Genomic DNA, 121,896 nt, shown 5'->3' on the forward strand with positions numbered 1-121,896 from the left:
GAAAATCAGGGAGGTAGAGACAAATAATTTTAATGATATCATAAAGGATTTTATTTATGCTTGTGTGCGAAAATAATATCGATCTTCGTTTACAGTAAAATTGAGAATGGAAATGGGGAATGTGTCAAAGAGACAACGACCCGACCATAGAGCAGACAACAGCCAAAGGCCACCAATGGGTCTTCAATGCAGCGAGAAACTCCCACAACCGGAGGCGTCCTTCAGCTGGCCCCTAAACAAATATGTATACTAGTTCAGTGATAATGGACGTCATACTAAACTCCAAATTATACACAGGAAACTAAAATTAAAAATGATACAAGACTAACAAAGGCCAGAGGCTCCTGACTTGGGACAGGCGCAAAATTGCGGCGGGGTTAAACATGTTTTTTGAGATCTCAACCATCCCCCTATACCTCTAGCCAATGTAGTAAAAACAAACGCACAACAGTACGCACAGTAAAACTCAGTATAAGAGAAGTCCGAGTCCGATGTCAGAATAGGAAACAAAAGAAAATAAACAAAATGACAATAATACATAAATAACAACAGACTACTAGCAGTTACTGACATGCCAGCTCCAGACCTCAATTAAACTGATTGAAAGATTATGTCTTCATCATATGAATATCGGGCACAATCCCTCCTGTTAGGGGTTTAGTATTATACCGTCATTAAATATATGAGAAGAACATAACCCGTGTCATGCCAACAACTGGTTTTAGAATAAATGTGTTTAATTCCGATGCAAAGACCCTTTAAGTGAATCAATATTAAAGCCAAAATATGCAATCTTTAATGACCTGACAACAGTATCGTAACTATACCCCTTCTTAATAAGTCTGTTTAAAGGTTTTGTTAACTTTTGAGGTGAATACTGACATTTTTGTGCTTTGTAAAGAATATTACCATAAAAGATTGGATGTGAAATACCCGACCGTATAAGATGTCTGCATGTTGAGTTATATTTACGAATGATGTCCTTGTACCGATGATAAAATTTAGTAAATGTTTTGACTAGTTTATGATATCGAAAACCCTGGTGTAATAATTTTTCAGTAATACATAAATTTCTCTCGCTTATTTCTAATACGTTGTTACATACACGAGCGAATCGTACAAGTTGAGATATATACACACCATAAGATGGTGACAAGGGAACGTCACCATCTAAAAATGGATAATTAACGATAGGAAATGAAAAATCATCTCTTTTATCATAAATTTTTGTATTAAGCTTCCCGTTAATGATAAAGATATCAAGATCGAGGAAAGGACAGTGGTCATTGTTAGTATTAGCTTTATTTAAAGTAAGTTCAACAGGATAAATTTCTTTAGTATACATACTGAAGTCGTCATTATTGAGAGCCAATATATCATCCAAATATCTAAAAGTATTGTTACATTTTTGTATCAGATGTTGTTTCGATGGGTCTTTGCTGATTTTAGTCATAAATTGTAACTCATAACAATACAAAAACAGGTCCGCAATCAGTGGTGCACAGTTAGTCCCCATTGGAATTCCGATAACTTGACGAAATACGGAATCTCCAAAGCGAACAAAAATGTTATCAAGTAAAAATTCAAGGGCAGATATAGTATCAAAGCATGTCCAATTGACATAGTTCTTTTGTTTGTTGCTACTAAAAAATGACCTAAAAGAGTTTGAACATACGTATTCGCATTCCGACTTTTTAAATGCCCATTTAATTAGGTGTGTGAATTTTTCTTAATAAGAATATGAGGCAAAGTGGTATATAGGGTAGAAAAATCAAAACTTTGAACAGATTCAAAATCACCAATATATGCATGTTATTTATCAAGTACTTCCAATGAGTTTTTGACACTCCAAAAGTAATTAATTCCACTATTTTCAAAGGCCTTATTTGAACAATTTATTATCAGGTTTTTGATTGTACCAAGTGTACTAGTAAGTAGAATAGACAATTTAGTAGTTGAACAATGACTTGAAGACGAAATAAATCTATATTTGTAAGGTGATTTGTGTAGCTTCGGAAGCCAGTACATAGTTGGGACTTTCATTGTATTTGGTTCTTCGTTTACAGTACATTCCATCTTCTCTTAATGTTGCGGATGCCCCCTCTCGATCAGTCTCTTTAGTTGATTCGAAACTTAGCGTAGAAAGCTGGTCCAGAATAGAAAGTACTTACGGACCATATACTGTTAATCTAATGTCACTTGATCCAAATGCTATGACGACGACGTCAGGTAAAAAACTCAAACATTTTACTCTAGCACCTTCTCCGTTTAAGTTTCATGTTTATTAATCTTTACATAAGTTACAATGGAACTCATAAATAAACATTATATCCCTCAATCTCCCTTTTGAAATTGTAAAGTATAAATACAAATATGAACAGATGTAAGACACCAAGGGGGTAATAAGTCGAAAAAAGACAGACAATCAATTGCAAAAAAAAAAGAAAAGAGTAACAATCATACAGCATTCCATAAAACATTCAACGGAAACCTAAAGATTAGGCAACACAAACATGACAAATACGTTTAAAAGTCATATTCGAAAGGCAGATTAGTAGATTTTCGTCTACATGTTGTACACCAAGATTTATCAATTCAATAAACCATTGGCAGTGGTAAATATCTAACCTAAATACAAAACCGAATGTTTGAAATGTATTAAATAAGAGACAAATAATAAACAAGAAACATACCGCTAGAAATATCAAACAAACTTTATAGCTAATCAACGGGAACTCCTTGCAAAACGCTGAGTAGAATTTTTAACGTTGTAGTTCGCTAGGTACAAAAACATTATCACAGATACCAGGCTAGGATTATAGTTATGTACGCCAGACGTGCGTTTCGTCTACAAAAGATTCACACTGACGCTTGAATCGAAAAAGATAAAAAGCCAAATAATACAAGTTCAAGTTCAATAAGTAGAAGAGCATTAAGGGCATACGATACAGTAGAGATCCCTCGTTGATTTTTTCTTGAAATTTTGGTAGAAGGTCAATTTCGATGTGTACTTTTGAAATATGCAAAGAAAAATATACCTTCATGACTTACTTTTTGAGGTAATTTGGTTCGAAATTTGCATATTTGAAGGACAAACCCTGAAATTTCATAAATAAGGACTTTTAAGGAAAGTACCAATATTTTTGAACGAACAGTCATAATTTAACCGGGGTTTTTTGTAATATGTTCCCTTGATCCATGGCATCAGCATGCTGTAACAAGTTAACGGTTGAAAAAGATAATTATATCCTAAATTCTTTTAATACAAGTGCAATAAAGAAGTTGAAAATATTTTTGCGTCTACACAGAAGTGCAGAAAAAATTCTATCTATTTTTTTTCTTAAAATTTTGGCGGAGCGTTCTTGAAACAGAACTTGATCGATTGCAAAAGAAAAAACTGGGGGTCCATGTGCTTGTTTTTTCAATAAAACAATAAACCTTAATTTTTATTGGCAAACGGGACGTTTTCCAATAAGGCGCCAAACTACGTTGGGATAAGTTTTATTCGCAACAACGTCGTGAAATCTTTCCTGCCGTTCACTATACTACGTTGTCAATTTCAGTCGTAGAGCCAAGGTGTTTTTTTTAAACCAATGATATTAATCATGAAAATTAATAAAGCTGGCTCCTCGTAAAATAGCATCATATTTGCCAAACCTTTATGAATTGTTTCGAAAATCGGATAGAAAAAGTATTCTAGTAATATAAAAGAGGGACGAAAGATACCAGAGGGACATTCAAACTCATAGATCGAAAACAAACTGACAACGCCATGGCCAAAATAAAAAGACAAACAGACAAATAATAGTACAGATGACACAACATAGAAAATTAAGTCTAAGCACCCATACCCTACCAAAAACTGGGGGTGATCTCAGGTGCTCCGGAAGGGTAAGCAGATCCTGCTCCACATGTGGCACCCGTCGTGTTGCTTATGTTATTACAAATATAAAGTAAGGAGGTGATATTAACCATGAAAATTAATAAAGCTGGCTCCTCGTAAAATAGCATCATATTTGCCAAACCTTTATGAATTGTTTCGAAACTCGGATAGAAAAAGTATTCTAGTAAATTACTTTTAGAAAAGAAATGTTCGGAAACAAAACAGATATATATATATAATAAAAATATTAATTTGCATCTCTGCCCGACATTAGTCGTACAATTCATGTAGACAACACAGCTTGAACATAGTTTTAATTATTCAAAAGGCCCCGACATGACAAAATGTGCAACAATTATAAAGTAATGGGGGTGATATAAAAATAAGGAAATTTGGTATGATTGCAAACTATCAACCATAGTTCAAATGACGAAGATAAACGCTATTAAAGGTCATCCTACGGCCTTCAACACAAAAAAAAAGAAAAAGAAAAAGCCACACCGTATAGTCAGCTTTAAAAAGCCCCGACATGAAAATGTGAAATAATTCAAACTAGAAAACTAACGACTTACTCTATAGGCATTACATGAACACAAAATCATACCCACATTAAATCGGGTCAGCTTAGTCAATTACAGTGTAGTATAACATTTCATACAGCAGTCGACATTAGAGCATGAAATTTAATGATTCTGTATCAATAGATAAATTACCTAAGCTTATCTTCAGGGTATTTTCTTTTATTACGGTACATATAATCATTGAATTACTTGTCTGTATTATACCTTCAATCTAGGAGTGAGTGCAACCACATTGTTTGTCCGGTCCAACAAATATTTTGTTTCTTATCTGAGAAACTACTTTACAAAAAGACTTCGTATTTGGTCAGTAACTTAACATCAACGAGTTGCAACTCTGGTCTGTCAAATACCTAATTCCTGTGTGCCGATTTTTCTCTCTCAATATGTACAAAGAGGATATGCTTAGCACATCAACGGGTGCGTTTTTGTTTTTGGTCTATAATACGGTGCTTATATCTGAGTCATTTTAACTGACAATTCTTCTTCATACACTTATATATTCCACGGGTTAAATTCCAAAAATGCCGTTAAACTCTTTAATGTACCTTTTCAAAGTCAGGAACAGTAAGATGCGCTGTCATTATTTATTACGTTTTTTGTTATTTTGTTGATAGTCTCTGCTAAATTTATCCGTACAATTCTCATTACGACTTAGAGTTAGCCAAATGGTGAAGTTACTATATAAATTACTTATGTTTTTTTTTTTTGTGTAGTTGGATTTCTCTCTCATCGACGTCTTATGTTTTTCATATATCTAATTCATTTCCTATATGAAATAACAGACATAGAAAATTAAGAATGTGGATTTGATTTTTTTTCCATTCGAAGTTAATATTGTTGACTTCCTTATTAATGAATAAATATAACAATTCTCGTGATTTGGCAGATTTTCATTGCAGGTACTTTTTTCAAATTCGCGCAATCGGGATTATGACGTCAGTGGATTTCCGCAAATGTGACTACATCTAAAGCGACGTCGCAAAATGTAATCGTTCTTATTAGAAACATCGCGAAATTACAACGTTCTGATTAACAACGTCGCAAAAACCACACGAAAAGTTTTGAAAACGTTATTATCTGTCCCTGCTACTGTATCGTATGCCCTTAAGGGCAAAACATTCCGAAAAGTTTTGCCGATAAGGTAATATATTTATGGGTTAGAAAATGTTTAGTATTTTGAACAGATCAAACAGGTTTTGTAAATAGTAGTTAATTTATAAATATGACACAATAAATGATAATTCATGACAGCGGTGCTGACTACTGATATGACAACAACAGTCGTATAAGTAACAATAAGAGCGTCTGACATATCATCGATCTACATAATGTTGAATGATCATGGCAACTGCAATGTTTCTGACACACTGAAGCAGCACTAACCACTTTCAAAGTCTTTAGTTTAAACAGTCGAATACCGATAGTTGTTGTCTTATTGGCAACCATACGACATCGCCTTTTTTTATTGATCCTCAAAAGGAATCAAGGACTGAAGAAAATGTATACCTTTTCAAAGACAAGAACACCTATGTACTGCAAAAACATGAATTGAACATAATAAAAAAATAATATTTTATATTTGAAATAAGATGACAATTTTCGGTCATTTCTCAGGCATTCATTTAGAAGTTAAGTTTTAAAAGCACAATTTTTTCAATTTAAAATCAAACTGACTAAGAAAAATCCAATTGCACGTGGTCACTATCTGTTGATATCTATATTCATGTTTATATCGGGTTATATGACCGTCGGACGTCTACGGGGGTCATATCGATGGTTAATTAGATGGCGTCTAGACAAAAATACACAAGAAATGTTGATACATATTATCGAGTCCATGCATTGTTAATTGTTTATTTTACACTTTCTGTAATTTGGATATACGTTTTAGTATTTCATAAATCAAATATGAGAATTTCAGTCAAATCGGTGAACATGAATTTGACAGCTGACCCTTCTTTAAGTGATTTTATATGTACGATTGTCCTATTATACTTACATTATGATATGTTTAATAGAATAAAGCATGCAATTATTACAAATGTGAGAGACAATTGGAAAAAATGAATCTGCATTGAAAGATTAAACTATTTCTGAAACATTGTTAAGAAATAACGCAATTAAACATTTTGATAACAGCATTCTTTATGTAAAATATTCCAAATTATCCTTCCGCACTTTTGCTGGAGTGCTGTATCGTTTCCTAACAAAATATTTGACGAATATTCTATCTGTGTGACATGTATCTTTTCCTGGTAGCTGATTGATTGACTTACTTAAAGGATATCATTGTACTGAAATAAGGATAATATTATCAGAAAACTAAACACAATTATATTGTAGATAATTTATTGAGTATAGTTTTTGCAGTTGTATGTATGAAGACCAACTAACTTTGTTCTCTACTAAATCATGCGAAAAACTGGTTAAATTTCAAATGAGGAACAACAACAAAAATTAGAGACAAAGACAATATAGAGGATGTATATCCAGTGGATGTGTGTCATTAACCATTTTTTTTTAAACAGACATAATTAGTTATCAAAGGTACCAGGATTATAATTTAATACGCCAGAAGCGCGTTTCATCTATATAAGACTCATCAGTGACGCTAAGATCAAAATATGTATAAAGCCAAACAAGTACAAAGTTGAAGAGCATTGAGGACCATAAGGGTACTTACGCTCTTCGTGAAAAGCAAGCATTACGGTATGAGTGGCCATCTGCACCGCAAACTATTTGATGGACTTGTTGGTAATGAAGCTGAAATATTTATTTAACTCATAAAGCTTATATTATGGTCTGTCAATAAGAGTAATATACACATTTCATCTTACAGTAGTTTAAATAACATTCAATATGCGTAAGAAAAATGTTTGTCTTCAGTGATATGATTAGTCCTAGTATTCTTTCAACGATTACCATCGCCGATTTTGCTTATTTTTCAGTTCTGGGCTTCCTTGGTTTTGACCTCATTTAAATTTTATTTATTTGCCTTACAAACGTTAAGTCTTATAGTGATTAAACATGTGTAGAGGGACCTGTATAACAATAGATATATGAAGAATAACCTTACTTAATTGGATTTTAAAAGTAATCTATACACGTTTTAAAAACAGGTCACTTAATATTACAAGCGTGATTAAAAAAGACCGTGGTTTAAACAAATAATTAGTTTAGTATTTCGACAATAGTCTATTTTCCAAATCCCATAATTGACCCTGTAATTAGAAATTCATTTTAAGTTGTCTCTCTTGGGAGGGACATAAAGGAGTAAGTTCGGTAAGGGCCATATTTGGCCCCGATTATAAAGTTTAATGTTACAATCTAAAAAATGTTTTAAGTTGACTTAAAGACATTTGAGAAAGTTAAATAGAACTAGAACAGTTCCTACAAAATAATTTACAATGAAAACTTTATACAAAACTGTATTAGTAAAAATTTATGTAAAATCGTTTCTTGCACAATTATGTATTGGAAACAAATATGTAACCTTAAAGATCTCGTTAAATGAATACATATGAAAACGTTTAACAAAATTCATTGAATGTAAAATGATATTGACCATAACCATATGGATTTACTTTAAATTTAAATATTTTTTAAGGGATGTTGCAAAACTTATCTTTTTCTTCAAATTTAGAAGGCCAAACATTTCTTATGTTAATTGAAAACATGAAAATAAAATATATGTAGAATTACAATTAAAGCAATGAATTATACGTTTTAAATTTAAAAGTTTCAGTTATAAAACACGTAATGGAGACGTCCAGATTTGCGACATAATTTATCCTTAACTTAAGTATCCGACCTATCTCACATATTTATTGTATTAGTAAAGTAAGGTTGCTATTTAATAAGATTTATTTTCTGTAAAATGTAATCATATTTAACTGCCCATTTACTAATGCATTATACGTCCAATGTTTACGTGAATGTAACGGTTAAGTATGTGACATTGTGTGTCCAGTCGTCTTCATTAATCATACTTAAATTCCGGTTGTAACCGTTTTAGTCGAAAATGTATGAAATATTTTCCACTGAATGTTATGCAAACAACAATCAATCAATTATTTATTGAAAGAGGAGGTGCATTATGCATTTTCTTGTCAACATACCATCTTCCTCATCATATTGAGTTTATATATCTCAATAATCCGTGACATGCTTGTAAACTTTATTAATAGTGATTTCCTACTTACACAGAACTCTCCCAACAACCCTTTGAGGAATAAAAACTAAAATTGAAACAACACAAATTTGACATTCATCATTCATCATTACACATTAGTTGATCAACACTATGTGCCTGTACCTCAACTCACAATATATATGTTTAAACGTTCATATTAAATTAAGACGCCTAAATAGTCATCTGTCCTGAAAAGTTCTGATTGTGTGCAATTTCTTGTCTTGACATTCTTACCCAATTCTTGATTGGCGTTGCGGATAATGAATGACCTGTCAACGCGCCATGGCTCGATAAGTTTACGTTACTTATCTACATCCGGGTTATTCTCTTTGTTGGTATATTTCAAATCAATATACGAGTCAACAGCTTTTGTTTCTTATTTGTAATACGTTTTTTAAATGTTTGTTTTAACCTAGCTAAAATATATATCCATTTAACTTTGTTAATGCAAAACAACAATATTCCCAGTTGAATTTTATGATCTAGACACTGAAATTGTATTTGCTCCTCCCCCTCACTCTTAAATATTTGAAGAATTTAATCTCCACCCTTCTGCAATTATTGATTTGATAAAAACAATCATTCACCAAACAAAATCAGATGGGTCTGACATATATAATAAAATACTCCTAACACTTAAGATACCTATTGTTGAAACCGGTGTTTGTGGCCGTTCTGAACAAACTGAGTGGTGTGATTTATTTGCCGTACAATTTGAAATTTATTCCTTAGTTAATAGTTTTATCAATTGCATCGATAATGCAAGTGTATTTATTGAGTACAAAACCATAACGCAATCTTTGGAAAAGACATAATTTTAACTTTCTTACCTGCTAAAGTTTAAAACGTTTTGTTTTATATATGCAAAGCTATGATACACAATAGGTTTAGAACTTCCTGTATTGATTGTTTGATTTATAAAGCTGATCTAAACGTAAATCATTTATTTATATGCAGATCTCTAACCACAAATAGTCTACATGTGTTTATTATATATAAAAAAAAACTAGTAAGAATAATTGATCATAGAATAGATCAATAGTCGCAAAATTAACAATACCAAAGCAATAAGTGAGCTTATGTCATTGCTGTTTGTTTTTGTTTCTGTGTTTTTGTTTTTGTTTTTTTTTTTATATTTGTGTTTTCTTTATAAGACGATTTTTTAGACTTGGTATGTTTGTTTCTATTATTATTACCTCAATATAGTGTTCAGTCAAATACTAGGCATGCTAGAATGAATGGTAGCAAGTCATTTCGTACCTTGACCATTTCGTACCTCTGCCATTTCGTACCCAAAATTACCATTCCGTACCGAACATTTACACATTTCGTACCACGATAAAAACCATTTCGTACCCTATTGGCCAAATGCATCTACCATTTCGTACCCCATGGACAAAATACATGTTTACTATTTTGTATCATCTATTTGTTAAAGTTCACATTTTTTTAAGATATAAAACATTTTGAGATGATTTAAATTACTTGTAAATATAACATAAATAACATCATCCAGCCATAGAAATTTTATAAAGACCGATGATTGGTTTGATGAATTGGTTTGGAAACTTTAATAGTTTTAATTACACATTGTTTGTTTTCAGGATTTATTCTTAATTTATTTTTCAACTCTCAAAATAAGAGGTTAATTAATCAACAAAGAAATGATTATCTGCAACTGTTTTTATAGTTATTAACAGTTGGGTTTTTTTTGTCAGGAAATGCAGTGAAAAGGGACACAAGCTGAAATGTTTGCAAATGAATTTGCACCTTATGTGACCAATCAAAGAACTTGCTATGGCTTTTTCAGTTTGAGAAATTACAATATGAATAAGAAGATGTTGTATTAGTGCCAATGAGACAACTCTCCATCCAAGTCACATTGTATGAAAAGTTAACAATTATAGGTCAAAGTACGGCCTTCAACACGGAGCATTGGCTCACACAGAACAGCAAGCTATAAAGGGCCCCAAAATGACTTGTGTAAAACAATTCAAACAGGTAAAACAACGGTCTAATCTAAATCACAAGTTCAATATTTTGTATCCTTATATCTAACCAAGGAATAATATACTTAAAAGGAATGGAAACGCGGCTCGAGATCAATCGGGACTCCTGCGGAGCGGTAATTCATGTCTGTTTCGGTCGGAAGTATGATAACTAATACAAAGAATCATAACGAGGTTCATTTCCCGTTATATTTATCGGTCATCTAAATTCACAGAGTCATCTTCCCGGAGAAGATATAAAGGAGGATAAAAAAACCAAGACAAGTAGAAACTACTCTCCCTTGTAAAAGGAAATCCCTTAGGTGTAATTTTAATGCCTTTTCTACCTATGTTTGCAAAAAACAGTCGTATTAAACAACAACTCGTTCGTCAAACTTGCGATAGTTTCATCCGGATTACAAAATAAAAAATACAGGCTCGACAACCATGATACAATTCCTTGATCTAACCTTCTAAATGTCAAAAACGTTTGGTAGATATCTTTTTTTTTAGTGTGTATTACTTATTTTCTAAAAGTATTATTTTTAAAAAAAATCCATGCATATGATATATACATTTAGGGTCAATTACACCTTACCATTATCAGTTGAATATATCTCAATATTGAGGCACACGTCGCAATTTGAAATGGCATGTGTATTCAATAAACGTGTCTTTAGTTACAATTTTATACCAAGGTAACAAGATCAATGTTGTCGCCAGAAATGTTAACTGTCACTAAAGCGCTAGCTTATATTTGAAATACATATATATATATCACTGGGTCGATACCTCTGCTGGTGGACTATCAGTCCTTGAGGGTATCAGCAGCTAAGTAGTCAGCACTTCGGTACTGACATGATTTATAACAAACTTTTCTAAAATTGCCCGTTTATAAATTTTGAAATTATAAAGAAACTAAGGTTTCGACTCCCTCAGGCAAAGTTGACCTTAGATGGATTTGGCTATTTGTTTTAGGTTTTTTTGTCATATAGCTCCTCAACTGTTCCGGTACTTATACATCCCTCGGATTTCAAATGTTTGGCTTTGAGCGTTCCAGATGAAGGTAAATCCAGAAAAGCGCTACGGACGCATGAAATTATTAAACGTGTTGTTTTCAATTTTTTAAATACTTAAAGTTTTTCATATTTCAAACAATTTCGTTTATTGACTTTATTCCTATATAATATCTCATAGGTGCTTTAATTTTGAATTTTAGACATTTCTCGTGACCTCTACCGCCTTACAGAAAAAGGTCAATGAGACTGTTTTAACCAAGAAATGAAACACATATAAATCGTACGAAATGATATACATACAAATCTTTCATGAGGTACGAAATGGTATACATGCAAATCTTCCATGAGGTACGAGATGGTATACATACATACAAATTATCCATGAGGTACGAAATGGTAAACATACATACAAATCTTTCATGAGGTACGAAATAGTATACATACATACAAATCTTCCATGAGGTACGAAATGGTAAACATATAAATCTTCCATTAGGTACGAAATGGCGCACATCAATGAGACTGTTTTTACCAAGAAATCAAAAACATTTAAATCTCCCATGAGGTACGAAATAGTATACATACATAAAAATCTTCCATGAGGTATGAAATGGCCTACATATAAACTTTCATGAGGTACGGTTAGGGTACGAAATGACTATAATTCGAATAAATTATATGTTGGCATTATATCAATCATCATATTTTAAGATCTAAGTTTCACGTTTTTAAGAAATGAAAATGGTAATGATGAAAGTGACTTTGTTCCGACAATTGGAACATATCCGTCGTCATCTGTGAAACAGATATTCCATAACGGTCAACCAACTCGTGATGACGTTCATACAATTTTGAAGGGATGATTTCAAATTTACAATTTGGATCTCTTGGCTCAATAGCTACATTGTAAGCAGCAACCCTCTATCAAGGAAATGCAAGCTCTGGATTGTCGTATCAACTGGGAGATATATATGCAGGCACTACTTGAATGTTGCCACATAGAAATGGAAAATTCCCAAATAGGAAATCAACATTCTTTCTCAGTTTAATTTTTTTTACGTTAATCATTAAAATATAAAAGTAAGATACGGATCTCAATTCGAACATCACACGTTTCATGTTAACCACAATTAGGTACACGTAACAATGTAAAATCAAATAATTACGTAAACGTTCATGAACATCAAAAATAATAATTCCAACAAAGTATCACCACAATCGTGTGCCTTAAGGGTTACCGTCTTTTATTTTGTATAATAAAAACATAATTTGTTTTTGATTTTGAGAATGTATCATTGAGTTCTTATCAGGACCGAGTAGCTTGGCGCATATATTTACATTACTGTCTCATATCCCTAGGCACTTAACTTGACAGGCTATAAGTGTTCTGTAGGTTATTCATTTGGATTAGAAGTACTCTCCTGTGTATGTTTTTTACACCGTGATTTTACTGTGGTGATTGGAACCTAAACGTTTCAAAAATTTGGAAAGTTTAACAATTAAATTTTGATACTATGATACAATTTCACCATTAAAAACTGCTCTATGGAACTTTTTCAAAAAAAGGTTATGGAAACTTTTAAATATTTAAGTATCATTATTTTGAGGAAACTCCTACAATGCTTTGACTACAGACTGTTTTTGACAGATTAAAAGACGTGTTTCTCAGTCTTTAGTTTTCTATAATTTGTTTAGTGTGCTGTTGTTTATCGTTTGTTCGTTTTCGTTATTTGCCATGGCATTGTCAGTTAGTTTTCGACTTATAAGTTTTGAGTTTGATTATCCCTTTGGTATCTTTGTCCTGTCGTTTTGAATCTGCAACTTGGACGTGGTGTACGAGAACCGTTTCCTCTGTATTGCATAGCAACTCTTTAAAATAAAATAAAATGTATTTCAAAACTGCAATATCTAAAGGTTATGACAAAATACCTTACAAATTAGATCGGAGCACAAGCTTTCATTGTTTAAAAGTGCATCGTCAAAATATATAACTAAAAGGAGCAGCAAATAGTTTAATTATATATAGAAGTTCAAATATACAAACGTGTTCGAATACCATATAAGGACATGATTTCAACCCTAGGGAATAGATTAAAGACTTTATACGAATTGCAGTTTTTTAAACCAAAATATAGATAAATATCAAAACTCAATTAAAGAAGCTGCATTGATTAATAAATTTTAACTGATCGACAAGGGCTGATATATGTAATGGTGGAAAGTTCTATTGACGAGAATTGTGATAAGGTTCTCGTATGAATAAGACGCAACAGCGGTCAACTGCAGTTCAAATTCAGAAAAAAATACTAATCACTAAACTTTTGGATGTTATGTTTTAAATTATTAGGTTCAAGCAATTTATCTACTGCAACATATCATGTAAAATGTGTTTTTGTGGTATTTAATCAATCCATAGGAGAATTATCAACTTAAATCAAAGTCACATAAAGTTCAAAGTGAGTCAAGTGGTAATTAATCAATCAGTAAAATGAGTATCAAAAATCTCATAAAATTTTTAAAAAAAACACGTTATAAATTGCATGTGTCCGAAGCGCTTTTCTGGATTAACCTTCATCAGGAACGCTCAAAGCTGAATATCTGAAAGCCAAGGATGTATAAGAATTTGAAGAGCTATATGACAAAAAACCCCTAAAAAAAGCCAAATCAATCTAAGGTCAACTTTGCCTGAGGGAATTGAAACCTTATTTTCTTTATAATATATAGTATCTGTCATACCACTAATCAGTGGTAAGTAACATATGTTTCCTAAGAGAAGATAAGACTAAAAAGGAAATTATATTTTTTCAATAAAGATAAAAGTGATATGAAAGTGGCCAATCTGAATTAATCGTCAACTAGCATACTTTCCTACTTGTAGTAAGAATATATATGATTGATGTGTACAGATAATGTTTTCATGAATAAAATTGATCAGACACGTACCTCCATGTTGAATAACTTAAACAATGTCAAATGATTCACTGCATGATCAAAACGTGATATTTAAAAAAAGATAGATAACTCACGAACAATAGTTTTTAAGCAAAACTGTAAAACTAACTTATAATCGAATCTGTACTTATCATGAGCAACATGACGGTTGCTGCTAGTGGAGCAGGACCTGCTGACCCTATCCGAGCATCTTAAATCCACTCCAGTTTTAAGTCGGGTTCGTGTTGCTCCGTTATTAGTTAATTATGTCTTCTCAACGTCTTTCGTTGTTTTTTCCCATCGCGTTGTGAGTTTTTCTTCGACTAATGAGTTTTGAATGTCCCCTTTGTATCTTCCGTTTGTTTTTTTTTGTGTCTAATAAAAAATACATGTCTTCTATATTAACAGTTGACGACTGGTGCCACATTTGGAGCAGGATCTACTCTTCCGGAGCACCTGAGATCACCTCCAGTTTTTGGTGGGTTTCATGTTACTCAGTCTGTAGTTTATTCCTTTTTCTAAAACAGTTGATCTGAAGATACCAAGACCTTGTTCATAAATATTCCGTATCAACTTCACAAATAATACACGATGGTCTTGAAGTATAGATTCTAGGTACTGACGTTGCTTATCATCTTAATTACGTGTCATAGTGTTCTTTTATTTGTCTTTGTAAATTATTACTTTGACTGTTTAGTCTATTTTTTGGTAATATCCATTTGACGTGGCTCAATACTTATACATTCCGTGATTGTGTTATTGTGATATTGTACATTTTGATTATGTGCTTTGTCTATATGCCTTTTTTTTTCTTTGTTGACATATTTGTTTGTTTTTATAGTGATTAAGATTATAACACAATGTTGACTTCTATATCCCCATTTTGGACATTTTTACCCATTATGTCTGTTTGTTTTGTTAACACATTGCTGTCAATATAATGGAATTTCATGCGACTATCATACAAGTTAGAGGTTTAGCTAGCTATAAAACCAGGTTTAATCCACCATTTCCTACATAAGAAAATGCCTGTACCAAGTCAGCAATATGACAGTTGGTTGGTGTGTTTGAGCTTTGAATTTGCCATTTGATTAGGGACTTTCCGTTTTGAATTTTCCTCGGAGCTCGGTATTTTTGTTATTTTACTTTTAATTATGTTTTGTTTTGTGTACTGTTGTTTGTCTGTCTGTCCTTTCCTACTTGTTGTAAACATATATATAATTTTTGTGTACAGATACTGTTTTCATGAATAAAATTCGTCAGGTACCTCCATGTTGAATAACTTAAACAATGTCAAATGATTCAGTGCATGATCAGTTCGTGCTATGTTCTATTCATAACTATTCTATAGGATGCATTTTGTTTCGATATACCCGACATCGCCATTTAATTAACATATTCTCCTTAATCGCTTATAATGTGAAGCATGTATACATTTCCTTAGAAAGATGTGGTTTGAACGACAATGAGACAATTATCCGCCAGAGACCAAAGGACGAGGCTGTGTAGTTATTTTGGCGAGTTATACTTTATGTTATTTTTCGGATAAATCCCATATAAAAATAATAAGGAGATGAGGTATGATTGCAAATGAGACAACTATTCACCAAAGTTCAAATAAAGTGGATGTTAGCAATTATAGGCAACCGTGCGGCCTTCACCAATGAGAAAAACCCATACCGTATAGTCGGCTAACAGCTTTTTTTCAAATGCAATAATTGTGTTTTATAAACTGTTGTTTGTCCTTTTTGCCATGGCGTTGTCAGTTTGTCTTCGACACATGGGATTGAATACCCTTTGGTATCTGCCGCCACTCTTTTACCTTCACTTAATACATAAAATTACATTAAACAATCAGACAAAGTCGACAAATAAAAGAATAAACGGATAAGTTAAAAAAAAATGATAGATAACCCACGAACAATAGTTCTAAAGCAAAACTGTAAAACTAACTTATAATCGAATCTGTACTTATCATGAGCAACATGACGGTTGCTGCTAGTGGAGCAGGACCTGCTGACCCTATCCGAGCACCTTAAATCCACCCCAGTTTTAAGTCGGGTTCGTGTTGCTCCGTTATTAGTTTATTATGTCTTCTCGACGTCTTTCGTTGTTTTTTCCCATCGCGTTGTGAGTTTTTCTTCGACTAATGAGTTTTGAATGTCCCCTTTGTATGTTCCGTTTTTTTTTTTTTTTTTTTTTGTTTTTTTTTGTGTCTAATAAAAAATACATGTATTCTATATTAATAGTTGACGACTGATGCCACATGTGGAGCAGGATCTACTCTTCCGGAGCACCTGAGATCACCTCCAGTTTTTGGGGGTTTCATGTTGCTCAGTCTGTAGTTTATTCCTTTTTCTAAAACAGTTGATCTGAAGATACCAAGACCTTGTTCATAAATATTCCGTATCAACTTCACAAATAATATACACGATGGTCTTGAAGTATAGATTCCAGGTACTGAGGTTGTTTATCATCTTAATTACGTGTTATAGTGTTCTTTTATTTGTCTTTGTAAATTATTACTTTGACTGTTTAGTCTATTTTTTGGTAATATCCATTTGACGTGGCTCAATATTTATACATCCCGTCATTGTGTTATTGTGATATTGTTCATTTTGGTGATCTTGTCTTTCGATTTTTATTATGTGCTTTGTTTATATGCCTTTTTGTTTTTCTTTGTTGACATATTTGTTTGTTTTTATAGTGATTAAGATTATAACACAATGTTGACTTCTATACCCCTATTTTTGACAATTTTACCTATTATGTCTGTTTGTTTTCTTAACACATTGTTGTCAATATGATGGAATTTCATGCGACTATCATACAAGTTAGAGGTTAAGCTAGCTATAAAACCAGGTTTAATCCACCATTTTCTATATAAAGAAAATGCCTGTACCAAGTCAGCAATATGACAGTTTTTTTATGTGTTTGAGCTTTGAATTTGCCATTTGATTAGGGACTTTCCGTTTTGAATTTTCCTAGGAGTTCGGTATTTTTGTTATTTTACTTTTTATTATGTTTTGTTTTGTGTACTGTTGTTTGTCTGTCTGTCTTTTTCTTTTTTATCCATGGCGTTGTAATTTTTTTTCGACTTAGAATTTTCCTCTCTTTGACAAGGTTTTGAAACTGCAACTAATAATGTATCACAGAAAAAGATAGTTATAACGGGTGTATTTTAAGTTGGGTGTTAGTTTATCTTGTATATCACATCAGTGTTGATGTTTTGATCGTTAGATTTTTACTAATATATGTTTGGAATTAATGTTTGATGTGTCCCTTGTTGTCCTCTCTATAATAAGCTTAAATTGACTCATGTTTACCGAAGATCTGTAACAGAATATTTAATATCTAACTTTAAAAACACACAACTATGTCAACAAAGAAAACAAAATGGCATGTAAACACTCTATAGACAAATCACATAAGCAAAAATGAAATTACAATAACACAATGGCGGGATGTATAAATACAGAGCCACGCCAAAAGGATATTACCAAAAATGGACTAAACAGTAAAGGTTAAAAATATACAAAGACAAAAAAAAGGATAATATAAACAACGTCAGTACCTAGAATCTGTACTTCGAAACCATCATGTATTATTTGTGAAGATGATACGGAATATTTATCAACAAGGTATTGGTATCTTCCGATGAACTTTTTTTTAGAAAAAGGACGATATGACATAACCCAGATTCATCAACTTTCTGCTCGAAAACTGGTAACGTTTTACAAAGTCTGAGTAGCAGCTGTAAGCTCTTGAATAACAAATGAGTTGGAAAATGTATATCCCATATGCAGGTGAATTTGGTATATTGATGCTAAGGTGGGGGGAATTTATAATTTAAAATTATTATCATAGGTTCTGGTACTGAGATGAATGTACAATTCGAGGTATAGGTCTAAAAATGAGGCGAAGGAAGCCGAGTCTGTTGTTTCTTTTATTCTAGTTCCGGAGGATATATTAATGGAACCATCTCAGTTTGGATTGGATTGTTAATAGAAAGAACATCATCAATGTATCTGTAGAAGATATTAAAGGGATATTCAAACTCATAATTCGAAAATAAACTGACAATGAAGACCGTACTGTGACCTATAATGGTTTACTTTTATAAATTTTGACTTGGATAGAGAGTTGTCTCATTGGCACTCATACCACATCTTCTTATATCTAATGACATAGCAAAAAAATTAAAAGCGATCAAAAGGCAAACAGTATATAAAAACAACATAGAAAACTAAAGACTGAGCAGCAAGAACCCCTTCATAAACTGTAAAAGATAGCCAGAGCTATGGAAGGTTAGGCATATCCTGCTTCACATGAGATAGGAATTGTTTGCGTAATGAAGAAGAAAAACATGTATTTTGTACATTTGATAATTGGTTTTAAATTTACATCTGAGCAGTGTTTCTAAATATAACAGAATATCCTTTTACGTATGTACACATACTTCCACGGAAAGAATGATGGCTACATAGTTCTTTAACCAACCTGAAAATATAAACTCCATTGTATATATGAATGATAAATGTATGATAACAGAAAACAAATATTTCATACAAATAATATTATGTTGATCGTGAAAGTATTGAGTGACAGTTCATTCAGATTGTTCATAAAAGAATATACTCGACAATATCGGCAAAACAAAAAAATGGTCAAGATATTGCCATTTATCTCTATTGAACATTGCATGTGTATGGAATTGACAATTTTAGCATAGCCTAAAGTGGAAACGTTATTGCCACTAATGTACATTGTATATTATTGAGAATTTCGGCAATGTCTAGTGTATTTACGATATTGTCATTTTTTTTTCTGGTTAACACTGTATGGAATTGAGAATATAGGCAAGGTCTGGTATGGTAAATATGCTGCCATTTATTCCTAGTTTACATTGTATATAATTGATTCTTTGGGCAAAGCCTAGTGTGGTTACGATATCCATTTTTTTCTTAAATGTTATTTTCCGTCGTGGATTACATTACAATGTGCAACGAAGTTAGACTTTTCATTGTTTTTCTCTTTCTTTCGATTCAGATTTACAGTCTCTTACAGTTTTTCAAAGTCTGTCATTAAATCGTCAGTAATATAAGTATCACATTGTGAGAACATAAGTTACCTGATGTTTATTTTTTATTGTTTTTTTATATGAATTTTATCATTTAAGGTCGTGATGCATACATTAGCAATCCGAGAGACACAACTGAGTAACTATCACGAAGTTTCATGTTTCGATCTGGTTTCAAGATTATAGGAATTTCAAGGAAATAAAGTTGAAAATTGAAACGGGGAATGTTTCAAAGAGAAAACAACCCAACCTAAGAGCATAAAACAACCCAAGGCCACCGATGGGTCTTCAACACAGTGAGAAAATCCCGCACCCGGAGGCGGGCTTCAGCTGGCCTCTAAACAAAAATATGTACTAGTTCAGAGAAAATTGGCGACGGGGTTAAACATGTTTTGTGAGATCTCAACCCTCCCCTATACTTCTAGCCAATGTAAAAATGTAAAATAAACAAACACACAGCAATACGAATAGTAAAACTCAGTTTAAAAGAAGTCCGAGTCGAATGTTAGAATAGGTACCAGAAGAAACTAAGCAAAAGTACAATGATTACATAAAGTAACAAAGGACTACTAGTAGTTACTGACATGCCAGCTCCAGACTTCAATGAAACTGATTGAAAGATTATCTCTTAATCATATGAAAATAAAGCACAATCCCTCCCGTTACGGATTTAGTATCATACCATCATAAAATATACGAGAACAACATAACCCTAATCATGCCAACAACTGGTTTAAGAATGTGTTTATTTCCGTTGCAAAGACCCTATGAGGGAATCAATAATAATTCCAAAAAAATGCCATCTTTACTGAGCTCACAACAGTATCGTAACTATATCCCTTCTGAATAAGTCTGTTGAAAGGTTTGGTTAGCTTTTGAAAGGATTGACGACATTTTTGTGCTTTGTTTAGAATAGCATTGATGTTGTAGATTATCCTTCACATATTTGGAAATATAGGTCCTAGTACTGTATGTAAAGGAGGTGTGGGTAACAACTGAATGGTATATGTTGTACAAAACAAGAATACAGACCTATATTTATATATATAATTCGATCCAAGTCGTTAGGGATAGTTTAAAAATACATATTTAAGATTTGTACACCTGAAGTCATTTGTGTTTTTACATCACGGAAATTTGTTTTCTGTAAATGGGTAGGTACCTTTATATTTTTTATCGGAACAATAATACATAAAAAAAGATACTCTAAAGGTCCGATCTCACACCGTAAGTATACTTCGGCGTTTTTCAAAAATGTCCACTTTCTCTGTCCGGTGCTTAAATGGTGATAAAATCATATATATATATATATATATATATATATATATATAAACAAGTCTTAATAGGAAAACAACGTTCAAACCTATGATTGCGTTGGATAAAAACCGCAATTTTTATACGTGTGCATGCAAAACAAATTTCTTGGTAAAGGGGTCTAAATACAGCACAAACAACATTTTCCAAGAGACCAAATGAGTGAAAATGTATATTTTAAACAAAACGCATTTGACTAGCAGGTCATACAACTGATGTTCTTAAACCCTGCTGACTACCATTGGCGATTGCCAAATAAACGGATCACAAGATGTAACAAAATAGATCTTGTTATTAATTTATTACCAAACAGAAAACAATAAACTTGCGTAAAAGATGGTATACCGCAAACATGAGGTGCAACAATTCGTACACCATATCCGGATTTCGACAATAAATGTCTCTTCAGTGATGTAAGGAATCGAAAAGGTATTTGGAAAGCAATATAATTTACCTCAATTTAGGATAGACTCTTGAATTTTGAAAGAGTCAAAATAGGATGAACGGATCATATAAACCCGAAGGCAAATATAATACAAGCCGAAACGAAAAAATATCAACAAGTCTAAATTGAAAACAACGTTCAAACCTATGATTGCGTTGGATAAAAAGAACAATTTTTATACGTGTGCATGCAAATATTTTTGTCTCAGTCCATAAATTGTACTTGTTAAAGACGACAACACGTTTTGTCTGCTTTGTGGTAAGGACTCTCTTAAAATATCAGACCAAACTTTTTAAGTGGCGTCCATAAAAAATGTCCACTTCGCAACGACAATAAACAATTAGCAAATTATAATCATTGTTTTATCTAAATTGTAGTCTTTCCTTTTACTTGCTTCTAAACAACTTCACTTAGAAAATGGCGGTCATCTATGGATGCTGATTATATAGTTCGTCTGAATTGAATGAATTGGCAAGTCCTATTGATAGAGTAACTAATTACTTATCCACTTTGAAACGTCTTTTTTTTAAGAAATGTTGACCACAAATCATAAAAAACGTTTAGTTTATGAGATAAAGTGCATATCTAAATAATTTTATCATAAAAAACATTTATCTGAGAAACCGCGTGTTACAACAAATATAAATAAGTAGATGTGGTATGAGTGTCAATGAGACAATTCTACATCCAAGTCACAATGTATAAAAAGTTAACAATTATAGGTCAAAGTACGGTCTTCATTGTCAGTTTATTTTCGAATTATGAGTTTGAATATCCTTTTAATATCTTTTACAGATATATTGATGATGTTCTTTCTATTAAACACGAAGCTTTGGCTCACACCGAACAGCAAGCTATAAAGGACCCCAAAATGACTAGTGTAAATCAATTCAAACAGAAAAAAAATAGTCTATATAAAACACGAGAAACGAGAAACACTTATGAACCACACCAACAAACGACAACCACGGAACAACATGCTCCTATCGTAGGACAGGTGCATACAAATACAGCGGGTTTAAACGTTTTAACAGGCGCCAACCTTCACCCTAACCTGAGATAGTAGTGTAACATTACAACATAAAAGACTATAAAATATCAATTGAAATGGCTTAACGCGATCAAAAAGACAAATAATCAAAAACAACATACACTGAACGAATAATTGTGATCTATGCCAAAATATAAATACAATATTAATAAAAAAAAAATGTAACAAGAGTGTCAAAAAGACAACTCTAACCTGGTACAAATTGGCGTTAATTAAAATAACGTACACAGATAACTTTAAATATAATAATTTTGTTGTTAGGAGTACGGAACGCATTACAAATTGTGTCAACAGGTCAAATGAACATGAAAGTACGATTTGAGAGTAGTCGCAGTTACTGAAAGCTAGTTAAAAGCCAAAAACAATTAATAATAAAAAAAAAAACCATGCATCAGAGACTAAAATCAATTAGAACACATCCCAGGAATCTAGTATTTTAACGTCATGAACAGTCAAAGAAGACATGATTTGTGCAATGTCAAAATAAAAGTATCGACAGGTAGTAGGATAGTTTGGACCTAACATTATATCAAATAGGCATCATGCTTTATAAAGATAAAGCAATCTCTAAATAGAAAATAAACGTGGATGTGTATTTATATATCCCAAAAAACATTCGAAAAGAATACAAATTTATCAATGTTTTATTTTGTTGATGACAAAATCGATGTAAGTGCCAATGTAAACAATATTCAAAGATCTTATTACACTATTAATAAGATAACCTTTACAAATAAGTTTGTTGAAAGGTTAAATGAGTTTACATGGATCACTTGTTTATTTCCTCGCTTTAAGTACAATATTACCGTAAAATTTAGGATGTGAAATACCGTTTTTATAAGTTAAGATACAGCCAAATTTACTTATCAAATATTTGTATCTATGAAAGAATTTAGTAAATGTTTTAAGAAATTTATGGCAACGAAATCTGACTTATTAATTTACCAGTGATGCATTGATTATGTTCGTTTAAATCTATGACATCACTACACACACGGGCATAACGAACGAGTTGGGATATATAAACACCGTATGATGGAGCCAAACAAACATCGCCGTCTAAAAAAGGAAAATTAACAATAGGGAATGAAAAATCGTCTCTTTTGTCGCAAATTTTAGTATGGAGTTTCCTTTTAGAAATTGAAATGTCTAAATCTAGAAAAGGACAACTACTGCTGTTAATGTTAGATATATTTAAAGTAAGTTCCTTTGGGTAAATTTCGGTACTATATTTAGAGATTTTTTAATGAAAATATATCATCAAGATAACGGTAGGTATTGTTGAATGTGTCAACCAAATGTAACAATGACGTGTCTTTACTGAGTTTGGCCATAAACTGTAATGCATAGCAGTTCAGGAATAAATCTGCTTTTATAGGGGCGCAATTAGTGCCAATAGGAATACCTACTACCTGTCGATACACTTTATCGCCGAAACATACATATATGTTGTCCAGGAGAAAATCTAAAGCTTCAATCATATTTTGACATTTCAAGTGTATCTAGCATACTTTCCTTTTTCGTTACATAAAAGGCTTTAAACCAGTTACAGCAAATAAATTTGCAATGAAATTTTTCAAAAGGCCATTTAATTAAATATGAAAACTTTTTCTTGATTGTTTGGAAGTGTAGTGTAGAGATTAGAAAAATCATAACTGTCAACAGAATTAAAAGGACCATTAAAAGCACGTATTTTATCTAAAACCTTAATAGAATTTTTTACACTCCAAAAATAATTAATACCATTATTTTCATGAACTTTTTTACAAAAGTTAATAACAAGTTATTTCGTGGTAGTAAGGAAGGTAGTTAGAAGCACTGACAGATTAGTAGTAGAACACTTAATAGACGCGGAGATGAAACAAAATGTAAATGGTTGTTTGTTTAATTTAGGTAACTAGGACATAGTCGGGACTTTCAAAAGAGGGGCGAAAGATACCAGAGGGACAGTCAAACTCATAGATCGAAAACAAACTGACAACGCCATGACAAAAAATAAAAAGACAAACAGACAAATAATAGTACAGATGACACAACATAGAAAACTAAAGACTAAGCAACACGAACCCCACCAAAAACTGGGGGTGATCTCAGGTTCTCCGGAAGTGTTCGGAAAAGGCTTTAAGCTGGGTAGTGGCTGTGATATGCTTGTTTACAATTTGACTCTCTGTGGAGCGTACGGACCTGAATGTAGAAGAATTGATAATTTCGTTTTGGAGAACTTCCGTGTAGTATATGCGTTTACTTATTGGTATATGACCAAGTTTGCATAATAATTGATGTCTACCATTATTTTTTATTATAGATATCAGATCAGCAAGTGTATAATTTATACGATATTTAATACGTAGATTACGTTTTTTATGTTTACCACGAGACTTATTATTTCTTAGCCGTTTATCGACAATATTCATGACATCGATAGATATGTTCCCCATTCCCAATATTTTGTCATTTAAACCGAGAGGATAAGCTGTTTGAAGTCTTTTAATCCAAAATAGTTCGTAAACTTCACGGGATTTTTCAAATTGTTTGTTTGATTGTCCTGGTTGTTTCTGAATGGTTTCAAGTGGTTGGAATTTCATAAATTTTAGATTGTGATTATGCTTATCTAAATGTTGGTATATCAAACTTTTGAATTTTTTAGGTCTTCGAAAGCAGTAAAGGTGCTCTTGATTTCTTCTGTAATATTCTTGTCCCGTCTGTCCTACATATTGAATATCACTTAGGCTGGGTTCAAGTTACCAGATAAATAAGGTTTTGGGTTTTTCAGGTAATGTCACTGGAAAAGGAGAGCGGAAAAGCTCCCCGTTCACTGTTGACCTAACAGTATTGTGAAAAGTTAATCTGGAAAAGGTCAGTCATTTTCTGGCATTGCACGGGAAAAATTTGTGGATATCCACTTGCAATTGTGTTTAACAATCTGGCTGCAGAGGCATTGTCTCCATTGACACAATTGTACACAGTGCTAAACATGTAAATATGTAAACTGCGCAACAGTCCACTACGTAATATTTAATTGCTAAGTGGACACAATCCGTTGCTAAGTGGACACAGATCGTTTCATAGTGGGCATATTCGATATGCAGGGGACATTTGTGAATATTTTAAAAAACGGCTTGTAATATTTTCTAGTAGTTAAAATTGCAAATCAAATAGATAAACCGTATAAAATCATTTATTTTGTCATATTTTTGAAGAAAAAATACCTTTAAATTCTATTTTTTAGCATGGTAGAGCCTTAAAAAATCGTTGCGAAAGGGACATCTTGATACACCATGTTCACTGTTACAGACATGTTTTCAAACACCGTTCAGTTTAAGGTTGCATATTTTGTATTTACTTTAAACTGATGTTTAAGTATTGACATGTACAACTAAATCACTAATTTCGCAACATATTTTTTTTTCATTTTCCAATTGTCAAAAATGGACATTTTTAAAAAGGCCCACTTATGTATACGTATTGCAAATATTGAGGAAGATGTGAATTATCTCATTAAATTGTTTTCTGTAAATGGGCAAGTAATTTGTTATTTGAACAATGATACATAAAAAAAAAACCATCTCTACAGTTCCGATCTCACACCGTAAGTATACATATGTATACGTATTGCAAATATTGAGGAAGGTGTGAATTATTTCATCAAATTTATATTATGTAAATTTGATTAATACTTACATAACATGGACAAGGTCCTTTACATTTTACAGCTTTGCCCCTGAAACGGTTAAAAATTATTGGATTAATTACTATAATTATTTACCATCACTGTTATGGTTTCGTGTTCTGTTAAATAGTAATCAAGGCCAATGATCTATTTTTTATTTGATCGAAAGAGGCAAGTGAAATAGACTCGACTACAGTGGATTGCAATGTCATTATTGTTGTTCAATTGCAAGCATCGTCGATTTAAACATTGTATAATGGATAAAAGTTGCAGTTTGTCATGTCTTCTGAAATTGACCACCATCAAAATTTATTCATACCAGAAAAAATCTATTTATTTCATTACAATTCAAAACATTTTGCAACTGGAAATTTATAACATGCAATTATATGCGCATGAAGGAAACCTTGAATTTTCAACATTGTAATTGAAAATTGTAACTGTTATTATTGGGGCTAAAAAGACAACACAAAGTGCTCAAAACATGTCTACTTATCATCTGTTCTTTATCCTACAAAGGGGCCTTTGTGGACGATTGTCTTGAGTATTCGAACTACTATAACACTAGCCTGTCAAAACTGAGGTTGTGATTTCGAATCCCGCACGTGACAGCGCTCGACTCCAATAATAATTGACTAGGCTAGTTAGTTTTCTACCAACGGTCGGTTGTTCTCTCTGAGCACTCCGACTTCCTCCACTTAGAAAAACTGACCGCCACGAAATAGCACAAAAGTGTTGAAAATGACGTTAAACGCCAGTTAATCAATCAATCAATTTATCTTACAAAACACATCAAATATGTATTGTTAATTGATATTTTGTTTGCCTCAGTTGCAAATATCTCATGCAAGACAAAACACATAAAACAGGAATTTACAAGATGGGTTTTACCGTAAAAATAATGACTTGTGAGATTTTCAATTCTCACTTTAATAAGAAGAGGCAGGCGCTTTGTATTGATGCCATGTATTTCCGTGAAGGGATCATTGAATTCTGTTTACACGAGGCATCATTTTTAACGCCTTCGTATTTCTAAATATCGCATAGCCAAGTGAAATACAAGCGCAATTGTTGGATAACAGAAGATCATGTGAATGTTTATCAAAATCTTAGTTAAGTCTAATGTTTGACGGATGCGCCAATTAAAATTTCTACGAATAATCTTCTTGATTGTTATCCTTCGACATTTGATTGAATTTTTATATGTTTATTCAGTTATGTAAAAGAAGAATGAAAGAAAACTGGCGTGAACTATTTTTACGTCTTAAAAAATCATTATACTGTATCTGTAAAGAAATAAATTAGTATGTCAATGGTATTCAAATTCACCAAAATTTCTTTATTTACTCAAAAAATGTTATTTCCTATGAATCAGGGTCGATTATCTCGCTTCACACACCTTTGAACGCAATGTTTAAATCATTTATAACAATGACAAGATGGGTGTCTTGCTTAAGCAACGAGTTTTATTTCGTGAGATAGTTTTCTATAATGTAAAGTTGCTAGTTGTATCTTTTATGTACACAGCTGGTAACGACATTTGACAATTGCATGTTTATTTTTCATGTCTAAATCTTTTGATATAACCATTCACATTTTATTCCTCAGTAACATAAACCGAGGCTATGGTATAGGATTCAGGCTTTAATTTCTGGGTTTTTTTCACATATGACTTTCATTTTCCTATAGTTTCTTAAAATATCAAACAATTACAATTAACCATAGGTTGTTCTCGACAGGAAGTCCTTATTTTGCCCAGCACCATCTCTTGCTTGCGTTTTCTCGTTAATTGTCTTCTTCCGGTCCGATAATTTTAAATCCCGGGTTTTAAGGTCAAATCGGGATTTTTCTGTCCAGCGGCTTTAATTTTAATATACATAAGGATGCTCGAATGTAAAACACAATATTATTAATGATATCAAACGCTTTGAATTAAGCAAACATCATGCTTTCGAGCTACAGTTTGATTTCAAACGAAAGCTTTTTCAGTAAAAGAACGATATAGGCAAACAGAATAAAGTAAACTGTTTCTCTTAATAACATGAAACATACAGATATGCAACTTTTTCCAACGTAGAAAATAAAAAAATACAAATCTGTCAATATTGCAATCTTTGAAAAGGGGTTTGTTAGATGTCACAAAATAGAATGATTTTCAAACTAATGGGTTAATTTGTAGAAGTTTCCCCCACGTAATACTGTTTAACATGTAAAACTATCTTCTATACTGAAAATTAAAGAATGTCTTATATGTTGTTGTTTTGGTCAATGTATAACAACCTTTGACGTACAGACAATTTCATTTTTTATTTACGTCACCATTTAGTTGTAATGAAACTGTTTTCTGGTTTTTATCGTTACAAATGTTTTAAATCTCTTTTCCATATTTTGTTATTCAATTATAATTCTTCCATCATTTTCTCTGTAATTTTGCTTACATATGCATTGAAAATGGGTTCAACAATGAATTTTTTTTTAACAATTGAAATTTTCGAAATGCAAATCCCACAAAGTTATGTTTTTGTTTTCGCCCAAATTCTAATGAACTGCAAATCTATAGAATATTGGCGCATTTGGCATAACATTGATTGTCCCCTGCAACACCTAGAGGTCCACGTTGTGATGAAAATTTTCGTCTTTTCACATGTCTGTCAATCCTTTTGTACTTTACAATTTTTGAACACTAGATTGCTTTAAAATTCTATACTGCAGCCAACAATGTTGAAATGTATGACGTAAATACTACATGGAAGGTTTTAAAGTGGCATTAGCTATAAACTCGTGTTCAACGATTCAATTCAAAATTTCATATCTGATTTATAACACACTAAAACGTCTATCTAAATTACACAAGTTTCTAAAAAAAACATTTACAAAGCATGGACTCATTATTATGTATCAGCATTTCGTGTGTATTTTAAAATAGACGCCATCTAATTAACCATCGACATCATCTTTGAAGAAATCATTAGGTCATATGATCTGATCTAAACATACATATAAATACACAGGGAAGCACCTGTTTTTGTGTGTTAGAAAATATTTATGATTACTTCCACAATAGATAAAGAACGTATTGATAAACAAATAACAGACGTACAAGTCGCATGTAATTGTTCAAAAATCATGACATTATACTACCGAGATCATGACTGTATCTAATAACCCCTTCATAAACACGGATTTTTCTTATGAGTCCTTACGGATCACACACATTCACTGATCCTTACGATTTGGTTACTTTTACGACCAATCTAAGAGATGTTAGAGGTTATTTACTGTTTATTACGGATTATTACGAGTTATTACGATATATTTTTGGCAAAAATCAACGATTTGTTACGGATTGTCACGGATAACTACGTACAACTTACGGGCATTTTACGAGCTTTTTACGGCTTTTTATGAGTATAATAAGGAATACTACAATTCATCGAAGCTTTTACGTGTTAGTTTAGACCTGTTAAGTGTTGTTACGAATACTTTTGAGTTAGTAACGATTATTTAGGAATAATTACGATTTTGCAGCTTTTATACTTTTCCAAAAGCGTAAACAATACGTAAGACTACTCAAATTATACGTATCTGTTCGTAATTTACTCGTAACTACACGTGAAGTGTTCGTTATAACTCGTAACAATCCGTAAAGCCATCGTAACACGACCCGAAAAAAAACTAATAAAAAACATGTAAGCACTCGTTATAGCTCGTGAAAAAATCCGTAAACAAATTGCAAATTATCAGTAACAAATCGTAACAAAATTTGTTACGAGTCATTTATGGTTTATAAAGAGAAGTTAACGGATAGATACATGTTTTTGTAACCGGTTTACGAGCGGTTTACGATACTTACGGATTGAAACTAGTTATTTTTGCGGAAAATTCATTTCGTGGACGATCGTAAGAAGATTTTGTACATGTCAAAAAGCTTGACTCTGTTTCAGGAATCCTTTAAGGTGTCTGCGAATTGTTGGGAGTTGTGACGAGTTATTTACAGATACCAGCGAGTTATTAATGAATGACTGCGATTGACTACCAGTTGGCGATTCTTTAGGGCTCGTAAGAAAAATCCGTGTATGTGAAGGGTGCATATGACATGGGTTTTATAAAAGCCCCGTCATATACACGGATTAACGTATCGCACAAATTCAAAAATCCTTACGATTTGACCACTTTTACGACCGATTTTACAGTTGTTACGTGTTATTATGAATAGTTACGAGCTAGTTACGAGTATTTTAGAGTCCTTTCGATTTCGCAGCTTTTATACCTTTTCCCAAATCGTAAACAATATGTTATAATACGTATACGTATCTTTTCGTTATGTACTCGTAACTACACGCATAGTCCTCGTAACAATCCGTAAAGCCATCGTAACACAACCATAATGAAATATTAAGCAAGACGTAAGCACTCAATTGACCGTAACAGAAAGTTGAAAAAAAATTACGTCATTTACGGATTCTTGTGAGCAGTTTGTGGATAATTACGTGTTGTTGCGGGTGGCTTCTGATCGGTTTACGATAATTACGGATTGTTTCGAGTTTTTTACGGAAAATTCAATCCATGGACAATCGTAAGAAGACTTTTGACATGTTGAAAAAATGCCTCTCCCTTTTTACAGATCATTTGTCTGCGAGTTTTTTGCTAGCTGTGACGAGTTTTTTCCGTTTCTTTCGATTGAGTACAAGTTTGTAATCAGTAAGGACTCAAAAGAAAAATCCATGTTTGTGAAAATGCATATTAAGATCAAAACTTCGTACTATGCAATAAGAAATTCTGATTAAGATGATCATCAATAAAAGTTGAACACAGATTTAAAGATGTATACTTTCTTAAAAATCTTATTGTTCTTGATTTTTTTGTTTCTGGTTCTAAGGTCGAAATATGGATTTTTTTTACACTTTTCTACATACAGATGGAAAAAAATCACATTTTCATTCAGTAGTTATGAATATGCAAAAGCTTTGTTGTACAATTCGAACAATAGATATGAAAAGAAAAAATGGAATGATGGTCGATAAGATATTGTTGTAGTGTTTGACAATTGAGTAAAACACATGTATATAGTGACAGGTATGACAAACTATTAAACATGATTAACAGTGGCTAACAGAATCCAAGCCAGTTTAATGCAGAACAATATATTAGAATACATACCATTAAAATTAGGTATCAAGTCATGTCATATTATCAACTATATTTATATGCTAAATAACTAAGGCTCGTTGTTATAATTTACGACAGCCAATTTAGTGTACGCATTATTATGCGAAAGCTTTAACAAATGTAAGTCTTTGGGTAGACCGGCGACACGTTTTATCACTGATGTCTACTGTTTTTTAGTGCTGATCATCAGAAAGAAATTGGAACCTGCAGCTCTGCATTTCAATGCACCGGATAACTACGTATTAAGTAATTATTGTATCGGCACGTTAGAAAAAAATTTTTGGCAAATACATTCTCCAATAGATTGAAAAAAGTGTTGATAAAAAAAGTACAGACATAGAAGCCCCATGCGATTGATCCAAAATCATGACATTATCTTACTACGTACATGATTATGAACTATGACATTGTCGATTAAGAAGATAAAATTCGCGAAAGATGATCGGAATCAATACAAAGATGCATAAAACGCAGTAAAATATGTTTGTTTTCTTAAGCTTTGCAGGAGATTTGATTTATTGATCTTTTTAGGTTAACGGTTCTTAGGCTGAAAGCTGAAAGACTGAAAAAAAAAGTTGCTAAAAGTAAAAAGAAAATTATACAATCCTGTTGTCGGGATCTCTTTATATCTAAAAAAGCAAAGACTTAATATAATCTTATTCAAAATACAAATTTGAATAGTCAAGTGCATTCAATACTAATAAACATTTAGCGTTACTCTCACAACTGAATGTTTAGCCAGCATCTAGGACTGTTATGTATATAGCTTGACAGGTACACAAATTACAAAGACATTTACAATCGTACCTTATAGTCACCCAACTTTAAAACTTATGCAATGTCCTTTAGTAATATTGAGTTTGCAAAAGCTTCTTCGTAGATTTTGAAGAATATATATGGCAGGCAAAAATGGAATGTAGGTGATCATATATTGTTTGAATTGAATCATATTGAGCAAAACACAAAGACGTACAAAGATGACAAATGATTTAACATTTAAGAGAAAACAGTGACTTACAGAAACATACAGAACCATACAGCCCAATTAACTACAGAAAAAATTATTGGAATAAATACTATGAAGATAAGCTATTCAGTCATGCCATATATTTGACTAGTAGATTAGTTACATTTATATGCTAAATTGATGTTGTTTTACCACAGCTAACTTAGTGTTCGCATTTTTATACTAAAATCTTTGACAAATACCAATCTACAAGGGGAACCGGAGACACATTTTATAACAGACCATAGACATCTACTGTATGGTTTTTTTTTTAACTTGATTTAAATTTATCGGATCATTTCGTTAGTTATGACGATAGAGGCGGGTTATAAAACATTTTGCGAATACATTCCTCAATATATTTTGACAGTTTTTGATAAACAAATTACAGTTGTCCAAGCCGTATGCATATGATCTGAAATTGATTGTGAACTTTGACAGCTCAGTATGATGTTTAAGTTGTAATAATATGCCATTGATAAAGTTTTGTTCAAGAAGTTCGGCAAGCCAAAATAGAAGTAATTACCAAATTTTAAAGATTTACTTTCTTTTCACTTTTCTTGATATCCTCTCATCCAATACACTTCCTAATACAGTACAAAGGAATAAAATCCCTCATGAAAATACTTATATAGTCAAATAGTAATTGCATTTAAAATTAACGTGCAGTTATTGTCTATATAAGTTGTCATCGTCTCAACAAACAGGACTGTATATTTTGACAGTCACATAGAATGACAGAGATATTTATCACTGCACTGTGCGCAAACCCCTATGAAAAAAAAATTTCAACTTCCTATATGTATATTAAGTAAGCACGATCATCTTTTAACCGTTTGACTAGTATATATCAAAAGGGAAAACGGAAAGCATAATGTGAATTATTCTAAATTTAGAAAAATCAAACGAAACGACGGGAAAAATTTGAATATTTGAACATGTTTACGAGAAGGTACAATAAATAATTTTAGATAATCAAATTACGGACATAACATATAATCCTAATTTGCACATATCCTGTATTACCGAATTGTACAGGTTTACTGTTGTCTACACTTTTTTTATATGCAGATTACCTGAAAGTCTAAAATAATACAAAAATCCTATCACCAAATACATGTACCTATTTAAGGTAACAGGTACGTAAATGACTTGTGTAGCGATTTTTAAAAGAAATTGTATACACTGAGAACTTTTATTAATACTGTAACTATAAAAAATCGAAAAAATCAAGTGGGTAACCGATCCACTTTCGGAGTTACAGCCATTTGAAAATGTGGGGAAACTACTATCAAGCACATAGACATAACATGACGTCAAATGTACCATAAAATTTGAAATCTAATGGTTTATTTATTGTGCCGTAAAAACCAATCCTACGGTTTTTCTATAAAAATTAAATGTTGTTAGGAAGAAAATTTCCTTTCTATTGGTGTATAATTTTCATGGGGTTACCGAACTCCCTTTTTATATATCAACCGTCGTAAAAGTGTTGCTGACGTAAAACAAAAAAGTTGAAATTGCACAATATCGCCAAATGGACTTCGCGGCGTCAAGGTTCCATTAGCAAAAATCATTGTCTACCAATTTAAATATGGCACAAGAAAAAATCAGTAGTAATCAATGACCGCTTCATAAAGGTGTCTGTTTGATTAAAACTTTTTCTTCTAAATTAATGTGCTAAAGACCAAATGAATCCAAAAAAAGGGATTATATGTAAATACCGATTATTACTTTCTATGGATTATTTGAAATACTTTGCATTTTTGCAGTGTGAGATGTATGTCAATGAACAACAGTTCAACGACAAAATGATTAGAGGACATCTTAAAAATGGAAGGGTGTTTATACAACATTTCAAGGTCTAAATCGTTGGCGCCTGTAAAAACGTTTAAGCCCGCTGCATTGTTTTGCACTTGTCCTAAGTCAGGAGCCTATTGTTCAGTGGTTGTCGTTTATTGGTGTGGTTCATAGGTGTTTCTCGTTTCTCGTTTTTTATATAGATTAGACCGTTGGTTTTCCTGTTTTACACTAGCCCTTTATAGCTTGCCGTTCGGTGTGAGCCAAGGCTCCGTGTTGAAGGCCGTACTTTGACTTATAATTGTTAACTTTTTATACATTGTGACTTGGATGGAGAGTTGTCTCATTGCCACTCATACCTCATCTTCTTATTTTTATAGAGTTTGTGAAAATTATGAATAAACTTCTATTGTTTGCCAATTTCTCTTTTTCGTTCTTTGAAATTCTTTATTGAAATCGGGGGGACTTTAATGTCAGCAAGGAAATAAACTGTCTGATATGGACCCATTCCTGCATCTAGATAGGCCAAAAATTTTGTTTGCATAAATATCAGATTGTTGATTTTCAAAAATAGTATTTTTCGACATTAAAATTTTGTTACGTTCTTCCCGTCCATAATACGAAAAGCATGCTCCTGTACTTGTGGCACTGCTTGGATAATTGTAAATAAAGTAAACATTTACGAAAAAGTATTGTGAGAAAATACCTTATAGCGGGTTATTTTCTAGCGGGTGTAAAATTGGCGATTTAGGGGCAACAAAATATACGACTCATAGCGAAAGGACAAAATAAATCTCCGTCTCAAACAGTCGAATATAAGAGAACATAAATACTTACCGTACATTTACCGAAAAACTCATTACTATATGTTTTGCCATTAAATCCGCAAGCAGCACTGTATATTTTTGGTTAAAGACACAAATTACAGGGCCATTTACCAGTGAATCTTAATTTTTACACCATTTGAATAAATAAAATTTCCTATAGTAATATTGAACATTCAATATCTTCGTTGTACTATTTAAACAATAATTATGAAAGGCAAATATGCAATGAAAGTCTACTTAGCATTGTGCGAATCGGGTAAATTTAAGCAAAGGCAGAAAAAGGTTAACAACGAATCTTATATGCCAATTTCTTTTGGAGAAAAAAAATCAATATTTCTTAAGATAAAAGATAGGCACTTTGCTTACACTATTTTGTTTTCAATAGAGTTGCTGATAGTTAAAGATATTCAAACATCATAATCATAATAAAGAATTTTTCTTCCTGTGAAAGTACATAATTAATCTTGCAAGTCAGATATTAAATTACATTAATACTTACTTGCATTTAGCTTTGCACTCATTTTCATATGTTTTGCCATTATAACAGCAAACAGGACTGTAATTGTTTGGACAGTCACATATATCATCAGGACAGGGACATCTACTTTTGCATTTAACCTTTACTCCACTGAAATAAATTAAAATTTTCAATTTTCTTTAGTTACATTGAGAAAAACTGCAAGGGATTCGTTGAACAATAATTATGAAAAACCAATAAGGATGAAAGTCGATTAAGCATTGTGTTGATTGAACAAAGTTAAACAAAACAAACCACAAAGGTAAAAGGTAAAAGCTGAAAAATAGTGATGTGTTATTCAACATGATCAAAAGAAAACAATTGCAAAGGTATACACATTGCCATTGTACCGCAAAAGACAGATAATGTAACAATATGAAAATCGATTTTTTTCAGTCATGCCATTTAATCCATTATCAAGTATGTAATTATGTTGTTAAACAGTTCATATCTAGAAATCCTTTTTATACACACATTAACTACTGGTTATTTACGACAGATAACTTATTGTTCGCATTTTTTGCTACTAATCTTATCCTTCAGAAGAGAACGACGACACTTTTTATATCACATTCTACTAATTGTATGCCTATTTATAGACAAAACTAGAAACTGTAGAATTCTATTTTCATACATCGGAACTGAGCGTAAGTTATAACGACATTTACGAAAATGTGTTGTGAGAAAATATTTGCGTAAAAAAGTATAACAAAAATACCGCACTCAAAGGCAAATTCAAAAAGGGAAGTCCATAAAAACTGACAACATTGAACGCTATCAATCAGCGAAACAAGTGAAAAACAACTGCAATATTCCTGACGTGCTACATGTATTTTCCGAATACATCCAGTGTACAATTAAGAAATTTTGTAAAACCAAATTACGGACGTATCAGTAGTATACAATCTATACTACTATATGACGTTATTTTACCCAGATCTTGATTGTTAGCTATAATATTTTTGTTTATTATAACGAGGAACGTTGTTATACTATGCCATTACTCAATATCCATTGAAAAAAACCGGAATGATCCATGACCCGAAAAAATATAACAACGAGGTATACAAGTAAACTTCTTTTGGAGAGATCTTATTAGTATCAATCGAAATAATTGTATCTCAGACTGCTGTTGCTTTTTTTTTTTTTTTTTTTTTTTTTTGGTTTAAATCATTTTAATATTCCAAAAACTCTATTTCTGTCTCATAGCGAAAGGACAAAAATAAATCTCCGTCTCAAACAGTCGAATATAAGAGAACCTAAATACTTACCGCACATTTACCGAAAAACTCATTACTATATGTTTTGCCATTAAATCCGCAAGCAGCCTTGTAAATTTGTGGTTAAAGACACAAATTACAGGGCCACATACCAGTGAATCTTACTTTTACACCATTTAAATAAATGTAATTTCCTATAGTAATATTGAACATTCAATATCTTCGTTATACTATTTAAACAATAATTATGAAAAGCAAATATGCAATGAAAGTCTACTTAGCATTGTGTGAATCGGGTAAATTTAGGCAAAAACTGGAAAAGGTTAACAACGAATTCTTTATGTCAATTTCTTTTGAAAAAAAATCAGTGTTTCTTAGGATTTAAGACTGGCAATTTGCCTACACTATTCTTTTAAGTAAAGTTGCCGGTAGATAGAAATATTCAAACATCATAATACCTCGAGATCTTGCTAAATGTGAAAGCAAATAATTAATCTTTCAGAGTTAGTCAAATATCAAAGTACATTAATACTTACGCGCATTTAGCTTCGCACTCATTGTGATATGTTTTGCCATTATAACAGCAAACAGGACTGTATATTTTTGAACAGGTACACACATCACCACAGGGACAGCTTTTATTGCATTCAACGTTTGCTCCACTACAAAAAATAGAATTTCCAATTTCCTTTAGTCATATTGAGCATACCTGCAATAGCCTCGTTGAACAATAATTATAAAAAAAAAACATGATCAGAAGAGAACAATTCCAAAGAGATGCACATAGCCATTGTACCGCAAAAGACAGATACTGTAACAATATGAAAATCGACTTTTTCAGTCATGCCATATACTAAGTAATCCAATATCAGGTATGTAATTATGTTGTTAAACAGTTCATATCTATAAACCCTTCTTATACACACATTATTTACTGGTTATTTACGATCCTTTAGACGAGAACGGCGACACTTATTATCTTGATTTCTACTGATTTTATGCTTATTTAAAGACAGAACTAGAAATAAAATAAACTCATCATAGATACCAGGACTAAATTTTGTATATACGCCAGAAGCGCGTTTCGAAACTGTTGAATTTTATTTTCATACATTTAGGAAATAGTGTTGTGAGAAAATATTTGCGTAAAAAAAGTATAACAAAAATACCGCATTCAAAACAAAATTCAAAGAGGGATGTCCATAAAAACTGATAGCTTCGAACGATATACCAATCAACAGAAAAAGTAAAAAAAAACTGCCATATTCCTGACATGGTACAAGTATGGTCCGAATACATCCTGTGTACAATTGACACATTTTGTAAATCCAAATTACGGACGTATCAGTCGCATACAATATATAATACTATATGACGTTATTATACCCAGATCTTGATTGTGAGCTATGACATTATTTCTTCATTATAATGAGGAAAGTTGTTATACTGAGCCATTACTCAATATCTACTGAAAAAGACCGGCATGACCCATGATCCGAAAATAAATATAGCAACGAGGTATATAAGTTTATTTCTTGCGGAAAAGATTTTATTAGTTTTAATCGAAATCATTGTCTTCAGCCTGAAATTTTTTTACACCTTATTTTAGATAAATTTGCTGGGGTTTTTCTTGGGGTGTTTAAATCATTAAAACATCCGAATACTTCGATTTCTGTCTCATAGCGAAAGAACGAAATACATCTCACCCTCAAACAAACAAATATAAGAGAACCTAAATACTTACCGCGAATTTTGCGAAAAACTCATTACTATATATTTTGTTATTTAATCTGCAATGTACATTGATGGTCAAAGACACAGATCACAGGGCCACTTACCAGTAAATCTTACTTTTACACCATTTAAATAAATACAATTTCCTATAGTAATATTGGACATTCAATATCTTAATTGTAATATTTAAACAATAAGTATGAAAAGGAAATCTGCAATGAAAGTCAACTTAGCATTATGTGATTGGATGAATTTAAGCAAAGACTGAAAAAAGTTAACAACGAATTATTTATGTCAATTTCTTTTGGACAAAATAAAACAGTGTTTTGTGGGATAAAAGACTGTCACTTTGCTTACACTATTCTTTTCAGTAAAGTTGCCGATAGTTAAAAATATTCAAACATCATAACATATCGAGATCTTTTTAACTGTGAAAGCTCAAAAACGACCTTTCAGTCATGCCATATGATCCATTATCAAGTATGTAATTTTTTTATTAAACAGTCCATATCTAGAAATCCTTTTTATGCACACATTAACTCCTGGATATTTACGACAATTGATTTATTGCATGAATTTTTGCTACTAATCTCATACTTCAGACGAGAACGGCGACACACTTTTTATCTTGAATTCTAGAAACCGTTGAATTTTAGTTTTATTCAACAGATCAGAACGTAAGTTATTACAATATTTATGAAATATTTGTGTTAGAAAATATTTGCGAATACATACTAACTGTGAAAGCAAAAAATTAATCTCCCCTTCGGAGCTAGTCAAATATTAAAGTACATTAATACTTACGCGCATTTAGCTTTGCACTTATTGAGATATGTTTTGCCATCATCTCCGCAAACAGGGGATGAATATGCTTGACAGGAACATGTAGTATCAGCTGTAAATCATTATACATTTTATCAGCTCAGTTTGCATATGACATGACAAATTTGACTACTGAATATTTAAATCATAGCAATACCAAAACTGATGCAAATAGACGACTGTAGTCAGGGATCAAAGACAACTTATTTGCTTTTTTACCACATTTTCCGTACCAGAACAAAACCTACAGAAAGTCTACTCCAAAATGAGGCTAACTATTTGTCGCAAAATTAGAAAAACAAAAGATGAAAATTAGTTTTTTTCTTTTCCTCATACATGCATTCAAATCGTTTTAATTTTTGCTGTTCTCATTTGGGATACAAAGGAATTATTCATAACAGCCATTTTTTCTTTTGATTCTAGAGAGTTTTTTCCTTGTTTCAGTGTCCATGGTAGTGGTTTTCTCTTCAGGTGAGCTCGACACTCAAAGTCTTGGAAACCAAAACACATGATGTCTGTGACCATCAAGACCCAATGAGCTTCAACAATGCAGCTCAAACTATTAGTATGTACGGTCAACTTGTGGGAGCTGTAACTTAGTTTTTATACAGTTCAAATATTTTCGAACCCAAAAATAATATCAAGATGTATAATTTATGTAATACTAACATACTAGAACTTCCCAATAGACAGATGGTTAGGCAAGAGACTTAAAATCCATCAGCAGCGGCACAATGAAAAAGGTACTATACCTTTTAATTACTGTTAATAGACCTGTGGCGCTGCTGTTTGACTTTCTATTTCCGAGGATACAATCTGCCCAGTGCCCACTACTTCAGTATCGACATGATTTAAATGTTACATTTTGACTAAGTATCTTATCTATTAATTATGAAATTAATCTTACACTGGCCATCAAAAATACTGAACCCCCGGTCGCTCTCATTGCCATTTTATTAGACGAAATTATTGCTCAAAAGCAGTATTTTCTGCTTATAATATAAGCCAATATTCCTGGTATTTAACAAAAATAACAAATGGCTTTTACTGTTGCAATGAATTTGCTTCTATTTGCTGTATGCGATTATCAGATGTCCATGATGCCATCGAGCTCGATAGATTATATAATTCAAATAACTGATATTAAGAACTTCTTTAATTTAATCATATGCACCGAAGTTCCAAAATAAAAAAAAAAATTCAGTTGGTTTGGTATCAAATATAAAAACAATAAGAACTTTAAACAGCATTAAAGTATTTAAAAACAAAACAAGAAAGTTTAAATTCATCTTAAATGTAGATTCTTACGCGGGTTCATCTGAGAGGATTCAAAAACATGGCACATAAATATAAACAGCAAAACCAACATTCGTATCATTGTTTTCTCAAACACAACTGCAGGAAAGATCTGAAAAATAGAAAATCGCTAACATTGCTGCGTTTACCCGACTTAAAACTAGAAAAGTGTTATTCGGTTTGAAGGTTTATGATAAAAATTTGTTCAATATGGTTATTGTTTATGAAAAATTGTATATCTATGAAATTAGTTCTCAATTCTTAATGATAAAGAAGTGAATAAACATGTTCTATTAAGATAAAATAGAAATGTGTCACTTTGAAATCATAAAAATATTGTAAAATAGTCTTCGAAATCGATTTTGTTTAAAATAAACGTATTGTCAAGGATGTCATTTGCGGGGTAATTTTATAAGGATAAAATATAATTATTATACCGTTTGTTTTGTTTTTTTTTCTAATTTCTTTATTTATATTTTTCTCGATTTTTATCCGAATATCAGATGATTTTATCGGTTGCCGAGTGGTCTAAGTAGTCGAATTACTGTATCACTAGCCTGTCAACACTGAGGTTGTGAGTTCGAATCCCTCATGTGGCAGGTGTGCTCGACTCCAATCTTAATTGTGTAGGATTGTCAGTATTCATTCCGAAGTTCCGTGATTCTCTTCCGGGCACACCGGCTTCCTCCACCAATTAAAACTGACCGCAACAAAATAGCACAACAGTGCCAAAAGTTGCATTAAACACCAATCAATCAATGATTTTATCAAGTGTTACTTCTATATTACGAGTCATATCTTACCGTTGATTTTAACCGTTGTTTTATCCAAAAATGTCTGTTTTCTATATTAAAAATATTATAAATGATTTCAACACTACTGCTTCTTATTTAAGTACAAAACGAACAATGCAGCATTAAACATTATCCGGTAACATATGCTGTGAAGTAATAAAGTTTCGTAATTTGACGATCTTAACCATTATTTGTAATCCTGAAATACCAGCAAAATGGAAGCCAAGTCTTAAGTCCTTTTGTCATAAACAACCGTTTGAATAAATTTAAATGAATAATAATTTTCAAAACAAAGCGAAAAGCTTAGGTAAACAAATTCTTAAAATGTTGATGCAATGAAGTGAATGTAATCCCAATAAAAAAAATTACATAATATTAATTATGGAACAGTAGAAATGCACATGTAATCATATTCAGATTAACATTCCATTGACTTGATGTATTTCATCTTCATAACCCAAGTCAGTATTTTTGGTCTTCAATCTGAATCGAATAACTACGGGAGTCTATTTGGGACACAGTATTTTTTGTTGTCGACTTTAATCGTAGAATTGTCACCTTTAATCTCAGAATGTTATCTGAGAAATTTGATACAACGGAATTTTTTTCAACTCTAATATGTATACTTAAAGCCATTATCAAGATATTTTAGGTATATATCAGATATCTATTCAAGCATAATATGAATTTAAATTGTAAAATCTTAGATAACATCATTCTGTTTTATCGTTTGTTCATATATCTGACTACGTCAGATCAGACATCTTGTGGTAATAATGGACATCAAAGTACAAGTCTTTTAAGGTGAGTCACCTATGAGTAGCATTTAGTCAATTTGTAAAATTGATTCCATGTTGAGGCGAACCGTTTGGGTCGGAAAATCCTTTCAAAAAAATCAAGAGTAGGAAGAAAAATACAAATCATGTTAATACACAGAACCCCTATTCAATCCTTCTAATGCTGAAGAGTTCATTATTCCCTGTTGTTTATCTACTAAAAGCATTCTATTTTACTATAATTTCCATTTTAGTCTGCAAATATCTGCATCAAAAATAGATATCAAATTCTGCTGATTAGTTGAAATTAACTTTTCGGAACGCATTCAATATCTTACGAAAGCCTATTAGGGTCACACAAAAAAATATTTACTGCGTAATTACGAGATAAATATCTCGTAATTACGAGAAAACTATCGCGTAATTACAAGATAATTATCGCGTAATTACAAGATAATTATCGCGTTATTACGAGATAACTATCACGTATTTACCAGATAATTATCTCGTAAATACCTGATCATCATCGCGTAATTACGAGATAAGAAGTTTTTTATCTCGTAATTACGAGATAATTATCGCGTTATTACGAGAAAACTATCGCGTAATTACGAGATAATCATTTTTTTATCTCGTAATTACGAGATAATCATTTTTATACGCCCGTTTACGGGACGTATTATGGTATACCGTTGTCCGTCTGTCTGTCTGTCCGTCCGTCGTCAATATGTCGGACTTTAACTCAAAAACGCTTAAACTAATTTGCATAAAACTTTGGTGAATTGTTTATGTCTATCGACGTGAGCTCCCTTTCGTTTTTTATAAATTTTAGATTTTACGTTACCGAGTTATGGGGTTTTATTCATAAAAAAAGGGGAATTTTCCAGTTTTCAGACAAAAAATAAAAAATGCTTTCAGCAGTTCTTATAAAACTTTGGTGAATTGTTTATATCTATTTATGTAAGCTCCCTTTACATTTTCATAAATTTCAAATATGACATTGAGAATTAATTGAACTGTATTTGTTTATAGTCTGACAACAGATTTACTAAGTATTGCGCAACAACACAGTGTATTGCACAACAGCAAGAAATCTTTAATTGAATATAAAATCCATTCATATAACCAATTTCAAGTTCTTTGACTACATTTATTCAGAAACCTATAATATGTTAAATATTTATTTACAATCCAAATTCAGACCTGTATCAAGCTTGAATATTGTGTCCATTTTTGCCCCAACTGTTCAGGGTTGGATCTCTGTGGGCGTATCCAGCTGCGCTCAGCGAAGCAGTTTGTTTTATCTCGTAATTACGCGATAGTTTTCTCGTAATTACGCGATGATTATCTCGTAATTACGAGATAGTTTTCTCGTTATTACGCGATAATTATCTCGTAATTACGCGATAATTATCTCGTAATTACGAGATAAAAAAAACTTCTTATCTCGTAATTACGCGATAGTTTTCTCGTTATAACGCGATAATTATCTCGTTATTACGCGATAATTATCTCGTAATTACGGATAGTTTTTTCGTAATTACGAGATAAATATTTATTTTTTTTTTGTGACCCTAATAGGCTTTCGTAATATCTGCATCTAAAACATTTATGTTAAAATTTAAATTCTGCTGACTGGATGGTCAAAATTACAATTCCGCTGGTTGGTTAAAATTTACTTTTCGGAACGTATTGAATTACGTCAGCGGTCTTCGGAATAACCTCAACTGACAGAAACATCTAGAAATAAATATCTAGGCCACCGCTTTAAAAGTAAATCGAACCAACTAAAACACTAACGCATTGGTAAGAACTTTTTCTTTTAATTTTTAAATGGGTTACATATATATCTATATCTAGCTGGAATGTTGATTGAATATTGAGATTACAGAAAATTATATTGAGTTAACAAATTGTCTCCTATAGAAGCATGCGGCTTTATGTACAACCCTTTAAAAAGTTACCTGTATGTACAAGTAAAGTTATACCGATAAGGTAATATAACACAATTTATGTTTGTTTATGTTTTTTTCATCGAACTTTTATGAAGCTGCACGTGCACTGTGGGTACTATAAGAACGTACCTTGTGAACGCCCAGCTGGGAACATTTTATATAAGGAAAGTACCTAAGATGAAATTAAAGCTGCTAAAGGTAGGACAGCATTATAGTAAACGATAATGATTTCAACTCGCAACATTACTTGGAATCAATAAAACTTTTAGATATGCCAAAATCCTAAATGATTGGGTTACTTTTCTTCCTTTCAAGTTAACCTGGTTACTATTTACTATTCCTAAGTAAAGTACACTGTTAAGGTAATATATAAACCTTGACAAAGATATAAATATAAAACGTATGCCATGCTTATAAGTACCCTGCCACGTCCACTCTGTGTTTTTGTTAGATGTATTTCTATTTGTATCCATCTGATGAGTTGAGCCTTTTCCAACTGATTTTTATAGTTTGTTCTTATGTTGTACTGTAACACCACTGACCCAGGTTAAGGGGAGGGTTGGGCGCCCGCTAACATGTTTCACCCCGTCACATTCTGTATGTGCCTGTCCCAGGGTCAGGAGCCTGTAATTCAGTGGTTGTTGTTTGTTTCTGTGTATCATATTTGTTTGTCGTTCATTATTTTGTGCATAAATTAGGACGGTAGTTTTTTCGTTTGAATTGTTTTACATTTGTCATTTCGGGGCCTTTTATAGCTGACTATCGGTATGAATTTGCTCATTGTTGAAGGCTGTACGGTGATCATAGTTGTTAATTTCTGTATCATTTGGTCTCTTTGTGGAGAGTTGTCTCATTGGCAATCATACCACATCTTCTTATCTTTATATGAGTTACATGTATGTTTATATTTATTAACACTGAAATTCTATACAATTTTGTTATGTAAAGCGAAATTGAGTAAGGATCTATCGCGCCATAAAAAATCCATTAATGAGACATGTCAATGATCTTCTTAGACAATTAAGAATATAACTTTTTGTTTTCGGTAGTTTTCGTGAGCATTATTTACAATTGATTGTATTGTATTTGGGCTTCGTCGACCTTCCTGACAGTGAGTAATTCATTCTCTAATTTTTCTGACAAACATAATTTCTGAATTATCTGTATTTGCACTATCTTTGTATTTAATGTGTAACCGTGCACATATCTTTTGCATGTCATGGTTTTTGTTCAAGTTTATACAAGATAAATGGTTTATGATGAGGATATTGTGTATGTACACCTAAAGATGATGGACGATGTTCTAGAATAATACAGAATCTGACATCGTTAAATAATCATGTGACATTATAATTTTAAACTCAGAAAAATTTTAAACTCAGAAACATGTCCATCCCCAAAAAATATCCATATGTCAGACGTCAATGAACACCAAAAGGTGTCCTTTTTATGAAGCCAAAAAGTGGCGAATCTCCCAAAAGTTCCATATAAAGCCAAAACATTTCCCTTTAATGAACGCTCAATCGTGTCCATTGTTATTAAATGGTGATTTGTAAATTAATCACACATAGTTTAAATATAAATCAAGTCGATATTATTACAGGATCCTTCCTTTTGTTTTGTTGTAAAAATGGAAAAGTTAATCTTTAAAACCACAGAAACCACTCCTGCAAGAAGCCGTCTGTGCAATACCCTGATACATTATCAAAATATTTATGCATCACTGCAGTACTAAACATGTATAAGTAAAACATAATTGACTTTGTAAACATTGAATTTAACTGTACAAAACTAACTTATGTTTGCTATAGATATGCATGAAATATTTGCCACTGGACATTAAGCAATCAACAGTCAAGAATTAAATGTATGTGTTACAAATTAAAATTGCTATTATGCTAAATATAAACAACCGACTTTGAACAAACTATAAATGACCACTTAATCAATAGTTGAAGCACTGAGATAACTTCCACTAGTCTAGTGAAAAAAGTATGAAATACTTTCATGTAAAGTTATAACAATAATAATCATATTGATAAAGAATTAATAAAAGCTCGTAATTTTTTATTGTGATATTCTTTTTCTTATTTGGTGTCTATTTATTTGAGAGAAGAATTAAGTCGGTGATTTTACCTTTCACTGTGCATAGTGTACTACATCTTGGACTACACGGATTACTACACCTCCCATCTAGATGTCCTTGGATAGTGGCTTTAATCTTTTTTAGAAATGACGTCTTCAGTCGTGTCCCCCTCCAATCATTGAATGCCGTAAACGTTATTGCATTAATACTGAGGACATATTAGAGCTAAAAGTTTTATAAAGTGGACAAGTGTTCTGTGAAAAATAATTGTAGGACAAGTTTTGGAGAATAAAAACTCGCTCATGTTTTGGCGAAGTAAATAATTGGACCATTCGGGGCTGTGCAATGAACACGTCTGAGAGTGTTAAAATTGCATTTATACTGAGGACATATTAGAGCTAAAAGTTTTTATAAAGTGGAGAAGTTTTCGATGAATAACAATTGTAGGACACGTTTTTGGAGAGTAACATTTGGAAACATTTTGGAGAAGTAAATAATTGGACCATTTTGGTATGTGAAATGGACACATCTGAGAGTGTTTAATATATAAGGAAACCAATTATCACAAAATTTGTGTCATTATTTTTGTTACAGGTTATCCACTGATCTGATGGCAACGAGTGGTCAATGAAAAAAATCATTCAGTCAGCATATCCATTTATTTGTCCATACATTGTCACATGACCTCGCAGTTGGTGACATTTGCCAAATTTATAAGACTAAAGGTTGATGTATTCCTTGTTGATTAGGATTGTCAGTCTTCCAAGTCGTTCTCTCCGGCCACTCCTGCTTCCTTCGCCTATAAAAAGTGACCACTACAAAATAGCTGATAGTGCAGCAGCTACTGTACTGAGAGTGGCCTTAAAACACAAATCAATCAATCAATAATTACATGAAGGTTTGATTAACGGGAACAACATATTGGAAGTCAATGATATGTGGTATGCACTATAAAGTAGTTCAAGGAGCATTTGCATATCTCATTCTATGGCTATTTATGGGGTTGCCCCCAAACATCCAAGAATCATTGTCTATTGGCTTTAAACTTTTCATAAGTTCATATGTTAAATCTGCTTAGTTCAGTTTAAGGGGAACCAGTAATGGTAAGTCAATGATATTTGGTGTGTTGTTGTACATGTATCAGCATTACAACATCTCATCCATGGAGATTAGTTGGTCAAACCCTTAGTCATGGTCTATTGACATTAAATCTTTGCCTTATTGACTTCTTACAGCTTTAAAATATAAGTTCAAACATCAGAAAATGACAATAAGACAACCATCAACATCATCTTACATGTGCATGCATATTAATATTTTGGCGAAAGAAGTTCATTCTCTCAATCTATGTTGTCATATTCTTTTCATATTCATATCAATAAATGCCACATGGATATATACAACAATAAGACGACAACCTAACACCAAAGATAATTGAAAGACGTCTAGATGTCAATATACAGTCTCAAACAAAAGACAAAATAAAAAAGTACAGCCAATTGTTAAAAAGTATCATTACATATATTTACAAGATTTCAAATATCATATCTTTCACAATTTTTTTAGTATAAGGTTCAACCTACCATTTTATAAAACTGTGATTTCATTGCGGCTAGTCTGTAAAAAGGACGTCAATTAGAGAAGCTAATACTATGGGGACATTGATTTGAGAACAACGAAAAAGACGTCTACATGTATAAGAGGGGTATATAATTGGTCGTAGATTTGGAATCTTATGTTATTATTACGTCAAATTTGGACGTTGACTGGAGGAATGGAGGTCGGTAAAAGACCGGACCTCAATCTGAGTCTTACATATGTATATATATATATTGATTCAGTTGTGACGTAAATAGACACTGATAAGTCTGAAAACATTTTATAGTTTTGAATGTTTGTTCACCTGTTGACTATATGATAAGTTGGAAGCGTGTTCGTATTTCAAAAATAAGAGGCACTCAGCCTATATTAATTTGTGCATGAAGTGACAACTACTTGCTATGTACAAAATGTTTTTACCATAACTTTGTATAAGTTTTCACCAGGGTACGTACATATAATTTAATAATAATAATATAAAAAATGTCTTTTTCAGGATTTCTGATCCATGTAGTTTGGCAGGTTTGTTAGATCATAGATGTGGTTATGAAGGGCAGATGATCATGAAGGGCCTGTACTTCAAAGTATATCACTGGATTGAGCTCTTTGTCTAAGTGTATTGTTAAAGTGCTTTGCTTTGAGCTCAGTGTATTGTTATGCAAATGCTTCTTTGTAAAATAAAGATTTGACAGACAACTTACATATGTACATGAACTAGTACTTTAAGTAGTTAAAGGGGCATTAGTTACAAGATATAGATAAATTAAAATAAAATTTTTTTTTGTGTGTGTTCAATCATTAACGAAAGTGAAATAGTGAAATAATAATTCGCTTTTAGCAGCCAGTTTAGTTCAATTTTGTCAAAATAAGCTAAGAAACATCGTTGATGAATGATTCACTTGAAAATGAATAATTCGATCTTATTGAATCCGTATTCATGTGACCTTCAATTTAACCCATTAGCAAGAGATTGGTTAATCATGTATAAGTCGTGTTCTGCCACTAAAAGGAAAAGAATGTCAACATTTAAAATGAAACAAAGGTGAACCATTTTGTTGACTGATTTGATCCACAAAAAAGTCATTCTTATACATGTAAAAACGATGATTAACTTATTTTTTTAACCAACAATATGATATCAAACATACCTAGAAAAGTCCAATTGCACGAGGTCGCTATCTATTTATATGTATGTTTATGTTTATATCGGGTTATGTGACCGTCAGCAGTCTTTGGAGGTAATCTCGATGGTTAATTAGATTGCGTCTAGACTAAAATTCACACGAAATGCTGATATATATTATCGAGTCCATGCATTGTTAATCGTTTATTTCAGATTGATTGTAATTTTGATATACGTTTTAGTATGTTATAAATCAAATATGAGAAGTTAAGTCAAATCGGTGAACATGAATTAGACAGCTAATGCCCCTTTAGGGGGAGATTGAATCATTTTATTTACATTTGAGCCAAAAAAAAGCACAAATTTACAACAAACAATGCTACTCGTGCTACTACCAATATGATGCAAGGTGGTTTTGTAACACTTTTTTCCCAACATCTGTACTGCCTACTGATGAGTCCTGAGTGTAAAAGGTCATTCACTTATACATTATGTTTATTTATGTCAAAGAAAAGAACACAATTTACAAGGCCTAATCGATTTCTTAAATTGTCTTTCATTGTTCAACATTTATCACTCATTCGTTAATTTCTTAATTTGTGTAAACGTTAATTACAGCACTGTTCACTTTTATACCACAACAAAACTGCATCTTATATATTATATTATATTATAATTACTGTACTGGTATCAATTATATTTTTATCCATATAACAAAAATCTTTAAACAAGAACAATTTTCCAATACCTTTTCATTTCAAATACTAAAACATCATAGTTGATTAGTTCAAGTATTTCAAAGTATTTCTATGGTATTTCTTCAAGTCTATACTATTTGTCATAATTTATTTCTAGAAATTAAGAATTATAAACAAATTCATTGGATTTACCAATTTATTATGACCCACACAACATAGTAAATAAGTTTTTGACCTGTCATTTTGTTTGTCCATCAGTCATGTTCTTTTCATTGTCTCAACGCCTCAGAAACCATACAGCATAATTTCAGGAAACTTTGTAGATAATTAGAACATATTATGTTGATGTTCATATCCATAAGAAATATATCAGTTGACTTTTGTAGGAGTTATGAGTCTTTGAAGCATTCTCACAAAGGTTCTTTAATTGGTATCATTTTCATACTGGTCAATTTTGTTGTTTTTTTTTCTACTTCCACTTAGGCCTTGGAGAAGAACATTTAAAAAAAAGAACTAAAATAAACAAACAGATTGAATTTAAACAAGTTTCCGTTAATTTTCTTCTCATAATCCTCGTGTTTTGATATCTCCTTTTTTATTTGCGTTTATTTAACAATACGGAAAGTCAGAATTAAGCAGTATCTATATTTAGGGTTTTATATTTAGCATCAGGTCAAAGTGGGAAATCCGCTGTTTTGTTAAAGTGCGAGAGTGGTTCCGAAATAAAACTATTTCCGTCAGACAAGTACTGAAGTAGTGTTATTCCTAATACGTTACCTTAAGGATGTACACCTCTGACGAGCCAAAAATTTCTAGAATTAAACTTTTTTTCTTAACCTGATTTTTGGGTTTATATGACTGAAAAAAATTAGTTGGTGAAGAAAAAATAATATGGTGGTGCACTTCTTTTTTTGCTACGGCCCTTTGAAAGTACCCAATTTTGATGATTTTCCCATTTTTCATCAATTTTTACCTATTTTTGAGCTATTATCGTGAAAAAAATCACAGTTCCACACTTAAACTTTTTTTCATACTTTCAATAAAGATGAAGTGGACCAATCTGAATAAACTGAACTTAAAAAAATATAGGTAGGTGTTAAATTAGAGATTTCCAATAAAATGACATACGTACGTAACTCGACGTACCGACCTAATGGGACTGGTTATCGCTAATCATTGAATTTGATTAAATACGTCGCTCAAGTTTAAACCAAGTATTCCAAGACTTTTATAATCACACACTGAAATTTTCGTCCATATAAAATAATTTTATCATGACGAAAAAAGATAGAAGTCTTGCATTTTTATTTATCACGTGGTTCCTCAGATTCTCGCCTTTATTTTTACTGACATAAGATCACGTATAAAAATACGTATCCAATACCTATCATATGATCGATTTGAGTTATCTTTCATGGTTTTTGATAAGGACAATTATTTTTCAATATACTTTGCAGACGAACGCCCCATTATGCCTTTTTTACGTTATCCGATGTCTTTCTATCTTTCTTTATTTTTTTCTTTAACCATTTTTTTATTATATTTGTTGCGGGGAAAACATTTAGCAGGATATTTTTCTGACAATTTCAGAAATATCGAAACCAGTGTTTGTCAGAATTTGTCTCTTTCTAAAAGTTGAAAATTGAGATAAAACCATCGCTTCCATTTAATTTCTAAACAAAAGTATTTTCAATTATTTATATAATATATTGATAAAAAATTCTCTATATAGATTGTATTTAAGAAGGTGTGCTCGATTAAGGATTGTTATGTGTTGTTTTGTTTAACGAGAATGCTATCGGAGACATTTCCAGGCATTTTTTTTAATATCCCTTGAAGTAAATTAACTTATAGTATTTTATCCATTTTATTGATAAACAATAAATGGGGGGGGGGGGTCATCGAATTCGTTTTACTGCATAAATCATTAACTGAAATGTGTTAGGTAAGAAACATAGAACAACATAAGATAATAAGATTTCGTTGCCAGATGCGGATCCAGGATTTTGAAAAAGGGGGGGATCTAGGCAACGTTAGAAGTAGAACATGCCCCCCCTCCCCCTAAATCCTCCTTTTGGATGGGCTAAGCAGTCAAAACAGCTCTCTTTCGACGTTTAATCCTAATGCAGTGTAGAATATGACGATTTTGCGCAACGCTAAAATATCAGTATTTTTAGGATGCAGGGCCATGTATAAATGTGTTCGTTTCATATGTATTTTACATATGCATATTTAGAACGAGAAGATGAATATGAACCAGATTTTGTATTATAACGCAGGACGACATGTCGCCCTACCCGGACACATGATTCTGACTCCGGAACGACCAATCTTTGATCTTAGTTATTATATTCCATGCATTTTGACAAAAGCTAAACGTATAATGTTAAAAGACATAGTGGAACTTAAACTTTGATATCCCCAAATCTGTACAAAAGCATTTTAGAGGAGGTCATACATATACTTTTGTCAATTATTTTTGTTTTGATCAGGACCTGTTTTTAATTAAATACTGAGAATTAAACCTTTAATAAATAGTTTCATTGAAATATATTAATTAATGAGCATTCGAAATATTATTATTTCATGATAAAATTCCACAAATCTGGATTTATTTTTTATAGACAAGATCTTTGCGCTAGCGTGTGATCTATCAAGAGTATGGTCATCTACCATCAACCCCCCACCCCCTCCCCCTTTTGCGTGTTTCTATAGCGTTGCGGGATGTACCAGTATGCACTTTATACAAGATTGTATTCAACATTATAACATGCTTAAAATGGTCGTCCGTTTGGTTGTCCGGGATGTATAAATACACAGCCATGTCCAGTAGCAGTGGGAACGTCTTATCAAATCTAATGTAAATACGTACATTTATTTAGTTCTAAACGGAACTGAACCAGGGATCCATAGGGGGCCTGTTGCAAGACAAAATGTCTGCCCCTTTGTAACATGCTCTCTTTTTCCAGGTACGATTGAAATTTATGCTGTTTTCATGGTTGACCTGGTATACATATCTATGGTATTATTTTGTTTTACTTGTCCTAAATATGCATGCAGTTTTCGTCTTTTAATGTCCGGCAAAAACAATCAATTAATTAATCAATCAAACGTGATTGAAATCATGATTTTTCTTGTATTTAAAATGCTGAAAACTATTTTGTAATTTAGATTTTCAATTAACCGTCCACTCCCTACTGGCATTGACGTCTTTTAACTTAGGTGAGGCTTTGACTGCCAAGACTCAAATCATTCGCTTCACCAGAAATAAAATTCAAGTTACGCTACTGTTGATTGATTGATAGTTGGTTGCTTAACGTTCAGTGGCAAATAGTTCATGCATATTTAACGTGCGCAGAGAGCGTGGCATTCTCTCTACAAGAGACATCGAATTTAACGTCCCCACTTTGACCGGACGTGACTGCGTACTTGTACATCCCGCACAGCCAAATAAAGGCAACAGTAGTATACCGCTGTTCTCATAAATCGATAGAGATAAAAACAAATCCGGGTTACAAACTAAAACTGAGGGAAACGCATCAAATATAAGAGGAGAACAACGACACAACAAAAACACAACATTAAAATGTAACACACACAGAAACGAACTATAATATAACAATGGCTATTTTCCTGACTTGGTACAGGACATTTTTAGAAAAAAATGGTGGGTTGAACCTGGTTTTGTGGCATGCCAAACCTCCCGCTTTTAAATGACGCCCCACTTTGGCAATGGTTTAACTGTCTGTCGGAACAAGACCAATAGGTACCATATTTCTTTTCCCCGGTCACCCGTGAGGGATAACTGTCAAATCGAGCACACTACTATAAGACCAAAGAGACAGTTATGAGTATGGAAGATACATATACATGTACATGTATTAATCAAAACATTTACAACAAGAATATGTGGCCTTAAGACACAGTGCCCCTTCACATGCTCATATTTCCATGTTCAGTGTACCACTTAATCCGGGTCAAACTCTGATTTGGTATGTAATTTTAAAAGTTTCATATTTTGAAAGGAACGGAAGAACGGACGGATGCACACAAGTAAATATAATATCCCCTTGCTATCATAAGTTGGTCATAAAACTAAAATGATCATCTTACTTAACAATACTTCAATCAAATTTTCCGTGCATGTCCGTTTTTCATACATATTTGCATAACTTAAGCGCCAAACATTTCAGAAAAACAAAAAGTAAAAACATTAACTGATTCAGTAAAGTGTATTCATATTTTGTCTTGAAGAGGCGTCCTCGTAAATTCCATTTGATAAAATTCTACGGAAAGGTGACAAAGTTCTAACAAAAGATGCAACAGTGATCTGAATTTCTACCTCTGACAAAAGTATCTTGAAATAAATTATAGAACTATCATTAATATGCTAAAAAGTAGAAGAAGCAAGTCGTGAACACCTTTTACATTCCGGCGTGTTTGAATCTCATGTTTTAATTTTATAACGTATAAATCAAAAATGAGAATATCATCTCGCTTCAGATTCTTTTATTTTTATTTTTTCAAACTTAATTTTGATTTAGTAGCTTTAAGAATTCACCCTTTGAGAGATACATATATGGATCAAGTGAAATAACGAAGTAATGATCGGTGCATTTGATTACCGGTAACTGAATTAATTATTCCCTTGAAAGTTTGTTGTCAATTAAATCGTCCCAAATTTAATAAAAACATATGTAAAGAATTAAAATAGCAGATTGTGCTAATTTTTGAATAGCATCTATTCCAACAAAGTATGTGTATTCAACGAGCCAAAAATGCATGCAGTCTATGCTCCCCTCCGTCATCCTTTAATGCAATAGGCCGAGATACGGTCAGATAGGTTGGTTATGTCGAGTAATGTCATTTTATTGGAAATCTCTTATAAGAAAGTTTCATCATATTTTGATGCTTTTTGGTGTCAAATTAACCATGCTGTCAATTTTGTAAATTTGTGATTTTTCTCTGTTTTATGAAACAAAATGTATATTATTTCAACTTCTTTGTTATAAACGATTGAAAAAGTACATATCTAAGAAATTTGAAAAGAAAAAAGTGATATGGGATGTACATGTCTCTGGTAAAATCATTTCTTGTACCCCTCATCCATCTTCTCAACATTTGGGCTAAAAAGACTGACTTGATTGGTTTTAAATTTGAAAAATTGATTACTCAAAAACTACTCATTGTAAATACGCACTTTTTTCACAGAGTTAAGTTTGATTATAACATTTTTTAAATTATTGATATTTTCCACTTGTATCATATGTCTAGGAAACAATTCCAGAACAAGATTTCAACGTGACTGTAACGTCGAAAGAATACATCCTTAATATAACTTTGATACTGGTTTTCCATTAAAAAAAATGGAGAACCACAATTGACATGTTGTTCTCCATCAAAACATAATTCTAACGGTTTGTTTATATAGTTAAGCGCATGCGAAGTTTTCTTGACCTTGAGGGGCATCAGACTAAATGGTTGTTCCGGATTCCCCATGCCATTGATTTGCAACTCGAGATCATGTATGTGTGTTTGTCCGCCATTTCGGGTTTTTGTTGCTGCATTATTTCAAATCATGTACAACATTTAACTCAAAAAATGTAAACAGCGTAAATCATGGATTTGTATACAAATCCTTGCGTAAAAGGAGAAGTAGAACACCCCCTCAGCCCAAATGGAGCCTTCCATATTATTAACACTCAAGAAACTAAATGCCACTTGTTGCTCACTGTTGATCAAATGTTTTTTTTTAAAAACTCAAATTCATTTAACATGTTTATATATGTAAGTAATCATCAGATGTGTTTATTTGCTTTTATTCCTGTTTTGTTAAAAATCTGAGTAGATCAATAATGAACTCGGCCATTAATAGATTACATGTGGATAGACTATTCCATTCAAGTCAGGGTACATAAAGGCAACAGTAGTATATCGCTGTTTAATAATCATAAATCGATTAAGCGAAAACAAATCCGGGTTACAAACTAAAACCAAGGGAAACACATCAACTATAAGAGGAAAACAACGGAATAACAGAAACACTGAACTGCAACAAAAACAAACGCCAACATACATAGAAACGGATTTTTTGATAACAACTGTAATATTCCTGACTTGGTACAGGACATTTTAAGAAAAAAATGTTGGGTTGAACCTGGCTTTATGGCTAGCCAAACCTCCCGCTTATATGGCAATGTTAAAATACCGCTACAAAGACACCATTACGTGACAGGATACTTATGGAATGACTAGTCCATTCAAGTCGAATAGAAGACTTGTTATAATCAAAAGACAGTGTCCAGAGCAACATTAAGAAGAAAATAACTGCGTTTGTTTGTGTTTAACTAGTAAATGGACTTTGTTGGTCTTTTATTCTAAAATTATAAGTTTTTTCAAATATCAATATGACTTTTCCAAAATTCAGGGAATTTTGGAAAACTACCTGCATTGGGTAAAAACATGCGTCCGTTCGTCATGATCAAAACAGTATCCAGAGCATTTTTTTTTTTTTTTTTTAAAGTTAAATTTAGTTTTTCACTGATAAATAAAAATAAGCCTGTAGTTCAGTGGTTGTCCTTGTTCTATGTCCGTCATATTTGTTGTCGTAAATTGTTTTGTTATAAACTATGCCGTTAGTTTTTTCAATTGAATTGTTTCATATTTTTCATATAATTTAATCTAGAAGTGCGTTTTTGCTACATACGACTCATCAGTGGCGCATGAATAGAAACAGTAAGAAAGCCAAATCAGATACGTTGAAGAACACAAAAAACAGCGTTTAGTGTAACCCTTTAGGATTTTTTGTTAAATTGAATTGTGTCAATCATTGCCTTAAAATTTCTTTAAAGTACCCAGTATATGTGTTTAAATGCATCAACATATGTAAACGGTCAGTATCTTTGCAGGTTATCTATTTTTTTAAACTCAATAGCTTGAAAAAGGAAAAAAAATATATGTATAAAAGAAAGGCTCATCAAAGTTCATGAGCAGTGTATACCAACAGAAAAAAGAAGACATACAAATTATGACACAGAATTTAAAAAAAAAGTCATACCTGCAAAAATGCTGCAATAAATCGCACTCCCTGTGAAATGTCTTTTTATGCAAAATTCAGGTGAAAACTAAAATAATTTCAACAAAGTTGGAAGTATATTCGTTTTAAGGTTATTGATAAGTTTAAATGACCACTGCCACAAGTGTCTCTAAGGACATAGTCTTTTTATCTGTGCCAAACAAGTAAAAAATTGTAACTCGAGATACCATTTTCCCAAAGGCTTTCATACATGGTAGAATTTAAAATCTTGACCATGAACGTCTTTTAAATTTCTGCAGTTTTGGAAAACGTCTAGGACTTTAACATTTTTGATCATATGAACCCTTAAGCCAATGAAAGAGCATATTGACCTTTTTTATGCTTGTTCAAATGTATATTTTTGACACTGAGTATGTGGGATTGATAACATTCAGAAGGAATATTTTTGAAATGAGTGGGTTTGAATTTCCAAGAATGAAGCAAATGTAGAGCAAATATTACACAGTACATTGTTTATTTTTAAATATACACTGGTATCAGAGACTGGCTATTTTATAAAGTTGAAAAACTATATTCAGATTGAATCAAAAAAAAAATACACATGCAGTTGAATAATTTTTGAGAAAGAATACTAATATCAATGGAAACAGTGGAGATTGTATCCCTCCGAGCAATCAATCTCTTTGATTTTGAGTTTTTGCTGCTATCCAAAATCAAAGTTGTGGAACCTATTTTATCAGAATCATTTGGTAATCCATGATAGTGTCTCATCCATTACAGTCTTGAACATTAAAACTAAATATTAAATAAACGACATTGCTATTTTTTTAGTTTTTGTCAGACAAACATCCACACATACTATCCACACTGATCTGTGTCCGCCTTTGTTGAATAAAAATATATTTATTAAAAAAGAGGCAACAGAAGTATACCGATGTTCAAAACTCGCAATTTTTTTTCTTAAGATAGGATCTACAGAATCCGGGTGAGTAAGACCATACCATGGGTTTCAACTCTCTGAGGCAAATTTGACCTCAGATGGATTTGGTTATTATTTGAAGGTCGTTTTTTATAATAAAGCCCTTAAACTGGTTCGGTTCTCATTTATCCTTGGCTTTAAAGTATTCGGCCTTGAGCGTTCCGGATGCAGGTAAATCAACAAATGCGCTTCGGACGCATGAAAGTGTTGTTTTCATTTATTTTATCTATTCACTCATCAATTCAAATGTATCTGTGCTTACTAAAAAGAAGATTATTTAATTTGAATCTAAAGCTTAAGAATATCTCAATACTGAACAATAGTTACAACAGAAATCTGTCTCCACCTAAAATTATAAATTGTCTTTCAATAAGTATCACTTGTTTCCTACAAGGATGTCATAGCGTTAATAAAATAAACAATTTGATATAGCCAATTACTGGGAGCCTGGAGAAAATACTTGAGGAAACACAACAACTTGATTTGAGTCATACCATTTTTTACCATAAAAAGGACGTTGGATTATAAGTATACATAAACAAAACCTGTAACACTGTGAGTACACGACATTCATCTTTAAAGAATATTTTTAAAAAAGAATTAACAAAAATGCCGAACTCTAAGGTAAATTTAAAAAGGAGAAGTCCATTAAAACTGAAAAAATCAAACGTTCGACTTTATCAACCATCGAAATTATTGTATTTCTGAAACGCATACGCATAACTTCACATAACCTGACAACCTAAATAAAAAGCTAGCCTCATAAATACATACAACTAAACATAATACATATAGACCTACCTACTTGCGTACATAGTTTTATGTACAAACACACCTGCATAATATATCTACCTACCTACACTTTAGTTTTCTATGTTGTATTTTGTGTACTATTGTTTGTCTGTTGTTCTTTTTCTTTTTTAGGCATGGCGTTGTCAGTTTATTTTCGACTTGTGAGTTTAAATGTCCCTTTGGTTTCTTTCGCCTTTCTTCTAAACACATACATACATTAAGCAAATTAAGGTATTGTAATTTGTATTCCGATGTTGCAGTCATTGAGACCCAAGTATTTGTGATAATGTAATGATTTTTGTAATTCCCCTTTAGATTGAAACTTATATTCTTGTGAAAACCATTAAATTATGATAACTTTTTTTAACAAGAAAAATTAAAAAAATTTGGTTGACTGTTGTCTAAATGGCAAGCATACCATATCTCCTTAACTTCATATAACAATAATTTAGATGTGAATAAAAGGAGATGTTGAGTAGCAGTCAATTACACAAACAAACAAACAAATCATAACAAAGACATCTAAATCGACGATCTTCAACATAAGATATGTGCATGTATGACACTTGTGTTATGGTATTAAATAATCATTATTGCATTTCTTAAGAGAAAAGACAAATTATCATGTAAACAGCTGTTGTGAAATCGGATAAGTTTTACCCTTGATCAGACGTTATTGGTTCATTTGTACTAGACGTGTTACGAAATGGTATATACTCAACGATGAGGTTGACAAATTAGACTTTAAATGCGGGTATCGTATCAAAACACAAAAGTGATTTAAAGATTAAAATTACCTGTGTACCAATTGAGTTTTGTGTTTAACTGCATAGTACTGATGTCCACGTATATTTGTTCCTTATAACAGACGTCCCTTTGATCTCTTTATCATGGACATTTCATTATAAATATTCATAATGGAACAAAAAGTCCATAACAATAATTTCTTGAGGAATAAAAATAATAAATCCCATAATATTTCTTCCTTTTGGAACACTGACAGGAGGCAAGAGTATTGCAGAAAGGATGTAAATTCCAGAAGAAAAGTGAGAAGGAAAGCCGAGAAAAAGAAGTAATAGATGAGAGAAACAACCCCTACCCCGCCCCACCAATCCTTATAAATAAAATCAATATTTACTTGCTATTTTTAATTTTTTGAGTTTTCGAAATCAGCAACGGACCATTTAACTTAAAGGGGTGTTTACCCGAGGTCAGAACTTTTGGACGTGTTGCAAACAATGCAGAACCGATTTATTTTATAATATGATGAAAGTCCAGCTGGCGGTCGCGTGGACGTGCAGGCGAGTGGGAGAAGAGGGTATCCGTTTTGAGTAATAAACTCCTAACCTAGGAGCTTCTAAACTTTGTACAATGCCGCGGTATTTATATACATAGAAAATGTACAATTCCTTTGATGGATTCTTTCTGGGTATAGTTTGCCTTTTTTTTCTTGGAGTTTGAACCTTCTTGAATTTTTGGCAATTGTATATCATGCATATGACCAACATGACACCTCTATAGCCTTGCTTGCCCTTATTAGACATTGGGAATGATTTTATAATATAATGTCTACTCTGGAAAAGCTTAGTTTCCCTTATATTATTTTCATGTAAAATATTACTGGTTCGACCCAACGAAATGAGAATCTTTAGAAAAAGACATCCTATATATAGTCATGCACAGTTTCAAAACATTTCGAATTGTAGTTTTGAGGTCTGAAATTGTCTTACCCGTTTGACCAGCCGTTCAAACAGTCCAAAAAGTCTAAGGCATGTTGTTTCTTTGTTTATTTTAACTTAAACTAAGTCTTAGGAAAAAAGTTTAAACTGAAATTGTAATTCCTCTTATAAGGGTTCTATGTCAAATGTGACTCGTTTTTTGGCTGTTTGACATCCTAAATACATATTTCAGCATGTTTCTCTTTGAGGATTCTGTTCATGCTTCAAGTGCACAAATACATGCTTAGATGACAATTCTTTGTGAAATCTATACACTGAATACTTCTTAGTCGACCGTAGAAAAATTGCTATAACTACGTGGCTGGTGGCATAAAATGCGCACACCGTTTTGGGCAATTGACAGCAATTATCATGCCATTTACGGACCACACACGGAGCCTCGGGCACAGTTTTATTCCAGATTGTGGCATTGCATACATACGCATGTTTTTGTAGACAATATATAGGAATCATGTGCATTATATTTTTAAAATTCACACGCAGTAGTTTCATAGGACAACAGGATGATGCTCAACAGTTTAATTTGCTACCTTCAATTGACCAGGTATGGAATTAGATTTCCCCGAGGATTTTGTCATTTTACGTAATAAATTATACCGCATGTCTATCTATGCTTGTTACCCTCTATAAGCGTCGTAAACTTAGAGATACATGTAGAACAAGAGCAGAAAGAATATAATGTAAAAAATGAACATACGATTATCGTTCGGGATTTCGAATATAATTATGCTCGAAGAACAGTACTTAACATAAAAAAAATCAAACTGGCTTATTATGTTTTTTTTTTCAAATCTAGAAGTGCATACTTTAATTACCATCAACCCCTTCCTCCGCACACACGTTACACCTTTCCCGTCCTTTAATCATGAGACGATATCAGAAAATAATCTTTCTAAATTAATATAATTTCGAATGAACGAAAGAAGTGTGTGGGATACCTGGTTAACATCATGCAAATTGAAATTTAACTGTTTTAATCGATAATCAATGTTTTGACACGGTCCCCACATTTAAGGTCTTATTTGTCAACCTCAGCGTCGAGTATATACCTTTTCGTAACACGTCTACTAGCAGGTATTTTTTTTTTTTTTTTTTTTTTTTTTACTAATGCCCATATTACGTCGCTTATTTTTCAATTCATTTAGTTCTTTTTTGTTTAAGAAGAAACTTAATAGATTGATCAACACATATGAATATTTCCAATCTTGCCTTTGCACTTTAACAATCAAAATTTAGTATAAATCACGTATAAAAAATTAAAGATTTGACTATGCATGAGTGATAACTTGTTGTTATCAAATGTGATATGTTGAATGTGCTTTTTAAATATCGCTTTTTAAGTTGACTGCAAAGTATAAGATATTTGTTCTTGAATAAAAAGAACGTCCTTTGAAGCAGTCTATCTAGCTGAGCTAGCGGTTCCGTAGATAGTCTGTTTGAAGGCTTAATTTCTATTCCTATCTAATAAACCCTTAATTCCTTGTCGCATTCGAAATTTTCAAATTTTCATCCCGGTAATTCCCCTACAGGACCCATTTCTTGTATTTATTAATCATTTTATTTTAATTCTGAACATGTATGAAATATTTGCCCAGGTCTTCAAAAAAGCTAAAAAGATTAAGTGACCAAAATAATAACTGTGGAATTGTATAAAATTTAAACAAATATTAATACAAATTTATTTTCAATACAACAAGAATTAAAATGTATAACTGTATTCAAAGACTTATCGCTGTCAAATCTTTCATTGGGGATTATTTTTGTTTAAACATTGAAATGATATTCAATTCATAATAAACAGCTGCGCTAAGAACGCATTACACGCCCTTCTAGTGCATATAAAAAATGATGCAAGAATAAATTTCATTTAATCACATGTTCACCAATTCCAAAAATTACGTAAAGTTTCCACTGAATCAATCAACGCAAACATAAGTTATGGTATAATATGTGAAAAATGTATTAATATCTGAATTGTAAGTCCCATTACTCTGGGGGACAAACCCTAAAATTTAAAAGATTACAAGGTGGTTTCATGTCATCAATCCCAACAATAAAATTAAGATTGGTGGAAATCAATTCAGGAATAATAGAGTTAGCGCGTTTTTTGTGAAAAAAATTCATTAAATGTAAGGATCAAAGTTAATTAACTCTAGAATTACACATCAAAAATTCATTTAAATGATGTTTTCTGTTTGGTGGAAAAAAACTTTTACATGTTAAATAGTTTGGAATATAATCGATTTATTCAAAGTGAAACTTGGGTTAAACAGTAGTCCATGCACAAATGTTTATATAAGAAATTATAAAGAATACAATTCATTTTTGGTGCGTCAATGTTAATTGCAGATCTTTGATTATTGATGTTTAATCATTCACAACATTGAATTTGACCTTGAAAAAATAATGGACACCTTCTTCTTTTAAAGATATAATGTTTAGCTGTGGATGGCTTTTCCTCTTTTTTGTGTCGTTGTGTATTGATCTCATTGATATATACTTCTTTAGAGAAACATAAACGAAAATCGTAGTGTCATAAGTATGTTGGATATGCTTTATTCAATCACTTATTCTGAAAAAAAACCGTAATACTGAGAAGATTCTCAAAATGTAGACTACGGTCAAATGCCAGTTCTATTAGAGGAAAGAAGAAGGTACCTAAAGGTTACACTTGCATATACAGCTGTTTCATAAACCACGCTTCTTTTGGGGAGATATAGAATATTCATAGATATTTTGTTTTGTTTACCTACTTGTTCCCAAATATGATCTCTATGTTTCATCTCATAGAGACACAACTTGGACATTTTACCAGTACAAATACACATCGATAGCGGCCAAATTGAATTATGAGGAAGACCCAAAGTGAAGGGAGAAGTAGTACATAATTTAAGTATAAGTTTATACTCTTAAAAGATCGAGGCATTTAAATGTTGAAAATATTCCGCACAGCCCTATATTTTGACCTTTGAAAAACATAGTAGCGCATATGAACTTTCCATTCTAGGATATAATGTTTTACAAAAGTGCCACAGTTTGAGCCGTAAACGGAGCTCCTATGGGAAACTACATTGTCTGTATTTATAGAAGTGCAACCTAAATAGCTTTATTGAAACCCTAATATTAATTCCTTTATTTTAAGATGATTAGTAATTCAACTAAAAGTGAAACACAATTATTCCTTGTCCTTAACGAACAATGAAAATTGACCCTTCATCATTGAATTTGTTAGACAAAATAATGTTTTGATTTGACTTCATACAACGGACACTGTTCCGTAACGTTTTCAAACAATGATACTTATTTCATATAAAACTATTAAACTATGAACTATTATACATTTCGTTAATGGCCTTTACAATCTATTAAAATTATTCCCTATAATAGGAGCCATATTGGCGCGTTATTCAACGTACATCGATTTCTCATACAAATTGTTTTAGCTACAATTAAGTTCTGAAGTCAGTGTTGTTGAATAATATAATAATATAGGAGCTTATAATAATGATTTTTCATAATATCTTACACCAGTAATTATATGCACTATCTACAGAGTAGAAATATGATTTATGACACTACTATTCCCCATTCTCAATTGAAAAATCGACTTCACCATCTCATTCAACAGAGCTTCTTCTATAAGAATGGGAACGTAGATATATATTTCTTGGGTTATAATAATTCTTATTTTGTGAAAAACCACACTCATTCTATCATAAAATACACTGAAGATGATATTATCAAAATGCTGGACTTTTTGATCGACAATATATTTGTTGAGTTTGGAGGATTAATATTTCAACAGACAGTCGGTGTTCAAATGGGTACTAGATGTGCACCCCTACTGGTTGGTTTGTTTTTTGTACTCGTATGAAGCAGAATTCATTCAGAACCTTCTAAAAGACAAAAAGAAAAAGCACCTTGCGAAATTCTTTAACTTTACTTTCAGATATATTGATGATATCCTATCACTGAAAAACCCATATTTCAGTCAGTACTTGCATCTCATATATCCCAGTGAACTTGAAATTAAGGATACTACTATACTAGAAGGCCTGCTTCATACCTTGATCTTTTCCTCAATATTGACACAGATGGACGACCTCACACTGAAATCGTTGACAAACGCAATGATTTCGACTTCCCTATTATCAATTTCCCATTTCTCAGCAGTAACATACCCTCTACCCCGTCGTATGGTGTTTACATATCTAAATTGATACTTTATGCTCGTGCATGTTCACACTGTACTGACTTCATATACAGGAGTGTGCTCCTTACTCAAAAACTGCTCTAACAGAGTTATGAGGAGGAAAGATTAAAAATGACACTCCGTAAATTTTATGGACACCATATGGTTGATCTATACGATGTGTCTGTGTCTAAACTAACTAACGACATTTTTACCAAGTTTTAGATGGTTTCTCATCTTCGTCGTCTGGTCTGCTAAGTACCGAACTTGACCTATTCCCGAATATGACTGATTTGCCGAGAGTGAATTCGCATTGCTATACGTCGTATCTCGGTATTTATACATCCAACATTCATGTGGTAGAGATGATATTATTGTGACAAGATTTCTAAATTGACCATTTATGGCAAAAATTGTGACAGAGGCAGGATTGGAAACTTTATATAATCTTAAATGTTGGAATGATTTACTATTAACATATTGATTATAGTATTTTGCTTTTCAATTTGTTATCAAAGTAGTTTCATACAGGCTCTAGGCATTTCATGTCAGAAAACATTCATATAGGGTAAGCTGACAATAATTAAAATCTTGATTTCAAAATTCTTTTAAAATTGAAACAGAGTTGGGGTTAAAAATGTACTGTAAAAGAAAAGTTTGCGTACACTCAGAGATTTCTTTTACGCACTATGATTCTGATAAATAAGTGTTGTTGTGAGAAAAGGTGTTCTTCAAGAGTTTTCTATTTGAATAAATAACAGTGAAGGTATCACTTCGTAAATACAGCTGTTTTACAAACCACGCCTCTTATGATTGAGATATATAATATTCATAGATATTTTGTTTTGTTTACCTACTGATTCCCAGATATGATCTCTATGTTTCATCTCGTCGAAACATAACTTGGGAATGTTACCAATATAAATACACATGGATAACGGCTTACTTGAATTCTGATGAAGACCCAAAGTTTTCATAAGTGCAACCTGGAGATTACATCTCTAATTAAGTATGATTGCAGATGCAGGGTGCAATAACCTTTTGATTTAATATTAAGTACGATTTATATAAAAGCATAACAAGGAGAGAGTTTAACTCATATTGATTGTTGATTGATTGTTGATTGCTTAACGTCCAGTGGCAAATATTTCATGCATATTCAGGACGAGAACAAGTTCACAATAAATACAATAGGTAGGTTCTGTAATAGGGGCTTCTGGGATTAAGGTCGGAGAAATTTAGACTGCCACGGGAAATAAGGGTATATTGGATAGGGACAGAAATTTAGCCTTGCAACAGGTCACCTACGGACCCCTCAAAGAGTTGTTGCAAGGGTTCTTAACGTGCAAAGAGCGTGGCCTTCTCTTTACACGAGGCATCGGATTTGACGTCCCCATTCTGACCGGACGTGGCTGCAAATTTGTACATCCCGCACAGCCAAACGGACGCCCCACTTTAGCACGGGTTTTACTGCCGGTCGGAGGAAGACCAATGGTGACCATACTTCTATTCCCCAGTCACCCTTGGGGGTGTTTAACTCATAGTCTATGTCATTATATGTATATATTCTTTTATGTATCCGACTTTACTTTTCATAGAAAATTAATAAAATGATTGTTTATTCTATTAATCTAATTATTGTTTAATTTCAAAGATAGTGTTATTACATTTCACAATTGTATTTTGTGTCATGCTGTTACCCCATATATATATATATATATGTGTATACTCTTTCTGAATTTGATAAAAAGATTATAGTAGTTTTTAGTTGAAAGAATGTTTAAATAATATTAAAGGTACCAACTTTTCTGCACCACATGCGCATTTCGACAATAAATTTTTCTTCAGATCAGTGATGCTTGATTCAAATATTTGTAAATCCAAAACTTATCAACAAAATGAAGACATGATTGATTGATTGATTGTTGGTTGCTTAACGTCCAGTGGCAAATATTTCATGCATATTCAGGACGAGAACAAATTAACAATAAATACAATAGGTAGGTTCTGTAACAGGGGCGTCCGGGATAAAGGTCGGAGAAATTTAGACTGCCACGGGAAATGAGGGTATATTGGATAAGGACAGAAAATTTAGCTTTGCAACAGGTCACCTACGGACCCCTCAAAGAGTTGTTGAAAGGGTTCTTAACGTGCAAAGAGCGTGGCACTCTCTTTACACGAGGCATCGGATTTAACGTCCCCATTCTGACCGGACGTGGCTGCAAATTTGTACATCCCGCACAGCCAAAACGGACGCCCCACTTTAGCAAGGGTTTTACTGCCGGTCGGAGGAAGACCAATGGTGACCATACTTCTATTCCCCAGTCACCCTTGGGGGTAAATGAAGACATGTAAGAAGGACAAAAAAAATAGCCAAAACAGGGCACGGAATCCGAAAATTGCATGTATTCCTCAATTTAGGATAATATCCAAACACCAATTTAGAATAATTTTCAAACATCAATTTTGAATAACACAATATCCGTAGTGTCATGCCAGTATCGAAGTACTGGCTACTAGACTGGTAATACCCTCGGGATTAACAGTCAAACAGCAAAGGTATCGACCAAGAAACACTTTATTTTGTTTTAATAACATTTGTATAACATTATATGTGATGCTGTTGAGTTATAATATTGACATTTGAGTTCTTTTAGCCGTCTTGATTTTCAAGACAGAAAACATCATTTCATAATCGAGGCATACAGTACATTCCAGCTGTTTAAATTATCCATTAGGATAAGGCATTGTTAAAAATTTGAAGCTGAGTTTTCATCATCTCAACCAAGGTTTTTGCGTTTCCTTTTAATTTTTGTTTCATTTTATTTCGTTGACTTGGTTTTTTGTTTTTGTATTTATATTTAAATGTACACTGTTTTCATGTTTTAGTTGTGGTTTAAATTGTCTTATTAGTATGTTAACATTTGGTTTTTATTTTGTTTAATTGATAATTTTTCATTCTTTTGGTACAATGAATCAAAACAAAAATTTCAAAGGTATTTTTATTCTAGATTTGAAGAATATTTATCCGAGATGAGAGCAAATGACGAATCGTATTTTATACAAAAATGTTTGTATGAAAACCACCGAAAGATTGTAATATATGTGTAGAAGTATTTATTTGTATGAGTTATTGATTTCGACTGACGAACGTAATTGATCTGTGTTGTTTATGTAGGAGAGTGCAACTGTTAAATACATTGTATAATTGGTTTTGTGCATAACAAAATGGTGTTTTCAAACTATACAAAACATTGAAAAGGTTTAGGGACAAGCTAAAGCCCGCCTCCGGGTGAGAGATTTTCTGGCTGTGTTGAAGAACCATTGGTAGCCTTGTGCTGTTTTCTGCACTTTGGTTGGATTGTTGTCTCTTTGACACATTCCCCGTTTCCAATCTCAATTTTATACTCAATATTTGCCCATCAACAAAATAAAACAAGATATTAAAACGGAAAATTAAAAAAGAAGAAAACAAACAAAAACAAGTTGAATTTAGGCAATTCATTTTGATTTAAACATCTTGATGTAGATAATTTGGATAATAAATAATCAAGAACTGCAAAATTGTATTTAAAGACTTTTCGTCTTTTTTAAAGATGCAGTTGTTAGAATTCTTTTTAAAAAGTGATTTTATATTTAAGTACAAAAGTACCCATTTAATTATTGTAACAATTTGACACTTTCAATAAATGCTTACAATTTATATGAATGATTTTTAAATTAAATTGCCTAATATCTAAAATGGAGGCATGATTATTGAAAAATAAGCCAATCCTTACCTTTCTCTTGGGTGTTTGTGTTCAAAAACTATCAAAGTGATCAGCAAGACACACAATCACCTTCACTGTTTCATGTAACAAAAGAAATTAGGATAGAACACTTTTAAATGTTAAGTTTAAACTGATAGTAAACCGATAAGCTCCTAATTACACACTTTGTTGATAATACTTAATCAGTTTATATAATATTCAACCTATTGGAAATAGAGGCGACAGATACCAAAAAGAATAATCAACGTCATAAGTCGAAAACAAACTGACAATGTCATGGCAATAAACAAAAAACGACTTAAGGACAAACACCAGTATAAAAAAAAACACAACACTGATGAGTCTTGTGTAAACGAAATGTGTGTCTGGTGAACAAAATTATAAGCAATTGTGAATGCATTAAGACTATATGAGTCAGTGTATACTATTAATACCAATACTTAAGGCATTTTCATTTAAGCTAGATCGGTTTTCCCTGTAGACTTTACATTACTTTAAACAAGTGTATGCTTAATTGAATGATATCTGTTTTCATACCCTTATCGGATTGTCACACTAGGCGTTTAATATACTAGAACGTCAAAAGATTCTGAAATGATCATTTTTTTATGAATGTGTGATGGTACAGGTTTATCAAACGGGGTTGTAATGCTTACACCAGATTATTCGGTTACAATGTATTTGAAAAAAAAATCAAGACAAAAGTGTAATCGATCGTACCTTCCAAAAATTATATGATATAACTAATAATTGTCTTGTGGGAATTTTAGATAATTCAGAAGAATTTAAATTGAATTATTGAAAAAAAAGCAAGCTTTAAGATTTATTAATGATAGATCAAACTGCTTAGTTGTTCAATGCTTCTTATTTCTCAGTTTTTGTGAATAATTCATTCTATAGAATAATTTTAAGCATTTTGTAAATTTTTCAATATGTTAAATAAATACCTGTTACATATTTTTATATATATGTATTGTTAAATCATCATAAAAATCGAATGGTGTTTTTTAATCCTCGACTTCAACTTTTTACAATAGTCACTATAAGTTATATTGGATGAAAGCCATGCTAATTTTTTTATCATCATTGGTCCAGACATATTAAACATGTTACAATAAGCTCTTGAACATACGATCCGAGGCATTCATACATGTTTTACTACATAATCTATTCAGCAAGATCAAATATACGTATCCATACTTTTTTATACAGAAATAGAACTATTTAGAACGTGTTTAAATAAAATCAGACTGGGTAAAACTTTTCTTAATGTTGAGAATGTGTTGTGACAAAGTTAGACAGTGTTCAGACTTTTAAAAATGTGTTGAGACATATCAAGACAGTGTTAAGACTGTTTAGACAGACATTTTAGAAAAATCCGAATAGTTTGTGAAAAGTTAAAACATTTCAGTGAATTCAAGCAACTTTCAACCTAATTCAGATATATATTTTTTTTCATTTCAACATCTGGTGACACTATAGTGATGTTCATAGATTTCAAATTGCACTTTATTGTACAATTTGCAATTGTCAAACCCTTTATATCTTTATATATTTCTGTTTATTAAGTCACAACTTTGATCGGTTTAATCCACCATTTTCTACATAAGGAAATGCCTGTACCAAGTCAGGAATATGACAGTTGTTTTCCATTCGTTAGATGTGTTTGAGCTTTTGATTTTGCCATTTTATAAAGGACTTTCTGTTTTGAATTTCCCTTGGAGTTTGGTACTTTTGTTATCTTACTTTTAGCTAGAGTTCGGGTTGTAAAGAGCTTGAAATATTGTACATAAATACTTGTCTGTTATTGAGGCTTCTTGATAAACTGGGTGTTAAGGATACTACCGACAGCAGAAGATCTTCATTTTTTTTTTATCCTTTTCTCGATAATGGCACATATGGGTAACTTCAAACTAGCATCTACGACAAACGTGGTGTTTTCACCTTTCCAATTGTCAACTTCCCGTGTCTCAAGAGTAACATATTCTTTGCTCCGTTGTACAGCGTTTACATATCTCAGTTAATACTCATGTTGCTCATAACAAAAAATCTCACTAGTAAACAGATTTTAGTCTTAAACGGTTATTTTGATCGTTACAAGAACTAAAAAGTCTGAAAAGCGAATTGACTGTACAGTACTAATTTTACCGGACTGGATTAGTCTGAACACTGACTGAAAGACTGAACATATCTAAATAGGTAATTATTCAGTCTTTTAACAGCTGTTTAAATCAAAATGTCAGTTTCAGTTCCAAATTTGTTTACTAGTTACTGCTCCAACAGATTTATGAAGAATTACGACTGAAATCGACACCACATATTATTTTCGGTCACCATCACGTTTAGGTCAATTTTTTAATCTAACTAGCGGCATGTTTCAGTAGTCTTTCAATATCGTAAACTACCGTCGCACTATGTGTTTCAATGCCAATTCTTTTTAAGGTATAGGTATTGAATTTAGAAATGATTTTCCACAGCCTGTAGACTGAAATGATGACCTCTGATTGATCTGCAGCTGCGATGCAGATCATGTATGCAAACAAAACCTTTTACACGTGAAAGTTCTGTAATAAATGATATGTGATAAGTCCTACCTAGTGCATTCCAAAGGATATTCGTGTGGGATAGTTACATTTATTAGGGCCCCGCCGAATGGCGACGCCCTATAGTGATCAGTCTGTCCGTCTGTCTGTCCGTCTGTCCGTCCGTCTGTCCGTCTGTCCGTCCGTCTGTTCGTCTGTCCGTCCGTCCGTCCGTCCGTCTAACCGTCCGTCTGTCCGTCTATATGTCCGTCTGTCCGTCCGTCCGTCCGTCCGTCTAACCGTCCGTCCGTCCGTCTAACCGTCCGTCTGTCCGTCCGTAACAAATTGTGTCCGCTCTATATCTAGAGAACCGTTATGATTTATAAGTTTATACTTGACATGTAAATTAACCAACACCAGAGGATGTGTCATAATGTATGTACAACTTCCTAGGTCAAAGGTCAAGGTCAAAAACTTTGGTTTTAGTTGACAACCCCATGTCCTATGGTAAAGATCATGTCCGCTCTATATCTTGAGAATCGTTATGATTTCAAAGTTTATACTTGATATGTATATAAACCAACACCGGGGTGTTATTATAATTTATGAACAACTTCCTAGGTCAAAGATCAAGGTCAAAAACTTTGGTTTCAGTTGACAACCCCATGTCCAATGATAAAGATACAATTTGTTTACCACACATTATTCACAGCAGGGCCACAGAAATGGCTCCCATCTCAATATCTAGTTATCATATTATGATGTTCAAAGGAAAATCTAGAAAGTAACTTTTAACATTCAAACAAGATCATGTGACAGGAAGTTTATTGCAAACATGTTTTTTTCTATTTTTTTACGCAAAGTGGAATGACCAAAATATACACGCTACCATTTATGCTACCTTCTGCGGCATATAAAATGATAGAACAGTGATGTTGCAGCACAAAACTACAAAATTCAGTTGAAAAGGGCTTAACTCATCAAATCGATACAACGCAGAAAAAGCAAAAAAATAAAATAACAAAAATAACGAACTCCAAGTAAAATTCAAATCGGAAAGTCTCTTTTCAAATGGCAATATCAAAAGCTCAAACACATCAAACGAATGGAAAACAACTGTCATATTCCTGACTTGATACAGGCATTTCCTTGTGTAGGAAATGGGGAAATAAACCTGGTATATAGTTAGCTAAACTACTCGCTTGTATGACAGTCGCATAAAGTTACATTATATTGACAACAATGTGTAAACAAACAAACAGACATAATACGTAAAAATATCAAAAATTGGGGTACAGCAGTCAACATTGTGTTATAAGCTTAATCACTATAAAATCAAACAAATATGTCAACAAAGAAAAACATAATGGTATATAGAAAAAGCACATAAGCAAAAATGAAAGACAAGAATACACAAAATGACCACAGCACAACAACACATTGGCGGGATGCATAAGTACACAGATCGGATGTGGCAGGGTTTTTATACGCCTATAAGAACAAAAAAGACAAGAAATACAGATATGAGAGTACTCGCAGTTACTGGCAGCTAGTTTAAAGTCAATGACAACTAATAACAAATCATGTATCTAAGACTAATGACTGCTTCAGATATCCAGATGTCCATGATAGGTTGATAAGGACATATGGAATTTGAAAGAAAAAGTTAAATATATTCATCTTATGTCCTTTAACCTACATGCATGAGTGTGTCAGGGGTCTTCTTGAAGTGTTTGTCTTGATATAAAGAAAAGAAAACAAAATATAAAAATCGCACTTGTATGGATTCTGTTGTGTGTAGAACGAAATATGTATGTATTTTTCTATTTAATTTACGATCGTATACGAAGTTGAAGTTGGAGAGCATTAAAAACAGAAAAGTCCGAAACTGTTGTGCTAAATACAGCTAAGAAAAACGATGCCTGAGGGATGGAACAATCTAAATATTTTGCATAATTCACTATTCTATCAACTGTAAATTTTCAGGAAATGATCATATCAATGCTATTCCATGTCAACACAAATTGCTGACTTCTGGGCTGGTGATAACTTAAAAACGAAATGTCCATCAGCAGTGGCATCACCTCAATAAATGTAAAACCTTATAGAATAACAAGCTTATAAGTTGTAATTACAAACGTGCGATTCATGTACCGGAAACTTATCACTTCTCAAACCTAAACAGTTGGAAGGTCAAATCAAATACAAAGTCGAAGAGCATTCAAAATAGAAAATTCCGAAAAAATTGTGCCAGATAAAACTTATGCTATCTATGCATACGGGAAGCAAATCCTTAGTTTTGATTCTTATAAATTATTTGTGTTTTGAACTTTTAAACAATACTAAATGATTTTCTTTGTATTTTTTTCCATGAATTTATAGAGGACATCATTTTTCGCATACCATTTAACCTGTGTTCGGCCTATATTTAATATGGTATTTAATAAATCTTTTTCTAAAGAATGAAAGAGACATTAAACTCTGTTATTTGTTTTGTTTCATTATTTTTCTGTGGATATGTATTCATGTTTCTCTGTAACTCATAAGATAGATAAACTGTTCTGATCTTCTGAGACTGAGACATTAACTTCACATTCTTTCTAACAAAAATATTTCCCATATAATAAACATACACGCCTGATGATTCCAGCATGTGGTCCATAAAAAAATTAATTAATTCAAAACACCAATTTTCAGTTTTTGATAATGACAAATGAGTACGGTAAATTAAGTTAGTTTAAAATCTTCATTGAATAAAACGTACACCAAAACAAATGAACAACAGCAGATATTTTTTTCAATCATTTTTATTTTTGTAATCGAAATAGTATAAAGTTGTTACTCGTAGAGTTTATTTCACTCCTTCAAATTTTTCAGAGAATTCAATTCTGTCAAACTTAATATTTGTTTTAATTTCCAAAACACTGTTGATTTCAATGATATCGCAAATAGAGTACACAATTAAAGTATAACTCACTCGCCTGAATCTCTTAAGGTATTAAATTTAGAGTAAATATGCATGATGTAAAAATTGTTTTTCACATTGCATAATTGTATAATACAATGGCTAAAATCAATACAAGATACTTTTTCGATATAGCGTAAACTTTTATGCTTATATTTATGTTACTTTGAACGAGTCTTTTGTAGGAATCAAACTTCATTATAAATAGAAGCAGGCTAAGCATCCATAACAACTATAATCGATGGTAGATTGCTACCTGTTGTCACAGAGTTTATTGAATTGGTCGATCATGATTTATGAATAAATTATTTGCTGGAGCTCACACGTTCCCCATGCAATTGTTGAAGAAATTTTCAATCCTTAATACTGAAGAGGTTATCAGCACTTATCTTACTTTAGTTGAGGTACTTACTTATGGTTTAGTGCTTTAATAAACTGATTACAGATACATTAAATCATTGATACAAGCTCTGCACAATATTATTATTATTATTATTGATATTATTATTAATATTATTATCATCATTATTATTATTATTATTATTATTATCATCATCATTATTATTATTATTATTATTATTAATATTAATATTATTATCATTATCATCATCATCATCATTGTCATTATCGTTTAAAATTGAAAACAGCCTTCAATATTCTCAAAAAGTGTTTTTCAATTGTTTGATGGTATTAAACTGCATCTTACTCATAACGTTGTAAGGCGTCAATTTGTAAATATTTGATGTAAGGAAAATGACTAATTTGGGAAAGGAGTATGGGAACATGTTGTCCGTAGTGAATTGCATTCAATAACCTAATATAAGTACAGGAAGAGATAAAATTTGGTACAGAATTTAAATGCAAACAACCAATACGAAAATATAAATAATGATTTGGATAAATAAGATTACTGATAGTTGTTAATTTCTATGTCATTTGGTCTATGGTTGAGAGCTGTCACATTGGAAATTATCTCACATCTTCTTATTTTCATATTTACTGATAATTCCTATAACCATATTCTTAATTTCTATTCATAACTGTTGTATGGCGAACATAATTAATTTCGCATGTTCACTAATTTCTATCGCATCACTAACTAGTTCCTGTTTTCCATACAACATATAAGTGGTTATAAACCGTCAGCAAAAATAATGGCCTTGTGCACTGCCAAAATATAAGTATCGACAGTAGGATATCAACCCGCTTTTGTTAGATGATTAATGGATACGTCTCATCAATTTATTTTAAAAATAGTTACACATCCGAAATGATTCACTAGTGGGAAAAAGGCTGATACACCCTCCTAACCAACAATGGTCACTCTGGTTCATTTTGCTTAATCGTTAGTTTTCTGTGTAGTGTTATGTGACTGTTGTTTGTTTATTCCTCGTTTTTGTTAGTTTTTTTTCCATAGTATTTTCGGTTTTATTTTTATTTTTATCTACTCTCTTTTCGGTCCGATATGCTCAGGTTGCAGTTACGTTTTTAGTTGAAAACCTACTGATAAATAGAATAATCAAATTGTTACATATTGTTGTGTCTGCTTACCCTTCCGGAGCACCTGATATCCCCAGTTTTTGGTTCGTGTTTCTCACTCTTTAGTTTTCCATGTTGCGTTTTGTGTACTATTGTTTGTCTGTTGGTCTTTTTCTTTTTTAACCATGGCGTTGTCAGTTTATTTTCGACTTATAAGTTCGAATGTCCCTCTGGTATCTTTCGCCTCTATTTTGCATTTAAGTTCTGATATGCTCAGGTTGCAGTTACGTTTTTAGTTGAAAACCTACTGATAAATGGAATAATCAAATTGTGACATATTGTCATCCTCGAAATCATGAGAGTTATATTAGTTTACTTTTTAGTGTTGTTTTCATTTTTTTAATGTCCAGTCATTGTTTTAAAAAAAAACAGTCATGGACACGAATTTGTAAATTCTCTTATTTCTAAGTCTCCATTAAAATGTGTACTTTATTCAATTATATGAGTTATATGTGTCTGCTAACCCATCCACAGCACCTGAGATCACCCCCAGTTTTTGGTGGGACTCGTGTTGCTAAGTCTTTAATTTTTTAACATTTCTAAATATCCTGTTATATAATAACATATATACGATGTTGTGAATTCTTCTCTGATTATTAGAGAACAGAAGGAACTTCCTTTTCAATAAGCATCGCATATTTTGATACGGGAGTATTGATTTTTATGTCGGTTATACCTATCTATGTTATCATTTAACCGGTATTGAATAGTTAAAGTTTTCCTCTACTGATTTGATTGCGTTTATATATGCTTTTTTTCATTACACTGATCATTATTAGAAGATGGAGGGTAATTAAATACGAGCTCGACATATATTATAGGCGTTTGGCTATTATTTAGTTTTTAATGCTATTGTTTTTCTATCCGTTTTTTTTTTTTTTTTTTTTTTTTTTAACTTTGACCATGCCGTTGTCTGATGTGTGTGCCCGGTACACAAAAACTGTTCCAACAGAGTAATGAGGAAAAAAGAATGAAATCGACACACTTAAGTTTTACGATCACCATCATGAATTGGGAGACCGATATAATGTGTTGGTGTCTCAAACTACTGGCGCTTACCCTGTTGACGCATACGGTCTCGCTCCTTTTGGATTCCCTAAGACCTTGGTTCTAAAAGAGAAGCGATTTTTCTATCCCAAATAGCGACTTTTGCCTTAATTTATTTCGGATTGTAACTATCCCCCATTTGTATTGTCATACCTTTGTGCACTAGCTTAGCGACAGCCATTGATCTTATAAACATAATTCTAATCATTAGTATATTATTGTATAAAATCTAATGACATATTACATGTAGTAATTGATAGTGATACAAATAATGACAATTATAGGTTTCATAACAAGTGAGTGTTGGATATCGCTTGATATCAACTCGAGTTATATCATTTCAATATACTAATAAACGAGCCTTCGGCGAGTTTATTATTAATATTTCAGTTGAATAACAAGAGTTGATATCAAACGATTTACAATTCCCACGCGTTGTTAAACCTATTTCTCTTATGGGCAACACTCTCATTGTGTTTAATTAAAAATCCTGCGAATCGTTGTTCTATTCTTTTGCACATACCAGTATGACGTCAGATGTACTTTTCAGACGTTAAACGTTAACATTAGACATTTTACAACTTTTTGTTGTTCTTTATCTTATTGAAAAATGTCCTTTGTCATTGGCAAAATTATACATCATCTTAACCTTTGAAAGTTTTCAATGACTGAACAATTAGACAATGGAAATGTCTCTACATCGTCTCATGATGCTGGCCAAGTCAATCAAATTAAACAATTTTCGTATCTTTTTCCGTGATACAAGAAAGACTTCTTGCAAGAAATGGATAACAGACCATAACCATAAGAGAATGTATTATTATTATTACTCTTGTTTTTAATTTTACTATAAGTAGTAGAAGAAGTTTAATTTTTATCATTACTGTTTTATTCATATGATAATTATATCAATTGTTGACGTTTTTGTCGTTAAAACTGTGATCCTAGGATAATAACAAGAGATGCAAAAGGCCTTAATTAGGAGCTTAAGACTCTTCGAAGGCTAATATCATCATCTCTTCTTTTAATCTTATCAAATATTCAATATGTAATTTACTTGCTTGTTATTGAGATTGTCCATTGTAATAGGATAACTATTTTCCCATGGATTGTAATATCATTTGAACATGTATGCAGTTTTGATGGAACGCCATCATAATATTGGATTACTTTGAATTAATGTGTTTTTTTTTTTTTCGTTTGTATCAGGGATGTTTGTGGAAATCTCTGTTTAGTGTCTAGCGTCTATATTTTTTGCTGCATGCACAATACACTAATGAGTAAGTGTTATTTTATTCAAGTGCAAACCTGATGATTGCAAAACCACATTTAAAAAATTGTAGAAAATGGCGTCAATAACCTGAATAATGAATGTTGTTTTTTCATATTAGGCATTTTTAGTTTGTCTGTTTTTATATTATGACGCCAATAATTTCATCATGGATACCAGGATTAAATTTTTGTACACCAATCGTGCAAAACCATTCCATTTGTTACAGATCTCAACTAAGCCATGTATTCAATATAAAATGTCTTCACTCTTAGTCCGTTTTAACTTATTGATATTTTGTAACCTTCTAGATATTGAACAGATTATCATTGACTTTATAAATAAATACAATAAAATTGAGAATGGAAATGGGGAATATGTGAAAGAGACAACAACCCGACCAAATAGCAGACAACAGCCGAAGGCCACCAATGTGTCTTCAACGCAGCGAGAAAATTCCGCACCCGGAGGTGGTCCTCAGCTGGCCCTAAATAAAATTGTGTTCTAGTTTAGTGAAAATGGACGTCACACTAAACTACAAAACATATAAATGAACTAAAACTAAAAAAAGCATACAAGACTAACAAAGGCCAGAGGCTCCTGACTTGGAACAGTCGCAAAAATGCGGCGGGGTTAAACATGTTTTGTGAAATCTCAAACCTGTTTGTAGAGCAAATGGCATTACATATAAAAACAAGAATACAGCAAAGCAGGCGTTAGTACTTCTTCATTTCATTAACTCAATTAAACTTATCCTTGTACTATATGAGTATAATAGGTTCAAATATTTGAAATGGGTTGCTTCAGTGCACACATAGTACACAATGTACATAATTATGTTATAGTACATCTGGAATATGCCCTTTTACCTGATTTTTATAGTTTGTTCAAATGGTGTACTGTTACACCACTGTCCCATGTTAGAAGGAGGGTTTGGCGCCTACAAACATTTTTACCTCGTCTCATTACATGTATATGTTTGTCTGTCCCAAGGCTGTGCCAAATGCGTAAAATTGTGGTCTGGTGAATGTTGAATTGTCGGGCGACCTTACTTTTATATAGATCAGCCTAAAGACATAGCGACATTTCAAAGTTCATTTGCAGCAATGGCAATCGCATATTCATAACCTAAGTTTTATATTCGATAGTTGCATGGGTGATTTAACTAAACCTTTCTAATGGAATACATGTCTTTATTTCAACTATAATATAGACTGTCGAACGACTAGTTTAGCTAGCTATAAAACCAGGTTTAATCCATCATTTTCTACATGAGGAAAGGCCTGAACCAAATCATTCGCTTGATGTATTTGAGCTTTTAATTTTGCCATTTAATAAAGGACTTTCCGTTTTGAATTTTCATTCGAGTTCGGTATTTCTGCTATTTTACTTTTTCATAATATAATACAGGAGTAAGTACGAAAACACAATATTACTAGGAAATCTTGTAAGGGCTTTTTGGAAACAACCTTTTGGACAATTTTACATTTAGTTTACCCTTGTAAACTTATGGTAAAATTGAGAATGGAAATGGGGAGTGTGTCAAAGAGACAACAACCCGACCAAAGAGCAGAAAACAGCCGATATTGTGTACTACATAATCGCAAACAAACTAAATAAGGATTGGTTACTACATCCATTTCTAGAATTAGATAGAACAAAATAGTAAACAATCACAGCATTTACACTTCTCAATCTAAGGCCTCCTCTTTAGGTTTTTAATGTCCTGTTGTGTATTAGCTAACTACCCGTGAACTATCGTTTCATCTTGGATTTTATTACGTTTTTCACGACTTATTAATCGGTGTTTAACTTTTTTCCTTACTACTTTCAAAGAACTTATCATTAAACAAAGTATATGCAAATAATATAAATATTTTTCGGGGTAGTGTTAAACATTATGTTTCAGATTAATTACGTGCTTTTGGTTGTCCTTTTTTATTCGTTCGACAGTTAAAACTTTTCGAATCTCTACAGTACATTTCTTATCAAACAAAGTTTGCTGCAACTTATAACCTCAAAACATTCTTTTGTTACGAACCATTTAACCTAAACAAATTTCATACTTTCCATTATGATTTACTCACTCTGGGTTCATACACACTTCCACTGAATGGTTGGTTTCTGCATGTACATTTTGATGAATGTTAAATTTGATAAGGCAATAATTTTGTTTAGTTTTGAACAAAAAAAAACTTGATTAAAAATTCGACGATGAATTTCTACCAGAGACCTAATCATGTACATGTTGGCAACTATAGGTCACGTATTTTATGTATTTATTCATGTTTGACTGTCCAAATGTTGAATTGTGAACTCTTGTAATGAATTTGAATCCAGAAATTCACTGCTGGGGTTCGTGTTGCTCAGTCTTTAGTTTCTATGTTGTGTTTTGTATACTGTTGTTTGTCTTTTGGCCTTTTTCCTTTATTGCCATGGCGTTGCCAGTTTATTTTAGACTTATTCCTAAAGGAGCAAACTTTGTTATTACATGTATTCATGTTTAAGCAAGATATAAAAAACGAAATACTTCTATAGAATAACACTGCCATTTCAAATACATAAAACAATTAATTCATAATGAAAATTGAAGTGATGGTGACGCTTTTCTGTCCACTTCCAATCTAATGAGAGTTTCGATTTAAAGTATATTAAGACAACAGTAGTTTGCTGATGTTAAAAAATTACATAAATCGATTAAAACAAATCAAGGTAACACACACACACTGAGTATATCGCATGAAATACAGAGGATGCGAGACCGGGTGCGTCGAGTTAGATATATTTTATATGCATGTTTTATCACGAATACTATATTTAAAGGACACCAGTTTAAAGACTGAATCCAATTCATAATAATTAAACTGACCAATGCTACAAACCAAAACTAAATCTGATAAATTTACGGATTGAAAGCAAAAATCGATTGATTATTTTGTAATGCATAAACAATGATAGGGAAATATTTAGATATAAATACATGTGGATATAAATACATTTATATAGATTTCAAATAGGACAAAGACGAAGAGCAGACCACATGAAACCAGTTTTCACTATGAACCAAAATAATGGCAATGTCTGCTTTTTGGCTACTTTTGTTATAGATTAGTAAAAATGAAAATGCATTTCAAATTCAAATAATCTGGTAATGAATCTTACTATGTGATTCAGTAAATGAATTAATGATATTCCAAGATAGGTGTTTACAATGAAAGGTTGTAGTTAGATGCAGTTTTCCGCATTTATTGAGGAAATACAACTAATGTCAAACAGTCAGAAGTCAAAGGGTGTGTTTTTTTTTTTTTTTTTTTTTTTCATAGAATTTGGCAAAAAGGCGTAAATATTGAAGAGAAAACATTTCTCAACAATATATTACATTTAAATGTCGAAATTGAGTAATACAAAACCCCTGTGATGAAAACAGGTGCTGCTACCATTGACCCGTTTCAGCACAGTGTGTCAAGTTCGACTTGTCACGTGGCTGGACAAGATAAACACTAAATCAACCACAGATCTGATATTTTTCAAGATATAATATATATATATGTTCGCATACTATTTCAATTACTGAAGCGGTTCCCTTTAGCCTCATTCACCATGAGCAACACCATGGGCGCATCTACCAAACCAGGAACAGAATTTCTATACGGAGTGCATGAGCTCTTTTCATGTTCGATGGTATTCGTGTTGCATAATAGAATGTTTAGTGTTTTGCAAATTGTGATTTGTTGGTCCTTTCGTCGTTTTTGGTTTGCACGTGGTATAGTTTGTTGTCCATTGATTTTTGCGGTTATATCGTGCAATTGGTATCTTCGATCTCCTTTAACTGATAGGTCATAAAAAAATGAAAGAGTACACGTGTTCACTTTTTTGTAAACAAAAGCAACTTTATTACCTCCAATTGTTGAAAATACATTTGTTCATTCTTATAAGGAAAAGACTACACCAAAATCCTGGACAATGTAGAACTATTTCAATATAAGAGAGGCGAAAGAAACTAAAAAGTAAAATAACAAAAATACCGAACTCCGAAAAAAATTATATACGAAAAGTCACTAAGCAAATAAAAGGACATAACTCATAAGTCGAAAACAAACTGACAATGCAATGGCAAAAAATGAAAAACAATCAAGACAAATAGCATATAAAAACATCAAAGAAAACTTAAGACTGAGCAACACGAACCCTTTCAAAAACTGGTGATGATTTCAGGTGCTTGGGGAGGGTTGGCATATCCTGTTTCACAAGATAGGAGTTATTTGCGTTTTGAAGAAAAAAAAACATGTATTTTGTACATTTGATAATTGGTTTAAAATTAAAATCTGAGCAGCGTTTCTAAATATAACAGAATATACTGTAACGTATGCACACATTCTTCCACGGACAGAATGATCGCTACATAGATCTTTAACCAACCTGAAAATATAAACTACATTGTATATATGAATAAAAAATGTATGATAACTGAAAACAAATATTTCATACAAATAATATTACGTTGTTGCTGAATGTATTGAGTGACAATTCTTTCAGAGTGTTCATAAAAAGCAGTACACGACAATATCAGTAAAACATAGTGTTGTTAAGATTTATTCCTAGTGAACAGTGCACGTGTATGGAATTGGGAATTTTGGTATAGCCTAGAGTGGAAACGATATTGCCATTTTCCTGAGTGTACATTGTATATAATTGAGAATATCGACAAAGCCTAGTGTGGTTAATATGTTGCCATTTATTCCTAGTGTACAGTGTATGGAATTATGGAATTGAGAACTTTGGCATAGCCTAGAGTGGTAACGACATTGTCATTTTTGCCTAGTGTACATTGTATAAAATTGAGAATTTCGGCAAAGCCAAGTGTGGTTACGATATTGCCATACTTGCCTAGTGTACATTGTATATAATTGAGAATTACGGCAAAGCCTAGTGTGGTTACGATAGCCATACTCTCATAGTTTACATTGTATGGAATTGAGAATTTCGGCAAAGCCTAGTGTGGTTAAGATATTGCCATTTTTTTCTTAGATGTTATTTTCCGTTGTGGATTACATTACAATGTGCAACGAAAATAGACTTTTCTTTTTTTTTTCTCTCTTTTGATTCAGATTTATGATATCTGACACTTTGTCACAAATTAAAGTCTGTGATCAATCGTCAGTTACACCAGTGTTCCCTTGTGAGTTACCTGGTGTCTATTTTGTATTATTTTGAATGAATTATATCATTTAAGGTTGCGAGGCATACACTAGCAGTACTAGAGACACAACTGAGTAACTATCACGAAATTTGATGTTTCGATCTGATAAAAAGATTATAGTGAATTCAAGGAAAGCATTGATGTTGTAGAATATCTTTCACATATTTGGAAATATAGGTCTAAGTACTCTGTGTAAAGGAGTTGTGGGTAACAACTGAATTGTATATATTGTACAAAACAAGAATATCGACCTTTATATATATATCGATCCAAGTCGTTATGAATAGTTTTGAAATGTTTATTTTAGATCTGCACACATGAAGTTATTTGTGTGTTTTACTTCATGGAAATTTGTTAAATGTAAATGGTTAAGTAACTTTATATTTTTTATCGGAACAATAATACATAAAAAAAACTACCTCTACAGTTCCGATCTCCCACTGTAAATAAACTTATGTACACGTATTGCAAATAATGCGGAAGATGTGAATTACCTCATAAAATTCATAATATGTAATTTGATTAATACTTACATGAAAACATGGACAAGGTCCTTTACATTTTACAGCTTTGCCCCTGAAACGAATTAAAATAATTGGATTAATGTGTTTAAGCTTTTGATTTTGCCATTTGATTAATTAGAGACTTTCTGTTTTGAATTTTCCTAGGAGTTCGGTATTTTGTTATTTAATTTTTTACCTACTATAATTATGGTGTCGTACTCTGTTAAATAGTAATCAAGGAACATGATCTATCTTTATTTGATTGATGGAGGTAAGTGAAATAGACTCCACTAAAGTTCAATGCAATGTCATTTTTGTTCAATTGCAAGAATTATCGATTTAAACTTTGTCTAATGGATAAAAGTTGCAGTTTGTCATTTCTTCTAAAATTGACCACCATCAAAATTTATTCATACCAAAGGTAGCTAAAGTGGTATAAATATTGTTCAGTTTAATAAAACTATGATTTATTTATATAGAATAAGGAGATGAGGTCTGATTTCCAATGAAACGACTATCAAACAGAGTATAAATTACGTGGATTTAAGCAATACGAGTTAAACTTATATAACAGACTTTTACTTATTTTGTGTTATATCTCGTCTCACTATTTTTAATATGTACCACCTTTGATAACTATTCATATTTATTTATTAACCTTATTTCGTAAGACGATAAATGTTCACTCCTGTAGCTCTTAACAACAAATTTATTAATTTTGTAAATAATGTCTTCCGTACTCCAAACATCAAAATTCTTACTTTGCTTGTTTACTTGTTTTTGTTTGAATGTCTTTTTGATCACATTTTTCGCGCCTGTCCTTAGTCAGGAGCTTCTGGCCTTTGTTAGTCTTCTTTGTTGTTTTAATTTTAGTTCATTTATATGTTTTGCAGTTTAGTTTGACGTCCATTTTCACTGAACTAGTACATATTTTTGTTTAGGGGCCTGCTGAAGCCCGTCCCCGACTGTGGGATTTTTTATCTCTGTGTTGAAGACTCATTGGTGGCCTTGGTTTGTTATCTGCTCTTTGGTCGGGTTGTTGTCTCTTTGACTCATTCCCCATTTCCATTCTCAATTTTATTAAGCCATTTCAATTGATATTTTATAGTGTGTCTTTTTATGTTGTAATGTTACACTACTGTCTCAGGTTAGGAAGAAGGTTGTCGCCTGTTCAAACTTTTAAAACCACTGCATTTTAATGCACCTGTCCTAAGTCAGGAGCCTGTTGTTCAGTGGTGTTGTTTGTTGGTGTGGTTCATAGGTGTTTCTCGTTTCTCGTTTTTTATATAGATTAGACCGTTGTTTTTCCTGTTTGAATTGTTTTACATTACTCATTTTGGGACCTTTTATAGCTTGATGTTCGATGTGAACTAAGGTTCCGTGTTGAAGGCCATACTTTGCCCTATAATTGTTATCTTTTTATACATTGTGAATTGGATGGAGAGTTGTCTCATTGGCACTCATATCACATCTTCTTATCTATAGAAACCCACGAAAACCACTGTATGGCAAAGGGATAGGCACATAATGTGTGGCGGGACTAAACATGTTTTGAGCGCTTTACACTTCTTCACATTTTGCAACTGGAAATTTATTACATGCAATTGAATGTGCATGAAGGGAACATTGAATTTTCAACATTGTATATGAAAATTGTGACTGTTACCATTGGGGCTAAAAAGACAAACAAAATGCACATAGAATTGTCTACTTATCATCTGTTCGTTATCCCACAAAGGGGCCTGTGTGGTTGATTGTTCTAAGTTTTCGAACTACTATAACACTAGTCTGTCAAAACTGAGGTTGTGAGTTAGAATCCTGCAAGTGGCAGGTGCGCTTGACTTTAATCGTAATTGAATGGGCTAATTATTTTCTACCGAAGGTCAGTTGTTCTATGCGGTCACTGCGTCGTCCTCTACTAATAAAAACTGATGGCCACGAAATAGCACAATAGTGATAAAAGTGGCGTTAAACACCAATCAATCAAACAATCAATTAATCGTACAAAACATATCAAATATGTTTTGTTAATTGATATTTTCTTGCCTCAGTTGCAAATATATCATGGAAGACAAAAACACATAAAACATGGAACTTCAAGATGGGTTTTACAGTACAGACGGGAATGACTTTTAATTCTCACTGTAATAAGAAGAGGCAGTCGCTTTGCTTCGTATTAATGCCATGCATTTCCGTGAAGATTAGTATGTCATAGATATTGAATTCCACAATCATTTCGTTTTTTAATCTGCAATGTTATGTGCCATGAATCAGCGTGGCTTATCTCACTTCAAACCTCTCTGACAATGTTTGAATCAGTTGTTAGAATGACACGATTCATGTCTTGCTTAAGCAACGAGTTTCATTTCCTGAGACAGTTTTCTATAAGGCAAAGTTGCTAGTTGCATCTTTTATCTACACAGCTGGTAACACCATTTGACAATTGCTTTTTTATTTTCATGTCTTAATATGTTAAGATAAATCATTTCCATTTTATTCCTTAGTAGTATATACCGCGGCTATGGTTTAGGATACAGGCTTTATTTTTTTTTTTTTTCACATATGACTTTTTTTTTCCTATAGTTTCTTAAAAATGAAACTATTACAATTAACCATAGGTTGTTCTCGACAGGAAGTCCTTATTCTGACCAGCACCATCTCTTGCTTGAGATTGTTATTCACTGGCTTATTTCGGTCAGATGATTTTAAATCTTGAGTTTAAAGGTCAAAACGGGATTTTTCTGTCCAGTGACTTCAATTTGAATATATATAAGAAAGCTCTCATGTAACACAAAATATTATTAATAATATCACAAACTTTGAACCAGGGACATATCTTGCTGTTAAGCTACTGTTTGATGTCAACAAAAGCTTTTTTGCAGTAAAAAAAAATCGAAATAGGCAAACAAAAAACTTACGAGCATTTAGCGAAACATGCATTGGTATACGTTTTACCATCATCACCACACACTGGACGATTCCAAAATCGGCAATTACAACCACCACAAGGACATTTACCATAACACTTTACTTTTACTCGACTGCAAAGATATAATGTTTCCGTTAATAACATTAAACATACAGATATGCAACTTTTTCAAACGTAAAAAATGAAAAAGACGATTCAGTCAAATTGCAATCTTTGAAAATGGGTTTGCAAGATTTCACAATAAAGATATTTTTAAAACAATCGATTTTCACACTAGTTGGTTAATTTGTAGAAGTTTTTCCCATCGTAAGCCTGTTTAACATGTAAAACTATCTTCTATACGGAAAATTAAAGAATGTCTTGTATGTTGTTATTTTGGTCAATGTACGAATTTTGACGAATAGACAACTTCATTTTATTTACCCCACCATTTATTGGTTATGAAACTGTTTAATTGTTGTGAATGTTTTAAATTATCTCTTTTCCACATTTTGTTATTTAATTATAATCCTGCATTCTTTTTCTGTGTAATTTTGCCTACATTTGAAATCAAACTGGGTTCAACAAGGAAGTTTTTTTACCATTTGAAATTTTTTGAAATGAACACAGTTATTTTTGCGCCAAATTCGCAAATCTATAGAGTATGGGCGTACTTAGCATAACATTGACTCCGGCAACCCCTGGAGAGCCACGTTGTGATAAAGTTTTCGGTTTTTCGTAATTTACAATTTTTGATTTTGATTTGTTTCAATTATACTGCAAACACTTTGACTAATCTCATCGGGGGAGATCGGCAACACGTGTTATCACTGACATCTACTGAGTTTTTGTGCTCTTACGTAGACAGAAACAAGAACCTGCTACGCAAAATTTGAATTCAACAGATAAATCACTCAATGAGTTATAACGATTTTTGCGAGTTCGAAAATATTTATGAATACTTCCGAAATAGATAAAAAAAAAAAACAAGTATTGATAAACAAATAATAGAGGTACAAGTCGCATGCAAATGATCCGAAACCATGACGTAATACTACCGAGATCATGACTGTACCTAATGCCCCCTTCACAAACACGGATATTTCTTATGTGTCCTTACGGATCGGTCAAATTCACGGATCCTTACGATTTGACAACTTTACGACCATTCTAAGAGATGTTAGAAGTTATTACGAGCTATTTGCGGTTTATGACGTATTATCACGAGTTATTACGGTATATTTTTGGCAAAATTCAACGATTTGTAACAGTTTATAAGACATTTTTCGAGTGAAATACGGAATACTACAATTCATCAAGCTTTACCGTGTTTGTTAAGACCTGTTACGTGTTGTTACGAATAGTTTCAAGTTAGTGACGATTACTTACGAGTCATAACGATTTTGCAGCTTGTATAATTTTCCAAAAAGCGTAAACAATACGTAAGAATACACTAAGTATACGTATATATTCGTACAGTACTTGTAACTACACGTAAAGTGTTCGGTATAACTCGTTTAATCCATAAAGCCATCCTAACACGACCTGAAAAAACTAATACACAGCATGTAAGCACTCGTTATAGTCCGAGAAAAATTTCATAAACATATCGTAAACTAACCATAACAAATCGTTAAAAAAATTTGTTACGAGTCATGTATGGTTTTTGAACAGCAGTTTACGGATATATACGTGTAGTTGCGAGCGGTTGACGAGCGGTTAACGATACTTATGAATTGTAAGTAATTGTTTACGGAAAAATCAATTTTTTCGTGGACAATCGTTAGAAGATTTTTGACATGTCAAAAAGCTTGACTCTATTTTCAGGGATCCTTAAGTGTGTCTGCGAGTTGTTGCGAGTATTAACGAGTTATTTACAGATACCAGCGAGTCATTAGTGGATACCTGCTGTTGACTACCAGTTGGCAATTCTTTAGGACTCGTAAGAAAAATCCGTGTATGTGATGTGTGCAAATGACATAGATTTAATATAAAGTCCCCATCATATACACGGATTTTTTACTAATTATTGCGCATCGAACACGTTCCCAACTTCTTACAATTTGGCCACTTTTCGATCGATTTTAAAGTAGTTACGAGTTATAACGAATAGTTACGAGGTAGTTACGAGTATTTTAGGGTCCTTGCGATTTTTCAGCTTTTATACCTTTTCCCAAATCGTAAACAATATGTTAAAATACGTAAAGTATACGTATCTATTCGGTAAGTACTCGTAACTACACGTGTAGTCCTCGTAATAACTCGTGACAATCCGTAAAGTCATCGTTACACGACCATAATGAAATCGTAAGCAAGACGTAAGCACTCAACTGACCGTAACAGAACGTAGAAAACATTTACGGGTCATTTACGGATTCTTGTGAGCATTTTATTGATGGTTACGTCTTGTTGCGAGCGGTTTCTGACCCGTTTACGATACCTACGGATTGTTTCGAGTTATTTACGGAAATTCAATCCAAGGTCAATTGTAAGAAGACTTTTGACATGTAAAAAAAATGTTTTTCCGGATCCTAAAAAGTGTCTGCCAGTTTTAACGAGTTGTGGCAACTTATTTACGGATTCCAGCGAGTTATTTACGAGTTCTTGCGATTGAGTACAAGTTGGCGATCAGCAAGGATTTGAAAGAAAAATCCATGTATTTGAAGATGGCATTAGATAAAAATTCGTACTGTGCATCTGATTAAGATGTCATCAAAAAAGGTGAACACAGATTTAAAGATGTATATTTTCTTAAAAATCTTTTTTGTTTCTGATTCTAAGGTCAAAATAAGAAATTTTGTTTACACTTTTCTGGATATGGATGTTGAGGATTAAAAAATGATTCAAACATCCTGTCACAAGGGTTCTTTTCTAATTGAGAAAATAGGATAAATCTCCTTCCAAATAAAAAATAATCAAATGCATTCAATACTTACGCACATTTAGCTTTACACCCATTACTATAAGTTTTGCCATCTCTTCCGCAAACAGGACGGTATTTTTTTTTACAGGTACACAATTTACAGGGACATTTATCATTACACTTTACTTCCACTCCACTACAGCAGAAACAAAAATCACAATTTCATTTACTAGTTAAGAATATGCAAAAGCTTAGTTGTACTATTCGAACAATAGATATGAAAAACAAAAATGGAATGAAGGTCGATAAGATATTGTTGTAGTGTTTTACAATTGAGTAAAAACACATGTACAGAGTGACAGAGATGACAAACTATTGAACATGATAAAGAGAAAACGATGACTAACAGAATCACAAAGCAAGTTTGATGCAGAAAAAAATATTAGAAAACATGAAAATTAGGTATCAAGTCATGTCATATTATCAATTGTATTTATACGCTAAAATCGTTGTTATAATTTAGGATTTTGTGTTCGCATTATTATGCGAAAGCTTTGAAAAATGAAAGTCTTCAGGCAGACCGGCGACACGTTTTATCATCAATGTCTACTCTGTGTTTGTGCTGATCATCAGAAAGAAAAAGAACATGCTCTGCATTTCAATGCAATGCACTACTACGCAAGCAATTATGATATCGGCATTTCAGGAAAAAATATCCAAATACATTCCTCAATAGATTGAAAAGGTGTTGATAATTTACAGACGTAGAAACTGCATGCAATTGATCAAAATCATGACATAATCTTACCACGTACATGATTATGAACTATGACATTGTCCATTATTCGTTAAAAATGATCGGAATCACAATAAAGATGAATAAAACGCAGTAAATGATAATTGCTTTCTTTGCAGAATATCTGATTTATGGAACTTTTTTGTTTATGGCTATTAGGCTGAAAGCTAAAAGAATGGAAAAAAAGTTGCTGAAAAATAAACAAATGTACACAAAAATCCTGTCATCGGGATCTTTTCATAGTTGAAAAGGCAAAGACTTAATATAATCTCATTCAAAATACAAATTTAAATAGTCTGCTGCATTTAATACTACTACACAATAAGCGTTACGCCCATAGCTAAATGTTTAGCCAGCATCTACGCAAACAGGACTGTTATGTATATAGCGTGACAGATACACAAATTACAAAGACATTTACAATCGCTCAATGTACTCACCCAACTTAACAATTTGTACAATTTCCTTCATTAGTACGATTGAGTATGCAATAGCTTCTTCGTAGTATTTAAAAAAAATAGATATGACAAGCAAAAATGGAATGAAAGTGGACCATATATTTTTTAATTGGATTATATTGACCCAAACACAAAGACTAACAAAAAGGACAATTGATTTAACATTTAAGATAAAATGGTGCTTACAGAAACATACAATCCAATTAACTACAGACAACAAAATGATTGGAATAAATACTATGAAGATAAGCTATTCAGTTATGCCATATATGTGACTATTAGATTGATTTAATTTTTAGCTAAATTGTTGTTGTTTTACCACCGCTAACTTAGTGTTCGCATTTGTCTACAAAAAGCTTTGACAAATACTACTTTACAAGGGGAACAGGCGACACATTTTATAACAGACATCTACTGGTTTTTTTTTTAAACTTTATGTTTTTCCATTTTAATTTTTCGGATCTTTTCGTTAGTTCTTACGATAGAGGCGGGTTATAAAAAATTTGAGAATACATTCCCCAATATATTTTAAAACTATTTGATAAACAAATTACAGGTGTACAAGCCGTGTGCATATTATCTGATCATGATTGCGAATTTTGACAACGCAGTATGATGTTTTAAAAGTAAAATAACAAAAATATCGAACTCCAAGGAAATAATTCAAAACGGAGAGTCCCTTATCAAATGGCAATTTCAAAAGCTCAAACACATCAAACAAATGGAAATCAACTGTCATATTTCTTATTAGTAACTTGGTGGATTAAACCTGTTGTAATAATATGCCAATGATAAAGTTCCGTTCAAGAAGTGTGGCAAGTCAAAAGAAAAGTAATTAACGAATTTTAAAGATCTACTTTCTTTACACTTTTTTTTTATATCCTTTCATCCATTATACTTCTTCATACAGTAGAAAGGAATAAAATTCCTCCCGAAAATACTTATACAGTCAAATAGTAGTGGCATTTAAATTTAACTAGCAGATAATGTCTATATGAGTTGTCACCGTCTCAACAGGACTGTATATTTTGACAGTCACATGTATTATAGAGATATTGTTTGCACTGTGCTTTAACCCCTTTGAAAAAAATTAAAATTTCTTATAATTATATTAAGTATGCACGATCATCGTTTTACCATTCGCATTTTTGCGCCTGTCCCAAGTTAGGAGCTTCTGTCCCTTTTAGTCTTGTATATTTTTTAATATTTTTCTTTAATATGTTTTGAAGTTTATTGTGACGTCCATTTTATAGTACACATTTTTGTTTAGGGGCCAGCTGAAGCCCGCCTCCTGTTGTGGGATTTTTCTCAGTCGGCTGTTTTCTGCTCTTTGGTCGGGTTGTTGTCTCATTGACACATTCCCAATTTCTATTCCCATTTTTAATATATATCAATAATAAAAACGGAAAGAAACTCGGACAAGCTTTATTTTAATTATTCTAAATTAAGAAAAATCAAACGAAATGACGGAAAAAATTGAATATTTAAACATGTTTACGAGAAGGTACAATAAATGATTTTAAATAATCAAATAACAAATATAACATACAATCCTAATTTAAATAATTCAAAACATGCCATGCACACATCCTGTATTACCGAGTTGTAAATGTATACTGTTGTTTACACTTTTATTTATATCTGAATTACCTGAAAGTCTACAAATAGTACAAAAATCCTCCCACCAAGTCCCTTTTTCATTCAGAAGAAAAAATAAAAGCCCTCACAAAATAGCATATGACGTTCATTCAAAACTTACGAGCATTTTGCAGTACATCTATTACTATATGTTTTGCCATCATCTCCACAAACAGGACGGTATATTTTTTTACAGGCACACACACTACAGGGACATGTACCTTTGCACTTTGGTGTCACCCCACTGAAGAAAATATTTACAATGTCCTTTAGTAATATTGAGTATGCACTATCTTTGATGTACAATTTGAAAAATATATATAGAGAGTAAAAAAGAAATAAAGGTCGATATTTTATTGTTTGAATTGTAGAAACTTCAATAAAGGACAAAGTCACTGGCTGACAAAGATGACCAACTATTGAACATAATTAAGAGAAAACAGTGACTTCCAGAAACACAGTGCCAATTGACTGAAGAAAATAAATAGAATACTTAAAATGAAAATCATACGTTCCATCATGTCATATAATCCATTGTATTTATAATCTAAACCACTAATACTTGTTTTAACCACAACTAACTTAGTGTATATACGCATTATTCTGCAAAGTTTAGGCAAATGTAACTCTTCGCGGGAGATCGCTGACACTTTTTATCTCATACATCTACTTTTTTGTACTGGTCCGTAGACATAAACTAGATCTTGCTGCTCTGCATTTTGTTTCAACGGAACATTCCTTAAGTTATGAAGATTCAGGCGCGATAGAAATACAAATGCATTCCGCAATAAATTGGGAAAGTTCTGATAAACAAATAACAGACCTGCAAGCTGCATGCAAATACTCCAAATTCTTGACCGTAATCTTTTTTTAAATCATAATTGCTAGCTATAACATCGGTCATTATGAGGATAGCAGTTGCTATATAATGCCATTGATATTCTGGTGAAAATGATCGGAATCACAATAAAGAACGTAAACACGGAAAACATGTTTACTTCCCTTATAGAAGATATAATTAGCTTTGATTCGTTTAGTTTTAGTTCGTTTGCTGAAATACTTGAATTTTGTTAACACTTTTCTCTTCAGATTAGCATGATTGATGACAGTTACTAAAATACTACAAATATCGTGTCAACGGCATCTCTTTCCAACTGAGGGAGCACATAATTAATCTTCCTCCCAATTAAAGTTCAAAAAGTCAAATGGATTTAATACTTACGCGCATACAGCTTCACACGCATTGCCATACGTTTGACCATAATCTCCGCAAACAGGATCGTATACAGCTGGACATATACACCCTTTACACGGACATTTATGTTTGCATCTAAATTTCACGCCACTGGAAATAAAAATTAATAATTCCCTTTTATATATCAAATATGCAATTAATTCGTTGTAATATTTAAACAATAGATAAAAAAAAATTAACAAAAATGAAATTATGGCTAATAAAGGATTGTTTTAATTATATTAAAATAAGCAAACCTAAATGCACAAGCTTAAGAACATGTCAAACGTTTACAAATAATTAAGAGAAAAACAGCGACCCACAGAAACTCAAATGGCTGCTGCAAAAATAAAATTAGAATATATACAATTCAAATCATCTATTCAATCATGCAATATAATCGATTACACTTATATGTTTAATCACTAACATTTATTGTATTACGGTAACTAAATTAATCTTGGTGTACTCATTATTCTGCAAAAGCTATGACAAATATACTCATTCGAGGGCGACACTTTTTATCATAGAAATCTAACGTTATTGTGCGTTCTGATCCTTAAACGGAATAGATAGGGAAAGGTTTGAACAGCGAATTTGGGCCTTAAAAGTTGCATACCAATTGTCAAAAATCGAAATATGGTCTGACCAAGATCATCATTGTGAACCATATCAACATTCATTATAGCATCTTATAGGGATAACAAATACAAATGTATCCTATAAAAACTCTGATGGACATAATCGGAATCACCACACAAAATGTAAACATGAAGATATCTATGGTTGCTTCCTTTTAAAAAGATCTGATTGGTTTTAACATTTACGAAACCTTATCTTTCAACATTTAGTATTTGTATTTTTTTAACTGAGGAAGCAAATAATTAATCTTTCACCGGAACAAATTAAAGAGTGCTTTGTTTACTTACGCGTATTTAGCGTTGCGCTCATTATTAGTAGATTAACCATCATCTCCGCAAACAGGACGATATATACCTTGACATGTTAAAAAATTACAGGCATATTCATAATTTACCATGCTTTCACCCTAATGAAGTAATTATTCCCAATTTCCTTAAGTGATATTGAGTATGCAATAGCCTCGTTATATTATTTGAATTATAAATAAAACCAAAAGCCAATATGAAATGAAAATTGATAAGGTATTGATTGAATTTTATTAATTGAGAAAACACAATGGCACAGACTGATAAAGATGACTAACTGATAATCATAATTCAAAACCAAGTATGGAATCTATAATCTTCTAGACTTTGTTTCTCTATTCTTGATCAGTATATACATGGGAAAGCTATTCAAGAGCTAGATCTGTTCTTGTCTCATTCAAATTTCAAAATACATTGCGGAAAGTGTGACCAGTTCCTGTTGAACAGTTTGTAAAATACATAGCTTACAAGCATCTATCTGCAGCTACAGTTCGATCATATTTAAGTAGGTATAATGTTTTCTAACGAGGCATTTAATTTAGAGGATATTGCTAAGAACTTTATTATATCTAAAATGGTCGGATATTTAAAAGGAAGAAACCCACAGAAAGACAACAGGGTCCCAATATCACTAGCATTACTAAAACAAATGACAGATGTTCCACCTAGTAGATGGGTCAATATCCCTAATGCGCCTCAAATTGAGGAACACAAAAGTTGGCGTAAACAAAAAATCATCTGTGTAGTGATATTGGACATGTTTCTATTTTTAACAAGTGACTGAGCTTAACCATTTGTGTTGCTTCTGAAAGTAGAGGACCATTGAATAAATGTGTAAAAACTATGGAGTTATTAAATGAGTGCAAAGTACTAATTTTTTAAAGAACTTATTGTGTGCAAAAATAGATTTTTTACCTCGAGGAGACGCATCACAAACGGATTTTCGGGGTGTGCTTATTTACGGAAAAATGAATCACTGTTCGTACCCCGAAAATTTAACCACATTAGAGAAAATGGCTCAGCTTCAAAATGAGCCATCATACATATCCAAATTTACGATATGGACTGAGCTACAGAAGAAAATGTTACCATTACAGCCTATGGGAAATCAATTACGCATACTGACCAATTTGTACATCTGCTTATGAATTTGTATTATTTAAATATTTATTTATTCTAGCATTTTTCGTAATTTTACGTGTGAGTAAGTTTGGAACAAAGCATAAATCTTGTTCTTGTACCGTAGCACCGCAACTGTCGGATGTATTCTTGTCAGACAATTAACTCAAATTTACCATTAAAAAAGTGAATCAGAGAAAACATTCAACGTGCACCGTCATAAATGAATATATAGATAACAGCGAACGCCCAGCATTATTTTTGAATAAGTACTTATCTGCATGTCATGAGGTGTCAGGTTATTATCATTTATTCCTCTATTTTAACCGATCATTGCTTACCCAATATCTACTGTCAGGTTCTAACCCTTTTGAAATCGCATTCGTTTAAAATTGGAGCAGTCTCAGAGGTGAGCAATCACGTTTCATCTTCAAAAGACTCATCTGTAACGCTTGAATCAGAACATTGTAAAAAGCCAAATAAGGTACGAGGTTGAAGATGTTAACAATATTACAGCAAAAACCTTAAGACGGTTTCTTTAAAGCAGTATTTGACATTTAAGCAACTGTGTGGATATCAGATTGATTGATTGTTGGTTGCTTAACGTCCAGCGGCACGTATTTCATGTATGTTCATGACAAAAACAAAATAACGATGTATACGCTAGGTAGGGCGTTTAATAAAGGCTGTCTTGGATGAAGGTCGGAAAAATTTGGACTGCCACGAAACAATTAGTGTAAATTGGATAGGGACAGAAATTTAACCTTGCAAAATGGCACCTACGGACAACTCAAAGTGTTGTTGCAAGGGTTCTAAACGTGCAAAGAGCGTGGCACTCTCTTTACACGAGTCCCCATTCTGACCGGACGTTGCTGCAAATTTGTACACCCCGCACAGCCAATCGGACGCTCCACTTTGGCTAGGGTTTTACTGCTGGTCGAAGAAAGACAAACGGTGACCATATTTCTATTCCCAGTCACCTTTTGTGCTGGATATCAGGATGCTACTTCCCCATTAAATTGGGTAGGTGTAACAGGTGTTAGCTAACCTGCTGGGAATAACTTTCACTTGAATAGACTAGGAATGCCAAGTTCATTTGATAACCAAATCGGGAATGAAATGGAAAGATCTCGATTCGAAAACAAAATAAAAAAGTGGCCAACCCTACATATATGTAGACCTAAGTGTCTGTTCTATGTTCCTTTGGAATTTTAACCAAATATGAGAACTAAATCTTCTTTCATTGTGTCGGATTCATAAATTACATAAGTGTCCTACAGCGTTATATTACTGGGTCTTTCAAGTGCTGTGGTCGGCGTGACTCAGATGTGAATCCTAAAGGATGCCAAAGATCTGTAAGAGAAATAATAACCTAAGTTTCTTTCCTCTTGCAATAATATTAACACAATTATTTTATCTACCCTTCACACTAATATTGCCCATTCAAAACTAAAAGAAATGTTGAAATAACTAGTCCTGCCTTGTTTCATTAAAAGCAATGGTCAACGTAGATGTAGATACAAGTATCATGAAGGGATAATCGTACTTTAAAAAACAATCACTCTGATTCAAATAAAGCATTCTCTGAAACTGACTTTATCAAGATACTTGATACATGTATCAGCAAATAATCGGCGTTTACTTAGGAACCAACAGTGCTCCTCTGTTTGATGTATTGTTCCTTTATCCATATGAGGCTGACTTCATACAGGAACTAAGCGGCTTCGGCGGCCGAGTGGTCTAAGTCGTCCAACAACTTTTCAACAAGCCTTTCAACACTGAGGTTGTGAGTTCGAGTCTCGAATCGTGACAGATGCGTTTGACTTCAATCCTAATTGACTAGAATTGTCAGTTTTTTTTTTCTATAGAAGATCGGTAGTTCTCTCCGAGCAATCCAGCTTCCTCCTATTTCAATATCATATACTTTTTATTTTTAAGAAGAAAACTTTCAACAGGGTTCTACAGTGATTACAAGTCATTAAGCTTTCATTTGTTAAAAATATGCCAAATACATTACTTGGTTTGGATTTCAAATTTCTACTAATTTCTTGTATGTTCTTTCTGAACGGGTCTGAATGAATTGTTCTATACCATTTAGGAGCGAACCAAAGACGAATTTAAAACTCTCCCCTTTGTCACAAATCGTTACACCTAACATCTCCTTGGTGGAAGGTAAACATAATTCCCATGGGTTCACGCTTGCAATCAGGAGTAATCCCCTTCTTATCTGGTAACTGAAGGGTAGTGTCATCTTCGCAGTTCACGTAATTTTGATTGTTTGCAAATTATAAATCAGATGGACTATTATTGTTACAGAGATTCGAGTGAACATATGTGGGTTACCCATTCTTACACGTAGAAGGGATATTTTTACATTTATGCTATAATAAGGTCCTCGATATGATTCTTTCAATCCATTGCCCACATGATTCTTTGTATCCCTGTAACTGGTAAAATATTTCACTTTCGGTCTTTCAAATATCCTCACATATATGATTTTGTATATATATATTAGTTGCATTATTAGCATTAATATTCTTTATTCACTCTACTTTGTATTATTAGTTTCAACGCAATAGGTCCATTTATTAACTGCTAGTTGGAAAATTTAAGACAACAAAAAGGGTCAACTTCATAAGACCGAAAAATAATGCTATTCAATGACGACTTTTTTTCTCATTTTATACGTTTTTGGTTGTATAGTGTTGTATGCTGAGAACACCTTTAAACACCAATAATGGTCAGCAAGACTAGTTATTCCATATAAGAATTATTGTCTTTCAATGACAAAATGTACCTTAAAGTTTTGGTTCTATCCCGTTTCCCTAGTTTAGATGTAAAAGATTACCTCCATGAATATTTATTTCGTAAGAAGAGGAAGGTTGAATGTCAAAAGAACAATATTCAAACAAAACTTTTAGTTTTATAAAAATATATTACTGTCAGTACACAAGCTCTGGACTTTTTTCGCAGAGCTCATCGGAAAGTACCAAGACCTAACAGATCAATATTCAGTATCTACTTCACAAATTATACAAGATAATCTTTAGTTATAGAATCGAGGTGCGTGCTGAAGTTGTGAATCTTTTAATTCAATTTAAAGTTTTCCCGTTATTTGTCTTCGTGATATTATGTTTCATTTAATCATATGACTTTTGACGTGCCTCGATATTTATGCATCCCGCTATCTGGCGTTCCTGATGCAAGTAGGTCCAGAGGTGCGATTCGGAAGCAAAATGTGTTTAGTGTTGTTTCCATTTTGTTAACCCTTGCATTTATATTTTACTAATTATGCACTTTATCGAGAAAGTGTATACAACACACGGTATGTACTATCAACTACAAAATCTTTTTTATCTGCGTCTTTGTCAATTTACTATCAACAACAAAAACTTTTTTGTTAGCGTCTTTGTTAAATTTATTTGTATGACTGTTTGTTTGAATTTTTTAATCATTTTTGATGTATGTTTACAAAGTGTTGGCTGCTGGATCCCAATTAGTATCACATTAACATAAAGCGTCCAATTTTGTCAATATAACAAAACTATAATCAACTTCAAACTTCCCTTTTGTGAAATTACCTAAGAGGTAATTTTGTTATACTGTTTTATGCTAACAGGAGCCAATACATAGTTCAAGTTTTAACTTTTCCCGAGTAAATGCCATGTAACTGAATTTAACAGGTACTGTTATACAAAATACTTTCTTGATTGTTAAGCCATCTATCCATCGTAGTGAATTATACTTGCGATCGCAGACTAACTATGTACGAATGAAGAATGGACTTCAAACACCTAACACTAAATCAGTCGACATTCTTTTTGCTTATCAACTTTGCGTACAAAATTTAATCCTATTATTTGAGATGACTTTATTCAAAAGGGCATTAGCTACGAGATATGAAAAAAAATGATTATAATGTTTGTTTAAATCATTAATAAAAGTTCGATAATGAAATAATAATTCGCTTTTAGCAGCCATTTGGTTCAATTTTTGTCAAAATAAGCAAAGAAACATCGGTGATGAATTATTCACATGCAAGTGAATAATTCGACCTCATTGAATCCGTATTCATGTGACCTTCAATTTAACTAATTAGCTAGAGATTGGATGCGCATGTATTAGTCGTGTTTAGCCATCAAAAGGAAAAGAATGTGAACTTTAAAGTGAAACAAAGGTGAACCATTTCGTTGACTGATTCGATCTACAAAAAAATATTCTTATACAGGTAAAAACGATAATTAACTTATTTTTTTTAACCTATAACATGAAATCAATTAGACCTTGAAAAATCCAGTTGCATGAAGTCGCTATCTATTTATATTAATGTGTATGTTTATATCGGATTATGTGACCGTCGGTAGTCTTCGGAGGTCATCTCGATAATTTATTAATGGGCGTCTAGACTAAAATACACACGAAATTATGATACATATTATCGAGCCCATGCATTGTAAAGTGTTTATTTTAGACTTTTTTTTTTAATTTGGATATACGTTTTAGTATGTAATAAATCAAATATGAGAATTTGAGTCAAATCGGTGAAAATAAATTTGACAGCTTATGCCCCTTTAATACTTCCTCATTTTTATTTCAGAACTTGTACAGCTACAAAAATTTCAGTCGCAAATGAATCAAAGCATTTTATTGAGCTGTTTGTGATATTCAGCTAAATGTTTAGTTACCATTAGACACCTCTACTTTCGTTTTGATGAAAATCTTAAAACGGATTATTATATTAGTATTTTCACAAACATAGGATCACCGATCATAAAAAAAGTTTGAACAGCTCTATGTACAAAATATCTAAGCTTTTTAAACTAATTAAATTCGCTTAAAAATCTTATGTTTAAATGTTAAATAGCACTGCGACATTTATCCATCTAAGACTAAAACGATGATAAATCAGATTAAATAATTGATCTCAAAATGCTATTAATCAACACGATTGTATCTAAGGAAAAAGGACTAGCATTTTGTTCATACATTTCTTCAAATGCTCTTACTGTTGACCCTTCGGACGCGTTCGGTGACACTTTTTACATTAAATCTACTGATTCTATGCTGATTTAGACAAAAACTTGTTGTCTGCGTTTTAATTGGACGGTAATTCTGATAGTTATTACGAAATACTTGCGTAGGAATACATTTGCTTATACATACCGTCATATAATTGAAAAAGTTAAGATAAACTAATAACGGAGGTACCAGCCGCAAACAATTAATAAAACTTTTTTGCGTTATTTTTTGTCCAGATCTTGATTATGAAAAATAACTTTGTTCATTACAATGATAAAAGTTGTTATACTGAGCCATTACTCAATTTCAAATGAATGAGACTGACACGACCCACAAAGGGACACCAAAACGTTATATATATAAAAGTTGACTTCTTTTGAAGAAGATATTATTGGAATTGATCAATATCCTATATCCTAGATCCTAAGATTATAAAAACATCTTTATACCTGTATTTTAATGTGGAAGAAAAATATTAATCTCTACTTCAAAACAAGTCAGAATATTAAAGTTCTGTCATACTTACGCGCATTTAGCTATACACTTATTAATATACGTTTTGCCATCAACTCCGCAAACAGGACTGTATTCTTTTGAACAGGGACAAACATCTTCACAGGGACATTTACTATTGCATTTAATCTTTACTCCACTAAAATAAATAAGAATTTCCAATTTCTTTAAGTCGTATTGAACATGCCTGCATTACCTTCGTTGTACCATTTGATTAATAATTATGAATAACAAATACGGGATGAAAAAAGACTAAGCATAATGTTGATTGGATAAATTTTAACAACTCACGAAGGTTAAAATTGAAAAAAAATGTCGTACTATTCCACCTGATTAAAAAGAAACAATAACAAGGAGATAGACATAGCTATTGTACCGCTGAAGACAGATACTGTGACAATATGACAATCGACTTTTTCAGTCATGTCATATAATCCATCGTCACAGTTTATTTCTGGACAGTCTTCTAATACACACATTCATTCTAGATTACTGACAACAAATAACTTATTGTACGCATGTTTGCTACTAATCTATTCCTTCAAAAGAGAACGGCGACCCTTTCTATCTTAAATTCTACTGATTTTATGCTATTTATAGACCGAACCGAACAAAGGATCAGAACGTAAGTTATTACGACATTTACGAAATAGTTGTGTTAGAAAATATTTGAGAATACATACCAATTAAGAAATTTTGTAATACCAAATTATGGACGTATCAGTGGCATACAATCTATACTACTGTATGACGTTATTTTACTCATATCTTGATTATGAGGTTTGACATTGATTGTTCATTATAATGAAGAAAGTTGATATACTATGCCATTACTCAATATCAACTGAAGGAGACCAGCAAGACCAATGACTTGAAAAAAAGAATAATAATGAGGTACATATAAGTTTAATTCTTTTTGATAATCTTCCAGGTCTTTTACTTTTATTAGACTTATAGAAAGCTGTTGATACCTTTGAATGGTCATTTATAGACTTGGCTCTGTCTGTCTTTTTTAGGACTTGGTCCTATTTTTTGTAAATGTGTCAAGACCTTATGTTCAGAATCTCAGAGCTGTATTATAAACAATGGACACTGCTCTCAATTTTTTAATATTGGACGGGGTGTTAGATAAGGTGATCCTTTATCTCCTTATCTCTTTATATTATCTTTAGAACTAATGAGCGCTGCACTTAAAAATAACCCGGAGATAAATGGTATGAAAATAAATGAGTCAGAATATCTACTAAGCCAGTATGCAGATGACTCATGTCTTTTATTAGACGAGAATGAGCAATCTTTAGAAAAATGTTTATATACTTTAGAAAAATTCTCTGAGTGTGCTGGACTAAGGGCAAATTTTGATAAAACTGAAGCCATATGGATTGGGTCAAAGATTCACTCAAGGGATAATCTAAAAACTACAAGAAACTTGAACTGGAATTATTCAGGAAAATTTAAACTTTTAGGAATAAAATTTGATCTGTTCAGTGAAAATAAAACGCTTGTAAATTTTGTGGAAGAAATAAAAAAAAATACAGAGCTTATTTAATTCCTGGGTATATAGAGATTTAACATACACGGGAAAGATTACTGTTATTAAATCATTAGCTCTACCAATTCAGTCATTAACAGTTTTGCCAAACCAACCAGTTGATAAAATAAAATAAATTAAAAATATTTTTTTTAGTTTCTTGTGATCAGGAAAGCCAGATAAGATTAAAAGAAAAGTTATGATAGGGTAATTTGAAAAAGGTGGGTTGAAAATGCCAGATATAAGATCTTTTGTGTTAATCACTAAAGATGACATGGATAAATAAACTTTTAGACCCCTTTAATATATCCCCATGGAAAACACTGTTAATAGATCAATACAACAAATTGGGAGCAGACAAAATATGGTTGATGACCCCTGATGGTATCCAAAATATTTCTACAAATTTTAATAAATTTTGGAAAGATATTTTACTAAACTTGAATATCCTAAACACTGTCACTAATGACACTGCTGAAGGGATCATGAAACAATCCATATGGCTAAACAAGAGTTTGACAATAAATAATAAAACTGTCTTTTACCAGAGGTGGGTTGAATCAGGAGTTTTCTTTATGGGTGATTTACTTGATGAAAATAGTGAATTTTTTACTTTATAGGAATTCTGCAGAAAATATAATCTTGGAATACCATTCTAAACTTCATATGATCCAAAAACCTGGAAAGAGATCTAATCACTACTTCAGTGAAAATTATGCACATATCTAATTATAATTTTGAATTTATTAAAAACAATAAAATGTCATGTCAATTCTTTTATGAAAAAATCTTGTCAATGTATACAGAACGTTCTACAAAACAAGAAGACAAAATGTGTAAAGAACTAAGCACTCATATAGAAAATTGGGATTTCATTTATAGTTTACCCTTTTGTTGCACTAAAAACAACAAATTTAGTATGTTCCAGTTTAAGATTTTACATAGAACTCTAGCTACAAATGCATTATTGCAGAAATATGGGTTAAAAGAAACTAACTTATGTAGTTTCTGTAATGAAACTAAAGAAACTATAAGTCACCTTTTCTGGGAATGTACCCAGGTTAGAAATTGCAGCACTTTTTCAAGTTAAAAATAATCTAACTTTAATATTTGATGCGGAAAATATTGTTCTTTGGTCAGAGTCTTGGGGTGTTTCCCTAAACTTATTCACTATTCTGATTAAGTATTACATTTATACATGTCGCTTTAACACTTCATTACCAACTCTTACAGGGGCGATAGCTATGATTAAAAATTTCTACCAAATAGAAAAAATATCTACCTCCTTTTACAGATCCCCTAAAGCAAGAGAGAAATTTGATAGTAAATGGGAATTCATTAAAAACTTAGTTTACATGTGAGGAGAGATCTTTCTTTTTTGTACTCCCTTAAGGTTTTATAATAATTCATGTAGAATTATTAATATGTTGATGCGCATCACAACTGGACAGTGATTTGTGTGCATCATAAGAATGCTATCTATGATGTTTATTGATATTGTTATACATATTGATATACTTGTTTTTGGTTGATTGTATTGAATTATCTCCCCTTGACTTAGGTTGTCTTTTACTGTTGTAATTTATATTGTGATTCTGTCCAACATGTCCTGTCTGATCCTTATCTGTTAATGATCTCAGGTGGCCTCAACTGGTACCTCTCATGTTCAACATCATAGTATTGAAAGTGATGCATGTGACAAGAGGAGAAGGCTGATGCCACCATTAACCTTATCAACATATTCATGTACTCTAATCCAGAGTGATAAATGATGAGTATGATCTAATAGATAATTATCATCTAGATGATATAAAATTAGCATTATTAACTTTTTAACTTTAGACTGTTATTGAAAAATTTTATTTTAATACATGTATTATAAAATTATCTATGTATGCATGTATCACAGTGCTTGGTGCTATTTCAGATAAAATAAAAATAAATTACAAAAAAACAGTTTAATTCTTTTGGAGAAGATCCTTTTGGTATAATTTAAAATCATTTTATCTCAGACTGAAAGACTGACATATTGTTTACAATTTTCTGATTTCCTAGAGAAATCATTCCAACATCCTAATACCTCGATTTCTGTCTCATAGCAAACGGACAAAAGAAATCTCACCATCAAAAAGTCAAATATAAGAGAATATAAATACTTTCCGCGTATTTAACGTATAACTCATTCCTATATGTGTTGTCATTATCTCCGCAAGCAACGCTGTATATTTTTTCACAAGGACACAAATTACAAGGCCACTTACCAGTGAATCTTAATTTTACACCATTTAAATAAATCCAATTTCCTATTACAATATTGAGCATGCAATATCTCCGTTGTACTTTTTAAACAATAATTATGAAAAGCATGTTTGCAATGAAAGTCTATATAGCATTGTGTTAAAAGAATGAATTTTAACAAAGACTGAAAAAGATTAACAACGAATTATATGTTAATTTCCTTTGGAAAAAAATAGTATTCCTAAGAATAAAAGACTGGCACTTTGCTTACACTTTTTTGTTTAAATAAAGTTGCTGATAGTTACAGATATTCAAACATCATAATACCTCGAGATCTCTCTAACTGTGAAAGCAAATAATTAATCTTCCCTTTAAAGCAAGTCAAATACTAAAGTAAACTAATACATACTCGCATTTAGCTTCGCACTTGCTATTATATGTTTTGCCATCACCTCCGCAAACAGGACTGTATATTTTTGGACAGTTACATACATCATCAGGACAGGGACATTTACTTTTGCATTTAACCTTTACTCCACTGAAATAAATTAAAATATTCAATTTCCCTTAGTCATATTGAAATTAACTGTAATGGTTTCGTTGCACAATAATTATGAAAAACATATAAGGTATTAAAGTTTATTAAGCATTGTGTTGATTGGATAAAGTTATAAAACACAAAGGTAAAAACTGAAAAAAGTGACGTATTATTAAACATGATTAAAAGTAGACAATTGTAAGGAGATACACTTAGCAATTGTACCGAAAAAGACAGATACTGTGAGAATATGACAATCGAATTTTTCAGTCATGCCATATAATCCATTATCAAGTACACCATGTAGAACGCCACATGCGGGGTGTCGGCTATGTTTGACACGGGGTGGCAGTTTTGAAGCGGAGAAAAACGATCAAGGTAAGTTCAAGTATCAAAATTTCTATTTTAAGAATTGTTAGTACCAAATAATGTATTGCATGGAAGGAACCGAACCATAATTTATTTCCAGCAAGCAGAAGCAGACGTTTTCAGTGCTCTGTTTTCTCAACCACCTCACCCTTGTTTTCCGTGTTGCAGATTTTGAGGCTTCATATTGAAGTTTCAGGATAAAAAACTATTTTTGACGAATTTTTTCCCGTATGATTTATATAGAAATGAATTCCTATCATGGAATTTAACCAAATGCCAGCTTCTTAGTAAAAATGTATTGTTGGTTTTAAAACTAATTTTTCATCAAAATTTTTCAAGACGCTCGGGGTGTCATATTTTGAGTCTCAAGGGATAGAGGCATTCATTAGAAAAACATAATAGATATGCATTTAATCCGGCCTTTATCTGATACTTTGTAATTCAAACACACCTATTCTGTTATGATGACAAATTACAAACTTAAGGTATTTCATTTGGCCCATATTTCAGTCTTTTAAGTAATGTGCATTTTCAATGATAGAAATAGAGAAAAAGCCTCAAAGTAAAAAAATAATGTCATATGAAGAGAGGTGATATGTTATTTGTTTTGTTTTATTCGTTTAAAGCACAAGACTGTGAATAGCACTAACTTGAATTTCTTTCCTGTGCCACTTTATTAAAAAAAATATAAACTTATAATGAATCGGGCACACCCTTTTGCATTTATATGTGTGTTATTCAACAGATTTTTGCTTAAAACGTATAAAACAAAAACAAATAACATATCACCTCTCTTCATATGACATTATTTTTTTACTTTGAGGCTTTTTCTCTATTTCTAACATTAAATTTGCAAATTACTTAAAAGACTAAAATATGGGCCAAATGAAATACCTAAAGTTTGTAATTTGTCATCATAACAGAGTAGGTTAGTTTGAATTACAAAGTATCAGATAAAGGCCGAATTATATGCAAATCTTTTCTTTTTTTAATGACTGTCTCTACCCATTGAGACTTAAAATCTGGCACCCCGAGCGACACATTATATTTTTTTGAAAAATTAGTTTTAAAACCAATATGTTTTTACTAAGAAGCTGCCTTTTGGTTAAATTCCATGATAGGAATTCATTTCTATATAACTCATACGGGGAAAAATCGTCAAAAGTAGTTTTTTATCCTGAAACTTCAATATGAAGCCTCAAAATCTGCAACACAGAAAAATAGAGGTGTCTGAGAAAACAGAGCACTGAAAACGTCTGCTGCTGCTTGCTGGAAATAGATTATGGTTCGGTTCATTCCGTGCAATACATTATTTGGAACTTACAATTCTCAAAATAGAAATTTTGATACTTGAACTTACCTTGATCGCTTTTATCCGCTTTAAACTCGTGTCAAACATAGCCGACACCCCGCATTTAGTGTTCTACACGGTGAAGTATGTTATTATGTTATTTACAGTCCATAAACAATTTTTACATTCAATTACCTCGATTTCTGTCCCATAGCGAAAAAACAAAATAAATCTCCGTTTCAAATAGTCGAATATTACTGAACTTAAATACTTACCGCGCATTAAGCGTAAAACTCATTACTATATGGTTTGCCATAAAATCCGCAAGCAGCACTGTATATTTTTGGACAAAGACAAATATTGCAGGGCCACTTACCAGTGAATATTGCTTTGACGCCATTTAAATAAACACAATATCCTATAGTAATATTGAACATTCAATATCTTCGTTGTACTATTTAAACAAACATTATGAAGAGCAAATATGCAATGAAAGTCTACTTAGCATTGTGTGAAGCGGGTAATTTAAAGCCCAGACTGAAAAAGGTTAACAACGTATTCTTAACGTCAATTTCTTTTGAAAAAAAATCAGTGTTTCTTTTTTCTTTGGATAAAAGACTAGCACTTTGCTTACATTATTATTATAAGTAAAGTTGCTGATAGTTGAAAATATTCAAACATCATAATACCTCGAGATCTTTCTAACTGTGAAAGCAAATAATTATTCTCTCCTTCAGAGCTAGTCAAATATTAAAGTACATCAATACTTACGCGCATTTAGCTTCGCACTCATTGTTATATGTTTTGCCATTATAACAACAAACAGGACTGTATAATTTTGGACAGGGACACACATCATCACAGGGACACTTTTTATTGCAGTTAACGTTTGCTCCACTAAAAAAATAGAATTTTCAATTTCTTTTAGTCATATGGTGCATACCTGCAATAGCCTCGTTGAACATAATTATGTAAAAACAAATAAGGATGAACGTCGATTAAGCATTGTGTTGATTCGATAAAGTTAAACAAAACACAAAAGTAAAAACTGAAAAATAGTGATGTATATTTAAGAGCCAGTCTGCCATAAAACCATGCAAAATCCCAAATTTCGTCCAAATTGGTAGTTACAACTTGCCAAAATTATATATATTTCCAAAAACATTAGGTATTCAGGAGTTAAGATAAAACAATTTGTTTTCGTTAATTTGCGCTATTTTCCATTAAACCGCATAATTTGCATATTAGTGAATTATTTTAAAAAATGGCTAAAAAATACACCTTATTTAGGCACTTTTTAAGGGCCTGGATAATTGATATAGCTCTTAAATGAAATATTATTTTTATCATATTTTGAAGGAACATTAGTAAATAACCAAAAAAATAGCTTTTTGAGAATTTCGGACCTTTTGGCAGGTTGCCAGAAAGTTCGCGCAACAGATGTAATAAACAACTTATATATACTACATGTACTCAATAGCAGTTTTCTCTCAAGATCATATTTTTTATTCTTAACTTTTATAATACTTTGAAAGGTGTATATCAGTTCTAAGACGGGTAAAAAATTTTAGCTTGGCAAATAATGGAAAGTTGATCAAAAATACTCTTAAAATAACCATAAAATGCAATAATTCTAATAGTTTTTGTTTCTTGTTATTTAACTAAAATTGCTTAAAATAGGTGGTAACTGGGCTAAAATTGATTTATCTTATGTTGAAAAATATTTCTGGCTAAATGTATGTTTTTTTTCTTGTTAATTTGCAAAATTTAATATTAAGTTACCCAAAGGTAGCCTCAATGATATTTTTGTGGTTAAATTGTCTCCCTTAGTGGAAATCTTTCACTGGCAATATGGTAGCCTCCAGTGATGAAAGCAGACGTCTCTGTTCGGTCCGATTTTTCTGATCTTGGAGGTTGTTGTGGACAATCAAAGCACTATACAACTCATCTGTTAGACAAGGTTGATCTTTGTACAAACGACACAACCACCACCTTGAATTTATCCACAGCACTGAGGGCAGTGAGGCCTGTTTATCAAACTTTCCACATGTTCCAGGAGGACTATGAGTCTATGTTATACACATAAGTGACATTGTTTTCTGTTGATCGTGCTGCTATAAAATTGTCAATATGTCCATGCCGATGGCACAGAGACTTTTTTGGGATATATTGGAGGGACTATTCAACAAAGTGTGGATTCAAAGATCGTCCTGCATCCAAATGGCGAAAAGCTGATAGTGATTGAGGAACCACACTTACCCTATCATAGGAATACTGACTTTTGTAATGACAACTAATTCCAAAAGCAAAAGGGTCAGGTAAACTACAAAAATAAATTAGTTAATTATGACAGGGGTGGATCTAGCCAATTTAAAAAAGGGGGGAGGGGATGGTGGTTCTTAACAGGATAAAAAGGGAGGTCCATCCATGTGTCCCTATTCAAAAGCATTAATCAGCAAATAAAGGGAAGGTTCTAACCAACTAGTCCCTAGTCCAAATATATATAACGTCTTGAAAGGCTATTTTATGTTTTTTGCTTTGACATGTTTGACGCCTTACTGCGACGCAGGTGCCATAGGCATAGCCATAAAATAAAATGGCCTTTCAAGACGTCATAATTATTTTGACCACCCGTCCCTCCCTGGATGGATCCACCACTGTATTATGAAAAGATTCATTTTTAAAACTGCCACATATGCATGACATAGTGGCAAGGTATATAATTATGTGATACAATGAATATATATACATGTATATATGGAAAAAGGCATTTATTTCTAATACATGTAGATATGTGATATATGCAACACACACAACCACCATCTAATTGCTAGCTGTAAATTACCAGAAATGAGTCATTAAATATAAAAAAAAAAAAAAAAAACTGCACTACAAGTACATTGTACATGTATATCATGTATATATGGTCAAGATACAAAAAATTGTAAATTATAAATTTCTATTGAAGCAAGGACATACCGGCGGTACTACATGTAAAAACCAACCTACAATATATTCCTTAGTTGGAAAGGGCACACATAAATGTAGTGAGGTTAAACTTGTTTTGTTTTTGTCACTAAAATCTCAATTCCTCTTTTATTTGTCTGAAATGAAAGCACAAAATCTAGGTTTTTATAGGGTGTGAGTTTCTCACTTGAAGTTGTATGACGTTTTACATGTAGTCTTGATATTCATTCTGCATACTGACTTTAATAATGTCTCCATCATGTCCATGTATTCGAATGAGGCATGCCTTTTTGTAAATAAATTAGTTTTAACCTTTAATTTGATAAAACAGATTTGTCTATTATAATTTATTCACTGGCATCATGCCGTAGAACAACAGGTTTATAAATTGATTGATTGTTCACACCTGAAACATTGTTCATCTGGACATTGACATGATCATGTTTTATTGATGTTTTTAGTGTGTATGGTACCATTGACTGGCTGCATTATTCCATTTTTTCACAAAGACATACATTGTAGGTCTCTGCAAGCAGTGTTTTACCAAGATTAGACAAACAGTAGCTGATGGAGGAATCATAGTTGATACAAAAAAGATTATGGTAAGAAAACATACATGTATGAGAATGTTATTGCATTTATAAAAAAAAAGAAATGATTTGAATTGATTGCAAATGTGACAATGCTCCACAAGAGACTAGATGACATAAAAATTAACAACTATAGGTCACTGTATGGCCTTCAACAATGAACAAAGCCAATACCGCATAGTCAGCTATCAAAGGCCCAGAAATCACAAATGTTAAACTATTTAGAATGAGTAAATATATGTACAAAACAATGAACGAAAAACAAATATGGTATACAGCAACAAACAACAACCACTTCGAGGTTAAATTCGTTTGAAGGCGCCAACCCTCATCTAACCTGGGACAGTAATGTAACAGTACAACATAAGAAATCAGTCATGTGTCAGTTGAGGCTTCACTGTTCAGGTTGACACAAAGCATAAATACATCTAACAAAATCAGAGATCGGATGTGGCAGGGTTCTTATACATCCCCACATACATGTAGTTTATTTACAGGGGCAATTGAAAGGCATTTTGAAAATTTTAAACTGATGGTAAAATGTACGGAGATACATTTAGTGGGAAGGGGTGGAGGTTAGGAAATCATGAGAAGACCAGTGGTAAAATTTTTAACCATTACCAAAAAAGTGATAATGTCAAAAATATTACTGTAAATTCTGAAATTATTGCGATGTTTTTATTATTGCGAAAAATGCGACAGGGTTATAATTGCACTAATTTAAACTCCCATTTTGAAATTTACTATATGAATTAAACAGGATTTTTCTGAATATTGCAAAAATTAAATTCGCATTTCAGTCTAAAATTACATTACAATATTGCAGTTATTAATGCATGCAATAATTTCTGAATTTACAGTACTGGTATAGCTTTGTATTAGTTTTATCATGGACCTCATATTATTGATTTTGAATAATCCAACATGATTCACTTTTATAAAGGTAATGTTGACCTACATTTTCCACTTGAGCAACTTTGTTAATTTTGTGTGTTTAGGTCTATCTGTAAGATAATAGACATGGTATTACATTGATACTTGACTATAGCTAGTGGATAGATATCTTGGGTAGTACAGCATGGGTACTATTGATAAGGTCACTTTGGCCTACAATTTCTGCATGAATGGTTTGGTTAAGTTTTTGCATTAAGACATTGAGGTTTTATCAGATATTCTAGACTGCTAGATGTGGTAAAGCAATGATTTTACTCCACCAGTTGAGATATCTTATATATTTTTTTTTCATTGGGTCCCAACCAAATAGATTTCATAGTTATCTCATATATCATGGACATTGTATATTTGAGAATTCATTTATCTTTAATTTAATAAGGGATATATTATTTTTTTAAAGTAAATTTGTAGATTTATTTTTTATCTTTTTAGATGGAGATGAAAGCCAAATTAAAGATGCTCAGGTTCTCATAGGAGTATATTCAAAGCATCAACTAATTTTTCATAATATTTAGCATCAGATTCGGAAACAGATAACATTTCTGACCGGGAGAAACTCAACAGAGGCTTGCATTTCCTTTGAAATGGAAAGTATCCACCATTTAGGAACCAATTGAATCTGGCATGGGATGATGTATCAAAAAGTACAATGGCTTTTTCTACAAAATTATCATCAGAAATTATTGATTTGATTTTGAATTATATTGCACCTGCGCAATACAAGTCGATAAAGTGTTCTGATCTGTAGTAGAAGAGGAAAACAGACGAAACACAGTCAATATTACAACAGGATGTTTTGACTGAAGCTCTTATTGATGTATACTTACTAACTTAGACCTGAATAGTCATCCGACCTGGCTTCAGGTCTTATCACTGTTTGCATGTATTCAGACCGTTTTACATGTTTCTCTTTATGGCAGACTTCGCTAATATTATAATGACAGTATAATTATAAGCAAACAGCCTGAATAATTATATAACCATTTTAATGAAAATGTCTGCACCACAGTTGAACCATTTATCTGTATATTTGTTTTTATTCATGTAGGTATAACATAAATTTTATTTCCATTTGAAATATTTTTGTTTGTCTGTGGTAGTAATAGGCTAACTACATCTTACATGTCTTATTCACATGCCTCAAGTTATTGGAGATTACGTTCTATGAGGAAACTTAACATTGTTGTTATGACCGACTGTTATCCCAGAAGATACATAGTTATCACTATCTGTCATTCATGTCAGCGTCACAAAATTTAGGTAACACTTTTCTCAGCATCTGCTTGATATTTGACAAAAAGCTTATAAAGATTAATTCCAATATAAAAAAATGGACCCCCTTTTCTAGGTAAGAAGCACCCAGTCTCAATTTTATATGTGTATGTAATATCATCAAATACAACATGTATTTAAATATAAATATCAAGACTGAACAAAAGTGGCCATATCCATTTTAGCCAACAAATGTCTAAAATTAGCACAAATGCTAAAATTGTGAAGATGTCAGAAATTTTACATAAATTAATGATGATAGTACCTGTTGAATGTTCATAGTATTGTAAAAAAACAGCCCATTAAAAAATGATTTTAAAGTAACTGAAGTATTCACTTTGAAAAGTGACTTCAATAAGTAGCGATAAGTTAATACATGTATTTTAAACAAATTGTAAAAATGCTAAATTTTGGGGCTTAAAAGGGGTCTTACCAGGCCTACTTCTGTAGTATATTTTCAATTAAAACTAAGTTAAACTAAGTTTAATCATACAAGATACTAGTAAGCAATAATCATTATATCTGTCATTATTTTCTTATATTTTTACTATCACATACATTTGTAAAGTTTCTCTTGTAACCAATAAAAAATTCATAAATACGGCAAAATTGCCATCTTGTCCATCTTAAATTGTTATTTTATTGTAAGAAGGTATCATTTGCCGAGCACCATTTTCTTGCATTTTGTAGATAAATATATAAGCTTCATGCTGTATTACATTTTATTAAAAACAAAACATGATCTTACAAGATTCAGGTCTTTAAAAAAGACGAATTTTGCTGAATCGGCACTTTTTCAAAACCATGCAATATCAACCTGCCAGTAGGGGTATTGAGAAATGTCAAAACTTTGAAAACTATCCTAATTTTCTTTCATTTTAAGTTGTTTGTTAAGATATATGTTATCATTAAGCTGCAACTTTTCTATAATAATACAAAAAACCAGGTCAAAATACCCTAAAATAGGCTTAAAATGGCCTTTTGTCAGTACAGAAATGGACAATTATCGAATGTTCTGCATACACAAATAATGGCTGAATATTTTTTCAAAATATTTTGCACAAATAGTTATTACATATAAGATATCAAAAATACAAAATATCAGTCTGATTGGATAATTTTGGATTCGGACCATTTTGCATGATTTTACCACAGACTGGCTCTTAACATGATCAAAAGAAACAATTACAAAGAGATACATATATAGCCATTGTACCACAAAAGACAGATAATGTAACAATTTGAAAATCGACTTTTTTAGTCATCCCATATAGTCCATTATCAAGTATGTCATTATGTTGTTAAACAGTTCATATCTAGAAATTCTTCTTATACACACACCAATGCTTGGTTATTTACGACAGATAACTTATTGTACTGAATTTTACTGATTCAATGCTTATTATATATAAAACTATTAACCGTTTAATTTTAGTTTTATTCAAAATATCAGAACGTAATTTATAAAAGCATTTACGAAATATTTGTGTTAGAAAATATTTGCGAATACATACTAACTGTGAAAGAAAATAATTAATCTCTCCTTCAGAGCTAGTCAAATATTAAAGTACATTAATACTTACGCGCATTTAGCTTTGCACTCATTGCTGTATGTTTTGCCATCATCTCCGCAAACAGGACTGTCATACGCTGCACAGGAACATGTAGTAATAGCTGTAAATCATTATGTATTTTTTCAGCTCAGTATGCATATGACATAAAAAAGAATACTACTGAATATTTAAATAATAACAATGCCATAGCTGATGCAAATAGACGACTGCAGTCAGGGATCAAAGACAACTTATTTGCTTTTTACCACATTTTCCGTTGCAGAACAAAACCTACAGAAAGTCTACTCCTAAATAAGGCTAACTATTTGTCGCAAAATCAGAAGAAAAAAAGGATGTACATTATTTTGTTTTCTTTTCATCAAACATGCATTTAAATAGTTTTTATTTTTGCTGTTCTCATTTGGGATACAAATAAATTATTCGTAACAGCCCTTTTTTAATTCGAGAAAGTTTTATACTTGTTTCATTGTCCATGGTATCGGTTTTCTCTTTAGGTACGCTCGACGCTCAAAGTCTTTGAAAGCAAAACACATGATGTGTGTGACCATCAAGACCTAATGTGCTTCAATAGTGCTGCTCAGACTATTAGTATTTATGATCACCTTACGGGAGCTTTAACTTAGTGAATACACTATAACTTCTCAATGGTTAGGCAAGGGACTTACAGTCCATCAGTAGTGGCACAATGAAATAGGTACTGTACCTTTTAATTACTGTTAATGGACCTGTGGCGCTGATGTTGGACTTTCTATTCCCGAGGAATCAATCCACCCAGTCCCCACTACTTCAGTATCGACACGATTTAAACGAATTAAATGTTACACTTTGACTGATTATCTAATCTATTAATTATGAAATAATCTTACACTGGCCATCAACAATACTGGACCCTCGTTCGCTTTCATTGGCATTTGATCATGATTAGACGAAATTATTGCTCAAAAGAAGTATTTTCTGCTTATACTATAAACAAATATTCCTGGTCTTAAAAAACGAATGGCTTTTAGTGTTGCAATGAATTTACTTCTATTTGCTGCTATGTTTAACAAATGGCCATGATACCATCAAGTCAAATAACAGATATTTAGTCTTAGATGCATGATTTTTTATTAGTTGTTATTGGCACTGAACTAGCTGTCAGTAACTGCGAGTACTCTCAGATCTGTACTTAGTGTCTTTTTGTTGTTGGGATCTACAAGTAGATGTATTTCTATTTGTATCCATCTGAAGAGTTAAGCCTTTTTCAACTAAATAGTTTGTTCTTATGTTGTACTGTTACAACACTGTCCCAGGTTAGGGGAGGGTTGGGCGCCCGCTAACATGTTTAATCCCGCCACATTCTGTATGTGCCTGTCCCAAGTTAGGAGCCTGTAATTTAGTGCTTGTCGTTTGTTGCTGTGTTACATATTTCTTTTTCGTTCATTATTTTGTACATAAATTAGGCCGTTAGTTTTCTCGTTTGAATTGTTTTACATTTGTCATTTCGGTCCTTTTGTAGCTGACTATGCGGTATGGGATTTCCTCATTGGTGAAGGCCGAACGGTGACCTATAGTTGTTAATTTCTGTGTCATTTGGTCTCTTGTGGAGAGTTGTCTCATTGGCAATTATACCACATCTTCTTTTTCAATTAAGAACGTCTTTAATTTAATCATATGAATAAGTTCCGAAATGAAAAAAAAAAATTCAGCTGATTTGGTATCAAATATCAAAGAGTATGAACTTTAAATACCATTAAAGTATCTAAAAAAACAAGTAAGTTAAAATTCAATATCTTAAATGTAGATTCTTACGCTGGTTCGTCTGAGAGGATTCGAAAACATGGCACATAAATAACAGCAAAACCAACATTCGTATCATAATTTTCTCAATCACAACTGAAGGAAAGATCTGAAAAATAAAAAATCGCAAACATTGCTGCATTTACCTGACTTAAAACTAGGAACGTGTTAGTCGGTTTGAAGGTTTATGATAATAATTTGTTAAATGTGGTTATTGTTTATGAAAAATCGTATATCTATGAAATATGTTATCAATTCTTTATGACAAAGAAGTGATAAACATGTTCTATTAAGATACAATAGAAAAGTTGCACTTTGAAATCATGAAAATATTGTATTATCTTCTTCAAAATCGATTTTGTTTAAAATAAACGTATTGTCAAGGATGTCATTTGCGTGGTAATTTTATCATGATAAAATATAATAATCATACCGTATGTTTTTTTCTTCTAATTTCTTATTTCATACTTTTCTCGAATTTTATCCGAATGTCAGATTACTTTATCGGTAGCCGAGTGGTCTGAGTAGTCGAATTACTGTATCAATAGCCTGTCAACACTGAGGTTATGAGTGCGAATTCCTCATGTGGCAGGTGTGCTCGACTCCAATCTTAATTGTCAAGGATTGTCAGTATTCATATCGAAGGTCCGTGATTCTCTTCCAGGTACCCGACTTCCTTCACCAATAAAAACTGACCGCCACAAAATAGAACAATAGTGCTGAAAGTGGCGTTAAACAACAATCAATCATGATTTTTTCAAGTGTAACTTTTATATTATGAGTCGTATCTTACCGTGGATTCCAACCGTTGTTTTATCCACAAATGTCTGTTTTTCTATGTTAAAATTATTATAAATGATTTCAACATTATTTCTTCTTATTTAAATAAAATACGAACAATGCAGCATTAAACATTATCCGGTAACATATGCTGTCAAGTCATACAGCTTCGTAATTTGACGATCTAAACTATTATTTGTAATCCTGTATTACCAGCCGAATGAAAGCAAAGTGTTTAGTCCTTGTGTCATAAACAAACTTATGAATAACTTTAACTGAATAACAATTTTCAAAACAAACCGAGAAGCTTAAGTAAACAAACTAATGTAATGAAGTGAATGTAATTCTCAAAAAAAATTACAAAATATAAATTGTGGAACAGTAGAAATGCACATGTAATCATATTTAGATTAATATTCCACTGACTTAATGTATTTCATTTTCATAATGAAATTCAGTATTTTTAATCTTCAATCTGAATCGAATAACTATGGAAGTTTATTTGGGACAAAGTATTTGTGTGCGTCGACTTTAATCGTAAATTTTTTAACTTTTATCTCAGAGTTATCGACTTTATCTGAAAAATTTGATACAAACGGCATTTTGTTTTAACTCTAAAATATATACTTAAAGCCATTATCAAGATATTTTACAACTTATAAGTCAATGGAGGTATATAACATATATCTATTCAAGCATAATATGAATTTAAATTGTAAAATTGTAAGTAAGATCATTCTGTTTTACATTTGCAATCGGCTATTTCATATCGCGTCATGAGATTGCTGTTTGTTTAACTATTTCAATTCAGACATCTAGTAGTAATAATGGGGATCAAAGTACAACATGTACAAGTGTTGTAAGGTGAGTCATCAATGATTAGCATTTAGCTAATTTGTAAACTTGATTCAATAACGGTGATGTTTGCATGTTATCTGTAATATTTCCATGTGTCTCTCAGAAGTGGTCCACTAGCAATTCAAATCGCCAAGAAAAATTAAGATTTATGTATTTCATCCATGACCATCACTTAAATAGCTGTGTCACTAGAGTTTCTGTTAACAGAGAGGCACAAGATAACAAATGGGACATTCAAACTCGAGATTAAACTGACAACACCATGGCAAAAAGAAAAAAAGACCAAAACAACAAACAACAGTTTATAAAACACAACGTATATAACTAAATACTGAGTAACAAGAACCCAAAAAAACGGGGATGATCTCTGGTGCTTCGGAGGGATAAGCAGATCCTGCTCCACACGTGGCACCCGTTGTACTGCTCCTATAAGTACGAACCCGTTGATAGGTCGAATTCGGTAGGTCACATTCGGGAAAGAGGAGGACGGGATTTTGTTTCCGACGAATGGAACATATCCGTCGTCATCTGTGAAACAGATATTCCATAACGGTCAACCAACTCGTGATGGCGTTCTTAAAATTATAAATAATTTTAAATTATTACAGCGTTTGCAGTATTGTTGTTGAATCCTGCTCCACACGTGTCACCCGTTGTGCTGCTCATTTAAGTACAAACCCGTTGATAGGTCGAATTCGGTAGGTCACATTCGGGAAAGAGGAGGACGGGATTTTGTTTCCGACGATTGGAACATATCCGTCGTCATCTATGAAACAGATATTCCATAATGGTCAACCAACTCGTGATGGCGTCCTTAAAATCATAAATAATTGCAAATTATTACAGCGTTTGCAGTATTGTTGTTGAATAAACAAATATTTATTTGATAAGAGGCAATAGTAGTATACTGATGTTCAAAACTAGAATTTTTTTCTAAAAACAAAGATCAAGAGTAAAGAAGCTGAAGAAACTCCTAACCGTTGGAAATCTAGTGACAAAATATTACCTCCCCTAGATTTTTCAATGTTTGTCCCATTTCAGCAAGGACGCTATCAATTATAAATTCACCGGAAAACGTTCTGGCATATAGTAAAAATAGAAATAAAATGAAATAAAAACAAAACTTCAATTTATTGTTATCCTTACCCACCTTAAACAGAAAACGACGAGTACAGCAGACTAAAGGAGCTTGGTGAAAAAAAAATTACATAATATAAATTGTGAACAGTAGAAATGCACATGTAATCATATTTAGATTAACATTCCACTGACTTAATGTATTACATCTTCATAATGAAAGTCAGTATTTTTAGTCTTCAATCTGAATCGAATAACTATGGAAGTTTATTTGGGACAAAGTATTTGTGTGCGTCGACTTTAATCGTAAAAATTTTAACTTTTATCTCAGAGTTATCGACTTTATCTGAGATATTTGATACAAACGGCTTTTTTTTTACTATAAAATGTATACTTTAAGCCATTATCAAGATATTTTACAACTTATAAGTCCATGGAGGTATATAACATATATCTATTCAAGCATAATATGAATTTAAATTGTAAAATTGTAAGTAATATCATTCTGTTTCACATTTCCAATCGGCTATTTCATATCGCGTCATGAGATTGCTGTTTGTTTAACTATTTCAATTCAGACATCTAGTAGTAATAATCGGCATCAAATTACAACATGTACAAGTTTTGTAAGGTGAGTCATCTATGAGTAGCATTTAGTCAATTTGTAAACATGATTCCATAACAGTGATGTTTGCATGTTATCTGTAATATCTCTATGTGTCTCTCAGTAGTGGTCCACTAGCAATTCAAGTCGCCAAGAAAAAATAAGCTTTAGGTATTTCATCAATGACCATCACTTACATAGCTGTGTCACTAGAGTTACTGTTAACAGAGAGGCAAAAGATAACAAAAGGGAATTCAAACTCGAGAATAAACTGACAACACCATGGCAAAAACAGAAAAAGACCAAACGACAAACAACAGTTTACAAAATACAACATATTTAACTCAATACTGAATAACAAGAACCCAAAAAAACGAGGATGATCTCTGGTGTTTCGGACGGATAAACAGATCCTACCCTACACGTGGTACCCGTTGTGCTGCTCATATAAGTACGAACCCGTTGATAGGTCGAATTCGGTAGGTCACATTCGGGAAAGAGGAGGACGGGATTTTGTTTCCGACGAATAGAACATATCCGTCGTCATCTGTGAAACAGATATTCCATAACGGTCAACCAACTCGTGATGGCGTCCTTAAAATTATAAATAATTTTAAATTATTACAGCATTTGCAGTATTGTTGTTGAATCCTGCTACACACGTGGCACCCGTTGTGCTGCTCATATAAGTACAAACCCGTTGAAAGGTCGAATTCGGTAGGTCACATTCGGGAAAGAGGAGGACGGGATTTTTAATTCCGACGAATGGAACATATCCGTCGTCATCTGTGAAACAAATATTCCATAACGGTCAACCAATTTGTGATGGCGTCCTTAAAATTATAAATATTTTTTTAAATTATTACAACGTTTGCAGTGTTGTTTTTGAATAAAATAATATTTATTTGATAAGAGGCAATAGTAGTATACTGATGTTCAAAACTAGATTTTTTTTCTAAAAACAAAGACCAAGAGAAGAGAAGCTGAAGAAACTCCCAACCGTAGGAAATCTAGTGACAAAATATTACCTCCCCTAGATCTGTCAATGTTTGTCCCATTTCAGCAAGGACGCTATCAATTACAAATTCACCGGAAAACGTTCTGGTAAATAGTAAAAATAGAAATGAAATGAAATAAAAACAGAACTTCAATTTAATGTTATTCTTTCCCTCCTTAAACAGAAAACGTCGAGTACAGCAGACTAAAGGAGCTTGGTGTAAAAATGATTTAAAATGTTGCGATACGAATAAATTCCTGAAGTACCAACTTCAATGTATTTGTTTTCTGGCTGTATACCTCTCTTGGAAATGCTAATTATCCGTATATATATGCAGCTAGATCAGAGAAAGTCAGGAAAAATTTCAAAGGAATCGATTGATATGCAGCAAAGATCGGGACTTTTTGAAATTAAGTTACTAAGCAAATTCAAACGGACTTTATGTACACATTGGATGTGAATAGAGAGAAAAAAGGCAAATACATGTACAAAAATCATGACGACCTTTTCTAAAAATTGTATGAAAAAAATAGTAAAAGGATTCCTACTTTATAAGAATATTTATCTTTAATTTTTTAACCTGCACAGACAGACTTTTATATTGGTTTATTCATGAAAAGACAATATTTCTTTATTGAATGTTCATTTGACAAGAGCAGACCGGTGTACTCGAAAACTTAGAATGTGAACAATAAATATATATAGGGAAATTGTAACATTCTAAGGACTTTATGGAACACTCCAAAAATTGATGACTCGAAAGATCTTCAGATTTTGTATCTACTTGATTTTTTTCCAATTTTTTTTTATCAATATGCAGCAAAAATTGGCATTTTTTTGTTTCACAAGCTTCTAATGCAATTATCTCGATAAAAACTGAACATAAAACATCGTGTGTCTGCATGTATATTTCTAATAACACAGTTTAACAAATTATTTCTTTAAAATGTACAATTGTTATTTAGAAATAACGTTTGGTCAGTTTCGTCACCTCCATTGTTTTATTATTGATTTCCTCGACTCTAACATAACAAGAGGTAATTTTCTTTTGTTCTTTTTCACTAGATTTCCCACTGCTAATGCAGAATCTGAATTAGTAAGACCATACCATGGGTTTCAACATCCTGAGGCAAAGTTGACCTCAGTTGGATTTGGCTATTATTTGTAGGTCGTTTTTTTATAATAAAGCCCTGCAACTGGTTCGGTTCTTCTATATCCTCGGCTTTACAATATTCGGCTTGGAGCGTTCCGGATGAAGGCAAATCCACAAAAAGTGCTTCGTATGCATAGAATTGATCGAGTGTTATTTTCATTTTTTAATCAATCCACTCAACAATTCAAAGGAGTAGGTCCGGTAAGGGCCAATTTTGGCCTCAAAATTCAGGTTCATCTGAAGAAAGATTTTGGATACTTTTTAAACACTTAAGTCTACTTCAGTCGATTCAATTAGTTTATGTGAAAGATTTGAACTGATTTAGTCATTAAAGACGCTCAAATTCAAGCTTAAATATGAAAAATCTATCAAATATGCCATAATATGTCACTTTTCAGATGCTTTTTGTCAAAAATGAAAGTGGCCGCATCCGTGTTCATTCTCAACCTTTATATATGTTATGTATTATCATCAAATACAACTTACATTTAAATATTAAGAATGAACACAAATGCGGCCACTTCCATTTCAGACGGAAACCGTCTAAAAATTAACCAAAAAACTAAACTTTCGAAGATTTCAGTAATTTAGCATGACTTAATGATGCTAGTACCCGATACATGTGCATTGTATTGTCAAAAACATCCCATATTTATGTAACAGAAGTATTCTTCTTTCCAATAAATAGCTAAAAATTTA

The 121,896-nt window shown here is 32.2% G+C and overlaps 1 protein-coding gene across 5 annotated transcripts; it reads right to left on the reverse strand.

The window, feature by feature from the left end:
• Positions 1 to 18,961: 18,961 nt before the first annotated feature.
• LOC127724028 (four-domain proteases inhibitor-like) lies at positions 18,962 to 116,641 on the reverse strand. Of its 5 annotated transcripts, none has more exons than XM_052230780.1 (12): positions 116,522 to 116,634; positions 115,741 to 115,837; positions 113,959 to 114,049; positions 107,364 to 107,489; positions 104,804 to 104,932; positions 100,639 to 100,764; positions 93,016 to 93,138; positions 91,915 to 92,037; positions 88,975 to 89,097; positions 86,049 to 86,171; positions 26,166 to 26,205; positions 18,962 to 19,094 (listed from the first exon to the last, which is right to left on the reverse strand). In XM_052230780.1, the coding sequence occupies exons 2-12, from the start codon at positions 115,805 to 115,807 to the stop codon at positions 19,086 to 19,088; spliced, it is 1,080 nt and encodes a 359-aa protein (XP_052086740.1). In that variant the 5' UTR covers positions 115,808 to 115,837; positions 116,522 to 116,634; the 3' UTR covers positions 18,962 to 19,085. The 5 variants fall into 5 exon arrangements, with proteins under 5 accessions (XP_052086740.1, XP_052086739.1, XP_052086742.1 ...); XM_052230779.1 differs by lacking the exon at positions 26,166 to 26,205 and adding an exon at positions 83,161 to 83,203; XM_052230778.1 differs by lacking the exons at positions 18,962 to 19,094; positions 26,166 to 26,205 and adding exons at positions 80,982 to 81,846; positions 83,161 to 83,203 and having other exon boundaries at positions 116,522 to 116,631.
• Positions 116,642 to 121,896: the final 5,255 nt, after the last annotated feature.

This window comes from Mytilus californianus, unplaced genomic scaffold (genome assembly GCF_021869535.1).
Source record: "Mytilus californianus isolate M0D057914Y unplaced genomic scaffold, xbMytCali1.0.p SCAF_14, whole genome shotgun sequence".
Taxonomy (NCBI): Eukaryota; Metazoa; Mollusca; class Bivalvia; order Mytilida; family Mytilidae; genus Mytilus; species Mytilus californianus.

Coding starts and splice junctions, on each gene's coding strand:
- LOC127724028 (XM_052230779.1), bottom strand. CDS start 115,807: ATGATACGAATGTTGGTTTTGCTGTTATTTATGTGCCATGTTTTCGAA. Junction 89,098..91,914: donor AGATGTACTGCAAAATGCTC/GTAAGTTTTGAA, acceptor TTTCTGCTGTAG/TGGAGTGGAAGTAAAGTGTA. Junction 86,172..88,974: donor GGGTGTAAAGCTAAATGTGC/GTAAGTATTGAA, acceptor ATATCTTTGCAG/TCGAGTAAAAGTAAAGTGTT.